Genomic DNA, 131648 nt, shown 5'->3' with positions numbered 1-131648 from the left:
GATGTGAATGTATCAGCTGGAGTCACGAGAGCTGGAGTACAGTGCTGCCAGACTTGTAGCCCGTTTAGCTGGCTGGTAGGAAAATCTGGTGCTGGATGCAGCTCCTTTGATGATGCTGTGGGAATGCGTTTTCTCTTGACTGCTCCAAGGAAGTACATAACGTGTGGAGAAGAAAGGCATGCGAATGAGCGTGGTCTTAACATCTTTGCTCCCATTGCTCCAAATCTAATCACAGCAGATTTCCCTAGGGAGGCAGGAGGGGCAATTCAAACAGGAATAACACAGTAAGAGAGCACTGAGCCCTTTGTATGAAGTTACATTTTGATGTTTTTCCATTGAGCCGTTTGCTGGGGCCATGGGTTATTCCTGCTGTAAATCAGTTGTTGCAATGCAGCTGCCACGGGCTGCAGCACCATGCGCCCCGTTGGCATTGCAGTAGGAGCCTCTGCACCCCTTTGGCCGCTGAGGAGGTACAGCAGCTTCACACGCCAGCCGAGCGTGCCCGTGGGCTGCCTTCCTGGGGAAACCTCAGCCGCTGAGGATGTTTTCAGGCGGGGGGATGCCAGGCCTGGGTCCCCTTACCTTGGCTCCGAGAGCAGGCAGAAGTAGGCTGCATTGACACGATGGGTCAGAGCTGGACTCCAGCTTTTTGGTATGCGGGTAATCTTGTCCCTGCTGACACAGCTGAGATAACTTTAATACACTCACTTCTCGCTTAAAGCGAAGTTGGGCCTATGGCAGCTTTCCTTTTCTTTCTCCTGGATCCAGACCTACTGACTGAATGCAGAGGCTGTCTGCTCTTCTCACCAGCATGGCTTTTCCCCATGGGCATGGGGCAGGAAGCGTCACTCAATTTTAGAAGACACTTAAATTGTACTGATTAACTGAAAAGTTTTTTATTAAGGACAAATGCTAATAACGTTACTTCACACAGTGCTGCAGCTCAAACTGGTTTTACTATGCTTTACTATGCCTTGGATAGGTCAGTAATTGTTATTATTTTTAAGAAGAGTTCATTTGTACGTTTGATACACCACTATTTATTCAGGGTAGGTACAGTTACAAGTGTATAACTTCATTTCAGGTGCTTGCTCATATTATACAAGAGCCAGTGCAAGGCCATGGCTTCTCAGCTCCTCACCTTTTAAATGGGGACGATAGCGATGGTTGTTTCCATCTCACTTTTTGAGGTATTATTCCTTAGTGGTGCTAGATTTGGCACAACAATTTGATTCTTCGTGACCATGACCGAAATACTGCTGTCCACAGAGACTCTCCTGCACTGGGCGTGTGCAGCAGCTGTCTGACTGATGGCATTGTGGCAGGACTGTCATTGTCACTGCTGCTTTTTTCCCTGGAGACCCTGCAGTTAACAGGGTTTTGATGGAGCACAGCTGAATGCCAGTGCTCCCTGCTGCAGCGCTTGCCCAGCATTTGGGAGCTTCAGCCCTCGTGGCCTGGGACGCCTTCATCACGCTGCTGTGTTCAGCTGATGCCACGGTCACCGCCTGGTGCTTGGTCACCTCCCAAAGGCACTGGTCATGCACACATTTCCTCAACAGGCCTGTGGTTTTCTACTTGCTTCAGCCAAAATAAATAAATAAAGGTGAATTTATTCTTTGAAAACGAGCAAGTGCTAACACAAAGCAGCCTGTGGCAGAGGGATGCCGTGTTGGTTAAGTGTAATGTGCCTGCTGTTACCACCGCTGCCTCCAAGCTGGGGCTGCTGCCATGCGCTCTTGCAACTCATGCTAAGCTGCCTCTGACCTCCTTCCCTGCCTCTCTTCCGATTTTAAAAGGGATGCAGGGGTGGAGGAAAGCTTTTAAAGGGAAAAGAATTGAAGTTCTCCTCATTTCTACAGATATTAATCAAAGACAAATATTTTTAATGTAAGAACATGGCAGTTTCGGAACAATGGCTGTATGAGGAGTTGCGTGCAGCCCACAGAAACCCCATTAGGATGCTTTCAGAAAAGCTATTTGACGTTTTCACTGACTTATAACTTACTGAACAACCTTTTCAGCTTTTTGTATTGACAATATCCAGAAATGAGCTTGGTTAGTCCCTGTACTATCTACATCAAATTAGATACAAGTTCTGGTTTCGATAAACAAAAGCCAAAAAGCACATCCAAGCAAACAAGCTTTTCCACACCCTCTGTCTCTGTCCCGGCCCAGCATCTCAAGGTGTGATGCTCATTTTGTGCTCTCTGGAACAGGACCACGGCTGACAAAGCCAGATTCCCTGCTGGCATTCCCATTCATGCGTTCTGTCAAACAGCATTTCCTTTGATTTTATCAAGACCTTCTTGACTGTGATCTTCAAAGCAATTAATTCAGTGTTCCATGATTGCAGCTGCTGAATAATTGTTTGTTAGAGTATTTTCTTTCCCAGGCAAGAGATGTAAAATAGTTGCTCCCCTCAATAAACAACTTGTCAAATGTGATTAGTTAATGGACCTGTAATCATGCACTAGCTTAAAGGTAAGGATTTGGTAAGTGCTATGTGAAAATGCATATTTAAATTAAAGCTATAGGAGAAGATTTTCCCATAGGAAATCTTGCTATCAATGCTGAAATAGACTATTTACCATTCCTAATGATTAACTATAGATCATTAATTAAAGAAAACAAGAGATTAGTCATCAAGCATTTCAAATTAAAGATGCATTGATTGTTTGAGTTACTTTTAGGTCGAGCTGGGAGATCAGGTTAGCTCACGGGTCCCGGTGCCTGAGCTGGCCAGCCCATGTAAACCAATATGCAGAAGTCAAAGCCTGCTAAAATTAAGGCCAAGATTTGCTGGCCAGTCTTAAGCTCCAAGAGCCCGAAATTTGATCCTGTGTTGCTAGTCATCAGCCCGGTAACTCTCCATGTCATTCCTGGTAAGATGCATGCTGAGAAGCAAGACAGCAAAACAGAGGACTCCAGCCTGATATTTCGTGGCAGAGAGGGAACCTCTTATTTTTGGCAAGCAACCGCTCAATTCTGAGCTAAATGCAGTTACAGTGAGTGTGCATTAAAGCTCAAAAAGCTAATTAATTGGCTTGTTCTCATCTCTCAATATGGAATTTATCTTTCTGTCAGTCCTTTAGAAGAAACCTCAAGCAAACCTACGGTGGCGTCTGCTGAAAACTGAAGACCCATGATGAGGAATCTTGCAAAGTCTTTTTTTTTCCCCACCTCATTTGGGAAATGTACATTCAACCATATCATTTCTTAAAAGAAAGTTCCTTGCCAGAAAAAATAAAACACTTTTTTTTTTTCTTTTTCTTTTTGGTTAAAAGCTGTATCTATTATAGAAATTCAATTCTCCATTTGGGAATTACAGGCAGTAATACAATAATAATAGTTGTTGGTTACCACACGCTAATTTCAAACTATTCGAGGCAGCTGCCTTCTGCTTTCTGTGCACTCTCGTAGCGTTAGACTCTGATATAAAGCAAAATTACCCAAAAGTGTCTGTCAGATTGGACTATTCTTTTAACATTATTTAGCTGGTACTTACATTATGTAATAGCAACTGGGGGAACTTAATTACTAAGTCACATATGAAAAGTAAGACTTCAGCTTGCAACCTCCAAGTAATTAGCCACCTACCTACTAGTGGGAAATGGGCAGCGCGGCACATCACGCTGGGCGAGGGAGATGCCAGGGCCACCTCACCAGTGACGCACACGCGCAGTCAGAGGCTGTGGGGATCACTGCTGCTGGTAGACCAAAGCCTCCTCTTTTTTGTTTGCTTTTTGGAGGCCAGGGGAGGCAAAGCTGTCACGAGCTCAGCAAGAGCTCACCTCCCCAAGAGCTGCTGGGATGGGATGCAGCCACCTCCCCAGGGACATGGGTGTTTTGGTGGCCTCCTGGCACAGCTGGTGGCCCAGTTGTACCTGAGGGGAGGGAAGGTGCCCGCGGTGGGAGCGTTAGCCACCGTTAGCCTCGTTTCCTCAGGTCCCTGATGCTCAGCTACCCTCTGCAGAGCCTCGAGCTCCTCATTGCTCTCAGCCTCACCTCAGTGCCTCCCTCTCTGTCAGCTGTGACATCTGAGGACACTGGTTACCTCAGGGAGTGTTGCAAGGTACTGAGCCTTTTAAAAGCGTGCAGATTAGCCAAACCATCACATAATCGTATGCATAAATGCATAAAATCATATCATCATCTGATCACATAACACAAAAATCCCAACTGCAGGACTCCAGCAGCTGCTGTTCGAAGAGGCAGGTGGCCAAATGTCACAAGGCTTGCAGTGACATCCCCAAAGCCAGCGCAACCAAGACCAGCACCAGGTCGCTCCCCCGGGTAGCTGTGCTGTTCAGGAGGGGTGTGTGCCAGGGTTTTCCTTGAAGGCCACTTGCTGAAGCAGGGGCCCTGATCACGCCTGTGCCTGCACGCTGCTTGCAGGCCCCGCTCGTGCTGGTTAGTATGCAGCTGGTGCGGTTCACCAGCTCTGCCAAACAGAGCGTTTTAATTCTCCCTCAGTGGAGAGAGGAAACTTCTAAACAAGAGCATGGTTAATGAAAGAAAAAAAAGCAAACAAAATTAAAAGAGGAATAATAACAAACCTCAGTGAAAGTGAAATGATGTAGATTTATGAGGATTTCTATGAATTCCTCGCATTCATTCAGCCCAGGACTACACAAGTTGCAGCACACTGCATGCCTGTTAATGAAAGCCGCCGTGTTTGTGCATCCTCTGGCACCGCCTGCGTGCCGGGCGCTCGGTGCAGGAGGCCTGGGCACCAGGACGAGAAGCTCGGGACCACCGATGAGAGACAAAGCATGCAGCAGGGCACCGCAAGCATAGCTGTTTTCTCATGATTCTGCATGAAGAGCCCCTCTGGGCCTGCTGCAGGTGGTGGAAACGAGAGGACAGCTGCCCACCACGCAGGTAAGTTAGCTGTCTGTGTTTGTTTTAGCTGCACACCGAGTGAGCCGTAGAGAAGTATGCCAGGGAAGCGAGGTCTCCTCCATGCACAGAGTTGCCTCTCATTTGCAAAGAAGCCAAACCGATGAAGCCTGCTCTGCTCAGACTTTGATGTATCCAGCTTGAGTGTGGTAAGGAAAGAGAATTTCTACTGAGCCATGGCTTTGGTTGTGCCTTCATTTCACCTCCTGTGTGTCTAGTTACCTGCACGTAAACAGATTCAGAGTTTCGCTGGGCGAGCTGAATAGCTCACATTCAGCAGAGTTTGCTGCAGCCCAGAAGAGCTCTGTCAGGCTGTTGCTTTCCTCCTGCTCTCTTCACAGCGTTGATGCTGTTGGTCGGCAAAATGCTGTGCCAACACTCGGTCTTCCCATGCTCCCCCAGCAGTAAGCAGCCAAGCAGCACTACAGGTGCCCTCAGTTAAGCCCTGTTGGAGCACACCTGCTGCAGCCCGTCTGCTTTTTGGAGAGAGCCCAGTGGAGGACAAGTGCCCAGGTCAGCTGCGAGCTCTCATTAGCCCAGGCAGGAGCTTCCCTGGTTCATGCAGCTGGCTCGGAGCTGTGGAAGCACCTACAGGTGGTGCTGGCTGTACCGGAGGGCAGTGTGCTGCCACACCGAGCTGCAGCTGAAGAAAAGGGTTGTCGTGGCTCTGCTGTGCCAGGGGATGATGCTCCTCCGGTGCCACTGAGCTCAGGAAGATGTCAAGGTCCTGGGGCAGCCTTGCCCTGCCAACCCTACCGCACAGAGAGGGCTTCCTGAGAGAAAAGGGAAGCCGTCAGAACAGGGAAGATCGGACAGCACGTATTCTTGGTGGACGGAAAGGTCAGCCACTGACCCCTCAAAAAAAAGAAGGGAGGAAGAGACTCCAGCTACAGAAGCAGCAGACAGTTCCCGTTGCTCTTGGCCATAAACTTCCCAGGAGTGTGTCTGTGTGGGGAAGTCGTGGACGTTACCAAGAACTCCTCACTGCCGGCGGAGCCAGGCCGAGTTATTTTCCATTGTTGAAGTATTTCACCACAATTTATTACTTTGACCTTGCTGTCTGTACTCTTGGTTTCCCCTCTCTTTCTCAGCACCCAGCAGCTTGCTGTGGCCGCTCTGCTTGCTAGTAGCTTTGGGGAAGCTGCTGCTCGTCCCATGTTCCTCTAGAGCTCAGGCACAGCTCCGCCAGCTTGTCCGAGTCACTGTGCAGTGAGGCAGCAAAGCAGCAGAGCACACAGCAGTGCCGTGCAATTAAACAAACACGTTGTTTTGGGAAAGAATAAGAGGCAATAAAAAATCAATCATGTATCCAAAGCCAGCTCCTTCAGACTGAGGAGTGGCTTGGAAGAGGAGAGCCAGCACAGCCCTGGCACAGCACAAGCCTTGGTAGCAGGAGGGCAGAGCAGGAGCGCGGCTCCTCCAGCTGGCACGGGGGAGCTGGAGAGGCTCCAAGTCACCTTGTTTCTTTATTTGAAGTATTCCGCGTGCAGCTGTAATTCCTTTGCATCCAATCCATATGGAGATGGAGCCCAATACCAATAGCTTGCACCTCCTGCTGCCCTCCTCGGGATGTTTACTACGTGGCCTGAGAGGGGCCCATCCGAAAAGCTACAGCTGGACGGTGTTGGGAACCGCTGGTCTTTGTCTTGCCAGTTTCAGTCTTTTGATTCCCACATTCCCAGCAAAAAGCACCCCTGAAGCAAGCAGGACGGATAATCAATAGGTGCGATAGGCGAGCTATTTAGTGGACCTCCGCCTGAACTTGGATAAATCATTTGACCTCCTTCTGCCTCCATCAATCCTGATGTAAAAGTAGCTGAATGCTGGCGCTCAACGAGGAACAGCTGCTCCCCCCGAGCAGAGCTGCCCTGCCTCTGCTGCACGTGGGGTGGGATAAACAAACAAACACACCTTCAAAGGAAGCCCGTGAAAAGCACAACAGAAAGCAGGGGAGTCGGCGTCTGCCTCCGCACGTGCTGGCAGTACGCGGGGGGCTGGAAGCTGGAGGCATTTCATGCCACACTTTACATCACTGGAAACAAAAATCCCCTTCCCATTGGCATACATATAACGCCTTTTGGACTTAGTGCCCCTGCCTTCCCCTGCTTCAGGGCCAGTTTCTTTACCGCTGCGGTTCAGACCCTTCTCTTTTGCCTTTTATAGCTCTTTCGTACGAGTTTGGAAAGGAGTAACACCACCAGCAGCCTTGTAAGAGATCTGGCTCGGCTCTGAAGCCTGTGCACACTGGTTTGGAGTTGGCTGATCTCACCGAGGTAGACCCATAACCTAGTGGGTTATTGTCAGGCTTTATTTATTTCAAATTCATTTTACATCAGTTGTTGGTTACTATCTGGTTGCGTTGCAATACAGCTGCAGGTGGCAAAATGTAACCCACCATCTCCAGCCCTTGCTTTCGTATCGGACAGAGCTGTGGCTGAGTGAACCATCTGCTTTGCCTAATCCAAAACCCACCACAAAGGAAAAAAGCAACGTGCAGCACTTTTTCCATACACCCCTCTCTCCTTCTTCAGCAGGGAACAGGACTTTACTGCGAGCTGAAGTCCTGAGACAAGAAGTTTGTAATGTAAGAGCAGGTGGAGGCTCAGCCCCAGCGTGATTCAGCAGCACGTGCCGGTTTCTGCTGGCGGGTGATACTTCTAGCAAGTATCAAGAGACAAAGTGTTTGAGAGACAAAGTCTTTACCTCTGGGTTTCCCTTTCTGCACAGGTGACCTCAATCCACGGCTGCTTGAGGCACGTGTTGCATTTGCATCCATCAGAACCACACCCAGATGGAGGTTTGCCCCTCTGCAGGCACCTTCCTTGACTCAAAACCCAAGAGATTTTTTTTTTTTTTAATCTCTTTTAAGCTTTGTTTTGAGTAGTAAATGCTGCAGGATAAAAGAACAAGGCACAAGCACAGTACCCAGTCCTAAATGAGCTCCTAGGGATGGCGATACCCAACATTTCCTTACGAAAATGATCGTCTCCAGTCTCCAGCTGAGACAACAGCTCGGGGAGCAGCCACGGCCAGCCTCTGCAAGGCACGGGGACACAGCTGAGAGCCTCAGCCTGGACGCTGCCTGCTGCAGGCTGCGGGCTGTCTGACTGCCACAGACAGCAGCCTCCACACACGGTGTGCGTGCACTTTTCTGCATTATTTCGTATTGCTCCCCCTTTCTTGCTTCCGAGACATTTAGCAAATGATTTTTCCCGTCATCCATCTGGCACGAGCCAAGGTGCAGGACCCCTTCCACACGTGCAGCAGCGGCACCGAGCACACGTACAGCCTCTCTATATGTTAGTGCTGTATATGAATCAATATTTTTCACTCCCTATCGATTCCTTTCTCCATCAGCAATTCAGCTCTCATCTAGCTACAGTTCCTCGAATGCCACAGGCAGCTGGGGGACGCGGCTGGGAGGGTGGCAGCGCCCTGGCAGCAAAGCCCAGCAGCTGCAGGACGAAGCCGAAACGCTGCAGCACTTGGCCATCCGAATTTTCTAAGCTTGGTTTCCTCAGGAAATGCTGCTTATGCAGTCACGGTGTGTTTCTGTGTGTGCCTGTGCATTTCAATCTGTCCATCAGTTTTCTTTCAAAGAAATTTTAAAACTAGCCATACCGAAATACCCTGGTAAACGATCCCAGCCCCGGGGGCAGGGGAGCAGCTGCTCAGAGGTAAGCACGTTCCCAAATGGGCATTAGGAACATGGCCAGGCCGCCAGAGAGGGCAGACAGCTTGTACCCGCTGCGGGGAGAGGTGAAGTGCAAGAGCAGCCCTCACAGGCACCGGCGAGCCCGGGGGATGTCCCCACAGCTCAGCTCGGGCTGGTGCTGAGGAGCTGGCTCCTTCTGAAGTGGCAGCACGCACCCGCCACCAGAAGCCACCACACAGCCCTGCTGCACCCTGCCTGCCTTGTTCACAGCTCCACGAGCACGGAGAAAAGCCTTTCCCCACCAAACCCTCACTGTCTCACTGTTCCAGGTGAGCACTGAGAAAAAAAAACATCTACTTTCTGTTCTTCAAAGGAGTTTCCCAGCCAAAACAATGGGTTTGCAGACCCAGCAGAAAGCAATCCTCTGCTCTCCCTCATTAATTTTCTGGGGGAGCGGATGGGGAGGGGACGGAGACCTGACTGGGACGGGCTGGCAGTTGGGCTGGAGCTGTTTCAGATTCGTGTTTTCCCGCATTACAAGAAATCAGAAGTGGCACAGATTTTTTGTACCTCTTTTGTAGGTCACCTTCAATAAAAATGTTAATAACGCTTGCTATCTGTATATCTGAAATCTAATACGGTAACTCTGTAATTCACTGTCTTTATCGGCCTTCTTTAATGTATAATTTAATGCCTGTATAACTATTTTGTTTGGGTATGACTCTCAGAATTACGACTTTAAAAAAAAATCTGTATGCTAGTTAACTACTTTTTATGGAAAGTATTTCTTTCATGTTATTTTAAAACCGTGGAGCCTGGGGAAGGATTTTATGGACCACAGAACCTCGCAGGGTAGTTAATTTCTGTTTGAGCTGGTTTCTCTGCTATTTTAAAAAGTGCCATCAAGATCATCGTTATTTCTCTTGGTTGGGTGCCAGCTGACTGTTCTGCAGTTGCGACACAGCCCTGTGCTGTTAGCAAAGCGGGCAAATAGTAAACACGGGAGCTGAAAGCAGAGCTGGCGGCACGGGACAGGGAAGGGAAGAAGCCTTCACCCACTGGGATGAGCAGCCCTGTGCCTTAGTGGTGTGATGTTGGATCAGGAGACAGCGAAACACGGGGTTTCACGGAGGGCCTTGGGGAAATTTGACACTTTTCATGAGTGCCTGAGCTCAGGAGGCCCAAATAATTGCAAAACAGCCATGCAGTTAAAAAAAAAAATACAAAAAAAATACCCCACCAATTTTTCCCCACCCCCATGTTCTGATGGGCATGAACTATTTCAGCCAAGAAACATAGGAAAATATATAATAATAAAGGCAGCTTCTGTACCATCTGCCCCTGGGTCCCACCCAGCTCTGTGGGGCCGCAGGAGCCCACGCCGTCCCGTGAAAGCTGCTTTCCTCCTGCAGGCAGCGACTGGGTCGCTGTCACGTGTGTGCTGCAGACTCAATGGAGCATGTGGGTCCTCGTTGTGTTTGTGTTAGATCTGAGTAAATGCTCTCAGCTTTAAAAGCAGTAATTGGGTGGTTAGATGAGCCCTAGGCAAGCTCAAGCTATGCACTAAATATTCTGCCTTTTGTTTCATAATGAATTATTTTGTGTATCTAAGCAAAGCATTTTTTTTTTGGTCTTTTCTCTGCAGTTTGTTCCTAGCCTACTTGTGGGTGTGTGTTGAAATCTTTGCCTTTTGCTTACGAGGTCAAGTGCTTTAATCAGGAGCAAAAAAATCGCGTGCTTTAGTCCTAAATTCTCTGAGTGGCTGCCAAATATAATTAGAAACAAATGGCTTTATTCCCCATTTGAGAGCTCCACAGACACTGGAGGGGGGGGGGAGCTTTCTTCGCCCGGCTGTGTTTTGGGGAGCTTGAAAACACAAACACTGCCATGGAAAGACTTGGTAAGAGGGGAATGCTCTGCTCAGAGGTGTTGAGCTGGTGCAGCCCAGCCATCAGGGATCTGTGCGATGGCAGCGGGAGGCCATGGGGGCAAGGATAATTTATAAATTAAAAGCTCTGACTTTGTACTAAGCAACACCAGTTAGCACCACTCACTGCAGATATTCCCTTCATCTCGGCTGAAACACACCTGGACTGGCTGCAAATTCAATTACAGCACACCTAGTTGTATCCTTGAACCATCCACAGCCTGATGAAAGCGCAGTAGTCTCACAGATGAGTATTTTGCACCTAGAGCAGTTTCCAGAAAGTGCTTTCCCCTCTGCTAAGGGGCCTAAGTTTGATCTGTGGGTGCAACCATCCAAACCAAAGCTCACGAGCACCACGAGCTTCCTGCTCTGCAGGAAGCCTGGCAGGTATCAAGTGCTTACTGCAGTGTGTCATGGTGAGTTTTTGCTCAAGCTTCACTCTGCAAAGCTTCTGATGTTGTTACATGTTAATTAAGCAATCCTTTCACCTGCCTACCCAACTCCCACCATGTTGTGTTTCCCTTGCCATGAGACACAGTCTGTCAGACCGCCTGTAACGTTGTTTGCAACCTGTCCCCAAAGACTTACCTTGTAGCTGAGGGTTTCCCTTTGCCGTGGCCTTCTGCTCATCCCTTGGCAGCTGCTCCTTCCCTGTGGTGTTGACCGAGCTCAGCTCCTGCCATGGTGCCTGGCTCTGGCTGTCCTTGTGTGAGGAACAAGGTGCCCAGCCTTGGGGACACAGCCTGCAGCTCCTGAGCCACAAAATGGTCAACCCTAAATAGGCAGGGCCATTCTTCACCCCTCTGCTGCCTCCAAGTCTGAGGGGGTTTGCTGCATACACAAATATTTGGAAGGGACAACCTGGCTGCAGGTTTTAAACAGTAAACAGTTTGGGCGCCAAAATAGTGAAAGAGCATCTCTTGCTGCCTCGTGTAAGATGAAAATTTTTGCAGCAGCATCTCTGAGCATGGTGTCACCTCACAGCATTGTGTCACCTCATGGCATCACCTCACGACATTGTGTCACCTCATGGCGTCACCTCATGGCATTGTATCACCTCACAGCACTGTGTCACCTCATGGTGCCACCTCATGGCATTTTGTCACATTATGGCTTTGTCTCACAGCACTGTGTCGCCTCATGGCATCACCTCACAGTATTGTTACCTCTTGGCATCACCTCATGGCATTGTATCACTTCACAGCACTGTGTCGCCTCATGGCGTCACCTCACGGTATTGTTACCTCATGGCATCACCTCATGGCATTGTATCACCTCACAGCACTGTGTTGCCTCATGGCGTCACCTCACGGCACTGTGTTACCTCATGACATCACCTCACGACATTGTGTCACCTCATGGCATCACCTCATGGCATTATGTCGCCTCATGGCATTGTCTCACAGCACTGTGTCACCTCACAGCATTGTGTCACCTCATGGTGTCACCTCATGGCATTGCGTTACCTCATGGCGTTACCTCATGGCATTGTATCACCTCACAGCACTGTGTTACCTCATGACATCACCTCACAGTCCTGTGTCACCTCATGGCATCACCTCATGGCATTGTGTCACCTCGTGGCCTCACCTCACAGCATTTTGTCACCTCATGGCATTGTCTCACAGCACTGTGTCACCTCACGGCACTGTGTCGCCTCATGGTGTCACCTCACAGCATTGTTACCTCATGGTATCACCTCATGGCATTGTATCACCTCACAGCACTACCTCACAGCACTGTGTTGCCTCATGACATCACCTCACAGCCCTGTGTCACCTCATGACGTCACCTCATGGCATTGTGTCACCTCGTGGCATCACCTCACAGCATTTTGTCACCTCATGGCATTGTCTCACAGCACTATGTCACCTCACAGCACTATGTCACCTCACAGCACTGTGTCACCTCACAGCATTGTGCCACCTCATAGTGTCACCTCATGGCATTGCGTTACCTCATGGCGTCACCTCATGGCATTGTATCACCTCACAGCACTACCTCACAGCCCTGTGTCACCTCATGGCCTCACTTCACAGCATTTTGTCACCTCATGGCATTGTCTCACAGCACTGTATCACCTCACGGCACTGTGTCGCCTCATGGCGTCACCTCACAGCACCGTTACCTCATGGCGTTACTTCCCAGCACTGTGTCACCTCCCAGCACGGCTCCACAGCCTGGCACAGCCCCGCAGCACCCTGTCCCCTCCCAGCCCCACCTCACGGCATGTCGTGGTGGCACAGGGTGGCCTGGGGCACCGCCACCCCCTCAGCCAGGGAGCCGCACTGAGGTTTGGGGACAGGCCCCGCCACCTACCTGCTCTGAGGGACATCCTGAGACGTCGCTGAGGGTTGATTTTATTTCTGCGGGTCAATCCCAGAGAGAAATGAGTGAAAATCGCAGGGTTTTGCCTCCCTTTTTGCCTCCGTTGGGGCCAGCCCCGCGCCCTGCTCTCAGCCCCGGCCGCCTCGCTGAGGGGGGGGTGGGGACGAGGCGTCGCCGTGAGGTGGCCGCCGGTCACCACGGGGTCTGCTGCTGATCGCAGAAAAAAAAGCAGCTGTGGAGCAGCTCTGTCTCCTCAGGAGGAGGAGGAAGATTTTTTTATGTGGCAAATTCTCAAATGAAACATTTGGTTTTTTTGCCTGGGAGGACACGACGGGGCCACTGCAGCCCCTGCCGCTGCCCCAGCAGGGCACGTCCCATCCCATGGCAGCTCCAGCTCATGCCTCAGGTAAGACACTAGATGGAGCATGTAACATTTTTAATACTTTTTTTTTTTCTTTCTTTCTTTTAAATAATCCTGTAAAGGACAAATTGAAAAAGCTAACTGAAAACACAGCTGAAGCCACCGCCAGCAGGCCTCGTGCCTTCTGGAGACAGCCCCTGCTTGGGCAGCGGTGTGGGGAGAGTCCCTTGGCCTGCCCTGCTGCCCCCTGCGCTGCCCGGCCTTGCTGTGGCCAAATTCCAGCGGCCCCAGCCCCAGGTGCACATGAAGGGGAGGTGCCATGTCCCCTGCGAGCCCCGCAGGTGATGCTAGCACCGATCTCTTCCTCAGCTCCACCACCTGTGTGACTGGAGCTGCTGCCCTCTGGGGACAGGGCTGCTGCCACCGTGAGCGTGCCTCTGAAGCTCCAGTGAATGAGGGACTTCGTGCCCGTGTTCCCCCCACCCCCTTCAGTCACACATGGGTAGAGAAAAGCAAAATGTTTAACCTTGGAAAAGACAGAAGTGGAGGGGAGAAGATGTTTGCTGGGGGGGTCCCATCTTCGCCCATAGTTTCACGGTTGGTGTGGGGATGGCACGTAGGACATGGCTATTTACTCTTTGTTACAAAACGTGAAAAAACAAGTAACTTAGAAAATTATTGGTTAAACCAGAGAAAGGTTTGTTCTGCTGGCTCACACACGCTGCATACCGAAACCGTGGCCATCACTGCGCAGCCTGCTCTGAAGAGAGAATGATTGAACAAGGAGTCAGACATCAAAAGAGCGAGGAGCTGTGCCAAGGGCCATTAAACACGGGCTGACAGCTCACTGGCTCGGGCAGCACCTGGCTGGGACGCTGCAGCTGGGCCAGGCCGTGGGTGCCCAGTCAGTCCCTTCACCAGGAGGTGAAGGTGCAGGGCTCTGGGAGCAGCGGTGCGGGGCTCTGGGTGGCCGCCACCCAGATGTCCCTCGGGCAAACCCAGCGTGACGTAGCTCCACAGCGCCCAATGGCACTACGGTGCCTCACGTGTGCCGAAAGTCTGCCTTTTCCCCCAGCTGGTATTTCCCCGCATGCACAAGAGTTGCTTTTTTTGTGACTTTCCCTCAACCACAGCACATATCTGGAAGCCTCATCTAACGGTGGCATCAGCCTGCTCTCCGCTTGCCTGCCTGAAGCACAGCTAGGGGAGCATCCCCCACCGCGCTCGGTGCTCACGCACGTCCCCACAGGCTGGGCACCCCGTACCCTAACTGCATACGAGACAAGACCCACAGCTTGGGGATGCTGAGTGGGAAATTGCTGCTCAAGTGCCAGGGCTGCAAGTGGCCTCCCCCAGAGGTGGGAGCACAAAGCAGCAGCCACCTCTGGCACCACCATGGCAGGCGCACAGCTCTCGGGACCCCTGGGGATGGGGATGGCTCCCCCACACCCCCAAGACCACAGTGCTAAGCCACGACCTAGGACAGCAGGACACAGCTGCCCCTGTTGCTGAGGTGTGTGGGGCAGCAATGGCACGTTCCCGAAATACAGCCAAGATGTTTTTTCTGGCTACAGAGGACAGGAGCCTACCAGTGCTCTGACCATGCTTGCTGCACCACAGCTTTCTCAAAGGGCCACCAAGGTAAGGGGGGGTGTTGGACCCAGTGAGCAACAGAATGCAAATTAATTTTACTCGATGGCTGCTTACTGTCATCAACAACATCACCAGTTAGCGTCCGACTCCAAAATCTTGCTCTTGGTGGCAGTGGGAAGAACAGAAGGTCATTTTCAGGCCCCAGTTTGAGCCTGCCGTACCAGCGGGAAGAAGTCCTGCTCTAAGATGCAAATGGAGCAAATTTGCTAGCAAAGCCACTGGCTAAGCACGAATGTCACCCCATCCAAAGCTGTGACTGCAGTCAGCATAACCACGACACACTTCAATGTGAGCACACTGCGAAAATAGAGGGGCACTGAAGATCTTGTCTCTTCCTCCTCTAGGAAATTGCAAACTTCCATTTCTTTAATCTAATCATTTGCAGGAGGGGATATTTTCTCTCGAAAAGCCAAAAGAAGAGGGCTGAAAGGTCGGATGGGATAATATGTAACCCATTGCGATAAGGGCTGTTTACAGAATTATTAATCAAACACAAAAGGGAACAGATAGTAACATTTTTTATTAAATATTACAGTGGATCAAAAAGTACAAAATATCTTTTGCCTGCTATGTGATTGGGAAACTATTGGCACATAATACAGTATCAAAAGCATTAATAAGTACAATTTGGAAAACATACAAAAATTGAGTGTTTATAGTTGGCTCAGCTTTATTTCTGGTAGTGTTTAAACTAACTCAAAGGTTACTCAATAACCTTTTAAATGGGAAACTATATAATATTACTGGGCCATTTTTATATATACAAATCATCACCTTACAGAGCATATAGGCTACATAACTTGAATCACAAAAAGTATACAATATTTACAACAAAAGAAAGTTAAAAAAGTATAAACAGCTAGTAGATTATGCTGCCATTATTAGAACATATTTAAAACTATGGGGCCGGGGAAGGAGGGGAGGAGGAGGAAGAGAACAAGTGAAGTATCGACCACGTTTACAGCAAACACCATAGTAAGTGCTCATGGGAACAGTTCCAATGCCGTGGGCCTCGCACCAGCGCAGGAATTCCCAGGAATTCTCACTAAAAGGTGACACCGTCCGATCGGCCCCGATGCCACCTGCGGAGGACAGCGCGCGAAGGAGCATCCCGCTGTGCCCCGAAAGCGCAGGGCGTGCAGCCCTCGCGCTCCCAACACCACTGCCACGTGCGGCCGCCTCGTCCCGAGCTGGGACAAACCGCTTCCCATGCCCGGGTTCAGCAGGCAAACCCTTCATGTCACCAAGACAGACGTGCAAAACGCCGTCCCCGCACACCTCGGCCCTCGCTAGGAGTGCCCGGCACTGACAGGTGCTGCTGCTGCTGCTGTGCTTCGCGAAGTCAGGCGCAGCCTGCAGCCAGAAGGCACGCCTCGGCTGCTGCCGCCGGGCCGTTACAACCTTTAGCATCCCTAATGAATCCTGGACACAGTGCGTTCAGCTTGCAACATTTCTTGGAACTGGTTCTTGGTAAATAGATTTATGACTCTATTGCCAATTAGATTCCACAGTTTCCTTTACAAACCTAGCAATAACAATGGTTTGATTGCACAAAGAGAGGCTTGTGCAATTTCATTCAATAATAAGGCCCCTTGAACTCAAACAATGCAAACAAAGCCCCATTTAAGACATTAAAAAAAAAAAAAAAAAGACTTTTCAGCCAATGGAGAATTCAATAGCCTTTCAAAAGATTTCCAAGATTTCTCTTAAGAGTTTTTAAACAAATAACACACCACTTCTGTCGGGGGTTTACACTACCATTCCTTTTTATTTGTCCTGAGGTTTTGCCCAGCATATGATGAGCCTCCCCAGACTGAAGGGGCCAGTGTCCTCCTGGGGCAAGCGAGGAGCCTCCCTCCCCGCTCACCTTCCCCCTGCCCCGCACGGCGTCAGCTCTGCTTCACAAAGGCTACGATCAAACTCCAACGCGACACAATCCAAAGGGAAAGCAGACACTTTGCGTAAACAAATGCACGAATCCAGGACACACGTTTCAACCTGAACAAGAAAGAGAAACGCTTGCTCTGCCAAACACACAAGCTCCGAGTTGTGTTTGCTGTAGATTCTCGTATTTTCTCTCTGTCCCCCCACCCTCCTTCCCCCCACCCTCCCCAAACCCCTGATTCTCACGTGATTCAGATCTAGTGCAACTTTACTAGCGATGTCCTCGACATTATGGCCTCTGCCCAGCTGAGCCTGCGGTTTTGTTCCTGTATGATCTGTGGAGCAGCAGGATGCTCTGCATTGGCACATCCATGTTCTAAGTTCTACTAGTCTGTTTATCGATCAATTAAATATAGTTTTACCACAGGAATATAAAGTATTTAATTGAAGAAGCTGGATCTTTAACAGTAGACGAGTATATTATTCTGGTTTCCACCTTTGGATATTAACTATGATACATTATATATTGTATTTGGCTTCATATCACGGGAAAATTTAATGACATGCCTAGCATGCAAAGTGTTTCTTAGTAGTTTCCATGTTTGTTTTCGTATTGATTACGCTGTCTTTGAGCAGTAACTGAGATGGTTTGAATCACAACCAATTTTCACATTGTAAAAAGCCTCCAAGCCACACTTCTCTTTAGCGATGTCTACGCTCAGCTGCGTGGCGGTGACGTCCTTCAACGTGAACACGCATCCACAGGAAAGCTCTTTCGTTATCAGAACCCAGCCCCTCTGCTCCTGGCTTGGGAGGGCTGCGGTGCCCGCGGGGTGTGGAAGGACAGTCCCAGCACAACCCCAACCCATCCCACCGAGCTTGGCCCATGGCACGGGACCCGGCCACCTCTGGTTCAAACCAGCACGGGCTCCTGTCCTAACTTCTGAACTTCTTGGCGTTCTCGCCAACTACAGATCTGTTTTCTGGACTCCTCTGCCATCCAGCAGCTCGTGTCAGTGAGGTTTTGTTTTCTAGATCTGGTACACAGGAGGGTTTCACAGCCTAGGTAAGGTAAGTGCGACTCTTGACAAGTTCACAGACCACGATACGGGAAAGCAAAGCTCGGTGGGAGGGGGAAAGCAGCGCGTGAGCCACCGCAACAGCACGAGGAGAGCGGGAGGTGCTCAGCACCCTGCAGGACTGGGCCGTAGGGAAAGGAACCTTGCTTGCGTCCTTGCACCGTAATATTACCTACAGTGTGTTTGTATCTGTTAAAATGAATCTGAACCAGTTGCTTCAGTTTGTAAACAGTAAACGTTACCACAAAAATAAAACAAAAACGCTGCTCCAAGTATGAAGAAACTGGAAAATTACAAACACATAAAAAAAATTAGGACAGCCACAGCCTTTAAAAAAAGTTGCAGATAAAATGATACTGTTTAATTTAAAAAAAAAAAAAAAGAAAAACAAAAACAAAACAAGAAACGAACATAAAGAGCACAGAATATACTGGACAAACAAAACTATATAAATTATTGTGACCAAATGTGACACTGGTAGTTTACGAAGTGGATATGTACAGTCAAATTAAACAGTGTTTACCCTTCTGTTCTAATAGTGTTAAAATGAAAAATCTATTGCCGTTTTACTATACATTGCATTGATTGAATCTTTAAAAGTCAGGAAAAGTTACCCAAAAAAGCACATCCAATGATTGTGTGGATTCTCGGCCCTCTTCTCCTTGCCAGGTTCATCTCGAGTCCTTGACTCATTTGCAACAACGCTCAGCCTCTGGTCCCTGGCTCAATGAAAAGCAAATGCAAACGTCACCTCCCATTTCAGTGAGCTCAGGACTGGGCCTGCATTTCCACGGCTCCCTTTGAACATTTGCTCTTACCATACACAAGTCCTTTCAGAAAACACATAGGCAAAATCCAAAGACTTTTTTTTTGTGTGTGTTTGTGTGTTGTTGTTGTTTTGCCGGGGCGGGGGCGAGGGGAGAGGGGGCTGATGTGGAGCCAGAATTAAAGAAGCAGTCCTGTCTTGATCACACTCTGAAGCTTTCCGCTACGCGGGATACGACTGCGTCCTGGTTGACAAAAATACAGATCGCTAAATCTGCGAGACATCGTCACAGAGGAAGGAATGTCGCTAACTGAACTTTTTTTTTTTTTTTTCTCAGACTTTTTTTTGCGAGTGAGGGGATTTACAGTTTTGTGCTGGGATGTACAGAGGACAGCTGGGAAGGTGGAAATGCAGCTTGAGGGTTTATAGCAGCTAAAGGATAAATGCTGTTATGCAAAAGGTCACCGTACGAACTTCCTACAGGTGTTGCTGCGGCTAAGTGTCTATACAGTTGCTGAGAATTCGTAGGGGACGTGAGGAACTGTCTCTGCACCATGAAGGAATGAAGAGCCAAGGGCTGCATTAGTGGGGAGAGCACGGTCTGGTTTTTCAAGTACTGTAAAGGATGGGAATACCCAGGCGGGAGGCGATTGTTCAGCCCTGTGCACAGGGTTCCTGGATACAAGCCTGGGAAGATCGGGGCCGAGAGGGGAAATTTGTGGCTCTCCAGCACGCTGCCTGAATGCAGGCCGTGCAGCGGCTTGCTGCCTTCCCCCTCTGCATCGGGAACCTTTTCTTTCGCTGAGGTCTCCTTGGATAAGTGCAGAGGAGAGACAGCTCGGATTTTTTTTTCGGAAATTACTTTGTCCAAGTCCTCCAGGCTCCGCTTCAAAGGCCGGGCAGCCCCGATGGTTTGAGGGCTCGTCCTGCGGCTGATGATAGGATGCACCATGCCCTCCATCTTCCTCAGATTCTCCAGTCTCTGCGCCTGCTGCTTCCCAGACCTGTGGAGCAACTCGCTGTGTTTTTTAGGGGCTGTCATGGCCATGGGGGACACACGGCAAGCTTTGGGGTTACAGTCTAGGCTCACTGCCTGGCTGCTCGCAGCCTGGAACGGGGAGATACCTTTGCCTTCTTGCTGGGCCATAGATGAATGAGAGAGGCCGGAGCCGGGAGCCTTTGCAGTCTGTTTGTGTACGCTCTTTGGAAGACTCAAATCTGTTGGCTGATCATCTGAAGAGGCTTCCACTGACGCCTTTTTTTCTTGCTGATGCAAAGATGGGTGATAATTTAAATTTAGTTTTTCTTGGTGTTTGTGTTGAGTAAAAGTAGAAATATTTTCAGACTCTCTGAACATGTCCCGGGGGAGGTACTTTGATGTCTGTTCGTTATTAAGGTGGTGTTCTGTGTGCCTATAAAGGCTGTGCAGATGAGGTGATGAATAAAAATCTGCCAAGAAAGTGGGCACATGGGAGTGCTGCAGTGCCCTTTTCTCACTCATTTTATCTTTGCAGTCCTGGATATCTGTCTTCGGTACGTACGACTCAGCAAGAGAACCGAGGTGATGTTTTGAAAAATCACAGCGCTGAGGATCCGGTTTACTTAGCATGTCATGTTTAAAAACGTCATTAATTGATTTCCTTTCTTCCTTGGTTTTAAAACTCTGTACATGTTGTATGACTGATGGCCTATTAATTGCTATGGGATCAGAATTCGGGATGTGGGGACCTTGTGATATGCTTGAGGACAGTTCATCTCTGCTGCTCAATTTCTTTTTGCTAATCAAAGGTGGAGGAGAACCATAAGGATAACTACATGACAAGGCTGCCCCACTGACCTGCGACAGCAGCTTTTTCTTTGCTAGGGGTGACATGATGCCTGGATTACCCTTCGAGTAGAGCAGTGGTGTGTAACCGAAAGTGGAGTCTTCATTCATGGACCCAGGCAGCTCCTTTTCTTTGAACATGTCGAAGTTCTGGACCACCAGTACTTTGGGCGTTTGCTTCAGTGCGTTGTGGATATCTTCGTTTCCCAGCTGATCCACTTTCACCGTGCAGTTTGCAATGTAATCGGCCATCTCTGGCAATTTGTCATCTTCCATGTCACTTTGAGTGGGCAGCTGGACTGGAAAAGCTGTGAAGGGCATTTCTGAAGGTTCGCTTTCTAAGCTCTCATTAAAAGTTTTGTGTATTCTTTGTTCCAGCTTTGAGTCTTCCAGGGCATCTGCTGAGGGGTGCATTCGTTTCGTGACAGTGGCATCCAGCATAGTATCTTCTTCTGAGGGCACAGATACACTTGAGAAAGAGGATGAGTGAGGAACATCCTCCTTGGCTTTCTCACTGTTTGAGCTGTTTTCTGTCAAATCTGTCTTCTCCAGAGGTAGAGGCCGAGCTGCCTCTGGTACAAGAGATGGAGGGCCTTGCACAGGCTGTTTCATCTCTCCCGCTGTAGGATGTTCCGGGAAATTTTTCTGGTCTGCTGATTCTTGATCCTTCTCTTGTTCTGATGAAACCTAATAAAATGATACAATAGACAGTAATAAGAATGCTGTGCATTTTGGCAGGCTGTTAATAAGATCATACACAGTACACTATTTACTACTCCTAGAGATGTACTTGTCAATCACCTTGTTGGAATGTGAGAGCTCTAATACCAGGTATCAGAGTCAAACAAAGAAACGTACCTCCCGGAAACATTAAGAAATACAACATCCCTGCCAGTGTCATAATAAGGCATTTCAAAACAGCAGATGTTTGTAACCTGACTAGAGGCACCAGTGGCTTCAACAGATAGCTAAACACTGAGGTTATATTCTTTTGAAATTAATTAGGCAAACGCAGAAGAGCAGATTTCACAGCACAAACAATAAGGCTATAGAAATTTCTCTTGCTAGCCAACTTCACCTATGAAAACTGCACAAAGATCCTATGCTTTTTCTTACATAAAGACGAAAATGCAGTCTCTCCAGAACGGCTATCTTAAAATTCAGTGATCACAGAGGAGATCATTCACACCCAGTTCTGCATTAAAGTGTGAAAATGATAGAAATGGCATACTAGGAATCCCTATTGTAGGCAGCAAATCACTGCCGCAGCTTAACTAGGACACACATTTTTTTATTAACGGATTAAAATGAAGTTGTCAACATTCAGTAAGTGTGTGTGCACGCTATTACAAACATAGCTTTTATACGTTATCGTCAATGGGCCTGCAGCTCTTTCTGCTCCCCCATTAATACAGCTTGTGTGCACAATTCACACTATTCATCCCATTATGTCGCTGGCTGAACTGTGACCCGCAGAGGTCATCAGAGCGTCCCATCTGCAATCCAGCTGACTGACAGCCCTTTTCAAAACTGCTGTCACTCTCCTCTGACATGTCGTGGTATAAGACAATCATAAAACAGCAGCATTGTGCGAGCCCTTTATTATTATTGTTTTCTTTCTTTCTTAGTTGTAAAGATAAGACGCATCGAGAAAGTTATTATCTAAGTGCTGCTCTATGGTCTGTCGTAGGAGCGAGGGGCTGGAGAAGGTCCTAACAAATCTAACCATCTCAGAGATTTATTTCTTTGCAGTTGCTTTTAAATATTCCTGTGTGTTTGGTTGGCCTATTAGTTACAGTGTCTGTTAGTCATCGTAACTTCTTCTTTTTAAACTAATAGCAGCCTTTTGCAGTCCAAATACCATCATTAGGTCCTTTACAAAGTAATATCACTAGTCTCTTGAGCTTATAAAATTACAGGAAAATACCAGACAGATGAGCAAAGCAAGACGGAAAAAAAAGAGAGAAATCATATTTAATAACTGTACATTCTGCTCTTTGTTTCTGTTAAGCAACATTTTGATTGAAGTCTCAGCTATTGTGAGGAAATGTGCAGTCTAAGGCTAATAGCGTTTTGTCTGGTATCTTGTTACACTGACAATGTCATTGTGATGGCAGGGAAACAGCGAAGAGCACAAAAGCAAATGCAACCCTCATAAATTAAAGTAATAGTATCCCCCCGCATCCTTCGTATGCTGCATGAGCTGGACATGCAATGCAGAGGAGCACACGTTGTAGCGTGGTATGCTTCTGCAGCCCACTGCTGCGGCCAGCTCCCAGCCCACGTGCAGGAACAGCTGCAGCAGTGCCTCGGCTGGGGCGATGCCCACACACCTACACGGGAGTTTGCTCCAGGCAGCGGGGCTGGACACGAGGTCCTGGGCACGGAGCCCTCCCTGGGGAGCAGCACCCATGGGTGCTGCAGCCCTGTTCCCACCCCAGGGGGGATGTGCGCACCCCTGAGGGCCCCTTCCCTGCTCGGTCTTGGTGTAACCACCCAAACTGTGACCTGAGTGAAGGATGAGGTCCTTAATTGCCCACCCTGATTAAACCGGGGGGCAGGACGGCATCTTTCATCCCAGTCAGAGAGAAGAGATTAACTCTGCTGTGAAAGGTACCAATTTCCAATGGGAAACTGCCACAATTGTACATTTTCATTGTCTCGCCCAGGCTCCTTACGCTTCCGATAAGCGCGGCTTAAGAACTCTTCCTGCGATCCACACACAAAAATAACTGCAGTTTAAGCAGCAGGAAGTTTGAGATAGGGAACAACAAAAGCAAGGAAATTCAAAGTTAAGTCTGACGCTCTGTTGCTGCCTTGTTACGCCGTGCCTAGCTGCGGCAGTACCAACAGTATGTGAGGTATCTTGCTGATCCAAGACCCCGCAGTAAACAACCAGACACAAAGGAGTGACACGGGAAGGGAGCACAAGCCTTAACTCCGCATTTCCTTGCTTTGGGCGATTTGTATTGCGACCTTCCAGTGACTTAAGGAGGCTTGTGTGCACTCTCCTCTCTAGGTTATTTTCAGTCAGGAGCAGAGGGGTTCTCCCCCAACAGGTTTCCCTGATGTACAATTACGGTGCAAGAGTAAACCAAAAAAATTTCCCGTCTCTGGGGAGTGCTCTTATATTCAGTATTAAAGCTGCTGTTGATCAAGGCAATTTAAAACAAATTCTGGTTTGGATAGGAGATGACATTTGTCATCGTAAGCACAGCTTAAAGAGGTAGTGGGACATGCAAATCAGAATCATTTGTTCTCGAAACACAAATCTCAGATGCATTTGTGTTTGCTGGTTCTGTGATTTCTGTTTTTAAACAACAAGGAGGATGGATGTTGGTAGCTGACTCAATACTTATTTCCAAACTGGTTTAGAAACAGGACTTATGTACCTGCCAGATGACAATGAAGGCAAAGGAGCAGCTGTAGTCTGCCAGGCACATTGTGTGTCTAGACATTCTTTAAATACCCAGTCCTGGCAGACTGTGACAGGAAAAGCAGAATCTTGCGCATGGGTTGTGTGCAAGGAGCTTCACTGCCACACGCACACATGGGGGCACGGAGGGCACAGGACAGAATGGCTTGGATGGGCAAAAGAAGTGCTTAAGAAACATGGCAGCAAAAAACCCACTGGTTTTACATCACTGAACAAAATATGAAACTTGCCCTTACCTGCAGACAAATGTGAATCCCACTGATCTATCTAATCATGGGCTGTGAACACAAATACTATTTTATGAGAGCTGTCCTATGGGTGCACACAATGTGGCTCTATCTGGAAACTGGGGCCTGCCCATGTGAATGAAGCAGGTGACAGCACAGGAACCTATCTCAGCTGAAAACCAGCTGCAGTATGTGAGAGAGCCATCGGTCTCAGCTAAGGCTTCCCTCAAAATCCAACCTTTGAGTCTCAAGTGAGATTCAGTATAACATAATAAAAATCCTGGGGAGTGATATCCTTTTGGTGGACATGTACATACATCTTGTAAGCACGGAAACACTGATCCAGGGGTTACCACTAGAAAAACCAGCTGTATCCAACAGTTACCACAGCATTATCAGCAGTATTAGGGTTCCTGTACCCTATACTTAGATTAGGAAATAACTGTGGTAGTTGTGTGGTTTCCTTTTGGCAGCTGCTGATCTTTTCGTGGTGACCACTGCATAATACAATGAGCAGAAATGATACTTGTTACATCCACAGCTTGGTCTTCTGCCATCGCTCTTAGGCAATAAGAAGCTAACTGGTGGCTGTTTGGAGCCCAGCGAAATCACAACACGAACAGTACCACAAAAATCGAATTTCCATTGCTGAACAAACTCAAAGGCCAACTGGTTGGAATCCTCCAGTTTAGATTACGTATTTTATCATTGTATTTTGAGTGATTAACGCTGCACATTTTTAATTGAAAAGTTGAAAAGTGGGAAAGCAACCAACCTCAGATGCATCTTGGGGTTTCTGTGCATTATCTTTTTCTTTCTTGCTCTTTTGGTTTTCATTTTTGATGCGTTTTGTTCCAGACACTTTTGTTTTCACTTCACCCTCCTGGGAACTGTTATCCTGTTTTCGAGGTTTCACTGGAGGCAGTGGCTTATCTTCCTCTCCTTTAATAAATCTTTCATACGGCAGGATTAATCTAGGGGATTAAGGAACAAATAATTGATCAGGTTTTGCCATTCTAGCAAAGAACAAAATGTATCTACTACGAGCAGTTTACTTAATAAATCTATTTTCTTCCATGGCATAAAAGCAACACTGTAAACTCTACATCTACAAATCCAAGTATGATAAATCAATTTATTTGGCAAGATTATCATGTGGCGTAAATTCCATGGAGTTGGTGTGTCTCAGTTGTCAGTAAGGCTGCAGTGGTTTATGCGGCTACACCAATTTGTAAAGATGATGATATGAGCCACTATGTTTCAGACTGATTAAAAAAAAAGAAAAAAAAAAAAAAGCAACCATTTGCTTTTATTTCCTCTCCCTACCCTTAAAAGCATGCAGCAAACCCCGGGAAAACACCTCCAAAGCCAGAGCCAACCTGATAACAGCTACACAGTTCCTAGGCTGGAGGTTCCCCTGAGTGCAAAGGTAAATGCCAGAAACTGGGTAGAAAACATCAGAGTGCAGAACCTGCAACGGCGGGCACAGCACGCAGCGTGCTCAGCACCAGCCCACCCGGACCCTTCCAAACACACCCGCAAAGTGACAGTCACCGTGGCCCCTGCCTTATCACACGAGTCTCGTCTTTTACAGGAAAGAACGACGGAGGAGAAGAGTTAAAAGTGAAGGAATTTTGAGCCATGGAACTTGCCTCCACAAAGCATACCAAATCGCTTTAAAAAAGAAAGAAACACAAACAGAAAAAATATCCTCCCCCAAAAGCATCAAACACTTTGAGTTTTAATCTATCTGTTTTCCCTTTGCAATTCTTGATCTGAAAGGAAAAATAACTGATATAATTAAAAGGGATGGATTGCATTACAATCTCAGTTTCAACTTCAGTGATTAAAGTTTTTATAATGCATTTGGTATGATTAATGACTCACTGTGGGATTAATACAAGACTGAGACTTTAAAAATATGAACTTTAATACAGCAAACATAATTTGTTTTAAAAAAAAAAAGACAAGTTGACTCTATGAAGAAAATGTACTTTGCTTATAAACAACATAAATCTGTTCAAATACCAGGAATCCGTAATTATCTTTAATCTAAGACTCCAAGGCAGAAACCTCTTTGGTTCAGATATTCGTTTGTTATCCTAGAATCAGTTCCTAAGCATGCAATTTTGATTTACATACTTAGATGTTCAAACACAGTTTGGGCTTAAGAGAGCAGAAATTAGATTGCTCGTGATCATAATATTTTACATTTTAATAAAATACAACATAAATTATGTTAAAATATAAACCTAATTTATGCTATATTAGAAACAAAATTCATTAACTGAGCATGCTCTGACATGGTATGTGCAAAGAGGCGTGAATAATACTTTCTAGCCCTGAATTTGGCAGGGCTCCAGTAATGAAGCTAAGCAGAGCCCACAGGGAATATTCATCTTCAGATCCCATTACAAACTGAGTTTAAACATGTTACAGCTGCTAAAACTGGAAACTGCTCCCTCTATGCAAACTTAGCAAAATAATATGTAGTTGCCAAATACCTGCTTCCCACTGTAATATTACAGTTAATGTTTATATAATAAAAAGCATAACTAAGCAGAATCAGAAAAAAATAATCTTGTTCATACTTGAGGCTGCTAAATTTCACTCTCAGAGCACAAATATTCGTCAAAGCACCGGATCCCTCCCCGCGCTGCAAACAGCGCTCCGGACCTCGCTGGAGGCGAGGCCGGGTTTCACACCGGGCTACCTCGACGTCGCCCTGCCACGTGTGAAATCTTTAAAACCTCTTTTAATAAAAGCACGTTTTACGACAATCCCTGCTCGCGCTGCGAGGGGACTGTTTGACTCTGTTTTGTTTCCATGGGAACCCACTGCCCGTTGCGAATGCCCGCGTCCCGTCAGCAGGCCAGGAGGCCGCCCCGGCCTATGGCCCATGGCCCACGGCCCCCAGCCCATGGCCCACGGCCCCCAGCCCATGGCCCACGGCCCCCTGGTGTCCCTTGCCATGGGGAGGCCGCGTGCCGAGCCCCACGGCCGCGGTGATGGGCAGCAGGCGGCTGGCGGGCCTCCCGCCCAGCCTCGCCTCACGGGGTGCCGTGGCACGGCGGCTCCTCCTCCTTGTGGTGCACCTCACCAGGACTCATTAGCTTCGGCGCTAATTAGCGACCGTGCCTGAAATTTCCTTTTCTGATCCGAAGGGTTCACGTGGGAGTACAACATTTTCATTTTAGCTCTTTTTCACTGAGCTCAGCAGTTGGCAGTACGACAGCAGTAAAAATACATTTCACATCGCCGGTCAAAGGCCTGGAGCCAGCAGCAGGAAATCTGGAATTAAATGTTTCTTGTATCTGGAAGGAGGCATGACTAAGGTAAAACTGAATCAAAACACAAGGATGGCTTGTTCTAGGAGGCTCCCTCCTCGCTTCCAGCGAGGCCAGAGACCGTTTTGGGGGGCTGCTGGGGGCGGCGGGGGAATCCCGGCGAGAAGATGTGCACGAAGCCAACCACACCAGCAACTGCTGCTGCGCATCGAGACTTCCGCTGGTTACGATTTTCACTGAATGTTTTTTCGGTTATCCTGTCACGGTACAACACAATTACCCACAGGATATGATCTTATCATTTGATTATTAGAAGTTTTTATAGCACCAGGGTAATAAAGCTAACGCAGCTCTTGGAACAGTTAAGGCCCCGGCTCGCATGCCATTACCGCTTGCTGCGCAGCCAAGTTAAGGTCAATATTGCCCAACGCAGGAAGAATGCGATTCGCTGTTATCCAAATAGTTTAGCAGAATGTGACATGTCTGAAACGAACACAGGGGTTTTGTCAAATATGTGCAGCGCAGGTAAGATTTAATCAATCTTTGCGCAAGGAAGGGCAGAGGCGGCGCTCACCGCCGTGTGCCCCGGCGCCTCGGACGTGCCCCGCTCGGCACAACGCCCTCAGCCGCCTCCCGGGGGGCATCAAAGTGCCCGTGAGGAAGGAAAAGGGGGGGGTGTGCAGTATTTTGTGGGCTGAGGAATATTTACTTGTAAAGCCTGCGAGGAGACCAAATAAAAGGGTCTTTATCATGATCAAGATTCCAATATTAAGATTAATAAAATGTATTATTTATAAGTCAATTAACATAAATAGAATATGTAAGCACTAGTGTATTAAAAAATCTTTCCACAGGCAGCAGATTTTTAGCAGCATGAGTTTTTTTTTTTTTTTTTTTCCTGGAATAATACAAGAATAACATTTTCCAGCCAAGAGCAGAAACAGTAGGGGAGTCTTTGCTATCACAGAGCTTCTTATTAAATTCAGTCACTGTGAAAAGCGAGTCCTTTTTTTTTTTTTTTCTTTTAAATAAAGACAACTTAAAATCAATACAAGTTAGATTAACAAATCAGTACTATACTAATCCTGATTTATTACAATCGGCAATATTAAGTTTAATCACGTATAAACTGCTACTCAAAAAAAGATTTTGCTTTACTAAGTCCTGAATTAAATAATGGTGCAGAGTGTACTCAGTTTTTAGATCTGCATCATCTGATATTATGAAAAATTCAATGTACTTCTCTGCAGCAGATGTCAGAGGTCAGCAAATCTATTACAGTAATGTAAGTAATCTGGCTTTCTGCCAACCTTTTTTTAAAAAACACTGAAGCAGATAATTTTATATTTACAAATTCTAAAATCCTCCAGGGACTGAATCTCTTTCCCAACAAAAAGCAGAAACTTCACATTAGAGAAATGTATTTCACAGTATATCAAACATGTCTTCATCATTAGCATTTCATAAAAAGAAAAAAAAAAAAAGCCCTTAATCCTTATTAGTCAACATTTTTTTCCCAGCTATAGAAATAACAATACAAAGTCTAATCTGAGCCAGTAAGCACTGCATTTTCATGTATTGATTATGCAGAACGAATGACTTTTTTGGCCCAACTCTGCTTCACAGGACACATGAGAGCACATCTATTTATAGACATGACAAAAAAAAAAAAGTAGTTACAATAATGCAAAGGATCTGACCAACCCAGAAAGAGGAAGGAAATTAAATGTTAAGGCTGCCAGTTTCCTCTCTAGTTCTCCCCACTGTGTGTGGATATTGCGGGGCGCTCGGGCCAGGGAGGAACCATATGCCCAGGACACAGCACTCTCTCCATGGGCTGCGCAGGGGGAAGGAGGGCAGGAGGCAGTTCAACACAACCCCTCCAGTATTTTTATACTGTTTGTTTCAGTGGTTATTTTTGCTTGCTTTCTGGCAGAATAAAATATTCCGGCATGTCTCCCATTGACATCATCTTGCTTTCTCAAGGGCTCCAAGCCCAACACAAAACAGTGCGCAAGGGAGCCTCTCAGCCACAAGAATAATCTTGGAAGGACGTAAAATACCAAAGCCCATTACTCGGGAGACGCTGCCCCGTTTCCATTCTTGGCAAGAAGGTTAAGGAAGCTGTTTGCAATGGGAATGGAAAAAGACTTAAATCTGCTCCACCAAATGAATACAGCCACCAGTTAACCCGTGGAACTCACTGCCAGTGGGTATCTCGGGGCCAAGGGATTAGCGAGATTACGCAGGGATTAGATGCTAATGCAAACGATGAGAACACTCAATGCTTGGAGTTTCAGGAACACTCAGAAGGGCCAGGCAACAAATCACCTTGCTGGTAGGAGTTCAGAAAACACCTCCCTCCTGGGCACGTTATGCCACTGTGGGTCTTGCTCCTTCCTTCCTTCCTCTGAAGGCATTGCTGGAGCCGGCCCAGTTCGATCGGGAACCGTCTGTCAGGTCCTCGAGAGCAGCGGGGCAGAGCTGCCGGCAGCCAGGGGTCTGAAAACAGCCCTGGACAAGGGGCCACTGAGCCGAGGTGGCTCCAGGAAGAGCCCCACACTGCCCCCGAAGCAGGGTGGCCCCAATTAGTAACCTCAGTTGCAAAAGCCCCATTCTCTCTCCCTAAAAACTTGGTGGCAAAATATTCAGTTGTTTGAAGGGACCAGCAGGAATGCCCTAGCTCTGATCCCAAGAGAAGGCTTATCTTTTTTGCAGTGATGCTCTTTAAAAGGGACAAATCTTGGGGCAATGCTGTCGGTGCAAGCATAAGAAACAAGTCACCTTCAACAGCAATCAGCTGGTGGGCATGGACGGGGGCGTCAGGCAGCTCTCCTGGGCACCAGCGACCAATTCCCCGCAGAGAAGAGGGGGGGGGAATAACCCAAGCTCTAAGATCTCAGCCTATTTTCTGAACTGGGAATATAAAACACAATGAGGAAATCAAGCAGTGTGTTCCTCCAGCCTGATTTCCCCGTGCTGCATTGTACAATCCAGGGTTACGAAAGCACGCCTTGCATGCTTTTGTGCAGAATATAATAGCAATAGGATTATTTGCATTTGTCTGAAGTACAAAACTGGCATGTATTTTATCAGCAAAGGCAAAATATGTCTGAGTTCAATTTTGTTCCCAAAGAACTTTCCTTCCTTAAAGAAATGGCTCTTTCATCCTTTCATCAACAACTTTCCTCACAGCCCACTGGGAGTGCTGGTGGGTAATGAGAATGGCTCGCTGCTGAAAGGTGGGAACTGCATTGCTGTAAGAGAATTCAAAGACACTTTGTTTTAAGTAAACTGGAAATTAGTGACATTACAAACACAGCTGTTGATCTAGCTGCACAGCCAGGTGATGGAAGCTCAGACACTCTCCATCTTATGGCTCAGCAGGGGGAAATGAACAACCACCCCAGCTTTACTGCATGGGAAAGATGCAAAGCAAGGGTGATGGGGACCGAGAAGCTTCCCCAAGTCACCTACCAAAATCACGACAAGCCTCTGTTTTAGCCACAGTCACCATCTTCCATCTACAGGCAGTCATGCATTTTGCCCAATAGTGCAAAATGGTCTGCACAGACTGCGCAACACCCAGCCCTGTGCTCAAGACAAGCTTACAGATGTCATTTTGCACTGCTGGCAGGGTACAGGTCTCCCCGAGGGAAATCCTGCTGACCTGGCCTGGGAGCTCAGAGCCACATCTCCACAGCACAAAGCTGGGCTAACCACTGCAGCCCCTGCCATGTTAGCAAAGCCCTGCAGTAAAATACAAGGCGGAGATTCCCAGCAGACTTGAGGGATGTGAGAGGGGACAACTTACTCCTCAGCCCTGGTGCTGCTCCTGCAGAGGAGAGCAGCACATCTCCCATTGCACAGCACCCACCCCGAGGCCCTGGGTAGCACACTGCATGCCCCAGTCCTGCCGGGACAAAAATCCTGGGTGGAAAGAAGGCTGGGAAACAATTTTGACAAGGGAGAGAGCCCATCGGTGTGCGGTCACTGGAAGGGAATGCCGGGTCGCCCAGCGTGCTCACCCAGTGACTCCAGTGCTGGCCCAGTAAGTCTCCTGGGCTGTAAACCCAGTCCTGACCAAATTCTAAAAAAACCAGCGTGCTCTCAGATGTTTCGAATGGACAGTTAAGGATCTGTTTTAATGGTAAACAATTACATTCCTCTGTCATCTGATACTTTTTAAATTTTGGGGAGGGGGGAAGCTTTCTGAATTTTCAATAGTTCCTTTGTTACAGCATCTGTTACTCACATAATTGAAAAGATGTTTGTTCAGTGGTATGCTTGAGAGTACAGTTATTTAATCTTAATGATAAAGCCCTGAGGGCAGAAAATCATAAGTAGAAACCTCTTGTTATTTATCAAAAAAAAAAAAAAAAAGGAAAAGGAAAAGAAGGAAAAGAGGACAGACACCTCATCTATCTTCAGGCTTAAATTCATGCTTGATGGAAAACTATTGAGACAATTTGAAACTTGTAAAGTTTTCTGGGAGTCTGTGACTAGCTGAAGTGGGGGGGTGGGAGGAAAGTGGGGTGAAGACAAAAATAAAACAATCAAGTTAGTATGACATGAAAAAACTACTGGTTGGCAAAATTTTTTGGGTCAAACAAAGAGCTAGCTGTAGTTTACAGGATGACATAACACTTGATTAATTTTTGCCTGAGGATGTTTTCACACTTAACATTGTAAACCAAAACCTTCTATTAATTATAATGTGTATTAAAAGACAACCATACGCATTTGCATGTATATGTTATAACAGAATCTTGTTTTTTCTCCCCTCTAAAAGGCTGGCTGCTATTTCCTACAACACCCCACCAAAATGCTTATACTCCACCGAAGTTATCCAAACACTTTAACAAAACCAAGCAGCATTTGTGTGGAACGCAGGACTCTCCTGCATATTGAATTACTTCACAATATCCTTAGGGTAGAGAAGCTTTACGGTTGTTACAAGGAAACCGTGTCAGGGACTGACTTTGACCTGCCTTGTGTTTCTGATAACGTGTAATATTTATGTGAGCGCTTACGACAGAAAGATGGCAGAAGGGGCTCTGAGCTGCACAAGACACCCTACCTGCTCACTTCCACATCCTGGGAGCACGTGGCCCCTTCCAGGGCGACACATCTGCCCGCCGGGTGGCTGTGGGGCAGCACCACACGCTGCAGCACACCCCGTATCCCCAGCCCCGGCTGGGTCGCCTGGGGCTGCCGAGCGAGCGGGGCCTGCTTCGGAGGAAGCAGAGATGAACCACGGCCAGGCTTTGAGGCAGGAAAGGCCCCAGCAGGCCACTGCTCACATTTTTGTTTTGTTCAGTGAGCTTTATTTGGAACTTCTTACACCTTGCGAAATAGGAAGTCGGTGGTGGATTTTTGTTGTTGTTGTTGGTTTTTTTTTTGGGGGGTGGAGGTGTGATATTTATGAAAAATCCCTAACGCCAACGTCACCAGCATCGCAGAAACACAGCCTATCGTTCACGCAGGATAAGTAAAGCTGCTGATCATGTGTTTTGTGTAAAAGCGAAAGAAACCTCAACCCCTGCATGTGAAAACCACATCTGCATTATTAGGGGAAGGCGGCGGGGAGAAGGGTGCTTCGCAGAAAAGGAGCCGTTTCTGAGGGTTTCCTGACAACCCCGAGATGCGGGGCACTGACAAGGACCTCGCCGCTTCCCAGGAAAGGCTCGGCCCGAACCAGCCAACACGGCCGCTCACGCCCCACAGCAGCACGACTGGGCAAGGTGACTGCACGGAGAGGAGCACAAACAAAGAAAGTTAACGACCAAAACAACAACAACGCACAAGCTCTGAATCATGTAGAGAGCAACAGCCCCGCGATGGGGAAACATTAATGCTTTTTATATTGGTAATCATCTGTAACACGAGCAATTAAGTACAGTACTAATGGACTATAGCCAAGAGCCTGGTACTAATATTAAAAACTGACAGAGATGAATAGGTTTGGAAGGGAAACTAGGCTGACAAAGACATTTTTATGAAGTGCTTGGGCCTATGTGAAATAACCCAATCGGAGGCAGGTTCAGACCAGCCATGCCTACAGTGACAATAACGCATTCATTGGCACTATGTGATTCCTGCTATGCTTTAAATAAAAACACCCATTGCCTCCACTCAGCAACCTGCACTTTCATTATTATACTCATTAATAAAACAAAAGTTGTCTAACTAATACACAAACAACACTTACTGAAAAACTGGCAACCTCGCCTTGTTTTAAAATGAAACCACTTACTGGAAACCCAAACTGTACTTCATGAGATGAATCAGCTGACAGCGCACACAAAATCTTCCTTTCCCCTTCAGGAGAGAAACAAAGCCGTCGCCTCGCTGACCCCGGCGCTCTGCCCACCTGCAGCACCCAGCCTCTCCTGCCCGCCTGGGTGCTGGAGGGGGAGCAGAGCAGCCCCTACAGATCTGGCTGTGCCCTGCCTCCTCTGCTTCTGGCTCTGCTTTAGTGTTTGCCAGCTTGGTACCGGGGGGTTGCAGCCATGTCCTGCCTTTTTATAAGTTCAGAGCGGCAGAGGGCACGTGCCATTTCGCTCCGCAGCACCCTAACGATGTCACTGAAAGGCCGTGCCAGCCAAACAGCCGTGGTGTGCTCGAGCCAGTGTCAACAGCTGGTAGCTTCTCTGTCGTGTTGGAAAGAAGCTAGTTATCTCAACACGGCTGCCCCTTACAGCTAGTTGTAGAGACAAATGGCAAGGCTAAGCCAAACAGCAGCGGTACCGGTGACGCCAGGGAACCTCGTGTTCTGCCTCTGGTAAGCAAGGAAAGGCCCGTGGGATTCAGAAAGGAAAAATCATGAGGTTTATTCAGCATTTACTTCCCAGCTTAATTCAATTTCCAGTTTAGCTTTACAGCTCACCTTCAAGTTAGAAAATGTACGTGTGTCCTGAATCATGAATGTGTATTCCTGTGCTGCAGTTCTAGTTTTAGATTAAATGTCATCTGAGCACTTCGGCTATAAATGAACATTACATTTACAGGTGCTGTAGTTAGAATTACCAGCTGAAACAAACCATGACAATTTAATTTACTTTTTTCCAAGTCTGAGGCTTAATACAGCTTTCCCATGGTGGAAAAAACTGTCTAACGCTAGAAATCTAGAAATTGGACCAGTCACCGAGTTTTTTCTTTCTATATGTGTTTTCGTTTTTCAGACCAGATTTGGTAAAGCATATTTTAGGTTAGCTCAGGGCTGATGTAAAAAATCCCACAAGACTTTTTCTCCAAACGCCGTCTTCTGACAGCCTGCCAGAAAGACCTGAAAAATAGGTCCTGCCTTGTATCAGACCGAACCCAGAATTACACAGTGGCTCCGGAACCCAATGGCTCACATTTGAGCTCTTTGGTGTCTTAAGACCCATTCTAACCATCATCTGTAGTTGGACTATAGTTGTGTCCTCGCTCAGACTGGCTTGGAGCAAGCAGAATTGGTTTTGGGTCGCTGGGAAAGGCTGTTGAATTCTCAAGGCATGGTGCGTCTGCTGAGCTTTTCCAGTGAGTGTAATGGACTTCGTAGTACAGCCCTAAGTAACCAAGTCACATGGAGGAGTCTCTGTGCATCAAAGAAGAATGCAATTCCAGGGTTTCGCATGTAAAATAATAAACCACTAGCATGAAAGCAGAAGAAAGAGAGAAGGGTTCGTGGAGTATTTGTGAACGGCTCATTTAGTTTTCCACCGCTACAAGAGAGTTGCTCTCTCAGTGAATCTCGGATTTCATCACAGAGCCCGAGTCGCGACCCAAACCCGCAGAGCCCCAACTCTCGCCTGTGCCTGGGTCTCCTCTGAGAAGTAAACAGGATTTTGCACAGCACGTCTGGCGAGGGAAGACCCAGACTACCAGCTTCAAACCAATCAGCTGGCTTGGGTGCAGGAGAAAGCCTTGAGCCTACCGGGGCTGTAATAACGGAGGGGAAGAGCCGAATACCCACAATCTGATGAGTCAATTACAGCAATCTGTACCATTTGTCAGCAATGCAACGGCAGGGAAAACCCCGTCTGACGTGTACAGCAACGTGCACAATTTGCTCTGCTGCTTGGCTCGGTCTCTGAAAAGCTTCTAACTCTAACTGTTTTGGTGCGTTCGATGCAATTTCTTCGTTCACCCAAGCCCTTGTGGTGGAGATGCCTCCTGTAAATGAGGGTTGTTAACCTCCCCTCCACAATGAGGGCAGTGTCTCCCTAGGAGTGGCCAACATGTAAGGCACAAAAAGAGGGTAAAAACTGCCCAACGCGCACAGCTCTGCTGTGCCACCTTCTGCACAGGCAAGTACAACCTCTTCCTGAGCTCAGTACAGTAACTTGCTTATGCCCAGAAACAAGAAATTGGACTTTCCTTATCTGAGCCTGAAATTGCAGAGCTTATATTAACATTTGCTTGTCTTACAAAAAAAAAAAAAAAAAGAGAGAGAGAAAAAAAAAGAGAGTTGTTTCTAAAAACCAAAGCAAACCAAAATAACATTCCAGCTCCAGTATTTTATTCACTGTGTGTTGGCTTCACAAGCCCTGGAAGTTATTATCTACATGCGAAGAATAAGAAATCAACAGTTCTGACCAGCAACAATGGCTGCAGAGAAAGAGTGCTTGGCAGCAGCTTGCAGGCAGGGAGGAGGGAAGGAATGCAGTGAAGAAGAGGAATGCAATGCTCTGCATGACCTACAACACTAACAGCACCCTGCATTGTGGGCCGCCCCGTTATTTTGATCACAACCACAATTTGCTTAATTGGTATTCCTAAAAAACGACAAAAGACAAGTGTTTGCATCAATTAGCTGTCATTCCTCATTTTTCCTTGAGTATGCTTTGCTCTATTTTTTGGCTTCTTTACTGAGAAAACTGTTGTAAAAATTAAGATATGTACCAAAGAAAAATCAGATTCTTGTTTTATTTGTTTAGTCACCGAAGACACACACTCTGGTTTAAATTACAATGGATTATCTGACTAAACTGTTGGGGGAATATTTACTATATCTTTAAGAATCCTCTCTCTCTCTTTCTCCAATTCTTTATAAAATGCTTTGAAGGCTCTCCAAATTAATTTTTTCATTATTAAACAAGCATTTCAGATTTGTTATCTTACCTTTCATAATGTCTGCGAGTACATGTAGCAGCACTTGTGCTTCCAGGGTTACCACCTAATTCATCATAAATATGTTTCCATTGTCGACGGGCTGTTATCTGTAAAAATGGCAATGGAAAATTTAATCTTGCATCTTTACAGATTCTACAGCGTTTGAGTTCACAACAACAAATGCATGTGTGACACTTCCAGAACAGCATGTACTACAAGCACTATAAAAGCCCCTACAGAATATATAGAGCGCGCAGAGCTTTGGGTGTCGTTTTTTTTTTTTTTTTTTGTAAGTTAACACTATGCCTATTTTCTCTCTCTCTAAAATGGAGTGATCTGACTGATTCATTATCAAGTCACAAGCAATCCGGTCTCACAAAAGAGAATCTCAATCAATACAGGGTCATTAACCATCAGAAGTTTTGCAGACAAATCCCACGGTGAATTATGAAAATGAAGCTAGAACCATACTCAGCACAAATAATGATTACGTAGTTATTTTAACTAAATTAGAGAAAATAAATCTGCTGCAAAACCCAAATCCACCACAGAATTCTATAAATCCATAAAAGCATAGTCTGTAACTCTATATGTTACAAGCTGTTTATTTTTATCCATTTATGTCAGTAAAATATATAGATCAAATAGTAATGAAATCTTAACATACTCCAATGTTAATATTTGAGCTATGTACTTTATTGGACCACGCTGATGAAAATAAACATCTTGTAACATATTGAGTTGCATACCACGGCTCTGTTTTTTTGTACAGAAATTAGGATTATACAGAATAACAGATGGAAGACCTGGCAAAAGAATTGTTTCTGAATACCACTTCATTATTTTATATATTCCGCTATATTTAAAACAGGAAGAAAAACAGGAATAGGACAAGCACAACAGATCACCCTCCTTTGCCTGCAGCTCATAAAGAAGGCCAGTGGAAAATTGTGGGGGCAATTTGGGGAGAATTTTGTAATTTTCTGTGGAATGCTGTGGATTTTAATATATTCAGCCCCGGAGGCTTCTTTGGAGTTACCCACAGAGCAGTCAATGGCGTTTACTGAGGAGCTAAAGGCAGCAATCAGAAGAAAACAAATATTACAACTTGCAATCTGAGGCCTGTAATTTTAATCTAAACAAGGGGAGATAGCTACCGTCATTAAACAGTACTGGGCAAGAGGTGTTCCTGTTTTGCTCTATAAAAAAGGAACATCCTTGCTTTGCAGAAATCATTCTCTGAAGCCAAAAGGATGGCTGGAGACTTAACACTTGATAACGTTACAATTCCAAGCTCGTTGTTTGCACAGATTTCCTCAGAAAACATCAGCACCTCCTCCAACTCACTACTAGTACCTTTTTTTGGACTTCTAAATAGTTGGAAGAAAGGGAGTATTTTATCTTAAAGCTCATTCAAGGCAAAATGGGCTGACTGTATTCAACTGTTTCATTTTCTGTCTTCTGTAACAAACCCAAAGAACATGGGTGCAAGAGAAAGACTGCGATTCAAGGCTAAACTCTCCACAAATTAATTAAATAAAAGCTAAACACTCATCTGAGGAAAAGGCTCACTTGAAGTCTCAGTTCTCTCCCTTAAGTTCTTACGCTGCCTCTTCCCCAGGCTACCCACACTTTGGTCTGTTGCTTTTCCTACAGGGGTGGAAGAACTGGAGTCCTAATGAGCCATAAGGAACACTGCCTCCTGGGAATATGAACGGGTGCTCTTTCTGCAACCTGAAAGGTCAAAAAAGCATTGGACCAAGCCCCCTGCTGCGGAGGAATGCCTGGATGGAAAGCTAGCTCTGGTCCTGCCTCCCACACCTTTGTCACGGCTCCTTGGGACAGGCAGAGGGACAAGACATAGCCAGGAAGCCCTCACCTCATCCTAGTTCCTCAAAATCACGGATCCTCTGTGGACTGTTGCAAGGGGCTTTCTATTAAATGCAATCTGGCAGCCTCGCAAGCTAAAGGAACAAAGATGCTCAAAGCCAAGCTGGGGCTGTGCTCTGACCCCTGGTAAGCACAGCCTGGCTGGCTGGCAAAGCTTTGTCCAGGACTCGCCTGTGGCTGGGTACAGTGATGCTGTGCAGAAGATATAAATTCAAGCAAAGGATTCGTCCACAAGAGGACTACTGCGAGCCCCCTTTTTAAACGCACCCATGGTACTAAGAAGCACAGCAGACATTTTCAACAGGAGCGTGGTAACCTCAGAGCCCAACTCCCATCAACTGTGAGCTGAACCCAGAGTCAACGCTCAAGCTGGAACAACACTAAACACACCCATCTTTAAGGTGAAAGGGGAATCCCTCTGAAATCACTGGACCTTTTTTGGTGTCTATCTCCTCTAGGCTGTTTGGAATAACACTATTTACATAAATATTTGCCCAGCTTTATCCAATTCTACCTCTGCAGTGGATCAGAACTCCCTGGCAATTAGCAGTTGTGCCCTCCCACGTTTCAAGTTGACATTCCCTGAAACAATTGTTATTCTAACAAAGCCTAGGGTTGAGTTTTCCCCTGCTCTGGAAAGTTTAGGTTTTATGCTTAATAAACTTCAAAGGACTAACGTAAGTGATAAATTACAGCCTTAAACAATCTGAGCAAAACGCTGCACTGTGGAAACCTCCCAATTGTCACGTAGGGCAGCACTGTTAAGCTGGATGCTCATGCTGGCAACATCCAAATTAAGGACTGCTTTCTGTCCTCACTGAAGTCACTCCCAGCCACCTTCAGTGACCATGGACTTCTCGAGGGGCCAGGAAAGGGCACCGCTTGGCAATGCTTTGCTTATGGTTATTGTTTGTACCAAGACACCTGCCTTGGCTGCTTTGTGCTTGGTGCACAGGGGTCTTCCACTCGGGATGGGCTCAGGTGTGACCCTGGTAAGTAACATGCCCACAGCTGGGGCCCGTGAGAAGCAGAACGGCAGGTAACAGAAGGTGCAAAAATGTTCAAATGTTTTAGCTGGCTGAGCAGGGAATTTCCTGTAAACATTCAGAGGTGTCATTTTTTTTTCAAGGGCATAGAGCTACAGCGGAGTAAGACAGCTAAGACGCTGCAAAAGCTGTAACAAGTACTTCCTAAGCACTTTCACTTCACACTTTTGGTAAATTCAGCTTCAGTTTCCTGACTTCAGTTGGCCTTCTGTAGTAGACAACATGCAGAGGACAAAGCTCCTTAGCTGCTTTAACTCTCCAATTTGTTTTTCTCTACACCCACCATCCCTCATGTGCCTGGCACACTTCTACAGGTGCAGGCTCACCAATTAATCAAGACAATTGCACAGGCCAGTCTCATCTCTGACAGCTTTCCATTCTGATGCTGGCTTTAGATTTAAAGTGGTCTTCGGGTTTGCAGACCTCTCCCACAATTTGCTCCAGACTGCAGGTCCACAGTCCTAGACCTGGGCCCACTGGGAGCCAGGAGCTTTGAAAATCTCCGTGCCGCATTTTCCTATCCGGAGAATTTGGAGTTAAATGAGAGACTGCTCTGCCCAGCGACCTGACAGCAGATTCTGATCTCGTTCCTATAAGCATAGTATTAGGCAGTAACGGGTACTCAAAAGCAACCAAATAAAAACAATGATGTTATCTATTAAAGTAGAGGACTGTTTATACAAATGCTTTTAATGGCATCTTCTGCTTTGAGAAATTTAAGGTCTTCTGCACTGCCAAGCCCAGCTCCCAGCTCTCTTCCTCATGAAAAGGCTTCTTGCTTGTTTCCTGCTGTAAATCTAATGGGGGATTTTCTGGTCATGGTATGTGATGTACATAAGGCTCTTCAGAACAGAGCTCTGGCTACTAGCTCTGTATGAAACAAACACAGGTAGCTTTGCATTCCACGGAGATCCCAGCTCCCGCAGGCCTGCCCAGACACAGAACTTTTGTATGCGTCAATCATTAATTTCTAAAAACCAAAGCACTTTATTGTTGCTTCCAGGAGGCAGCAGCTAAATGGGATCCTACTGACCTTCAGCGAAACTTAAGCCGCTGCACGGTGAAGGTTAAGCCCCACCTGTTTTTCTTTTTACCCTTTATCTTTGTAAGACATCTGCAGGTAGAGTCCATACAGCACCACACAGTCTTCTACAATGATGCCAAGGCATTCCTCCTGTGTTGGCTCAGAGGGAGAGATGCCACTTCATGATTTGCCAAAGACAGCTCTTAAATAATTCCTGGAAGTTTCCCATCTGTGAACATCTGCATCTTTTACTCACTTGACTTAAGGTGACTGACAAAATTCCAGGCCACGGTTGTTAAATGTCACTGCAGCTGAGCCCCCTGGAATGTGACATTTCATCCAAGGATTTGGGGACATTTTAAATCATTCATACTGTGAAGGTCTGCTATACAGAGTGCTTTCCAATGCACTCTCCTATTACTAGCAGTAAAGATGCTTATTTCATCTATCTTCGTTTAAGAGAAATGTGATCCCACCAATTCAAAATAGGCAGCTTCATCTGTTAAGGAGTTAGACCAATTTGTATGGGTTCCTATTTTTAAGACTGTATTGCATCCAACAAGAACTACATGGGAGTGTGGCATTACACAGTTATGGATAACAACTAAGAATTAGTAATCAAACAGATAAGAGATGAGAAATGACTCTCACAAGCAGCATAACTGGAGAGTCCTTAAATAAAAACATGACACACAATGATGACTTGACACTACTAAATATCCTGTTCTGTACAGGTAATAGGCTCTGCCAAACCTCACTGGATGCATTCCAGTACCTGGTACGTGACAATTAAGGAAAGACAGACAGATGGTTAAGAAAGTTGTTCTCTGCCCTTCAAATCCAGTCCCCGACAGTTTTCATTCACATTTAGATCCTTAAATAGGACTGGACTCAGAGGACAGGCACTGTTCTGTGAATTTGAGCAGAAGCTGAAAAACACTGTACATAATCTTTGCTTGTTTCTCATTTTTAAAGTCCTATAAAGGCTTCTGTACATGTACAAGGTGGACAGGGCAGGGGCTGAAATTGAAATGTATTGTTGGCAGGGGCAGGGGCTGAAAAGTATTGTTTTGTCAAACACAAGGATGTAAAGATTGCAACTGCCTTAACTGGGGGAGTTTCTACACTTGCCTATAAAATAATTGTCCCCTGACCACTCTAAATTCTTTAACCAATCTTTAATCTGCTGCCTGTTCAGAACATGGCTGTCACACGCTGAAGCCGAATATTAAATATTCATATTAAATATAAGTATTATTTTCTTCACAACACTTCAAAGAGAAAAGGCCAGCTTCTATCTCAATGCATAAACTAGAAGAGGGAAATTTAAAAACAAGTTAAAGATGATGAAGCCCTTATAACGATTAATGGCTCATCCAAGCTTGATGACAGGGTCCATACAGACGAATGTGTGCTGATGAGGGTAGGCTCCTGCCACCCTGAAATTGGGGAAAGCCTTTGCTCTGCACATGACTTTTCATCAACAAGAGTGCGTGTGAGTCACAGTCACAACTGGGTGTGTGAATGGTGCGATTTAATCACTGCTGAATTACAGCGCTCACTTGAAATTTCAATACAGGACGAAGCAGACCTCTCTGAGATTCTGGAATTAAGACTGAGGTCCACGTCGTCTCAGTCACCTTGTGCCTTGCTGAAAAATGAAACCCAAATCAAACACAAAAGCCTCTCACCAATGTTCACCATAATAAAATATGTACAGACAAACACAGTTAGGCAAACTTAACGGATATAACCTGGTTATAAAATAATTTAAAAAACTGGGTGTGCACAGGTCAAAGTATTGCAACAGCTATTGGTTTAACATTCAGGGAATATGAGGCAAAGGCAGATCTATACTGAGGATGAGGCTGCTCAAAGCAGAGGATGAGGTCAGGCAGCCTCACGTTCGCTCCATGTACAACCCAAATCACATCAACATGCTCCTCCCTACTTCAGGTCTTCTGTGGAGAGAGCACAGAAGCCACTCACATCCGAAAAACAGGATCAGGCCCATCGCTTCAGCCATAGACATTCCCAAATCAAAGGTGGGCTCCCAGGTATGTCAGGCAGCTTGAACTATTATTGCCATTTTCATTGAACGAGGCAAGCGTCCCTAACCAACAAGGAACATCTGTCGCTGAGAAAAGGACAGGAGCTCTGACACAAGGAAGGACTGATGCTACTCTGTATGACACTCTCACGTGTGTGCTCCTTTCCCTCTGATCCTCACGTTGCCTCTCAGTGTCTGCTGCTCTTGGTAGTCCTGGCTCTCCGGCCTCTTGTTCACAAAGTCACCCTCCTATTCCTGCTCCTCCAGGCACAGGGGTTCACCTTCTTCACCGCCTCTAAATCCTCCTGCTTTCTCTCATTCTGGCACTAAAGCTCAGTTCTAGCCAGCAAGCCACCATTTCGGCACCCCTGCTCCTAGCCTCAGTCCCTTCAAGTAGGTCTAGAACATTGCTGCCTCCCTGAGCACTCTGAACACCTCGCTCTCCTCTCTGCTTTCTTCCTGGCCTTCTCTTTGTGCCCTGGATCAAGATCAAGATTTAGCCCTCGTTTTCGCTGTACTTTGCCACTCACAGCAATTATTGTTGGCTCACAGTTTCTGTAACAATATAGCTATGCTAGCAATCATGCATATATACCCCTGAGCACACCTACGCACACTCCTGTACATAAGCATGGTATGTGCTGATTAATGAAAGATATAGAAATAACAGAAGCCAAATCAAGCATAGATTTTTGTTGAGAACGTCAGATTCCATGTTTCACAAAATCCCAACCACACCCATGCTAATAAACCCGGGCTGTTAATTTGTAGAACAATATGCTTTATTGTATGGAAGGAAAACGGTGAGTTTTGTATTTTGGTTCAAGTAACTTTCAGTCTCTTGATAGTGCATTTCTTCTTGTCAGTTCTCTACAGCACAGATATGTCCCAGATTACTTCGTAAACAAAGCAAAAATAATTTCTTTCATCCAACTGCGGCAGGAACTGAACAACTTAATCTGATCATTGTGTGCAAAGAAAATATTTCCAATGACGACATCTTCCTATGTCAATTGGTTTTTATTACAGATGTCATCTCTATGTGCCATATTAATGCAGCTCTTTCTTCTCATTTCAAGATTTTAATCTAAGTTTGTTGCTCTAATATTTTATTGGTTCAAAATACATGCTGTAAAATCCATGGCCTTCAAATTTTCCTGTGAGCTAAAAATAAACTGCTCTTGTCAGATATGGTTAGCTGATAAAAAGTGTCAGAGACTTTTCTGAATTACTTTGATAACTTCCTGTTTATGTGGTACTGACCCTTGTCTAATAAAGATCTTTTACACTTGGAATAAGAGAAGATACTGCAGCATACTATTCCTTAATGGACAATGCTGATTACTTTTGAAAGCCTTTAATACATTTCCCATATTAGACATGAACAGATGTCAGGGATGTTGCCAAGTGAAATTTCTTTTATGCAATCTTGGCTTGTTGTACAATAATAGCCCTTTCTCAACATGGGAAAAAATTACAGACCCAACTAATTTCCTTGACAGGGAAGAGTTACATATGTTTTCCACTTGTAGCTTTTACGACAAGTTTACAATTTTGCCAAACCTGGAACTAATTGGGACTGTTTCCAAAAACGGTCCAATAAACCCACAATGTGTACAGCTAGCCTAAAATGCAGCAAATGATTGTTTGCTTTAACTTTTTTTTTTTTTTTTTTTCTAACAGGGAAAAGTCAGATTGCACAATTATTTCATTTAAGTTACTTAAACACTTACTGTTTCATATCCTCCCAGTTTTTGAGCAGCTTGAAACATAGTCCAAAGGTTAACTGTTAGAGGGACAATAAGTATTTAGATAAGCATTGCATTAACCAACATATTTCAAAGAAATGTAAATTAAACAGTTCTTTTTAAAAAAGCAGAAAAAAAAAGAAAGCTCACAGCCCCTGAAAAAGCTCCTGTAAAACATTTTCCAAAGAGATATTTACATAATCTGAAAAGTAAATATTAGCCCATACTATGTATATTTTTTTAATTACATATAAGAGAACACACTTAGATTCCTTAACAGGACTGGAAAAACACACTGAGACAAAGGTAATGGGCTCATTTGACTTTGCTGATAAGAAGCACAGTATAATGAGACTATAGCATGTTTCCATAACTTTGATAATAAAAATTACTCATTGGGAAGAATGTTGCTTTTAATTATTTGTTTAATACTGATTTCATTAGCAAGCAAGCATGAGCCACACACCGGCTCCCAGAGAAAGCCTATTGATTAAACAACAATATCCAATATTTACTGCAGCTCAGATAATGGCCTCCAGAATCAATAAGCTGTTTTCTAACGGATCATGTGGAAATGAACCTGGGGGAGCCCAAATGCAAATTGCCATAATAATTATGGTATGGGTGGTCGTGCCATGCCCATGGCTGTGGGGTGGAAGGAAGAGAGGCAACTCCTTCAAAAGGCATGTTGGAAGATGCTTGTTGCTTCCTGCATAATTCCTCCCCTCTCACGTGCTTTTCACGCTGGTTTTTATTTTTTATTTTATTTTATCTGAGAGAAGAAAATGTGATGCCTCAGCTTTATGAAAAATCTACACACTGTTCCGCCAACAAGCAGTGACTCCCAACAGACATACTGCAAGCACTGCAGGCCAGACTCAGCAGTACGCTGCACAGCACAGCAGACAGGATCTCTTCCTCCACGGGGAGCACGCTCGTTTGCAGTGTACATACTGCTTCTTCCCACTAACCTATTTATATTGGCAGTGTTTGCACAGGTCTCGCTGGACAAATACAGAGCCCTGTCCTGCAAACATTTCTGCTCTTCTCAGCATACTTACTCTTGGCATTTAAGTATTTGCTGGATCTGGCCCCTAATTTCTAATGAATGACAGGCAACTTTCAGTAAATTTCATCTAAACGTTAGCAGAGAGCCCTACCTCAGATGGGGAATTTTAGAAATAAGACTTGAGCTCGTCTTTCAAGCCTCCCTATCCCCATGCTTGAGGGAGTGCAAAATAAGATGGGGGGGGGAAGGTGAATTCTTTCCTCAACACAGAACGTTCTGAAAGCCTCATTGAACCTTGTACTGCTTCAAAGCTATCAAGAGCTTTGCCTAGGCCTTGATTTAATCTGAATCAATGCATAATGCAACGAAGCCGTTCATAGTACATTAATTTTACTTCCATTTCAAGCAGCCAGTTTTCAGACAAACACTGTAATCATTCGGAGTTATATAAGTTTATAATGGCTGCTGGAGGCCTGTTGCAATCAGTGCCAATTGCTATTAGGTATGTAAATTGTTATGTAAAACATACAGGTTTGACATTCTTCATCAAAATAACACATGGTTTTAATCTGGGAGATAAATTAGAGTAAATAATATTTCAATCCATGGAGTCCTCCCTTTAAGGAAATAAAGTATCATTCGGCCTATAGATAAGAAGAAAAAATACCCCCATTTACAGCTTTTGTTGGAAACTGAAAGATCTACATTGCACTGCAATATTTATGTGAAATTTAGTTACAACTGTATCTTCTCCACCTACAATTGCTTTACAGATTGTGGCACTACAAACTGTACATGCCAAAGCAATTTTAAACATTGTATTCTGTATTAAACAGATACAGTCTGGTTTTATATTCTCCAAAGTCAGTAATTTATTAACTATAAACACATTTTTGGGCTTAAAAATCTGATCCCTTTTGTGCCTTTCTTGACCACCTTTAAATGTCTTCCTTTAATATTTGTCCTTTCATAAAGAACATCTGGGCACAATAAACATACGTCATATTATTAACTCAGAAGAAAGGCATTACAGACGCTGCAGATTTACAAAACAGAAAACTACAGAGTTTTCAACATGCCTATTTCTAGTCATAATCAGCGGATTTAAACCTATAAATATCCAGCAGCAACTACCCCAGAAGGAAGAGATGCAAATCTGGGCATAAGACAGCAAAATGCCTGGACTGGAAAATGTGTAGATATAAACATGGTCCCCCCATCCGTAAGGATTTAAAATAGGCTCCGTGTGCAAATGCTTTCTCCAGAGAAGCCAAACCGTTCTAAAATGTCAACAAGAAATTGAGAAAAAGGATACTTACTCTGCTTAAAACCTAAATAAGGTATTCGTTCAATTGGTGTTTTCCTTTCTTTCATATATTTATAAAGTGCCACAAGGAAAGCCTGCTCATCAGCTCTGCATTCTTCACCTACGGCAATCTTTGATTTATCCTCACTTGAGCCTTTTTTACAGTTGCTGTTGTTACTCTTGGGTTTGGGCAAAGCTGACTTAGCCTCACATTTTACCTGGGAAAAACAAAAAACAAAAAAAAAAAAAAAAAGAAAAAAAAAAGATGTAATATCAGATCTGGGTAACCTTTAATTTTCACTTAATGAATAAATACCCTCTCCTAGCAGAATGGATTGTTGAAAAAATGAAGGCCAAACCATGCAACTGTGTTTGAGGGGAAACAAAGGAAGCTATTTATAGAGCTAAATGTCTTGTTCTGAATCTTAGTCACAACATTTTTAAATAGCCACATCTTTAAATCATTATAACCCATTGGTAATGCTCTCCAGATCTGCATTTTTATGACTATACATTGCTATGTCACAGACAGCTCCCATCTCTCACATACACTTGCTATTAGCAAGTCTAATAATAACCTTCGTTCCAGGACTGACACTGAGCATTGTCAACTCTCGGAGACAACCCTTGGAGCTGAGGGTGCTCAGCCCCTTCCAGGAATGCTCAGCAGCCAGCTTGGAAAAGACACATTTTTCTTTCCCTTGGCCCACCAAAATAGATGCAGACCTTGGCAAGCCTTACCCAGGCAGACCCCTCAGCACACACGAGTGGAGGTTCTGCCGTAGCACAGACCAAAGCCTAGTGGGTCTGAGCATCTGCTTAAAGTTAAGCACAGCCCTAGGTATTTAGCAGACGGAAGAGGCTGGTAACAGGAGCCTTTCCTGGTAGGCACCAGCAGCCCCAACGCATGTGAGTCCCAAAGCTCTGCGTCTCCCACTGGCCTCCCCGGCTGGCTGACGTGTGCCAGTCAGGAAGCCAACAAATTGGAACCACTTTACTTCTCATCAGTATTCAAACACGGGAACAAACATCCAGCGAGACTGGCTTAATCCTGCAGTCCTCCTGGAGATAATCCTCTCATTGAATCGAGTGAGTTACAGTTTGAGCACTCCCATAATTTGTGTGTATCGAAAACAAAAGAGCAGAACCTTGCAAACTGATGTTTACAAGCACTCCACGTCCAGGATGGGATCGATCCGTTTCCAGTGAAATCCTGGAAGTCATCTACTGGCAGGTAGTGGAGATGGTTACAGGCTGCGTTGTGGATTTGCACTTTCCCTTCGGTGCTTGCAAGCGCTGTGAGGAGCCTTCTGGCAGCTCCACACCCAAACCCAGAGGTGTCCTTGGGGCTCTGGGAGCGAGCAGGGAGACCATAAGGGCAGTACCTGGCATCCCGGGAGGACAGCAGTGTATCTTGCTCAACAGGAAGACAGGGGCTCTTGGCCAAGTCAACCACCAACTCCTTCGTCCTCCCCACTTCTATACCAGTTGCTTTGTGGGTACTTGACTTTTTTTTAGGTAAGTGCTATGAAGAGCATTATGTAAATGCTGTAAACAAACACCAAACACACCACTGGAAAGTCTTCGTTATGCTTATCTCGACAAAGCTACCCTGTGTTCAGGCTCAGGGAAAGCAAAATCTTTTCTTTTATACTTCCCCAAGGTGTTAATTTTGCAAAGCGCACTGCTTTAGGGTTAGCTGTCTCCATAGTTTTCCACAGACATTGGACAAGGCAATGCTGGAGGGGAGATGTGGCCACAATTTTCCAAGATACTTGATGCTGCTTAAAAACTCCCCGTTGGACACCGCAGGGTACGGGCTTGTTCCTCCCAGGAAATGCAGCAGGGACTGGAAAATGGACTTCCTGCAGGGTTTTTCTTGGTCACTTACTCCCGAAGAACGCTTCCTGTATTGCTCAATATTCTCTGCTTGCACGTTACAAAGAGATATTGTCTTCCTATGGCACAAGACACCACGCTTTGCCTTTCGGTAATAGATACGCTCGCTGATTGAACTTCTGTAAAGATCCTGGGTTTCATCCAAAACCCAATGAAGTTAATAGGAATTTTTTCCTAGTAAATGAACTTTGGATTTCCTCACTCCACTTTTCAGTTCAGAACTGTAATCCCTTGACTTTTTTACTTTGGCTCCTTGCAAAATTGCTTAACAGCTTCCACTTGTAAAGTTTGGATTATATTGTCATAATTTTCAGTGCATTACCAAAGACTGGGTTAGCACTCCCAGTATAAACCCATAATTTCATTAAATACAGGATTTTTAATTTGAGCTGCAAATGTGTTGCAAGGTAAAATTTGGAATAAATTCAGTGGACCTGGGAACAATTTTTTAATTTTGAAGCCCACTGGCTTGGCAGGGCCAATCTGTCTATTTATCTATCTCCACCTTTTGAGTGTTTTCTTTTTTTCCTTTTTTTTTGAACTGGGCAATTCAACTATGCTCGCAAAGGCAGCCTGGGCACGAATGCTAAATCAAATCAAAGCTCACTTCTCTGAAAGCAAACTAATGGTAAGGGATGTTACTCCTAAGGAGACAAAAGGAAACAAAGAAAGTAATGTATAAAAAAAGCCACTGGGAGTGAGAAATCCCCGTGTTACACATAATGTCCTTCTCTACAGCGTACAGAGAAGAGAGGTCAAAGCGCCTGTGGATCTCAAAGGTGCCAAAATGCAAAGAAAGGCCTCCAAGTAGTGTCAGGTTCAATGAAGCTTTGATGAAGGCTGCAATGCTTCATCCACAAATGTTCGAGGCACAAGCCTCGTTTCTGGAACTTCCCCTGCATGCGACAGGAGACATGAATGAACGCCGTGCCCAGTGATTAATGACAACCCAAAGGGCCAAATGCCATTCTGGATAACACCAGTGTAAAGCCAGCACAAATGCACTGAAGTCAGTGAGAGCTGCGCCAGATTTGCACCAGGGAACAGAGACCGACCTTCTCTCTCAAAGCACAGTTTCCAGTCTTCCTAGAAGGCAAAGACCTGGACGAAGGCCCCAAACACAGAGTTTTGCTTGGCTCTGCTCTCTTCTCTGGTCTTCTCAGAAAGCAGAAACGACTCCGTTAGAAAGGGAGAGCTCAATTTCCACTGGAGATAGAGCTCTTGCGCTGTAGCTTCGGTGTGAGTAACACATCCAAAATGAAACTGAGGGCTAATGCCCCAACAGGCACAGAGCTGCAGCGTGGAGAGGCTGGCTGTGTGCTGAGACGAGCTTTGGGAACATCTGAGCACATCTTTCTGCTTGTTCCACCAGGAGGGCATGATCCGTGGTCAAACGCCCGGTGAGCATCCCGGCTACGTCCGTGTGCTTGTTTTCTCCTGCCAGAGGTCACACACGCAGCAGACCACTACAGAGCTGTATTTTAGAGTTTCAATCAGATAATGTCTGAGGCTCTCAGAATAAATCTTCAGGTCTGAGAGCGTGCCAGGCCACCTGTGGCCACAGAAAAAGCAAATCCTGGCAACTTTTAAACTAATTTCCCAGATCTTGCCAAATAAATGAAGTGAGAGATTTACTTTAGCATTTACACTAGGAGATGTAATGAGTAGATTCATTTGGGGACAATCTCCATGTTTAACAAGTTAATCCTTTCAGCTCTTCGAAACGGTCCTATCAGCCAGTTGTGGAAAGCCTTGCAGTGCTCTTTTACACGCCTTGAATGGGAACGCTCTTCGGGCGCATGAAGTGAGAAGAGTTTGCAGGTACAGCGAGGGTTTTGCTGGAGCTTACAAGCCACAGAAGCCTGTCCAGCGGTGCTGACATGTGAGGTGTGAAAGGCTCCAGGCTCCTGGGAATGCCGGAGAGAAGAGTTTGACATCGGCCTCGCCAGCAGAGCTGATCCTGCCTGGGCTGATGGCCCAGCCTGGGAGGGATCTCTCCCGGGAGGTAAAAAAAAAGGAGACAGCAACCAGCAACGAGACCGAAAGCAAGAAGTGGTACACGCACGAGCCACTTCCCCTGGCAGCAGCCGCAGGGCCAGGACCGCACTGTCTGTCCCGCTACGGCTCTGCTCTAACAAGCCACACGTGTTGGACCCGGCTCAGGACTCCTCCTACCGAACCAAAGGCTCTTCTGCATCAAGTAACAGTAAAAGCCCACGAAACGATCTGCTCGTGGCTCAAGGTAAACATGCCTAACGAAAACTAAATTGTAAGAATGTACAAAGCTTTCTAGTCATTGGCAGCTGAGCACACAAATGCAGCAAGTCATTATAACCATGTGGTTTGTGTTGGTCTTGACAGGCTCAAAACCGCAGTCTTCAGAATGCCACTTCTGCCATTCCCCTGCCCAAACCCTACAGCCACCGCGTCTCCATCACGGCCTTCTCCCCACCACCCCAGAAATTAGGCTGCTGTCAGACACTGGGTGCCACGAGCTGAGGATCAAAGCAGCACAACTTCTGGTTGAAAGGGATTTTAGCTGGAGCAGGAACACGGCCAAGACCATTGCCAAAACATTTCAGTGTCTGACACAAGTGGATTTGTCCCATTTAATCTAGCAGTTCTCAGCTCTTGCTTTTCATGAACCTATTGCCAGCATTCGTCAGAGGTAGAGCAAGGACAGAGGAGAAAAACTGGTGGTGAAGCCCAACACGAAGCCTAAGCTGATGACCTAACACCCCAGCTATTCCCCAAAATGAGGAGCCTGTAGGTGGGTCTCCTCTCCCCCCAGCCAAACACACTCCCCCTGAAACCTGTTGGCAGGGTCTCCATAAAGTGCAATAAATCTGCTTTGGAGGGTCTCTGATTCACTGCCCCCCTCTTATTAAAGTGTATCTGTGGCTCTGAGACACAGATTGATGCAAAGAGCCACAGAGAAGTCGGTGTGACTACATGCAAGGACATTATATCACGAGCACGTCTATTATTTATAATGAAATTAAGCTGGCCAAGATAATTAATGCTATTAATATCTGCACAATGATGAGCACAGTATGACTAGATAAATAGGCAGAATTACTTCTTATCTGAAATATCCTCCCATTTGACTAGTAGGGTGAGCCCAAATATAAACAGAGAGGATAAACAATTTGGTATGAAGTGCGACTGTTGGTTTTAATTACCTAATACCTATACGTCGGGTGCTAAAGAGGCAGAACTGCTCATGCCACAGGCCAGGGTGCTTTGGCAACACAGCCCATGCTGCATTTTCCTAGTAATATTTTAACATTAGAAATGGCTGGGGGGCAGGGGAATTGAGGCAAATTGAGACATTTTCACACCGCAGATTTTGCACATTCCTCCACTGAGCAAAAACATTCAGGCAAACTCTATAGCATCTGGCAGGACCCCGCAACTCAACACACCAGGCTCCATCGCCTTTTACCACGCCTGTCTAATACGATAGTACAGCCTCCAGCCGAGCACAATAGGGCACAAAGAGAAGAGAAACAGTGACTTCAGGGCAGAGCTTCATCATGAACTTCAGCCTCTTTTATCGTCATCAACAGAAGGCACAATTTTAACTGAACTCCTAGGGAGGAGGAGGAGGTGGAATTTAATTTGCCTTCCTATGAGAAACCCAGAGCAGAACACTTCCACTTGACCTCTTTAACCTCCTAATCTCCCAGGACATTCACTGCCTGTAACAATACGAACGTAAATGGATCTATAGATTCACTGTATTTCCTTAGGAGATGGTCACAACAATGGAAGCATTTTCCAGATACACATCCATCTAATTTAGTGAAACAATGGACTTAGGAGGAGTTGGCCTAAACATTCAGTCTATGCAAACACGTTTAGCAAGGGCTAGAAAGTATCACAGTGACAAAGTTCTGTCATAGATAAAAATCTACAAGTACTGCTCTAAGTAATTTTCCATCTTTGCATCTTACAGTTTCAAATTAAATCATCTTGAAAGAAGACATTTGCGCTACTTTTTTTTTTAAGAGAAAATCAAATTCTTATTTAAAACCACACAAACAACTGAGAAAATAGGATGTAAATTACACTATAGAAGCTCATTTTTTTAAGTAGCTTTAAGGAAAAGACACAAACCCCCAAATACCTAAGAGATAAGCCTATAAACACAAACCAACGATCCAATTTTTACCAGCAGTATAGGCTAAGCACTGCAGTAAATACAGAAGGCTCCGTACACTGAACCTTGGAATGAATACGCAGCTCAGCACCAAGTATTAAAGAAACAGTCTTTTTTTTTTTTCTTTTGTTAAACGTTTGTACTGCCCCCCCCCCCTTTTTTTTTTTAAGTCAAGATCGTAACATCAGGGTAATCTCATTTGTATGTGCTTCTTAGAAACCATTATTTAAGCAGCTCTTGTTTCATACTCTGTTTATCTTCAAACTTATATTTAGAAGTGCATTGTAACAGGGTGAGCTGCTCCCTGGTTTATTTTTAATTTGAAGATACTGTCACAAACTATGTTTGTGTGTCACAGAATGTGAAAACTAACAGTGGTGCCAAAAAAGCTTAAGCACTACCAGTTACCAACACACTGATAGCATTAGGTTGTTAGGCGATTATAGTTACTGGTAACTTTGAACACAGACATGATTTAACGTGAAGAATAAAACTGTTGAAAAAAAATTACATTTATCTCCCCAAGAAAATAAGTTACATTCTAAATTCAAAACAGCGTTCTGGGAAACAAAGGCAAGGCTGTATCTAAAAAAGGAGAATGTACTGAAAAGAATATTATTAAGTGATTTACCTTGGCAACAGCTTTGCTTTCAGAATTATTGTTGGAATCCTTAATGCCATTTAATGAATCTCTTCTTTGTGGGCAAGGCTTCTTTTTGCGTGGTCTGCCTTTAAGATTTGGCGCTGAAAATTAATGGAGAACAATTTGAGTACATTGTCTTATACTGGATTCTTAACAGCTGAAAGCATAATAAATAATTCCACTACAATCAGTCACAGAAACGTACACATCTGTCTACAGTAAATGCTTATTACGAGATTCCCGTCCTCCATGGGTTACATCTTGACACACTATACGTTTCTATATCATATTCCCCAAGGCTAATCTATTCTACTTTCACGTAACTAATTAATACAAAGTCAAACACTGGTCTCTGAAGGACTGGGAGAGAGAGCACGAATATTTCTCCATGGTACAAAAAAGAAGAAAATAGAATATTAATAGGTAACTTTGCATTAATCAGCCTGCTGCATTTATTATTTTCAATCTTCAACTAAGAGGACTAACTACTATTTCCAACTTTGGGAAACATCTGTTTTTGGAAATGTTCTGAAATATTGAAATTCCTTACAGCTCCAAGAAATGTTTATATACCCTGTCACTCTTGTCAAAGTTCTTCTAAAAAAGTTTTTCTTTTTTTTTTTTTAAATTACCCCTGAGTCCTGAAATGGATCAAAAAACGTAACAACTAGCTCTAGAAGTTGACAAGTACTGAAATAAGTGATTGATTGTTTCATAAGGGTTACATACCACACGTATAAATTAACATGAATCACTTTCAGTTTTGTCCAATTTTTAAGATAAAACAGCTCTGAAATAACAGTGACTAAATCCTGGCCATGCTGAGCCACACTACGAATGGGATATGGATCATCATAAAAAAATATCAGATTCATCTTTCAATCACGATATTACAATAGAAATCATGACCACATATAGAAATAAGAGATGAAGCAGATGTTTCTTCATTATTAAGTGTCCTGCCTGCTTTCAGATTTCAAAATCAGCCTCCGACTACTATGGCAACATTTAAAGTGATAAACAATCATTAACTAATGACTGTACTGAAGAAGATAATTTCCTTTAAACCTTTAATTTCTAGGTAACCATTGTTTTCATTACTTAAAGGGATGATTAGAACAATGTCAGAAATCTAAACACCACAAACCTCTTGAGTGCCTTCTAATTGTTTCTAATCTTACATTTGTCACACAGTAAGCCAGTGGTTTCAGGACATTTTACATTTTAATTAGTTTGCCAACACAATAAAGGGTGCTAATTTGATTTTCTAGTTTGAATAACAGTGTCATATGTGGTCTGCTCTGACAAAAATAGAAGTCTTGGGTTTAAAACCAAAAAGTCCAGAAGACTCACCCTTTCTTCCCCTAGCACTGACACAGAGTAAATATACGTACGTGTATGTCTGCGAGTCCCTATTTGTGTATGTATAAAAATATGTTTATCTCCCTACAGAAATATCTCCATCTATCTCCAGCCAAGCTCATTCTGCTTATTGAAAAGTACTGCAGAAAGCAATTTTGAAATTGTCATGTGAGGCTAGCATGCAAAATCAAACAAAGAGATAAAGAAATTATTACCCATTCCAGCCGACAAACATCTGCCTGATTCCTATCTGTACTCGTGAATGCTCCAGCATGCGACTGCACCCCACACTGTGGGGAGCCTCGGTGTGCCATGAGTGTCACTGACACCAGCCACCACCAGCGGGTGAGCGCCTCTGGGGGCTGGGGCAGGCACCGAGGGCTCGGGGCCCAGGTCACTGTCCCCACCACTGACACCGTGCTGGGGCTGGCTGCTCGCACACGGCCCACACGTGAGCTGTGAGGCCTTGCTGATGGCTGGTCCCAGCACTCGTACCTTGCTTGGAAGGGCACTCAAATAATGGCAGTGGTTCCTCCATGTGCTGCGCCCCGGCGCACACGTGGAAACGTCGCCCAGCCTTCGAATTGGTCCCTGACATGGCCCAACTGGCAGTGGGAGAGGGGTTCAACATGGACCAAATATGCTTGGATGTGAATTATTCTTCTTTATTTTTATTTATTTATTTATTTTTAAAGCAAAGCAAGTAGTTCAAGGCTCAATGTTTTCCAAACATACTTGTTATCCTGAGTTTTGGCACTGTACTTTGTATCGCACTATAAAGCACTCCTAATGTTTTGCTAAAAGCCTTAAAAGCAAAAAGGCATTTGTCACTGAATTCCAGGTATATCGAGCTTGCATACAAACACTGTTTGCGTTGGAGCCCTCGACGGCAGACCTGGCACGAGACCATGACCACGGCGGGGTTTTGCGCTGCCCCAGTTGCCGAGGTGCTGCGGCAGGGAGCGCCTGCAGCACCGCGCGCACAATTAACGAAAAAGCAGCCACTGGAGATAATACCAAAAGAGAAGACCCTTGCCTCTAATATCTGTTCTATAAAAGAAAACCTTTGAAATAGCTCCAGTCGCACTTGAAACAATTCCATTAACATTTGCTCCCTAAATCATTATAAATAAATGCATTATTCGAAGATTATTTATATTTCAGTTAGATCCATTTTGTTCTCTTGAGCAAGAAAATATGACAGGGACTGAACAAATAATTTACAACAAGGCACATGGTTGTTTTTTCTTTTTTTTTTTTTGTTTCATTTATGACATATTCATGAGCACACTGCAGATTTCTTGAATTTCTTACTCATAATTATTTTAAAGCAATTTTGTGAACATGTTGTGGCTTAATCTCAGTCAGCTTTCCTGATAACGTTGGATGCTGAATACGGACTGGATAGTAAAGGGAATATCCTTTGTTTTTTTTTCTGCTTTCTGTTTGGAGAGGGACTTATGGCATCAATACCTGAGAATATCTGAAACAATTCAATTTCTTTACATGTTCGCGCATATGGCTTTCAAATTCATTTCCTGAAAGCATTTGTGCCAGTGAGAACTGGTAACTTGTCTGTTCCCAGAAGGTGAGAATTAAAGCAAAGTGAATTAAAGTAAAAAAAATTGAATAAATAAGTGCAGAAAAACATTTGCATTTATTTGCCACCTCTTCAGGCAAAGTGCCTTGAACAGGCACACGAGAGGGATGATACACTACCAGTGCAAGTAACAGCCTGCTCTTCCTGGACGTTTGACGGTCACTTTTGCCAATTTGTGTCTTTTTTCCTTTCTTTGTGCTTCCTGATGTTTCTCAAAGAGGGGAAAACTGGGTTACTGAAACGTCCACCAGAACCCTTGTGCTGCTGGTAAGTGTTTATGCCTCTACATAGTGCATGACTCCAAGGATCCTTGCTGACTCGAGGACCTTCTTCCCAGGTTGCCAGTCAACCCAAACGGCAGGTTCACTCAGCAAACGGCAACGCACAGGAAATTATCTTCCTTACAACATCTCTTCACCTGCTGAGGAGCTGAGGGACTGCTTCAGCTGTCCCCTGCCGCCAGTTTCGTATCAGCACGCTGCTTCGTCTCCCTGCGCAGTGGATCAGGCTGGTGCCACTTAAGCCTGCTCCTCGGAGCCCACCAGCCGGCTGGCCCCACAATGAAACCACCACCAGCACCTGCAGCACTGCCTGCTTCTTGCAGAGGGAGCTGGGGCCGTGCAGTGGGTTTTTACACGGAATCAAGCAAGAATGCAAGGTGAATGAAGACCTAATCCAACCGCAAGTGTTTCTAACAGTAAAGAACAAAAGGGGTGATTATTAACTAGGATGCTTGCGGTGTGGACTTTGTTTTTCAGCTAACCACTGCTCAGTAAAAGTCTTGTGCTTCTGATTAAGCGAAAGTGTGTGAAACGTGTATGTCACCAGTATCAACAGTTACACAAGCCACGATGACAACCGTATCTTAACAACTCTTCCCATTCTGGAATACGTCCTATTGCCATCTCAGCTGTGAATTCCCAGGGAAAAGAAAATTATTTAAAGGGCCCTGCCCAGAGACAGGAATGTTGCTTCCTCTTCCTTGTCTGATAGGGTCCTTGGATGTTGTCTGTACACAGGTAGCCACCACAGGTCACACAAACCACTGCCTGCAGTCAGGTTAACTTGTGACTGAGCGGGATGCAGAGGCTGGGCAGGCAAAGAGAGAAGAGGGAAGAGCTTATGGCTGTGCCAGTGGAGAGGGAGAGAAGGGGATGATGCTGGAGCTGTGACGCCAGCCAGCTCCTCTTCACTGCATGGCTGGAGGCTCTGGGTTCAAATCGCTCTCCTCCCGTGCCTGCCTGGGTGACATCCAGCCACATGCATGTGGAGCGAGCCTCTCAGGTACCCAGGTAAGCTGCAGGAGGAGGCAGTCAAACCCTCCTACCTGTATTGTATTGTTTCTTCCCCTACACATGGGCTTCCTGGAACGAGAGGATGAGGAGGACTAATAGCCAGATAGAAAAAGCCAAGAGTAAGGGAAACAACTTTTTCGGGCTACAGCTGTGCTGAGCTCCTTCCAAATGCCCGCTGAGACTGAGTAGAATCTCCTTTTCTGCCCACATGTGAGCAAAAGTAAGAGCACACAGCCCTGCTCTTCACAGGACAGGAGTGAAAGGAAAGCTGAGGTCTGTAAGCTGCCACCTTCTCCTCTGTGCCAAATCCTCACCCTCACACATACGCCTGCCTTTAAAAGAAAAAAGTTTTGTACCTGATGTAATATAACTGTAGTAGTTCCTTGCCTCCTCCTCCCCAAACGGTGATTAAACTCTGCAGTACCAAAACACCAGCCACATCCCACATGTTTTTCTTACAAACTGACACACCTGATAGGTTAAATGCAAGCCCCGTGTTATGCACAGCACAGAGAATTAAATTACCTGTAGATGTAGACTGGCAAACCTGTGCTGACCTAAATTTATCCCAGGAAGATGCTGACCCAGCGATCTGGAAGCCCAAAGCTTGTTCTTGAGAGCTGCCTGCTGAGCACCAGAACCAGAAAGTGAGTGCAGGGAGACAGCTCCAGTGCTGCCCCACTCCAAAGCTCTGCAGTGTTGTGGCCTCTGCTCTTCTGCCACGATGGCCTCCAGCTCCCCAGCCTTTAGACATCCTGCCTGCTCAGCAGGACGGGGGAAACGGGAGCATTTCCAAGGCTCCCTGACAAGTTCAACTCCCAGCTCTGGGCTAAACACGGAGATGCCAAGTTCCGGGCAGAATGAGATCCATGGGAGATGCCCACATCAGCCACATATCTTCCACCACATATGGTGGAAGAGTGCAGAGCACCACCAGAAGACAGTAAATCCATTAGGCTTTTTTAATACCTGCATCCCCAGGAAGCAGAAAAGATAGGTGGAGATATCATCTTCCCTGTTATCAAGCCAGCCTTACCTGAGCCGTGTCCATCCTGAGAATGCGAAGTGTTATGTGTGCACAGACACCCCGGGGTGCACAAACAAGTCAAGTGACAACGACCGTGGTTTTGGGGTAACCTGGCAGGTCAGTCACAATGGAACTATATCTATGTGTATTTTTAGGGAGTCTGATTATCATTGGAAGTCCATTGAGTTCACTTGTTCTCATAACACCGTTCTCTAGATGCACATGCTTTGATGTTAGAGATGTGTTGTTATAGGGAGGGTGTTAAAAAAAACAGTGGCCTTCACACAGCTGAGGTCAAGCTATGTTGGCACTTTGTCAAAATCAGTGGTGTAGCCAAGAGGTTTTAATGAGCCTGGAATGCATTACCTCATTTGTCATACCTGGATCACTTACTCATGCCGAGTCCAAAATAACCTTAGACCTTGTTGGCTGCTCAGCAAACCATGTAAGTAAACAGCCCTGTACTCATGCCTAAAACATGTACCTTTTCCTTGCTCATTCCACATTACTTACTCCAGAGAACATCTAAGCAACCATAACGTCTGAGATCAAAGTTCTCACCTTTTCCAGGCCTCTCTGACCTGCCTAAGTAATTCCAGATACAACTTTTGTTCTTGTTTGCTGGTACTCCAGTTTCTCAGAAACATTTCAAAAACAGGAGAAAAAGAGACAGGAGTAGGTAAGAAAGGCCATCACTGTATTTTGCTGAGGCGTTTACCGGGATAGCTGCTCAGCACTGCTAATGGTCACACAACTTAACTGCAGCCAGAATCTGCTTGGCAGTGTGGTTTTGTGACCAGTTTTCTCTCCCATGGGAAGATGAAGAGGAGTAAAAGTGCTTTTGCCAACTACAAAAGTATGACAATACAAAAAAAGCCCAAGCTTGTAAAACTGTCCAGGGTCACCAGTACAGAAGGTCCAGGGGAAGATACGGGTCTACACCTAGGGTGGGCCTATACAGCCAGATCAGCCCTAAGCATGAAGGAGGTAATCACAAAGCTGGAATTAGGGTGGTGCACTGGAGGGTGCGAGGAGAAGTTAATGAACAGAGACACGCTGGGGTGCTGGTTACACAAGAGGATTGTGCTCCCAAGAGACAAGCTGCAGCACACCTGCTAAATGCATCAACAGCCTCTCCTCTCCTTCTGTGAGGTGTCAGACAACCCAGAGAACACCTCCTTGGAGAATCCCTTTGCACTGTGCCAGTCCTTATATTTTTCAGCTTTCTCTCCCTCACACACACACACAAATTGCAGTACCAGTATGCTTGGCCCTCAGCTGCAGACACACAGCAGACTAGGAGACTCTCTCTTAGGCAGGTGGAAGCAGCAGGATGTGTCAGATCACAGAGCTCCTCATAAGCCGGGTACCCAACAAAAGCTGGAGGTGGCAGAGGAGATGCCTGGCCATCAAAGTCATGGTGAGAAGCACAGTCCCAGGTCTCCAGATCATCCACGAACCAACCATCCCTGCTGGCAGGTGGCAAATAGCTGGTTGCTGAGGACATCCCTAGAGCAGCCTGGCAAAAGTTAGCTCTTGGCTGAAAAACATGCTTACATGTTGCACCTTTTAAAATGTAATGAATAGAAAGTTAACAGTTTTAATGGTTTTAACACTTACCCCTCTAGGGGGCTTCTGGCATTCTGCAATATCTGAAAGTTCAGACGAGCATATTGCTAGCTTTAAGTACAGTCTCAATAACTGTCCAAAGGTTAGTTAATCTTGCAACCTGTTCTGGAGTCTCAGCTGCTTCCTTAATTTCCTCGTCTCCTCTGTCTCTTTGTTTCCTTCACCTCATTCTCCTTTCTGAATCCCAAGTTCAGGATCTTGTCTTTCATTTGTTGTCTTTTCACCCCTCAAAGTTTATTTAAAAGCTGCTGCCTCCTGGAAACAGCGTTCGAGGCATAGGGCCTGGGGCATGCATAGCCCTGGCACACAGAGCAGCGCTGGTGGGCAGGAGCACGTTGCAACCAACGTAGTGTTGCATCAGAGAGTCAGAATTTTTACATGTCTGGAAGATAAAGGAAAGGATCGGACTAGGCTAAAATACCCCAGCCCTTTGTTTAGGGAACAAAACTATTGACTGAGTTGGGGGATACTCTCTACAGGCTCCCAAGAACACCCACGGTAGTGAGAGATGAACACCTACCAAGAATTAATGTTCTTGACCTCTGGAGGTCACCCACCCCCTCTGCCAACACACACCTCTTGCCTGCACAAGCTGCACATAAAATGATTTGAATATTAAAGCTATTTTTACTAGACTTTTTTTCTAAATCCAAACACTTGTTTATTCCTTTCTGCAACTCCTCTGCTCCGTGGATGTATAACTGACCATGTCAGTGCTGACCTGGAGTACCGTGCGGTCACAAACACCACGCTAAGGATCCACACCGCTCTCTAACCCATGGGGAGAAAGCCGACTTGTGTAGCCATTTCACAAAGTTTTGTTTTGGAAATGAGATATCCCATGCTCCATGTGGGGAAAATCAATTTGCTACCTCTCTAAAGAAAACATTCCTCATTTGGAAATAACTGAAACAGACACTTCCTTGTGTGGATTAATGTGGAGACATATGACTTGCTGCAGACTGTTGTTTTGACCCCCCTCCTGACCAGACAATCTCTGAAAAAAGCAAAAAGGTGGTATTTTTCATGGATTATGGGTCAGACTGGTATTGTTTTTAACAGTAAAGTTAGAGGCATTGCAAATACCAGGTTGGCTAATTATGCCCAAACTGGAATGTTTTTAGTTTCCGTGGAAGACAGTGACGGGATTCAGGACAAGGCTTGGACTCTCGTTTTCTTCATTTCAGCATAGCTGGAAGTTAATTAAGACTTCTGCTGTAAGGGCTTTGTTTCGTCCTGCTGACTAATTTGGGTTAAAAAAAAAAAAAAAAAAAAAAAAAAGGAAAAAGGGTTTTTTTTTTTTTTTACAAATCTATGCAGATGTTAAATATTGTGAAGTATGGCAAAACGAAAAGGGAAGATGAAGACTTAGAGAAAAAATCTATGCCTGACAAACATGTGACATTCAAGTAGTCCTCAGCGCAAATTAAAATAATAATTAAAAAAAAAAATAATCCAGAGTACGCCTATTACTGGCTACAGATGACAGAATTGTTATTAATGATTCAAAAAGAGGCAGAGGTGTTTGGTAAATATTTGTTCCATATTTGCAAAGAAGCCAGATGATATGCTTGCAAAAGAATATAATTAAAGTCAGTCAATTGACTCGGTTTTACATAAACCAGATCTTAAAACAACAAAAAAAGAAAACAAACAAAGCACCTTATTTTATACTTTGAAACTGCAAGCTTGATTAGAGAAACTAGCAGCATGCAGGGAACTTACCTGCATTTTGGCAAGGCAGTTGATTTAACACTAGATAACACTTTGATTAAAAAATAACACCACATAATTTTACTCTAGCATACATTAAAAAGATTAGGAACTGGTTAAATGATAGATCTAAACACAGGCATCAGTGGGGAATTTCTATCAAATGAAAATATTTCTGGTAGGATTCCGCAGGGGTTGCTGTTAGACTTGATGATATTCAGCATTTTCTTCAGGGAAATAAATACAAGGTCCCTGACAGTAATGTTCACCGTGACACCAGGACTGGCACAATGCTAACACCAAGGCTAAGGAAAACCAACTCCCTCCAGTACTGCTCCAGCATAAACCCGTGAGCAAGGGCCCCAGGTGACACTGACAGACCCGAGGGTGGCATTTCATGGCCTGCTGCCCTGGGGGGACACCCAAAAAGCTCAACCCGTGCTGGGTTTCAGCAAAAATGACCGAGAAATGACTTCATGAGCTAATGCGAGAGCCCTGAAGGGAAGAAAAAGCTGGTACTCAGAAAGCAGGCGGTGTGATGACACACACCGAGGCACTGGAGTCAACACACGAGAGCTGATGCCAGTATGCTGGGGCACGTGCACCATCAGCTTCTGGAAGACCTTCCAGGAAAAGCCTGAGCCAGCCACACGCTGGGGGCACCGCGCAGGAGAAACGCACACGCTTGGAGGGTCTCTGTTGGACACCCGGCCAGAGCTGGGTGTCCCGCCTCAGGCAGGCCGAGGGCCAGATCCTGGCTGCTGCTGGACGGCCTCGGCAGGCGTCCAGCTGTCTGGCCCTGCTCCTTGCTCAAGCAGCTGTCTCCCTTCTCCTTTGGAAAAAAGGTGGTGAACTGGATGAAAGCGCTTGCTGGTAATTTTGGCTGATGAGCCACTACTTGGTTCATACCAGACTGGATGACTCAGGGGTTTGTTTGGTGAGAAACTCCAGGATCACACGAACAAATACAGTAAAACACTGTGCTATTCAGGACAAGGAGCTTGAAGAGCCACAGCCTTGATTCAGCAAAGTACACGTCTAACTTTTAAAGAGCTGGAGCATGCCCAGACCTCTGATGACCTCGCTGGGGCCATTCATATCTTTGAGGCTGAGGCGGTGTTAAGTGTGGCACTGAACCGAGCCAGCACGGCTCTGTTTGTGACTAAGGGGAAGGAGCATTCAAGCCATGAACAAAGAAATTGTCCTATCTCATCATGAAACACACCGTGCTTGGGCAGCATCACAGGACTTGCCATGGGATTCTCCGGTTTCACTTTCCCTCAGAAACCTGCAGCCAGCCTCCATGGCCCTTGCACCCAGTGGGGCAAGAAAAAAAGAAAGAAAAAGTAAAGTGAAGGAAGAATGAGCAGGCACAAACAGATTACGTAATAGCCAAGACAAAAGCAGTACAAACACAGCAGCAAGAAGGGAGAACACAGAGCAAACCCATGCAAGCCAGCCAACCTCATGGCAACTCTGCAGAACACACGAGGCAGACTCCCCACTAGAGTGCGTTCGAAAATACAAGGCAAGTAAGAGCACACAGCAAACGTTAAGACGTCTTTCCTAGCAATATTTCCTTTTCTCTCCCACAAAAGCTAGCGTTTGTTAAATTGCTGTCTAGCAGAGTCAGCAGTGCCCAATGGAGACGTGACCTACATACCTCGGAAATACAATGGCTATGCAGCCGGTGCTATCCGCGCAGATAGTCAGATTAGATGGTCTAATTGACTGGTAACGGATGGACGCTGCGTAAACAGGCAGAAACTCATACAAAAAGCATAAGATGGATGCTTTCCTGAGACCTTGCTTTGGGGAGTGCCAACAGCAGGTAGGAGGCTATGACTGCCCAAACGCACAAAACACGAAAATGGCAAACGCATTATTTAACCTCTCGCACTTCTGATTTGCGGTGGATTATACAAGAAACCAATATAATTTCTTTCTTAGTGTCAGGACTCTGTATTTCTCTCTTTTCTTCCCACTTTGCTGCAGTCACTCGTGAGGCGCACGACGCCCCGCAGCCCACCCGCCGCCGCCTCACGGCCGCCCGGTCCCTAACGGCCGCGCACTCCTTATTTGGGCAAAAGCCGCCAACGGCCGGCCCTTCCCTCACAGCCCCGCCGGGCCGCGCTGAGGGGGCCGCGCTGAGGGGCTCGCAGCCGCCCCCTGGCGCCGCCCGCCCGCCACCGCCGCGGCCCCGGAGGGCTACAAACAGGGGGAGAGCGGGGCCGCGGAGATCACTAAATTAAGTCTGCACAATCACTTCATAAAATAAAATAAGAATCATTTCGATTTGAAATGCAGCTGGAGGGGCTGGGACAATTTCCTGCCTGACGCAGGCCCATCCCCGCAATGTAAATAACACCGCTGTTAGCACGAGGCGATCAGGAAAAAAAGGCACCTGAACGCAGAAATGCATTTTGCAGCCTGTCCGAAGCGAGGATGCCAAACCTGTATTTTATTTGAATGCTGCTTTGATAAATCACCACTGCTTCAGCAGGCTTTTTTTTTTTTTTTTTTTTTTTTCTCTCTCTAATGTCCTGTTTTTCCTAACAGACATCCAGGGCTGATTAAGCCCGAGCAGCCTGAACCCACCAAACCGGCGGGGTTTTGCAACAGGAATTATTCACTTCTTCCCTGCGTGCCGTCAGCATTCTTAAAATACTGTTACTATAAAACTCGGCGGCGTGCTCTTCAGAAACGCGTGACGTTGCCCGCTCGCTTGTTTTCAGCTGCAATTGTGCAATTTTAAAATTCTTTTCTTTCTCAATGCCTTTTCCCCAAACAAATACCTCTGATAGTTGGAAGATTACAAAAACAAGTTAGATTTTATTTGAGACTTACAGGCCAGCTGTAATATTACTGACTGATTGCACAGTAAAAAGGCCAAACATTGCTTTATTTGTTACATATCCTGAGTTAATTGTCAGGCTTTCTCTGCCTAATTTGACGAGACTGAAACATCGCAGGAAGTGCATATGGCAATTCAAAAAGCATAACCAGGGGAAAAAACAAAACAAAACAAAACAAAAAAAACATTTGGTTTGCATACCCAGGTACGTGTGCCGGCTGAAGGCCACCTCCACCTGCCTGCTCCCCAGGGCACAGCCCAGGAGCCCAGCAATTGCCCCGTCCCCAAAAGCCACATCTCGGGGGACCAGTGGGACCCACCTTGCCTGCACACCGGTCTCTTGTGCCGAGCCTTCTCTTCCCTTTCTGCACAATACCTGATGGGTTTTGTGGGATTAGGCTGCTGGAAGACTGTGGGAGGTTCAGAAAACTTCCCTTCTCTGCCTCATGAAATACACAGCAAGAATTTTATTGACTAATCTTGGTCAGTCCCCTCCTCCTGATAGCATCTGGAAGGGCTTTCGCACTGCACGGGAATCCTCATCGCACTTCCAATAAAAGGACTGCTCCGCTCCCAGATATGCCCGTGCCGACTGCTGCAGGATCGAGGTTTTTCCTAGAAGCCTCCCGACCAGACGTGACCCGACTTAGCTTTGTTTAGGAAACCTGACAAAGTGACATGAATGGCCAAAGCTTCTGTATATCTAATTTTAAACAGATAAAAGTAGCTCCAAGACAAACCAGCACCTCTCCTAGATTTCCAAGTGCACTATTATGTAGATCTGGACTTCAGCTAAGGTGAATATGAAGATTCATTGTCCCAAGAGATAAATATTGACTGAGGAGAAGCAAAGGTCAAACTGGTCAATATTTACTCAAGAAACTCTAAATCTTGGTGCAGCATAACACACGCTCTGAATGTCTTCATCAGCTGCCTCTGGAGATCTTTTCATTATGACTGAGGATTTCAAAACTGCAATCTTTTTCCCTTTAAAATCCTTGTTTTAAAAAGAAAAACTGATGCAGACCTATTGCAAACAGGAAGCTTTCTGTGCCCACAGCCTCGGCAAAAGCAGAAGTGTCTGTTTGCAAATGCTATCTGACCAGTCTGCCTGCCAGAGCTCAGTACCCCTGACCCCTGAAGACGTGAACAATAAAAATTTTCTGACTCATCACATGACAGTATTTCAGGCTACCATGAACAGGAATTTCTTCTTTGGTAAGGATTAATGCACTCCCTTCTCCCTCTGTCTCAAATATCTGTAAATTAAGGCTGAAATTTTATCTCAGGCTTCTATTTCACATAAGGAATTACTTTGAGACAATGTCAATCAAGACCTTTAGGGAGTTACAGTCCTATTATTTACTGTGGCAAGTATATTAGTCCTATTATTTATCTAAGGTTTCATGTTTACTGCCTCTTTTCTGAAGCTCTTCCACCGTGCTATTTTTGTCTGAAGCCACAGCCTGACAGACTCTTCTTTCCACAGAACAGCATTGTTGAAAGCTAAAATTCATGGTAATTTATAAAGCCCAATCTTTCTGGAGATGTGCGAGGAAAGAAGCCACCCAAACCCACTGGATTTTCAAGGAGGTTATTCCCCGGTTTCCCCCGGGCACCTTCACATGGCCACTCCACTGGCCATGAAGGTACCAACCCTTTTACTTCTCCGTCCAACCAAATCTTGTAACACAGTGTGTAAACTCCTATTTCTAACCTTTGTCTCCACTAAAAGCCAAACACAGCACACATTTGTTGCAATCACCATGGAGATCGGTTGGTTTCGAATTAGGCACAAACTGTTTGTTTCCTTTGCTATTTTTATTGTGTTTTGAGCCTATTACGCTCCTCCCTCCATGCCCTTTCTTTATCTTTACTGGCAAATGAGACAGTTTTATTCCTGGGAGCCAAATGGCAGACACAGCCACCCCTCACTCGGTGGGGGACGGCCGCGGTGCCCCCTCCTCAGCTGCTTTCCCTCGCTGTTTGGTGACCAGAAAGTGTGCAGGACCCGGCTCTGCTGCTGGGATGAGCCAGAGGGCTGGATGGGTGGAAAGCCTGAGCCTTGCCTTCTGCAATTTCATAGTTAGGCCTACAAGGGATGCAGGAATTAATTTAGTCTCTGCCAAAGGAATATGAGGTGGGCATCCCGTCTGCAATGTCATGGATGAACCACTAAGAGCTGTCAAGAGGGAGCGGAGTTTTGCTGCTGGCACGCACAGGATGGGTGGCGATGGGGAGAAAGAGGTGAAATGAGGAATGGAAACTTGGGAGGACAGAAGCAGTGGGGAGAGGGGGAGCCAGGCTTTGGGGCTCCTTGGACTATGCGCAGAAAGCCAAGCAAAGCAGCAGTGCCAGCCCAGGTGCGTGCGGCTGCAAGCAGAGCCAACAAGCACCCTCCCGCTCCTGCACCCCCGAAAGCACCGAGCTGTCATTACTCGACTCCCAGGGATGCAAACTCTCCAACAAGTGCTTGGACGCACAGCGAAAGACGCAAGGACTGATAGTGCTGAATGTAGGTTTCCCACAGCCCAAGTCAATGGTCTCCCTGTGCCAAAAACGCAGCAGGCTGGGATCTGACAGTACCAGCGATGCATATGCCAAACGCAAGCTTTTCCCACAGCTCTGTGACAGGTACATTATTTCCTTAAAAACAGTATCACGTCTCCACGAAAAAAATCCCTCTGCTTCTGGAATCATATGCAATCCATAATGTGGAACTTAAGTTTAATTCAAAGAGCAATTAAAAAAAAAAAAAAATCAATGAAATGCTTTTATGAAACAGGAGATTGATCTGCAGCTTAAAACTTCCAGTAATGTAATATTTTAGAACTTTAATAAATAATGCTTTTATCTTGATTGCAAAATAATACCCTGCCATGAAAACACAGAGTGGAGGTAGGAAACTGTTCAACAAGAATTAAAATGTCACACTTTGCACAGAACGGAGCATTACAATTATTGGTGAAACACATTTTTCAAACTTGTTAACACAAAATTAACAATTACATACATCACTTAATTCTATAAGTGCATATCCCTCGAAGTACCCATTAGCTAACCTTGCCTAGTTCGGTTTTAATATACATGCAGGCTTTGTAGCACAGAGGGGATGTAACCATGTGAGTGCTGGCACAGTAAACCCTGAAATGGCAAGTGCTATTAAATTGAGATGCAATCACGTTGAAAGGGAAACATTAACAAACAGCAGACAATTGAGAAGAAAATACAGGGCGCTTGTGTTCTAATACATGTGCTTCAAAACCTTATATAACTATTCATTGTCTAGTTCATCTGGCCAGGGGCCCGGTTTGCTCTATGCTATGCTATACTAATTTTATAATAATAAACTGTTACACAAGCTTTATGCAGTCATGCATATGAAGAGGTTGTGGAAGACATTACATTTGATTATCTTTCTAGCAAAGACACCATCTTGAAATTAAACATTGCCTGTTAGAAGTATGTATAAGATTAAAAAAAAAAAAAAAAAAAAGAAAGAAAGAAAAGGGACTATCTCAAGGAAAACAAAAAATCATTTCAAAAAGGAGATGTTAGATTCTTTTCCCTGTCTGAGTATCACCTTCATATTATGCATGACAGATGAATACCACTAATCCCATAATACAATGCAAGAATCTGCATGTTCCTGGACTATGTTTGTTTGAAGACAATCAGTGATTTTGGAAACACATGCTTGTGTGTGTGTGCTAAATGCACCTTCTTTTCGTAAAAGCAAGGCAAAAAGGGTTTACAAAGCCAGAAGGAATGCGTGAAATAGCCGGGGTTTAAAAACCCTTTATGCTATTCGTTGCTTTAGCATGAACCAACACGAACCACCGAGATGCTTCAGTTAACATTTAGCTGTACCACGAAACATTTTGTAAGATAGCAGTTGGAAAACATGGGCATGAGAGGGCACAAAAGCATACGCAGTACAAACCAGATGCGATCCAGAAAAGTCATTTCATATTCCGCATTTGTCTATGGAATTGTCTGAGAATTTTCTGCTGAACATTATTTCCAGGTTTATCACAGCAGTTCAAAACTGGCTATATTTAGTCACTGACCAGTGCCAGAAAGCACTACCAGACTATAGGATCATGGCATATTTTAAGTTTGATATCTCATCCGCCATCAAGGCCAGAAATAAATGCCTTTTATTATCACAAAGAGCGAAAGCCTCAGACCTCCAAGATATATAAGTGATGTTTTTCAGCTCTAAGTCACAAGATATCAACCTCAAAAATCACATTATTCAGATTACCATTGTGTATCTGCTACTTCCCTACCACCCCCTACATATTTTGATTTCAACATTTTAACGTCTAATCTAAAAAAAACACTAAAGCTAGTGAACCAATGTTTTATGTGGGGCCCCTGAGGCACTTCCACATGCAAATAACAACAATACATACCAGAAGCAAAGAGTCGGCAGCCAAGTGGCACAGAAGTCAAGGGGTGTAGGAGCAAACCCCCAAAAGCTTCAACGACGGATTCCGATCTAAATCACATCACTGTCAATCCCGAATAATTGCCTCCTGCAGATTTACATGAGTGGAATGGAGATCACAGTCTTGCTCTTAACCTTTACCTTTGAAGTTGAGATGGTCAAAAATACGATTTTCTATCCAACAGGAAAATGCCAGAATTGGATCATTTTGTCCTAATTGGGACAGGCAGTCAAAAGAGCTGCGAGCAACACTAACGGGCAACGATCAGGCTCCTCAGCTTTAACGTTCCTGATGGAAAGAAACCAACTGAAAACACTTCAGCAAATCAAACCTTTGTCTGGGAGCATTCTGACCTTCCCCTGCATCCCTCTGAGCCGCACCCCAACCCTCCTGGCCCCATGTGCATTGCCAGCGCTCGCCTGAAACCCTGCTGCCCAGGGGTGCCCAGAGGAGGATTTCAGCTCGGCCTGATAGGTGCAGTCATTCCAGCCCTACGTCAAAGAGTTCATTTCAACTGTTTTGATGGACAAGAGAAAAAAAAAAAAAAAAAAAAAAAAGACTAAAAAAAGACCAAAATCAAAACAGAAACATAGTGGCTGTGGGGAGCTACTGGGGGAAGGATTTCCATTTTATTCAAGTGGCATCTTCCAGTCCAAATAAACGGACCTGGCTTAGAAGAGTGAGAAAAATCTCATGTGAGGTAAGTTATGCCACAACTCAAGTGCTAGAAAAAGTGGGAATTGTGTGGCGGTGCAAGAGAAGGGCCAGTGTCACGCCGGGCATGCTGCGGTTAGACCTGGGCCTGGAAATCTCCGCTCAGCCAAATGGGACCTTTAGTCGCAGGTGGGATGCAACACAAGGTGGCAAGATTTCCCCAGCAATTAAGCATGGTTTGTTTATTCTCCATCATTTATTTTAACCGCTTTCTCTGTATTGTATTGGTTTCGGCTTGGGGAACTGTGGAAGCCCTCCCGTAACCACGTCTGGCCGGGGGACTGCCCCCCTCAGCTCCCCTCTGCCCCAGGGGTGGGCTGGAGCTGGCGTTTGCGGCGCTGGGCTCAGGCTCGGGGGCGCTGAGGCTCGGACCCCGGCGGGCAGCGCAGCCCTAGCGCCTTCCCAGCTCACCTGACATGGGCGCCGCCGGGGCTGCTCATTCATCTCGGCTCCCTTTGCTCTCCCGAATATTTCTGATGGTTGCCAGGCAACTATTGTTGAATACATGCATGAGGCATTAATTGTCTGAGCACTTTAAAAGAGGAAAATTCTTTAAAACTGAGGACATTGCCATACCAAAAATAGGATATTTCCTTTATAAAGGGCAACACTCGTGGCTGGGAATGTTGATGGCTGCAGTATGTCAGAGGCTAGATGAGTCACGGCGATTACTCACAGCGCAGCACAAAAGAAGTATCTTAGGAGACCTGACTTTATAATAAAGTTTTATTTTAAATGACGTGCTTCAGATCTAGTTTTATCTTCCAACTGCTGTCCTTGGGATATCGTGGTCCATGTTTTCACCACGAAATTAACGGTGTTGGGTCTATGGGCTGTTACACAGTGCTAGAACTTACTGAGTGTATCAGTTCACTACCTTCCAAACCCAAAATGGCACCGGCAAGTTTTCCTCTTTGCTACACTTCAAAGAGATACTCCAGTCTCACTGCTGATCCTAAGTGCTCTGTGCTCCCTATCCATAAATGTGGATTTCATTTTATAGGGTCTTTTTTTCCAAAATACATTCCAATGTCATGATCAAGCTCTAAAGACAGTAAACACAGACTTCCATAAATTGACTTAAACTTCTAAACTAAACAATTGCAAGGATTTGCAGCTAGGTAATTTTTCCTCTTTTTTTTTTTTTTTTTTTTAAATAACAAACCCATCTCTATCATAAGTAAACACTCACAATATACGTATATCCAGCTTAATTACAGGCTGACTTTCAAAACAGCCAACACCAAAACCCTCCTTTTTTTTTTTTGGCAAATCAATCAAACGACTGTGCTTCATTGCAAAATCAGGATGTATAAAGGAATGAGGGCAACTGATTTTGAACATGGTTTTCTGAATGAATAGCTGCTAAATACCCTGGGAATAATATTTTCTGTTTTTTCAAACTTGTGCTCTACTTCTGTGCAAGTATGTCAAGAGACAGGCTCACCTGAAATTCAGCTGAGGTTAGAAAGGCTTGAAAGATGAAGATGAAGTGACTTATTTAATCAACGAAGTGAGAAGTAGAATCATCAACACCTACTTAAAGTAAACACGCCACCCCATGGCAAGGAACTGTTTTCACTGGGAGGTTAACTTCTTTTACTACAGTTGCAAATCCCAAATGAAGCAGGAGAGGCTGATGACAGAGCTGGAAGGGCGCACAGTACCTTTCTGTTGAAGCAGCAGCAGCTCTGTGTCACCCATGTTAGCAGGACGATCACTATTCACCTTTTCACAAGTTCTCTTACCCTTTCTGGGGGCTGAAACTGCTGATTTCAAATCAACTCCTCCTTTTCTATTACTCACTAGTTGCTAACACCTGCTTTTCAATTAACGTGCTCTTTAAAGCTATTACACAAAAAGGGGACTGGAGATATCTGCAGGACCCATCAAGGAAGGCTCATGAAGTTGGTACCTTAAGTCTGCACGTGATCTCGCAGCGTGTAACAACTTCTTTAAATGGATGCTGTTGGGTTACATTTCCAGCTATGCTTCTGCTGAGGACCTAGCCCTTTGTAGAAATTTCTGAAGTAGCCCCAAACGGACCAGTTCCCATCCTCCCTGAGCTGAGCTGCCCACCAAAGAACAGGCAGAGCCCACGCAGCAGAGGAGCACCCTGCCAGGTCAGGCTCTGACACCGGCCACTGCTTGTGGTGGATGCAGACTGGTGAGGAGAGCAAAGAGCAAATTTTAGGAAGGTTTGTTTTATTGCGTAATAATGACTGTGTAATGATCCAGCACAACCTAGCCTCTATTGACACAGATGCTACAAATGATTTAACATTAATACAGTCATGGTTTTTAAAGCCAGAAGAAAATAGTAGGATATTATCGCCTTGTTTACTTTCTGCACACACTGTCTATACAATTTCAGAGTGACTCCTGGCTGAAGACTGTATCTCTTGTTTGAGTAAGGATCACATCTTTTTGAAAGCAGTCTTGATTTCAAAGGTTCAAGTAATAAAGAGTCCATGTTACTTCTAGCTAAATTATTCCCCTGGTTAATTACCCCTCGCTGCTAGATAATCGTGCCTTAGTTTCAGCACTAATTTACCTGCTTCCACTTGGAAGCACTGGGTCCTGCTATGTGCCTGTTTGCCAAACTAGAGAGGCCTCTGCAGTCCTGGGTCTTCTGCTCATGGAGGAACTCTCAAGCCCCTCACAGCCTTCCCCTCCATGCGCTAAAAGGCTCACCATCCTCTGGTCCTTCACGTGAAGGCGTTCCCATGCCATGAGCTGTTCTTTGAGTCTTCCCTTAACCCTAGCCAGTGTTTCAATACAATGTGCAAAACATGGCCATCAGCATCCAGCACAAAGCTGAAGGTGGGAAAAATCTCTCTAATAAACTCCTTCTGCTCTTTCATGTTCCTCTGCAGCCCGTAGTTCAGAATAATGCACCTGAGTATTAGCAGTGCAGTTATCCCATGAAATTGTATCACCTTTTTTGCAGAAAGCCATCATCATTTGACTGACTTACCAAAATGTTAGCTCTTAGGGGTTTTGATAATGATTTCCCCTAGTGTTACATGCAGCACTAGCAACACCTCCCTATTTCTTCTCACTATTCCCCTGCTTATTCATCTAAGAATCACGTTTGCTCTCCTACTCTAGTCAATTGGTTATCTATCATTACCCTCAAGTAATTTATGGCATTAAGACCAACACAGCAGCCCCGAGGCACAAGGAAATGCTTGTCTGATCACTAAAAGACCCAGACACAGCTATATATAATATGCAGGCCCAAACTTCAGTTGCAATGTAAACTCTTACTGCCTCACTGGCCTTTGGCCCATAATGGACAATAAATCTGTTAAAAAACATTACAAAGTCCTAATTGCTGATGATAAACCTACAAATAATCAACACTTTTTTTTTTTTTTTTGAGCTAGATGCTGCTTTTTTTTTTTTTTTTTTAAAAAAGTTGCCTCCTTATTCAGTATCTATGCATAAACCCAAGGTCTATCAGCACCCATTGGCTATGACTGTGAAGATGGACGCTCACACCCCTTTTAGACAACATCAGTACCTTCTTCTAGTGGACACAGGGGGATTGCTGAGGTCTCTTCAGCTCTGTAATTCTGTCAATGATAACCTAATTCACATATTTTCCATGATCTGTCTAATCAGGTATACGAGGATGCTGACAGGTAATGAGAACTTCCTCAAACAGCATGAGAGTCAGTAGAGGAAAAAAAAAAAAAAAACAACCTCTAGATTACCCTTAACACCCTCACTCAATTTCAGAGAGAGAAAACCATAGCAAAATTTTATTAATGCCCTATCTCGGCTCTTTTGTGGTTTAATTTGAAAACAAACAAAAATAAATTCACAGAAATGCAGCCATGGGGAATTTAAATTCTGCAGAAATCTCACCCACCAGTAATTACTACTGCAGTGTTTAAAATTTCGAAAGAAAACAAACCGAAAACCAAACAAAACACTATTTTTCAATTAATTTTCTTCCTCTGATTTCTCTCCACATTGCATCATCTCCCAATTACTGTGATTTTGCTGAGTGTGCCAGTTTCTTAAAGACACAGCTATAAAATGTATGGACTAATTGTTGAGCAGAACTGAAGAGCTATTAAAACTGCAATAGTACAGCACTTCCAGTGGTAGTCTATTATTTCTACATGATTGGTTTTGTACAGTCCAACTCATGCAGCGAAACTCCTAGATAAATTAACTCCTTCGTTTTGACATAAACATCAAAGGCAGAATTAAAGGAGAATGAGCGTTATTTGCTGCTGCTATTTTATACATCATGTTCACAACATCCATGCGTGTTCCTGGAAAGTTACAAATTATTTAAATTGAGAAAGCCATTTGCTGTTTTATCAAGTCTGTAATACATAAAATTTGGCTCCAGAATTATCTCATTTTCTCATTTCATGTTTCCCTGTCATCTACATGGTAGAGCATGTTTACAGAACTTTATAACTATAATATACAATTCAGTCATTTCTAAACAGCTCTATAAGAGTAACTCTGAAATGTACACATTTTAAAGATTACTTAGTGAACACCAAACCCTTTCCCAGCTGTTTTAAATTTTGAATTTCCCAATAAATGAATAACATACTAAAAAAGCAAACAAGATCTGACATTATTTAGTCTAAGTTTCTAAAATGGCATAACATCTGTAGCTAAAAACAATTTTGAATAACTATATTTAACTATAGCAGTATTCTATTATTCCTAGCTCATTTTCCTTACAGACGAGGGGACTTAATGTGGTGTTCAAACATTTCAAACATTTCTTTTAATTGTTTAGTCCTTCCAGCAGCCAAACTGCAGCAAAAAGGGGGGAGAAAAATCTTCGCTCATATCTTTTATATATATTCATGTGACCAACCCATGATCTCAGTTAAGTGCCACAACTGTTCATTAACACACATCACAGCCCCACAGTCAGTACTGCAAGCTTTGAAACCGTGCCAGAAGCAGGGGCTCAACAAATGGCACTTTGACCTTTTCACTACTAACTTCAATCTTTATTAAAATCTCTAAGACATCAGCTCTGTCTCCCTCTTTTACCATCTTTTATCTGCCTCAGAAATACCTAATATTCATTCATTAAACAGACAAGTTTGCTACATTCTTACGTAATGATAGATCCCCTTTTCACTCGCGATCGGCTTGTGAAATGCCTTTGATTAAAAAAGAGAAAGAAACGCGCCCTCCCCCCGCCAAACAACTCTAAATTCAGATTGCTCACTCATTTCCAGGGAAATCGAGCATGGTGGCTAATATTAAAAAATCTTGCGGTATCCAGGCAAATTCTGCTCCATTTTATGCTTCTCTTAGTAAAATCCAACTTAGTAACACATGAAATGCTCACCCTGTTCTTTTCTTTCTTTTTTTTTAATTTCACGTTGGCATCCTCGTACCATCAGCCCGGCCATTTGTGCAGGGATAGAGACCGATTTTTTGCCCAGCAGGGTTTCCGTTCCCAACAATGGAGTCACCAAAACCAGTAGTCCCATGGAGTAAAATGCAACTGGAGACAAATAGAGGCTTTGATCATTTTTATGGTGCTCAAATATAGATTGGGGGAGAGAAATAATGTCTTTTTTTTTTTTTTTTTTTTGGTAATTTTATGGCCTAGCAGTAATTAACTAAATATATATTAAAGAAAAAAAAATCAGAAAAAGTTCACATGAGTCATTCATGTGTTTTCATTCTTTGTAAACTTTCTGGCACACCCTATATGCTTCATTTCTTGCTTTAAATAAGTACTGGAAAATATGCATAGTATTTGGAACCAAGGGGAATGACATATTAATTCAAAGTTTGCTTTGTGTAAGTTTGCATTTTCCAGATTTGAAATGCAACTTCAAGGAAACTTAAAACTCGCCTGCAAGCTTTAATTTATACCACCCTTCACCCACGGATTATCTCGAACGTATGAGCTATTCATTTAAGCAACACAGTGAAGTATCATCATTAGGTGGCTTAGTTGCCTGGGATACTACTATCAGCAGGGCCAGTGGGGAACCTGGGAAGCAGGAGCTCAAAAGGGGGAAAAAAGTAAACAAAGTAATGAGTAACAGTTACAGCTCCTTAAAATGTGTACATTAACCTTGGTATTGGGAAACTATTTGCTTTTTAGAGGCAGTACCCTCTGATGGAAATAATGACAAATATTTTGGAAATTCCATCCAAAGCCGAAATGAAATTACTCAAGCGCACTCCACGAGAACAAAGCTTTTTAGTATACGTCCAAATGAACTCAGGTAAGTTTACAAATGGCCTATACCTAAAAGACCATTAACTAAAATTACATTTGTTTTTATTGAAAGACAGCCTCAAGTGCTGACATGTAATATATGACATGTGATACATAATAATACTCCTAAACCAGTTCTGACATAATATCTCCCAAGGCATAATAACCACAAATGACTGCTTTAGTTAAGAACTAGCCAGAAGCAAAATAGATCCATGTAAAAGTAGCTTTAACCATAAATACCTCAACAATATTTTATGTCACTTTGTAAAAAAGTTAAAGGAGTCCCATAATAATTAACAACAAAAACTTCATGTTCTTTACTATTGTATGGTGGTTGTGAAAGGTTATTTCATAGTCCCGCAGCTGCCAATGCTGTAAATTATGCAGGCACCAAGAAGCATTAAGGAGAAATAATAGCAATTTAAACCAAGGCTGACGTAATTCATGATAAACAGTCATTGGAAAATATTACAATGTTGTCTTTTTTTGAGTGGGTTTAATCAGAAGAATGTGACCGTATTCTGACACAAACCACTTCTCTTTTCCATCGCAGGGGCGCTGGAAGGCGGGCTGGCCCTGCCTGCACAGCTCGCCCCGGGCAGGACACCGTGAGGAGCACTTTGCCAGGACAGGAGTAATGGGGCAACAGCGGCTCCAGCAATGGCACCATGGGCCCCTGACACCACTCTGACGCCTGTGAGGAGGGCAGGGTGCCCAGCCTTGGGCCCTGCCCGGCCCACAGCCCGAGGCCCATCCGAGCGCTGAGGAGCAGGGCAGGAGCGAGGGCGGCCCGAGCACGGCCGGCCGTGGTGTCGATGCTCTCCGGGAAGGAGTTTTGAGGCGGGTTTTATGGAGGGAGAAATAATCTATCTTAATATTTACCCTGGTTCCAGCTGCGGTTGCTAGCGAAAACGTAAAAAAAACAGCATTTGTTTCTACTGAAGTCCTTACAGACAGGAAGGTATTTTATCTTACGTTACCACACATTACTTATGTTCACTTAGCAGCTTGCTGTTAATGTTGGGTGCGATTCTGCCCCGGGTTAACTGGTGCAAAACCTGAGTAACAGCCACTGGAGCGCACAGAGTTATTTTGGATTTACGCCACTGTGAGTGAGACAGAATGTGACCCCTTATCAGTGCCTTTTTGCTTCGAGTATACAAATATTTTATGCATTTCAATGAGTGACAGAATGCAAAACTTGCAAATATTTATTTTTAGATGTATGGGGAAAAAGCAATTAGAGCTAAAAATGTTAAGAATGAAGAAATCACTTAACAGAAGCAATTATGTTGGGCATATAAACAGCTCTGCCTTCAGACATTTTATTCAAATGCTGCAGAGCACACTAGAAAATATCAATTGTTTAAAAAAACTGCAAGTATTTTTTCACAACCGAAAAATCAATCATTATAAACAACATCTGGGGATCATTAATATCTTACTCTACAGTTGAATTAACAAAATAAGAAAGAGGCCTGACTGGAATCCAGAACATTTCCAGATTTTCTTTTTCAAGCTAAAAGCTTATGTTTGCAGAGGTGGGGTGTGAGGGAGGAGGAAATGTACGTTTATCTATCTACATTGTATATAGCACCATTATGCATTAATCATTGCTTCCCCTCCAGCTATGTCCTGTTTTTGTTTTGAGAGAGTTAAAATCTGAAATATTTAGCTAAGCCACTCTACCCAGGGCCTAGGAAAAGATCTGCATATTTTTCAGACTGTTGGAGATGCCACCGTAAAGACCCGTCTAAGGAGGTCCCAAGTACCCACACTAATAAAAAGCCTCCACGATCTTCCCATCACATTTTTAGATGCTTAAATGTTCTAGTATTAGCAGAGGAGTGCTATTTATCTAGTATTAGCAGAGGAGTGCCATTAAACACAGACTTCTGCAACACGCTTTTAGGTGAAAGCACCAGAGGTATGGCTGTGAATGAGCACACAGCAACATAAAGAGGACACGACTCAGAGCAGTGTCAGCTCACGGTGTTCTTCCCAAGCCTTTGGTGAACAAGGAAACAGGACTTTCTCCTCTCCCAGTATGCACCCAGTCTTGTGCATTATCAAAGGTTTGTTCCTAGAAACACACATTAACAAACACAAACCTCTTCCGCTGTTGAGCTATCTCACGCTGGATACTGATCCCAAAAGGTAAAAGGTGAGGGACTCAAGGCACACTGATGGGAATCTTACAGTTAATCACAGCTAACGCTAGCTGATTAAACATCCCCACGACCTGAAAAATTACCATAAACTTAAGTGATAAAACGTAATCTTCTAGCCAGTTTTGGAGACTAAATGTTGAGCTTGCTGGACTCGGTATAGCTGCTCTGTTCTTCCACAGAATGAAAGCTGGCCATGTGAAACAGATACCAATTCTGGCTAAATTAACTTGAGACCTATTCTTGATCATTAAAACGTAGTTATGAGCTACATTGATGAAAACACCGACACAGATTTGAGGCAGCAGATGGATACAAACTAAGGAAATCCTGAAAAGGAAGGAATATTGCCATGCCAACCTTCTGGACACCTAATATGATAGGAGAAGATTAGAAGACCTGAGATTAGAAAACCTGGAATCATAGGAAGCTCTTGCAGGCTTTGCTGAATTTCATTGATATAAATTATCCTGCAGGTAGCCAAAATAATCAATAGCAAAAATGCTGACACTTTACCTCAGCTGAAAAACATTAAATAAAAAAAACAGCCCTTCAATCTTAAGCATGATTTTTATACTAGAGCTGGTTTAGAAACAAACGCCAACTTTGACTCACACAAATAAAGAATGTCACCAACAGGAAAACTGTATTTCATTAGACTAGAAATATTCCACTCCCCTCCTCCTCCCTTTTTGTGTTTTGTTTTTAACTTTCATTCCCTGCCAGGGTTTTGTTTGGTTTTGTTTTTTCCCCTAAACAACTTATCTTATCTAGGAGTCACAAAATTCTGTAAGCTAAGATGTATAATGAGAGCAAAGACAAAATTTCATCTACACCAAGAATAAGGGTACCACTCTGTATGTAGTGTGTGTGTGTGTGGGGGGGGGGGGGCACATCACCTATCCCTAAAATATACTGCAATAACAGCAATATACTGTTACTTGTTTTTTTCTTTTTTTTTCTAGTGGGAAGGGGGAGAGAAGGCAAGTGGGAACTGCTGTGCCTTTACACATCATTAACACAATGAGAAGTTTCTCTCTGTATTGCTCTTCTTGTATTGCAAAGCGAAGAAGTTTCATTTTTCAGAGGAAAAAATGATATTAATACCACAGCAGGCTGCAGTTCTCTCACTTTTTGGTATGAAATATTTTATAAAAAAATTGGCCTTTATAGGCAAAAATAAAACTTTTAACCTTCTTTTGGGGGTGAACAAGTGTTTACACCCCCAGGGACCAAACAGGTTTTTTAATGGCATATTGGACCCCGCTTGCAATAAAAGTAATCCAGGATGATTTAAAAAATACCAAATATATTTTAAAAACATTGAGAAGAAATAAAGTATTCAGTTTTCTCTCACACCCCTGTTTATACAACATGCAACCCCATGCTCACAAAACCCAAGACAGGCTTCTGGTTCATCTTGAGCAGGCAGGATTTCTAATATTTATCCAGCAAAACACCAGGACAAAATCTTTCTGCGCTGGGTTTTCACCTGGTGAGGCTGATGAAGCTGCAGAAACCCAGCACCACCCGAGCACACGACCCTCCTGCTTCCAAGGTGCACGTCTGCTTTCGCAGGACCGTGCATCCCCCCGGGGGATGTGGAAGTCCCACTGACAGATGCAACTCACCCATGTGCCCTGGGAGTCAGTCCCTGCAGCAGAGTAGGTACGAGCCTGGTAGGAGGCCAAGTCACCTTGTTTGGACAGGCAAACACAGAGAGGACGTGTGCTGCTCTAGCAACAACTTTGCGCACTGATTTCTGGCCAGGAGCCCTTGAGTACATCTTCTGGACACCGTACAGGCAGGTCTGCCCCCAGCTACATCTCTTTGGACTATAACAAACCCATGAGAACCCCGATTTTTTCATTCCTTTGCTCTTGCAGCACGTATGACCGCAGCAAATGCTGGTAAATTATATGCATTTCCAAAAGTTCTGCTACAACAATAACCCCAGCGGCTGATCAATCAAACGAATCTTGAAAAATGTCTTTACCAATAATCTCAAGCTGAAGAGAAACTGATTGTTCAGCTGGTATTTTGGTGTTTTAAGGGAGCAGGGGAATGAGGAAATAGTGTTTATAGAGCCCTGCCAGCCAGTGCTCGAGCCTTCCTGCACCCATTGCCTGCAGACAGCTCAGTTCCCACCTTCTGTGCGGGTTCACAACATCAGAGCTCTTCTTCCCAGCCTGCGACACCAGCGTTTTGTTATCCAGCTGGAAACCAAGCCACGGGAGAAGCAGAGAAGGACAGATGAGAAACTCAGCCCCCAATACTCCTGCCCAGACCACTCAGGCACGTGCCGTACAGCAGCAGGCACATGGGAGAGGAGCAGACACAGGTAGGTGCTGCAAGCTGCCCGCACCCTCGGCAGTGCTGAAGCCAGAGGTGAAGCTTCCTGCAGCCCTAACCCTGGAAAGGAACTCTGTGGAGATGAAGAGGCCGTCCACATGGGACTGCCCAAAGCATCGAGGCTGAAGTGCTTCACAGATCTCTTCCAGCCGTGTCTGCGGGAGCTGACTGGCAGCTTCTTCGTACCTTCGCTACTCAAAACAGAGAAAAATCCCACACCAAAATCCCAGAACTTTCCGCCTTAACTGTTGTATTGTCAACAAAACTTGATTTTCATTCCTCATTTCCTGCTTTATTTGTTTTTTGTTAACCTCCACAGAATGGGAAAAAAAAAAAGGAGGGGGGGGAAGCGAGAAGGAGTCAGAGCAGAACAAAATGTTTTTGTTAGAAAGGTATAATAAAAGTGGGGATAATACTTCCTGGAAAAACATTTCTCTCTATTAGAACTGCCTAACAAGAACAACAGCTTACACGCTGTGGTGAATGGGGCTCTTTGTAAAGGTATTTCTGGCGTCTCCCTTGTTACAAGCTGTATCTGTTGCACGGTGTGCCAATGCTCGGAGAAGGTGCAGCACCATACAGCAATGCTCCTGGAGAAACCCTGCAACCATAGCAGATGTCTTAGGCTCTCACAAAGACTTTCATAAGCCATACTGCCCCAAATTTTGTCCTTGCTTTAGAGTTTGGAGGATTTCAGGTGATAGGGCAATACCCATGGGCAGATCTTTTTCCTTCCGCACGCTTCTTTCATTTGCGAGGTAAAGAAATAGCCAAGCCCCGCAAATTAAATGTGTCTGGATCTCTTTATAAGCACCTTTTAAGAATTTTAGTCACATTTCTGTAATCTGGTCTCCCCTCAGATTTGACTGATAAATACCAGTGCCTCAGAGTAATCCATTTATCTACTGTACCACCCTGCCTCTGTTTAGATCTAGCAGTCATCACTTTCTACACGTGACATCAATCTACATGATATCAATGTAAACTGTTTGTATAACGAAGTGTTGTACATTTTATTGTCCTGCCAGCGAAGAAAAGGATAAAATAGCACTTTGCCTGTTGCCTTCAACAAAGGTAGTATAATTGACACCATACATTCTGCAATATAGAAGCAGAACCATACATTGGCCCGTTTTTGCCTTCCTAGCACAGCAGGGCTTGCAAATTTTACCACATCATTATTTTCATAAAAAATACTTTTAAAGAGTAGTACATTTTTGTTTTTATAGGCATTTGAAAAAAAAAATCTGCTTCTTAAACCAAACTAAATTTTAAATACACATTATTAATTTCTGTGGCAAAGATTTCTGTGGCTCTGGTTTGATAATGAGATAATTGCCTTGCAAAGGTCAACAGAATGGCATAGTTAGCTTTCAGAGACTGAACAAAGCACTTGCTATGGTTCACTAAGCGTAGTTTCTGTATCACTCCACATCCCTTTGATTCATCTATTACTAATATTCCATGATACACTTACATTATGGATCCAACTATTTCAACAAACCTGTAATCAAGGAATGACCCTGAATAAAATACTCTGCGGAAAACAGATGGCACGCTCATCAAACGCCTTCAAGCCTAAAATAACCTTTCCTATATGAGAAGGATAGTCAATTAAAACTGAACTTTATATTCTGTGGTGAAGCTTAGAGTAAATAAAAATCAACACGATACTATTGTGTTATTGGACCAAACTTCCAGGACATTTCATTCACTTTTTTCCACCAAACCCACTCCTACGAGGAACCAACGCTTTTATTCATAGTTCATTGAAAGCCTGTAATGCTTTGTGTAAGTGGACTTGACAGTTTGGGCCCATTTCTGCAAAAGCTTGACACCACGAAATTAAAGCTATTAACAGCAGCAACGTGCTCCTGCACCAACACTGCAGGAGGGCAGATCTCCTGCCTGCTGGAGGCTGATCAGTGCATGGTGCAGCAGAAGAGCAGTCCCACCTCCCCCCAGAAGATGCCTCAGCTCCCCCGTTGGGCTGGTGTTTCTCCCTGGCACACACACCAAAGGCCTGGACTGGGCACAAATTCGCAGCCAACTTGCTAAGGTCAGGAAAATGGGGGAGATAATTGTCCCATCACAGGCACTGTTGAGTCCCTCCCCTCTCACTCATCTTGTTGTATGCTAAATGCGTAAACCAGAATTGTCTCTCTGGAAGCCCCCAAGAGCTCCTTGTGGAGATGCACGGATCTCACAGAGCAGAGGCACAGCCCACCGCTACGCACGCAGACTGCTACCATTAGCTGCAGCGCTCATCCATCTGGTGGTACTGGTAATAACACTTGGTTCTTACAGCACAGCTACACTGACGAAGAAATCACACCAGCCCATTACTGGAGCTGCCCTGTGTGTGTGCAGAATATGCGCTCTGCAGCACACCCCCTGCACTTGGGTTGACTTAACAAAGCAAAACAAACCAGAAGTGTTAAATCACCTGGCAGCTATCGGAGGCACATCTTGCAGCCCTCTCTCCCAGCTGTGCGGGGCTGCGTACTCCTCTGGAGCGGCAGACTATTCTCTGCACCCTTTGAATTAAGAGGTCACCTCCCAGAAGTGCCTCTGCACTCGGAAAATCAAGCTCCTAGCACTGGCAAAACCCCTGCTGAAAAAGCCCGTCTTCCAGGAAGGCCAGGAACACACAATCTAGAGCTGACATTTGCGCGGGGCCCTGGGAGCATACGCGCGGTTGATGAGCGCTGTGCAGCAGCAGTGGGACACGCAGGGAGCCTCTCCTGTTTTGCATTTGTTAGCATACTGCACCAACAATGACTTGGAAAAAACAACACGTTGTAAAGTTTCTGCAGAGACATAGGCTATAGGCTAATGGTTAAGGAAGATACATTTCAAATCCAGACAATGGATCCTTTCACTTACACCCAGTAACTGTGCTCTACCCTTGTAACATTATCTTTGATTGTGATAAACTCGAGTTGCAATACCAAGATCACTAGCAGTTAGTTAGAAGCCTTCAGTCTCAGAGGAAAGAGCACATTTAGTACTTAACATTTCAAACATAAATAGCATCGGTTCACTTTAAAGGAATGACATCTTCCCCTTGGAAATCAGTGGACACTTAAGAAGAAAAACGTCTTTACTTCTGAGAAGAAGGAAATAGATGTAAAGTGACTTACCAAACTCATCACATATGCTTTCATTTTCTATAAGAGTTGGATGATCAAATGTATCCCGACAGTAGAAGATTTGGGGGTTCTTGCTTGTTACTGCAATGCCACCCAGGGCTAGAACAAACTCATCTGTTAGTATGGAGGAAGGCTTGTCCTGAATGCGCTTTAGCATGGAACGGTATCGACAGTACTGTGGGTAGCTGAGAATTAGCAGGTTTGAATCTTCATCATCTTCACCTGCAAGACAAAAAGGGAAAAAAAAAAAACTACATTAGAAAAATACCAAACAAGACTGTTACTCAAGGAGCTCAGAAAACCCATGGCCCATTAACGCGTTCTTTTCTCAAGACCTGTATTTCATAGCATGGTGATTTAAAAAAAAAAAAAAAGGTTAAAAATAGAAATTTTAGAGTAAGTTTATTGAAACAGCTTCTTCTCTGACTTTCTGTCCAGTTCTGCCATGCTTACCCACCAGGACTCTGCCTGCTCGAGTGAGGGAGCACCACTCTGCACACGCTGCCCAATGGCCTGGATCAAAGCACTCGCCAGACTTTGCCAACTCGGCTGCTTTGATAGAAATATTCTCTGTCATTCTTACTCCGGTCTCTCTGCAACCCCACTGAACTCATGTTTATACCACCTAACACCTTTTAAAAATAATAACAAACAAGCCCCAGAGAGCACAGCTGCTCATGCTCCTTTGAAGTGCCTGGTACTGGCAACCACGGCGGGCCCCGGGCCGGGGCACTGCGCTGATCTGACCTGGGCAGCGATGCGAAGCTGCCCCAACAGGTGGAAGTAACTTTCCTCACGTTAACTGCAAAGGCAGTCGAGGCTCAATAAAACACCTACGGAGCTCAATGAGCAAAAGGAATTGCCAAGCAGCTCAGACTGCTGAAAGGTAGGCTCCAAATGCAAAGCAATCCCGAGCTCGCTCCTTTGCATTCCCCTGAGTTTTAAATGATATTAGGCATAAAGGTGGCGGATTCTGAACTATCACAATCAAGTTTCGTCACATGATAACCAGCAGGAAACCTAACAGCAAAAAAACAGAGATGCAAACATGAGAAATTATTCATTTGCAGGTATGCAGCCAGTACTTAACAGCACTTCTTTTTATGCTCATTTATCTCCTCAGGTGGGGTAACTGAACATGCCTTTCCCTGCATGCCAATGAAGACAAAGCGAGAGTATGCAGCTTATGTTTTCTGCTCTACTCTGATTACTGAATAACTCAGCTATTTCTTCCGTCGGAGACAAAAGGTCTAATATTTAATCCCATTACTAATACTGAAATCATCCTTCTTCCCCTTAAAGTAAAAATCTCCTCGGATATTGAAAGAAATGTCAGATCGGTTCTCCCCAGCTAAATACGACGGCGCGGCGCATCTTGATTTGTGTGAGGCGATGGAAATGTTGACACATAAAAGGCTGAATTTTCAGAAGTCTCTGGAAGCAGACAGATCGCCTAGGATGTCACCGCCGCAGCCTGCAGCGCGCTCAGCACAGCAGAGGGACTCGGGAAGCCCCGCTTGCACGAGCACAGCTCCCGAAAGCCGGCGCTTTTAAAAATTCAGAACTTTGCCCACCACCCGGAGGTAGGCGGGGAGATCAAACAACTTGTGTAAAAAAGTAAGGCGGTTTGGTAAACAGCATCTACATTACTTTTCTGAGAAAATAAAAGTGATGGCTCCGACGCTCCTTTTGGTCAGCAAGGCTGTGGCCAGGCTTTGTTTTCAGCAAGTATCCCACGAGCCTGCGAAGCAGCACGCCTGAAGGAACTGCTCCTGGGATTAAGACAGTCTCTTCTTTATTAGGGAACTCTAAAATCAGATCAGGAAAACTGTTCGAGGAATTAACAAGCACATGATCCATCCTTTAGCTCCTTTGAGAGTTTCATACACGCCTGCCTGACAGTTATTACTACTTTATACCTTCGCGCAGATAGTGCTGAGCTGAATCTGTTGATCTGACAGCACTCCTCTCATGCCAGGATGTGGTCAGCTTTTCAAATAGGGTGTATATAAATGCACGTCCCACGTGCCTTTGTAGTAAACCATTAGTATCTAGACAAATGTGCTGCAAGTCCCTGCGCAGAATTATACAAACTTCCTATCCCTGACAACTAACATCTTAACTCAAGCCCACGGCATAAATTAAAATCACGTCATTTTTTACAGGATCACTCTTGCACATGCTTGTGCAACTCCAATGAGTACTTTATGATGAATTTTTTACTTCCCTCATTCACTCCAGGTTCAACAGAAACCTCTAAGAATGAATAAAGACTGAATAAACTGAGGATTTGCTTAGTGAAAGACAAACAGTGTTCCTGGAACAAAGACTTTCTTCCTCAACCACACCCACACAAGAAAAATCAAAGTAGACCAATCCCTAATAAAATGCAAGCCCGAAGAAGAAGTATTTTTCTTCTAGCAAAATCTAACACATCATTTAATGGTGGGCTTAGCGTACACTGCTGAGTATTTTTGATGCACGTGATCAGAAGGAGTTTACTCTTAGGAGGAGGAGAGATTGAACATCGATCGCATTCCATTAAAATCCAGAAAAGCAATGTAATTTCTCAAAACACTTAACTGAGGTCTTAGAAAACCATGACGCTGTATTTCTGAATCTCATTCTAGCATCAGTAGGGAGAACAAGGTAAAAGATAATACCTACAGTCTGCTGCTTGTAAGATTCCACTGAAATTACTCTAATCCCATGCTTATACCATAATTACTTGTTTTAATAACCCCCTCCGATGTCAGTTTTTCATTTACTTCTATATTTCGGAGCTGAAAACAGAGTAAGTGTAATTACAATGCGAGGTTCCGCCCCTGCATTACGAACATTGCCTATATATGCACAGATGTAATCCAACAGTTTCCTTTGTGAGGGGTAAAGAGAGCTGGGATTTGGCACAGCCTGGCATTTATGTTGGATTACATGTTCTTCAAGTTGTCTTTGTAAGTAAGAGATGCATGAAATGCCAAACACAATGAATCTATGCAAGAACTGACTTTTCAAATCAGCACAACCATTTTTAATATGTAAGGCAAGACAATTAAAAGCCCCAAAAGAAGAAAAGCCTGCTAAAAGCACGAATTCCTAACAAATCCATCTAGAGCCAGAACTATTTACAGAGAGAACAGAGAAATACAAAAATGTAACTGGGCTTTTTGTTTGCTTGTTTCGGAAACATCAGACTACAATGTTATTGCTAACCGCCATAATCTACTCCCAACATCAGTAAGCATTTTTTTTTTCTTTAAAAAGACCTTCACACCAGGATTTTATAGAGCTTGATGGAAAAACTATGCGTGTTCCTTCCTGTACCTAATTACCTCAACTGCAAAATCTGCCAAGTATTTTGCCCTTTAGTTCTTTTAATCGTATTAGTGCAAATGCATATGGGTGCCAACAGAAACAAACATTTAGAGATTTTTGCTTAAAAGACTCCAAATATGTATTCGGCTCGTGCTCGAAAAGCAGACGCTCCGCTTCTTCCCAGAAAGCAGAGAGTTATTTCTTCAGAAGAAATATGAATTTGTGCCTCTTGTAAGACTAAATGTCTAGTTTCAACCCAATTTAAGTAAAATAATGTCAATATGAACTGCTCTCACAATGATTTATGCTACCTTCTGTTACTTTATTACATTAGACATTCCTTTCTCCAAGCTTTATACTTTTCGCTGTGCTCCTAGCAACCACATAAAGGCTGAGCAGCAACTTTACGCACTTGGCACAGCTCCAGGCTCGCCTGTTATTGATAATTATATTGAAGTTTCAATTTAATTGCTACTCTGTTGTGACACAGAATATTTTTTGTAATTAGGCATTTCCCATTTTCTGTCCATTCATTTTTTGTGTTACTGAAAATGATTATTTTTTTTCCCAGAAAACATAAGCAGAACAATGATGCAGATAAGAGGACGTACATCTGTTACTATCATTACCAACACTGCAATGTGAAGAAAAAAAAAATTTAGAGGGAAAAAAAATTGTGAATATAATTTCTCGGAAGGTAATTTTCTTTTCAGTTTAAGTGCTCTTATTATTCTTCCAGTTACTCAATGATTTCCTGTTCTAATTACAAGACATTATACAGAAAGTCATTTTTAAAAAGGAAATGTACTAGAACAGGAGACTAAATAGCGTCACTCGCTTGCTATGGTTTGAAATTCCAAACTTTTGCATCGATTTCATCAATTCTCCATTCCACCTTGGTGCGATACATTCTGCCACAGATCTACCAGCTCTTCCAAGGCAGTTAACACAAATGTATACATCAAAGAGCAAAACACACTTGCAGTTAAACTGCAGGCGAAAGAGAAAATATATATATCTTTTTTTTTTTCTTCTCCTCACTGTAGCTGTTAAGTTGGAGGCAAGCCAAGCCTAGGAGTGGAAAATATTAAAAAGTAAAAAAGAAAAAAAAAAAAAAAAAGAAGAAAGGTTGATTAAAAAGCGAGAGAAGAGATACTCAGTTCTAAATCTAAATGAATAAGCCACAAACTATTTCATAAAAACATACTGTGACGTAAATTACACATCAGTATTGCACTGTTGTGGTTATTTTGAGAAATGGCTTGTACTGTAAGTCAGCTGGTAAAACCCCACCCTTAATGATTTTGTAATTCTCCATACAGCAATCAACTGGAGCAGTCATGAAATTGCCAAGAAGGAAAACAGACAGAGCTGTAGAGAGTTTGTAATAAAAAGATAATGTACTTTTAACATAACAGAAGTAGAAGATTGGTTTTATTAACTAAAAAAACTACTTAAAAGGTCCCAGGCTTGCCATTTGTTTTGATAAATGTTAACACAGATCTTCATAAGATAAGCAATGCAAGTATCAGGGGAACCAGATAAAATGGGACAACGCTTTGGTGTGTGGGTAGCAAATTGAGCAAGGGAGTTATTTGGAATATGGAGCGAAAATGAAGGAAGCAGCAGCGCTGTGTCCATCGGGCTCCCCGCCCGCTCGCAGCAGGAGCTGCTCTGCCTCCTTCCATTACGCTCAGCTACTAAGGGGGCGTCCCAGAGGATGCACAGATCACAATTAGTTTATCAGTGCCTGCGTGCACGGCGTTGGCCATACCATCAACGTGCAGCCGGCACAGAGGTCAGGTCCCGCTGCTCCCCACACCTGGAGCGTGCCCACGCCGGGACTCGTTTCATTTCCTACCACAAGCCAAGGAGCGCAGCTCAGACGGGCACATCTCAAACCTGCCTGCTCCAGAACACCCCACGGGGCTCCGCACAGCCTGCCCGCAGGCAGAACCAACTCAGGGCACTACTGGCTAAAAAAACCTGACCACCTCAAAAAGTCCAAGGGCAACCGAGACAGAAGAACCACCAAAAAGTAACCAGAAGGAGGAAGAAGAAACTCGGTCTTCATGACCTAAAACCCTTTCAGAGGAATCTCGAAATGACCGCCCCTTTGCACCAGGAGGACCAGGCGAGGGGTTTGGGCAGCACGGGTACGACACCCCTGCTGCATGCTCTAGCACACTGAGCCGCTCGCCCTCCAGGGATTGGGGCCGCTTTACCAAACGCAGCCCTCCCAGGCCCCCCTGCCTTGTCACTCCCCCGTCCCTGTTCACGCTCATAATGCCACTGGCTGGCTAATTAGTTACAGGATCTGAAAATATTAATCTCCGCATCATATTTCTCTCCCAGATAAATGCCAATACAATAACGGTTTAACCCTGCGACACGGGACTGGAAATCTGTGCTTTTTGGGTTGAAAACAATTTGGGAAAATTATTGACACAACGGGGATACTGCTTTGTTGGCAGGACCCACGCTACTCCCGCCCGCTTGGAGAACCCCCCTCTATTTGAATGCTAATGCAATCAAGAACAAAGGCAACGTGTTGCAGGATATGGAGCACAGTGATTACAGTTATGTTTACCAGATAATGATGATGTTAACAAGTTGCCCGTAATTCTTACGTGGACGTTTGCCTGCCTGATTTCGCTTTTAAATTGATCAAAAGGCAAAAGCTATTTTGCCAATACACAGAACAGCACGCGCAGCCTTTCTGCCTGTATCAGATATTTCTTCCCTTGTAAGGAGGAGTCAGAGCTAATTCTCAGAATTTTGTGCCACTTCCCCAGCTCTCCATTTTCTGTCACGGCGCCAGGAGAGCATCAGTCGTTCAGAGAATTCCTCAGATTAGTGTAACATCTGAAAGAAAGAGAGGGCTTACAAATCTTCTGGAGATTGAAACTCCTGTTCCACCCAACAGCAACACAGTCATTAAAAAAAAAAAAAAGACGGCACCATCTCATGCGTACTTAACGTGCACGGTTGACGAACATTTTGCAGTCAGTGATTTGGATTGGATTTGTTCTAGTCCTACTTAATGGGGATGAAACCGAGTATGGTCATCGATGGCTGACGCAGCAGGTCCGTAGAATCACACCTACCATAATATTTACCCCGTCACATCGCTGAATTTAAACCCTAAGTTGGCTTTTTGAAGAAGACAAAAGAAATGTAATGCCTAAAAAGTTTCCAGACAGACATTCGACATCCTTTTTCATACCCTGATTCAATACTCAGCTCCTTGTAACTGCGGCTCCTGCTCTGTGCTCCCCGGACCCTCCTGTGCCATAGGAAGCAGGTTTATGAGGTGCTTCCAGGCTCCAGAGAAGAGTGACTGACAATCGCCATTTCCAGCTTTTATATAACCCTGCCATCCACAGCCCTCAGACTGCTTTATGGAGATGAGTAAAAATTATTATCCCCATTACACGGAGAGAGAAACTGAGACAGAGAGCGCTTAAAGGATTTACTCCACAACATCAAGCAACTTAGAGAGCAATGGAGACAGCAAGCAGCCCAGAAATCCTCATCGGTGGGGATTTCTGGCTAAGTCAGAGTTTTCCTGAGTTGCCTCGAAAGGCCTCCCCAGGACGGGGCGAGGGCTGTGTGTCGAGGTGTCTGTGCTACCACTGCCACCTGCCCTGCCTTGCCCGATGCCAGCCGCCCCTTCATGCCCCCGAGCATCCTCTGCTGCCCTGCTGGGACTGCCTGCCCCTCCACGGGGCTCTGCCCAGCCTTACCGCAGGTGAGTGCTGCTGCAGCAGCTGCAGGAGCACGAGAAAAGTGAGCCAGGGATGCAGCCGAGTTTGGGGCTAGGCTGTGAAACCCTCTCCCTGCCCCTCTCCTTCCCCTGATTTCCTTTTCTATTTAATCCCTCAGGGCACAGGAGCGGGCCAGCCCATGGCCAACCAGCCAGGGATCGCTACAGAAAAGCGCTCCGAGAGAGGTTTGTAAACTGCCCTCGGAGCCTTCTAAAGCAGATGGAGACAGGGGGAAGGGGGAGATTGATTATAGAAGGGAGCACATGCTGCCTGTCCTCTTGAATGTTCTGGGTCAGGCGGACCATTCAGGTTGAATGTGCATCAGCTTTAAAACAAGTATTTATCCTGGTTGTCGTGGTTACTGATAAGCAGCTTCAATTCTGCTGATAACAAAAAGAAGGAAGAATTAAAAAGGGGAGGGGGGGGGCTGAAAACATAATTTGGTAATATGACGAAGCCAAGAAGAGGAATTAAATCACATTAAACAAGCCAATTGTACTGTAAATGGCTCTGCCTCTGTATTTGCTTTTAAATCATGTAAGGCTCAAACATGGCAGCTGCTTCAGTTTTAACAAACAAACAGTAAAAAACCCTTTTAATAACGAAAGGAAATAATGATATACTTTGCTTTAGCTGAATTCAAACATAATTTAATTTTTTCCTGAGGTGAGATTTGCACAGGGAACAATCAGATAATAAGTGTTATCATTCTCATAGACAAAACTGAACCGGCACTTTGCAATTCAAAGTGCTATTTAATGCACCATTTTCAGCAGTCTCTGAACACCATCCAACACACCACTGAACCACGCTTCAGTACTTACACGTAAAGCCTGATCCTGCTTTACACGAGCACGGGAGTAACGCTACCAACACCAGCACTGCCACTGCCGCTACAGCTGGCGCCACGCACTCCCTAAGGACTTGCCGTGAGTGGGGTCACTTCCACAACTTTTCCTACAACACCTCCTCTTCATCTTTATTGTTCCTCCTATGATCGTGTGTCTTAGGCTCCTTTCTTCTGAAGTGTAGCACTGCACAGGTAACATAATGGAGACTGGCAAACTCTGCTCTTGCAGAGGAGGAGGCAACTGGAGCCACTGGCAAGAGAGGCGCGCACTTACTTACGGGGATGACAATTAACCACTGGAACAGCAAAGCAAAAGCAGTAGCAGGTTCCCCAGTCCAGTGCTGAAGACTGAATCCCTTTTTCTGAAGATAACCTGCAGTCCAGTCACTTCTAAACTTGGGCTCTGTTACTTGCCTTCTGCACTGACGAGGTGAAGAGCACCATGGCAGACCCATACTTGCTTGGGAAAATGCTAAGGAATGTAAAACTGGAAACAATGGGAAGCCGCTGAGAGCGAAACTAAGTTACTGGGGTTAATACCAGCATAACGGGGTCTCCTGTCATCTCTTCCCTCTTTCTCGTCCATACACCATTCGCACTCAAATGAGAGAAGTGTGCGACGCAGCCTGACTCATGAGGGCCTGTTGCACCACCGCTGCCATATGGCAGAATCCGTCGCCTTCGTTTCCCATTACCCCCAGACGCATGAGTCAAAAGCCTTATCTCCGTGCTTCACGCAGGGCCTTTCACTATCATTCTGAAAATTCGGAGGAACTTGGCCCTCCTCGAAATAGCAAGGGCAGAAGCTGCCGGCCCCGGAGCCGTGACACGAGGGGCGGAGGGTGGAAATGGCCCGATGATTTAAGCAGTTCAGCTCCGCTTCTGACATTTATGCCCTCTTTGAAACCCTTAATGAAGTAACAACCCCGTTAATTCTTGCCGGGTATTTAGTAGACATAAAAACTGCATTATCTACTATTTACCATTTACTACACACAGGCAGTATCTGGCTCCGTATAAAAATAACAAGCTCACTGTAACCCTCCGCTCCCCAACCATACTGCTGATTTCTTTGACACATGGAGAAGTGAGAATAATTACATTTTACTGAGTGCGTCTCATTACACTGATTTAAGTAAGATTTCCAAAGCTGCAAAAATATGCTTTTCAATTTCATTTGTTTCTAGCAATTCACTGAAGACGGTTAGTAAAACCTTCGGAAATCATCATCAATATGGACAAAAATTGTACCCTTCTCATGTGGACATTTGACAGAGGGATAATAGGGTCTAGAAACACCACAGTCAGACGTTTCTTTTCTATTTAATGTTTCCTTCTGTGCCAAACATAATATAACAGACAAGTGTTAGAGAGACATGCAGGGGGGAGCCTGAATAGACAGCTTTAAAAGAGGTCCTTAATAGAGAAGCAGTATGCTTAGTCTTCGACAACATTCAATGGCAATTTATTTGCAGCCATTTTCTCCCGTAACCTTTCACACTGGAGCAGGTAAGATAGAGCACAAGACAATTTGTCAACTGCCAGATATGAACAAAAGAAACCATTTTTAATAAGCTTCAGCAGCCCCTTGTATTTGTTTTGCAACATGTTAATAACTTTTTTGGAAGCCAATCAAAGGCGGGAAGAGCAAAAGAAGTCAAGCTGGGAAACAAAAAACCACAGTTAAACAATTTTACAGATAAACTTGAGTTATCATCCGCAGTGTAATGACGCTTAAATCCAGGAGTGGCACAGAATTAGAATTAGCATGATGCTGTTTCTTAAAAAAAATGACTGCAGTTACAAAAATGTATTTTCTCCAAGAATTTACTGTCCTTTACCTCATCCCAGCGCAGGATGTATGCGGTCCCCGGGATAAACCCACTCCAGCTCCCCTCCTTCAGGGGACAGGAGTGAGCCCGTGGTGGCTCATTGAATCCCAACCTGCATCCCAACAAGGCTGACTCAGGCTGAAGAGGAGCAAAAAGAAGAAGGTGTAAAGGAAACGAGAACTAACACGCGCCCTCTCCTAGGCAAAGAGGACCAAAAAAATGAATGATGTGTAGAAAAAGATGAACAAACCAACTGTGCTGAGGTTGAGCAATGCCAGAGCCTGCCTGCATGACCAGGCTTGTAGCACTACCTCTTTTTTTGTGGCACAGCCGCATTTCAGTGGAAAAGGAATCGGTCACAGGCGTGTGGTAAGAGCTCGTGGGCTGGTCAGTCCCGATCCCAAAGGCAAAAGAGGCCATACTGAGAGCTGCCTAGGAACGGCGCCTACTGATCATTGTGCTACAAAGGTCTCTGCAAGGCTAAGCTGCGACCCCTGGACCAAATGCTTTTGCTCAGAGCTCCCAGCCCCTTTTCTAAGGGAAGCACCTTCTGGTGCTGAAGAGACGTCAGAGCACCCAAACAGGGAGGCATCAAAATCCCAACACCTTAAGCCGAAAAAATCTGACGAAGTGTTAAGCGATCTCATTAATGTTATTAAAACATAGAAAATTCCCTTGGAAAATTTCACACAGGTTTTCCCGTCTCATTGCACATTACTCATGGCCTGAGAGACGTGTGAGGAGCAAACGGAGAGAAATAAAGCTTCTCTCGAGGCAGCTTGGACCGAGGCCTAGTCTCACTGGAAGAACGACCAGGCTTGTGGGCTTCAGTGAGAACAGGGCTGGGTCCTTTGAACTCGGTTATTGCGGCACCTGTAAGAGAGGTACAGAAGTTTCTGGTCAGAGAAGATGCACCAGGGAACAGAAGCCGACAACCCTCCTGGTTACGGCCACGAGGAGACTCCCAGGCTTCAGCAGGCACACGCCTGCACAGTTCGCTCCCTTACCCCCAAAAGCAGATTTTGCCTCCTGAGGACTTTGCAGGGAGCCTGTTAGGCAGCGGCGGAGGGAAGGAACAGAGGCATTTGCTCTCCAAGGAAGGGGAGCAGCCTTTGAATAAGCACGGGCTCCCTGCGATGGGAACCTGCCAGCCGTCCCCACGCTCCCCCTGAGAACCAGGCGGCAGCAGGAAGCGGTTCCTGGAGCGGAGGAGCCGCGCCACCTGAATTGTCTGAAAGGGCCTCAGGTGGAGGCAGGGTGAGAAAGGATTTCAGGACGAGTTATGCCTATGAGCCGAGGAGAACAAGCGAGTATCCTCCCACTCCTTTCTCTAGGCAGACTCTTTCCAAGTTTTCAGCGAGAGCGTACGTCTCCGGCGAGTCTGCCCAGGAAGGGCCCGACCGAGGGCTGCGACGCGCCTGGGAACGGCGGCTTCGGCCCCGCTCCCCATGGGCCTGGGCCCGACCTCCAGCAGCGAGGAAGGAAGGCTCCCGAGCAGCAAACAATCCTAACATCCCACCTACCAGTCTGGAGCGTGCTCTAATAATAGATAGCGCTGTCTATTTCAAAGCACTTAAAGGACGCTAATTAGTCCTCAGGGCATTCCAATGAGGCAGGTAGATAGATAAGTATTATTTCCCCTGCTTTACATATGAAATAACCTCCTCCGAGATGTTCTGACTTGCTTAAGGCCACCGAATGAGTCACCGGGCTTTGCTCTCAGCAGGTCCTGGCTCCCAGACCTGTGCTCAGACCTTCAGCAACACCTCTTTCACCAACGCAAGTGCAAAATCTTCACTTCAAACATGGAGCGAGAGAGGAAGGAAGATCAAGGAGGGGTGATAACGCTGGGAAAAAATACTCTCTGGGAAAGGAGCTTCCAGAAGGATGACAAAACAGAGCCTTGTCTCTGCCGAGCGCTAGACACGAAATCTAGGGCAAGGACAGATGAAAAACATACTCTGATACAAAACCGTAGGAGTTTTGGGTACTACTCACTCACAGCTATTTACTGCGATTTGCCACCCCCATTAATGGCTGTTAAACAGCTTTTGGTTCTTAACCTCCAGCACGGCCGTGAGCGCTGAGGCCCGTGCCTGGGCAGCCGACAGCAGCGCTGTCACCGCCGCGCGGTGCCTACCTGTGAGAGCAGGCAGGCAGCCACGGGGCTACACTCAGATCCCTCCAGTACATACATCTCCACGCCACTGGATGTGCCTCCCAGTGACACGTTCCCTTTCAGCCCGCAGCCCTGTCCCACTGTATGGACGTGCCAGGCTCCCCAAAACACGCCCACGGCCCCATGGCGTCCCTGTGCCCCCCAGCACTTGGTGCACCCACCTCTGAGCTCCCATCCCTGCAAATTCGGTGAACCGGGGTCCTTGGGAAAGTGAGCGCAGCGTGACAGATGCCGAGAGCACTCACTCATTGCTTGTGCTTAAAAAAAAAAAATCTTAATTTTTGCTTCTACAGTGTTCGAGGACCAATCTCCAGCAGCTATCGGCTATGCAAAACATTATTAATTTATCAGAGGGGAAAAAATTATTTATGCGGTGCATTATCAATCTTAAATGGTGATGTTTAAGCACAAGTCTGATGAAGTATATGCAGTGTAACGCAGCTGCTTTGCATTTTGATTCCTTTATTTATAGACCACGACAAATTAATAACTCAAAAATGTTGTTTCAGGCAAAGTAATGGACACACAATAAAACTATTCATTTCCTCAAAGGTCACTCTAGGAGAAGCATACATTGTTTAGAAGCCTACCAACAATGCTATTGTTCCACAGAAAAGTGAAAATATATAATAAGCAGTTAGTGCATATATCTGCATTGGAGACCCTAGGCTAATTTAAAGTGCAATCTTAAGGCAATCAATCATACTCTAAAATTACTTCATTTTCCAAACTGTTTACACTTTTTAAGTTACAAATCCACTTTCTGCTATTTCAACTCACGATTTACAGCTCCAGATTTAGCCTGCCTTGGCTTGCTGCCAAGCGCTAGTCATGAGGGAGCTAATGATCTGAACAGATCAGTGTTTTATAATGGAGAAAAGCGCATGTAAATTTCCAGTATGTCTGCAAGTAATCAAGGCATGCTGACTATAAATGAGGCGGCCTGAAATTTATTTTAGGAGAAATATCTCAAAGCCGCACTTTTTATCCGGGCCAAAAAAGAAATAATAATAATAATAAAAAAAAATCTCTCTTTTTAAAAGGTACTCCAAGATTATTCAAAATTATTCTAAATGAAACTGCTAAACAAACAGTATGTTAAAGAATAGTACAATAGCTAATTTCCTTTAGTGTTTCTATCTCGGCCAGATCATATCCTTATCATGGCAAGCTGGAACATTAAACTCTCTACTTCATGGAATCAAAACACAAGAGTGCTTCATGTTACATTATAGAAAAATGAGCCGTTCCCTACAAACAAGGTCAGATTTCTGGAATGCCAAAGGTCTACATTCAAACAGGGCCGGGAGGAGGGGAGGCTTTGCCCACTCCGCTCTCTGAAAAGCAGTGGGAAACTAGACCAGCAATTTAAATGCGTTTTAATAGCCAAAATGCTAGAAAGAGAACGAGAAGTCTCTTGGGAGACGATACTTACATTAAGCATGATCTTTATTGTTTCATTACAGTGGCATAGCCAAATAATGACTTTGTGTTACTGTACAAATAATGCCGGATCCTCATTTTCTAGCGGAAATAATTACTCTATTCTATCATATTCTGTTTACTATCAACCTACACACGCACTCCCCCTTGTAGGCACTGGGTTGTGGTAGCTCTGGGGCTGGATTGAGAAAAGTTTCAGGTTTTCTCCTGTTTTTAAAAGACCGTACCAAGGAGGCATATTCTGACCCCAAAATGGCTTTAAGAATGGAGCTATAAATATTCTTGCATTGTACTTCATGAAATTCAATCCATCATGATGGATATTTCGGTTATAACATTATTACATGCCTAAACTCAATTGTATAATTGGATAGGGCCAGAAACAATAAGCTGGCATTGCTTTGTTACAGCATACTACAGCTTTAAAATACCTGTAATCATAAATCAACATAATTATTTGAAGCACTGTCATGAAGCAGAGCAGGAAAAGAAAAATTAAAATAAACTAGCTGGTCGAGAATCTCATTTTACTTTCTAGAGACTGAAAGTTTTTACTGGCTTTGAGTCTCACCACCGCTGCAACTGGGGAAGTCTTTCTCCTTTCTAGGTTGCCTCGGAAGGCACCTCCTGCAGAAAGCTCGCTTGTGTACAGCTTTCCAAAATGTCAGTGGAGGAGCCCCATGGCTCTGCAGCATGACAGACGTGGCTCCCAGCAGCCGGTGAGCACGGGGAGCTGGGCAGGGGGAGATCAGGGATCCCACTCCCTGCAGCCAGCCCGGTGCCTGGGGGCCCTGGGTGCTGCCCCATCCGTCGCTGCGGCACCATGGGTGACGCAGAAGACCCGCAGGGACACAGCCTGGTTTGTTGCCTGGTGGTTTCTTTTTCCTCATTGCCAAGTAACTGGCAGTGGGAGCTGGCCCCCGAGACACCCCAGCCAGCTGAGGCAGCGGGTGATGCAGAGGCGAGCACGAGTCCTGTGGTGCCTCCCCGACGTACCGACACCTCGGGGTGCTTCCAGACAGAGCCCTTCTTGTTACTTTAAGAGGCAAAAGCACTGAACCTGGCTTCGGCGTTTCTTCCCTCCCTTTACCTAACGTTACGCAACGGGGCTCCAAATCTCATCTCCACCTACCTTCCAGCCATGCAGAATTTCATGCTCACTGGAGGCACTGGGCTACAGCACGACTGAAGTTAATATTAAAACATGGATTCCTCCTACAGCTTCACTGGAAAAAAAACATTGAATTTGCAGGGACGGACATCTCCAAGAACCTTCTTGTTCTGTTTTTCTTGCTGCTGTTACATTTTTTTCTTTTTTTTTCTTTTTTTTTCTTCTTTTTCTTTTGATCTTTGAAGGTCTCAAACAATGCATCTTATTACTTTTGATACCTATGTGAAGAATGTGAAATCTTTCACAAAGATACTCTCTTGGCCAAGTGCTTTATGGCTATCAGGGCTCAGCAACATGCAGTTTTGTGCACATGCACACATCCTCACAGTTTCATCATAGATAACTACGTGTACATACATACACACTAAATACGGTACAGTTACTGTAATGTGATAAAAAAACCCTTACTTTCTCAGTCAACTTTCATTCTCGTGCACTGGGACATCAAAAATTGGAGAAGCAGATGAAAATAGGTGAGACCTGAATTTCCTCAGTCAAAGAGTAAGAGGAAGAAAAAACCCTTTCTCTTTAAATACATCTAAAAGAAGCAAAAAAAAGGGGAAAAACAGATCTGGGGGCAGGAGGAGGAGGTAAGTCAACTCAAACTCAGCAAAAGTTACCAAAAAAGAAGAGACAAATAAGTGATGTGAACAATTTTTGAGAACAAAAAAAGCAGTTGGTATCATCAGAGCCGGTGTCACAGGGTGCTATTAAACAGCACAAACATTCAGTCTCAGTCCCACTGAGTCACCCAGAAAAGCTGGCTCTCAAATAATGAGGCTGATGGAGGCCGAGGTCCCGTTCTACTTCTCTTTACTCCAACTTGGAATTGCTGTACAGTTACGATACAGAATGTCAGAATACAATAAACAGAGCTGAAAAAGGGAAAGAAAACAATTTTTTCCCCTACAAGTCAGGTTCAGTGCTTTTGCCTATTAAAGTAACCAAATATGTTCTCTCTGAAATCAAAGCCAAAAGGCAGCATGCCAGACACAGTTAACAGATAAATCAATGTTCCCGAAGGGCGGGCTTTTTTGTTTTGGGGGGTTTCTGCCTGACAACAATCTTGCGGCGAGCAAACAGAACACCCACCACACATCTTGTCAATCTCCTCACATGAAACAGGAAAGGAAAAGTGAATACTTTTGAAGATCTGTGCGCTGTTTGGAAAAACTTCATGTTCTAACCTCTCTGTCAAAGGTCACACTTTTCATAGCTATGAAGTCTGCAGCTATTGTAAAGCCCACTACATATAATGTGTAATTGCAGTTAATTTATCACTAAGGTTATTGTACGCTAGCTGGGAGTTTGTAAACAAGAATGAATCACAGGTTTCATTTTTGTGTCCCTTTCAAACTGGAAGACCTAACAGTTTCCTGTTCCAACATACAAAATAGTATTGCTTCTATAAACCCGCTCCAGTCTCCTTGCCAGCAGTTTCCATTTAATTAAACTGACAGCAAAACAGGGCCCTTGCTAATGTGATCCAGACCAGTTTTCCTTCAATGTAAACTCTCAGGCATGAAATTACATCTGAAACAGACACAATAATCTCTCTATATCTTAGTCATAAGTTTAATCTATACTAAAATAACATTTTCTTTGTCTATATTGAAGTCTGTTTTAGGATTCGGTGATCTTTTCTCCTTTTCCCAGTTGAAGTTCAGGGAATTATTCAACTTTCACCTTACAGTCAATTCAGAATTTTCTTCTTGCCTGCAATTTATACATTCATTGTTGGTTTCTAGGTCACGGGTAGCACAATGACCTCGCAAGCGAGAAACCAGTTTCAGGACCTACTTCAAACTTTCACTTTCTGGGAGCGGAACAGGCTGGCAGCCTTAGAAAACCAGCCCGCAGCCACTTAAAGCAATCTGACTTTCCTGAGCTGGCAACCCGATCGTTCGCATGGATCCTCAGGTCAACTAGCTGTGAAGAAGAAAACTGATGGGATTTGTACGTAGCTTCAATAAAACGAAGGTGGGGTTGGTTGGTTGTTCAGTGACCCGTGACGTTTTACTCTAGCCTAGTCATTCTCGCCAGGACACAACCGATGCACAAATTCCTGCAGCGCCCAGGAAGATGAGAACAAGGCAAAGAGTAGGTCTTTGTCACCCCGTGACCACTGCGCTCACGATGACCAGCTCGATGAACTGCGGGGTGCACTGATGCCAGACTGAAGTGAGATGGGGATCTCTGAGGCAGGCAAAGCATTTTGTTGCTGGCCCCCATGCTGCCTTCTGCTCCAGCAGCGGGACCAGCCTGGGGACACTACAGCCCCTCTGCAATTCAAGCCTGAAATAGGAGAGAGCTTTGAAACCCAGAAAGGGACGGTGTCAGTGTGAAACCTGCAGAACTCACCACTAGTAGGGGAAGGGCAAATAACCCTTCTTGACTCACTCAAGCCAGAGTGTGGCACGGCCGGGACCTCGCTGTGCCTGCCAAGCCACACCTTTCCACTTGATAGGACAGAGCAGCTTTATCTCTGCCCGCTAAACGATTGCAAAAACACTCTCCTGGGCTCGCCACCCGACCTGGCAGCAAGTCCACAGAGGGGTGTCGCAGGGCAGCTGCCCCTCCTCGCTGCCCTGAGGAGTCCGTGCCTGCCGAAGGATGGTAGGTGAACCGACCCTTTTAAAAGAAAAGCCTGAAGCTATCCTGAAAACAGACGTTGAGTGAAGTTTCAGCACCACCAAGTTTTTCCAACAAGCTGTACGGATGGGTACGGGTACAGGTACAGGTAGCTGAAGCTCTTCTCTTCCAGCCAGCGTGCCCTGTGAGCTGGGTTGAGCTCGAAGCTCTCCTTACACTACCTGTGACACTCAGCACGTCGTGGGCCCAAGGACTTTTGTTTCCTGCGAGCTTGTGCTCCAGCTGGAAATACAATGACCATAAAAAGCGCAAGTGACAAAACCACTGTAAAAACAAGAGCAAACTAAACCACAGCTTATTTTGCTTATTTTCCAAACGTTCGACTTGCCCAACCAAACCTCTGCAAAACCTTTGTTACCTTCCCAACTAGAAATAACTGCTGCCCAAGAAATGTTTCACGATTTTAAGCAGGAAATTTGCCGTCTACCCAGCAATATATGAATGACGCTTTCAGACAAACGTGCTCGAAGTGCTTTCAGAGCCTGGACAATATAATTTCTAAGCACTATTGTCACAATCTTCTTCTTTGAATAATAAAATTAATTGCATTGTTTTCCTAAAAAGTAGAAAGTGAATTGCTTATTTAAGAACAACAGCCATACGCTAAGCAGTCTGACATTCTTGGGGAAAAAAGAAAATTTCATTTGTGCAGCAGAAGACAATGGTTAGTCATTAGCTTGATTAGAAATCATTACAGACCCTTCTGGCAACTGCTGTTCTGCTTCACCGTTCGCGAGGGTCTCTTATTTTAGAGGCAACGCTCAACAGGTATTCTCCAGGTGAAAGCTACGTGAACCATTTGCTGCTGGTGGGCTGGCTCTGTCTGCAAGGTGTCAAGGGGAGAAAGGAGTCTGCCAGAGAAGAGCAGCCTTTCTTCATCCCTGCCCATCACAAAGCTGCTCCCTGTGCTTCCCCAAGCCCACAGAGGCAGCAAAGAGGTGCTGTGCTGTCCAAACACCCCGCACGACTGGCCAGAAACGGGGGAACAGCTTTTCAAACTAATTTATGTGGATTTGCCCATTTGTCCGAGCACTTAAAAGTCTCTCAGCGAGGCAGAGAAACTAGCGCTAGAGTTTCTGCTGCAGAGGGTGAAAAATGTGCCTATTCCATTTGTGCAAATACGCTGGGCCCATGTTATCAAACACACAAATTCCTGTCCACACTCTCTCCTTCCCTCCTGCGCACCCTGCCATCAAAATAGCAGGGACAAAATTGGCCTCATTTCCTGTAAATTTCATTTAGACCCAAATGTTCTTAAGTATGTTGTCAGGGTATATATTTTAAGGCTGTTATGCTCCCGTCTGATCTCCTAGCCTATGCTTTTAAGATATTAAATAGGCTTTGCCCAATAAATCACATGTTTTGTGCCTTGGAATCGCGTGGTATCTGCCATCACCGAAGGCAAAATCCTGCACCATTCACATCCGCTACGTGCAAGTCGGAGGGCCCAGGTCTAAAAATGTGAGGTGAAAAATGAGCTCCCGACCTCCCCTGCAGGGAAAGGCTCCCAGCCACCCGTGCCCCCACGGCAAGGCAGAGGGGTGCCCACGGGGTGCAGAGCTGGAGCTCCTGGAGGGGCACAGCACCTCTCACATGTCCCAGCCCAGCCTGAAAACTAAGAAAAACGGGACTGACCCCTCTAAAACTTCATGAGATGGCTGTCCCAGGGGCTCTTTTCCTGTTGAGGAGTGTAGTAACTCGGTAGGAAACTCAAGGCATCCCTCCTTCTCTCACAAACACTGAGGAGGGCTCGCACTGTTCTGCCACGCACGGTGCTCACAGGCTTGCCACCGAGCCTCGCAGCAGCAAGCCTCAACCCAAAATTTAGCCCTGAATATTGACAAGACATGCTCCCTCACATCCTCCCTACCTGAGCTGATGGCAGGGCTCCAGCGGCACAGCACTGCCCGAGGGAGCGAGCCCCCGGCCCCGCCAAGCTGAGCCTCCCCCTGCGCAGGCTATGGGGCTGAGCTTTGCTGTTTTACAATAAACAGCACAAAGACAACAAACAAAACACACTCAAGAAACACGGCGGGCAAGGCGCCAGTGTTTTAAGGAACGTTCCCTTTGGAAATGAAGCCTTTTTTAGCCAAACCACTATGATTTTGTTTTAGTGACTCACACGAATGGATTCTGGATTAAGGTTTAAAAATGGGATATTTTCTCTTCTGCCTCTAGGTTCACCTCAAGACATGTGAATGAAAAAATAGCAGCAAGAATATTAGGTTGGACTTACATTCACCAGCAGGCACTAAATAGGGATCTACTAAATTTGTAAAGCTTAGCTGAAGTTTCAAATATGTAATTCTGAAAATACAATTCCTCCTAAAGTCGGGCTGGGCAAGGACCATAAAATTATAAAAAGATACTTTGTCCCTATGGACTGCGAGAAGCTAATCATTAGCCACTCATTTACAGTGTGTTTACCTGCTTATCACATTATTTTAATATGTTTCCTTTGTAGCAGCCTACCCCTCATTTCTACTATATGGGTAAAAAATAAAATAATCCAAAAAAAAAGAAAAAAAAAGGATCTGCCTCCAGGCAAAATGTTTTTAAAGACAAAGACATTTGCAGGATGAAAACCGAGCACACAAACAAACAAAGTGTACAGAAATTTGTGTTCGACTACTGTTGGGCAGCTGGAACGGCAGTCGCTTTCTTTGCAACAATTTTCTTCCAGTTTTTGATACAAATGACAGTGAAATGCGTACCCAGCAGCAAATTGAGAGAACTAAATTTAAAATGCACTCTCAGACCACTCTTTCATTATTATATTTTTTAAAACTTTTTTTTTTTTTTTCCAGGGTGAGAGGGGAAGGGAGAGCTTGTACCGACGTTTTGAAGTACTGTAAGTTCTTTTGCCTTTTAACAGAAATATGTAAACAAGGTGTATGGCTGTAGGGTAATGTTCTAGTCACAAAGCATTCAAGAGCCAGAGTGGAGCTATTTAAAGAATGGAGTATTCAATTCCTGGGGCCAGATGCTAGTATAAATATGAAACTATGTTCACACTGCAGATTAAATTATTTTTAGTTTCTGCATTTGAACTGCCAAAATTATTTGGTTGTGTTTTGTGTTTTTTTATATTATGCCACAGAACTTATGGGGCCACGTTTGTAAGTTTCTGAGCACAGGATTAACAACAGAGGCATAAAAGGACTTTTTCAGCTATTTTCTCTGTGCAACAGAACTAGGAGCTTATACTGACATACAAGTAAGGGTCATTCAGGGAGTAAGAAAAATAAAAACAAAGATGGAGCTAAAACATTTGAGATTCTTGAAATAGATTTTTATAGCACCTTATCATTTAATTTTCATCCCACAAAGCTTTTAATCTGGAGATACTCGGTGTGAAAGGAAAGTGGAAACTGTGGTTTTAAAATAATTGAAGAGCAAAACATGCACTAAGATGGCATTACACACAGTCTGCTGGGCTTGCCAAGAGAGCTCACACAGACACGGCTAATAATATCATGTCAAAGTCATCAGTAATTAACTAAAAAACAAATAATCAATAATCCCATGACCCTGCCACAGCACCAACATGCATGAATCCAGACAATGACATAAACTGGGGGAGATCGAAGCAAATGCAGGCTCTGAGACTAGCTGGGTGAGGGCCCGTGGCTGCCACACGCCGCAGCCTTCCAGTCACCCACGAAGCTGACCAGGACCCCCTCTTGCTGTTGACCCCTTCACTGTTGTTTTTTTTGGTCCTGTAATTATCTTTTCTCTTGGCTTCATCAGCTGGCAAGGGTAGAAAGTCCAGGACGTATCTCAAGGTGCTGATCCACCTCTTACTGTCAGGGGGATTTGTCCACCAGGACACAGAAAGTGACACAAGAAGGACTGGATGGAGGGATGGCGATGAAGCCAGAGCCCCTTCCCACTGCCACAAATACCACGAATACCCTGGGAAAGCACCTCGAAGGTCCAGACATAAAGCCAGGAGCGTCAGTCTGCGAGAAGGATGAGCAGAGGCTGCAGCGTGGTCAGTCAGGAGACCTCCTGCAGCACTGAGGAATGTGGACTTACTGCGTAGACTTGCTCTGCACCGGGCTGAACACGCATATTTTGCCGATGACTTACGAGAAGGATGAGGCCAGAAACACAGCACAGCTGGCTGGGGGAAGACGTCCTGCTGCAGCCCGCCTAATATCGGGACGTGTGAGCCGACACTAAGGACCTGCGGAGGCTCTGCCACCGCCCCGATGCAGGAAGGCAGGGGACACCAGGCTCAATTACAAACAGGTGACACGGGACGTGCTGAAAGCTGAACATGCTCTTGAATATCGCGCCAGGTTCAGGCCCCGGTTCCTAATTAACTGTGCTTATCAGGCAGGGATCTAGTATCACAACAGCAAAGCCTCCTTTCGGCAGACAGGCTGACAATCCCAACCTGCCCTGGGTATCTGCAGCCTGCTTTCAAAATGCATCAGCCTGCACTCAAGAAACCTGGGACCAGAACATCTGGGCCTCGGTTGTTTTGTTTCTTCAGTAATAAAATGTGAAAAAATGATGCAGCTGTGGACAAAACGTTCAGAAACACACCAGCTACCTCGTCATACTTTACCTGTTTTCCTCTCGCAGGAGCAGAGCAGGACATGAGGGAACCTGGAGCAGGCCAAGAGGGAACGTTTCCCTCTTTTTTTTTTTTTTTTTTCCCAATTGTATTTCCAATTTGTTATAGGATCCTTGAATTGTACAACACATGGGGATCTATTCCACTCCTGACACACATGCCTAACTCCCCCCGGCACTAACGGGAATGGCGAACATGTTGCGAGAGGAGAATTGCCCCCTAAAACTGCAGGAGTGTGAACGAGGTTGTAAATATATCTCGAGGTTCTGGTAACATTAGAAACCAGCCTAGCATCTTTCTCATGGTTTATTATGATATCACCAAATCCCCTCCACGTATTTATAGCCTTGTAATTCACAATTATTCTGGGTCCATAAATGTTTTTGGCATCTGAATGTAGAACTGATACTATTATTTCACATATTATGGTACTGTCCGTGAATGCTAAATTTATTCCAGCAGAGACTCCTGGAGTTCATTCATCAGATATTTTATGCTACTGTTCTTTTAATGATTCATTTATCCTTAGTAATATTTGTATTCTGAAGTGTGGCGTCTCCAGCCGACAGCACAATGCTCTGCTGAATTATCTTTTTCTTTCACAGCATAACAAAGTAGAGCACAGTCAAATTGAAGATGGCCTTTAGTACACTGTCAGAACAATACTGCTTACCAAGCATATCCAGACACATTTCTCAAACCACATGTAATGCTCTGGCTGCCAACATGCTCATAAAGTCATTAACCAGCATCTTAAAATGAGGGTGTGATACATATATTTAAATGTTTAGGAAAATCAAATGTGTGCTCTGCTAGAAGCTTATTTTGAATTTCAGCGTCTACATCTATCAATTATGCAGCACTGTGCAGATGTAAAAATTCACCTTGATTTTTCACAACCTGCTAAAATATCCTCCTGCTAAAATAATACACATTATCTATCACTAGCAGCAGCTTCTTTACGGTGTTAAGTATTTGTCCTTCACAATGTAACAGAGCAAGAGAGACCCAAGCTCGAGCTTTACAGCGCTAAGGATTCATTTTTACAAGCAAATTATTATTAGCAATAAAATTAAGGAGGAACTTATTTTACATGGTAGAGATTTCACTAAATGAAGTAAATAAAGGTGGTGCCACAGCACTCTCCTGTACGGAACCCATCCAGTCACAACTCAAGCTGTTACATTTTTTTAATATTCATTTCTCTGCCACCCCCAAACTGCACTGCCATTCAAACACCTACTAGGCTGGGTGCTCAGTAGGGCAGCACACAGCACCGGGCAGGTTCAAGGCAGTTTAGGATTTTGTGAAAAGAGGAGAATGGGGAGAAAAAGCAAGATTCACGCAGCACTCCCAGGCAAAGGCGACCGCAAGGGCTGTGGCAGCGCAGAATTACAGCCCAGGAAACGACCAGGCAGGAAAAAGAGGACGTCCTCGGGGCCCACCCAGCCGTGCCGCAGTTATTTGGGTGCTCGGCTGGCCATCTCCACGCTCAGCCGGGCTGGGCTGGATGTGTGGGCAGGATACAACGCAGGGAAAAGGTGCTGGGGGTCTGTGGGGGACCTGCAGCTCTGAGCAGCAGCCGTGGCACACGAAGGACAACGCCGATCACCTCCGTCGTGGCGCTGGGCAAGGCACGCTCAGGGACGCAAAACAAGTCCCAACCTGGGTCCCCTGGGATCCAGAAACAATATGGGCAGGGACGGAAATGAGAGGGAAGGCTGGGGAGGAAAACAGCACCCTCTAAAATCAAAAGTGGAAAAAGAAAAAAAAAAAAAAGAAAAAGAAAAAAAAAAAAGCAGACATTGAGATAAAGTCAGATTTGAAGCACAGCAGCGCTGCAGCAGGAGGCACACGTTTTCAGTTACTGAACAAAACCTCATGGTCAGTAAGAATTAAATGTAAGATCCAACAGTGACTAGAAGGGAAAAAATCCTGGAGAGCAGACACATGTGGGTTATTACACAGCCTGGCAAGGTCAATCTCGGTGCTAAAAACAGACAAAAATAAAGAAAGCCGTCAAACATTTTTAAAGGGACACTGTCCCACGCTGGCCGCTCTTGCACGCTCGGCGGACGGTCGATGTTTTTTATCTACTTATTTTGCAATTACGCAAAATACCGGAGGCTGCAACAAAACTCCCCTTAATGGTGCAAGCTGCAGAGGAGCGTGGGGCAGCTCCCCCCAGCTTCTCGAGGCGCCACGATTTAACTCTTCCCCCTCTCCTGCCCTGCAGCCCCGATTTCTCCCCTGGTGTTTGGGAGCAGCCCAGGGCCGCAGCTGCAAATGGCAGTGCTCCACGGCACCGACAAAGTGCCCTGTCATACCGAGACAGGGCTGGAAACGCTGACACAGTGCCGAGCGCTATCAGCGCCCTTCTGATAATCGCCTTAGCTTGCTCCTGCCGCAGGAAGCGGGGGGGCAGGGAAAGGCACCGCGATCGAGGGGCTACCCCAAGAGAAGTTCTGTGGGATCCCGGTCGCGTTTCGTGGCAGAACTTGGGCGTTTCGAAGACCCAAATACCCACCTCCTCCATCCCCGGGGGCAGCACCGCCACCCCCTTCTGTAAGAGCTTCACGGCAGGGCAAAGTTTGAAAAGAAATCCCAATTTTATCTCTTTGATAAGGCACGCTTGAAGTTCGAGACGTGTGGTGTTAAAACTCCTTTCAAGAGCCACAAATAGATGAGGCTCAACACAATCCAGTGGTGAGAGAAAAGCTTCCAGAGCCTGTGCTGTGTATTAAAATGTTTTTGTCACCCCCATACGCTTCCTCAGTAATGAAGCAGGCTGTCACCAGAGAAAGGAAGAAATTAACAGCACTTAAATCATCCCAGCTTCGTTTGGGCAAACACGTGGCCTCAGGAAGGTCCAGGGGGCTACAGACAGCCCCTGAGGACCCCGCCAGCCTCCTCTGAGGGGGAGCCCAAAGATGCTGCTGGGTGTAGGGTCACCCCCAGGAGAAAGTAAGGTGTTAGCACAGGATTACCGGGGCTACGCTGCACCTCACAACAGCACCACCCTTCAGCATTCAAAACGCAGCCAGCAACTGAAGCCAACAACCACGAGGTACTTGAAACCAACTGGCTAACAACCCAAAAAATGACCATTTACCTTGCCCTGTTCGTGCGAGGCCAAAGTTGCCTGCCTGCTCAGCACTTCAGGTTATCTCCGATAGCGAACATGTTAACACCGAAGGCAATTAAACCAAAGGATGTAGGAGCAGAGGAAGCCTTCCTGCTCGGCAGAGCAGACCCAGCACTGCCCCGCAGGTGCTCCTGCTCGCTGCAGTGCTGCCGGCACGTGCAGGCACAGGAGAAAGCACCTCAGCCCCTTCCCCAGGGGAGCCGTCCTCCTCTCAGGCTCCTCGGGGCACAACAGACACGCCATGAAATAGCCTCATCTGTGGCAAAAGAGCTCTATCAACGGGGCTGGCTGAAATGAGATAGAGAGGTCACTCTGACCCACGAGACTAAAGACCAACATACAGTGCACAAGGGCAGAGAGGGGAAAATGGGATAATGGGACACTCACGGGAGCTTTATCAAGATCAGAACGGCATTCAGTCAGGGCAACGGGGACAGGAAGGCACAAGGAGGAGGCACAAAGTGCAGGCAGAAGAAGGAAGGGAAGAGAGTTAGAGGCACGGGGCACAAAATACCCAAAGTAGCTGGACTCTGAATGGCTAACAATTAGCTGGTCAGAAAATTACTGCGTCGGGCTAAGGCAGCAGCACATGACAAACAATGAAAAAGGAGAGTCGGCGTCAGTTCAGAAGTCCCCACAAGTGTCTGAAGGCAGCACAGCTGCAGATGATCAGTTTTGATAGCATTACGGTTTGACTACGTTACGAGCTGATAATCTTCATCTGGAGAGGTTGTGCCTGCTGCAACGCCCCTGCCTGTGGAGTCAGCTCAGGGCCTGCTGGGGCCGGGCAGCGGCCCTGCTTTGCTCTGCTCTGCTCTGCTCCTCCTTCCAAACTCGCTGCCACCTGCCCGGCATCACCCCGTTTACACGGACACACAGCCTGGTACTGGGCACCCAGGATCTCCCAGCTGTGCCAGCTGTGAGACTGGTACAGAGCAGGAGCCCAGAGGGTGAGCCAGTCCTGTGGCACAGCCCCTGCCCGGCAAGCTCCACGGTTCAAAAGAGCAAAGTGCAAAAGAGCGAAGCAGAAATAACCACTGGGAAACCAGCTAGGGACTGGGGGAGGGCAACTGCCAAGCCATGGCCCTCAGCTAGAAGTAGCACTAGGTTTTCCTGGATTTCACTGAGAACAAAGATCCTAACTCTACCCCCAGACACAATCAGTATCTGTGGGGAATGAAAGGCAAGACAGGGATAATTCCTAAATTTTCTTCAAGCTCTTCCTTAGTGGATCCAAACTAAGGTGCAGAAACCGCAGCAAAGCCTTCAGCGAGCCCCAAAATTGGCCATCCATCAGTAATGCCACGAGCATGGGAACGTGCTCAGCCTTCTGCCACCTCCCTGAGCCCGGCACGGGGCGCTGGCTCCTCGGCTACACCCAGCCAGCAGCTCAGCACAGCTGAGCCCAAACCTGCAGAGCCTGCGAGCGCTGAATTCAGTCATCCTCCCCTCCGTCTCTTCTCTCAATTTCAGCTCTGACTCCTCTATCTTTTATTTCTTTTTCTAAAGACACATTTAGAGATGAAACCATTCATAACTGCCTATCCACAGACAGTTTGTGGCAGCATAATTGACAATGAGTCTGCTGCAAAAATGAAAATGCTGTTTTAATAACCTTGGCCTAAAATACATTCTGTTGTATGCCTCAAAGGGTTTCAATAAAAAGTCAACCTGTAGAGACATATTTTCTTGGCTTAAACAACAATCCAAAGCATATAAATGTAGTCCAACTATAATGACATATTTATAGGCCAATAAAGCTTACACTGCAGCTTTCATACTTCACTTAAAGGAAGTCTGTAAGAAGCAGTGTTATATAAAATAATTTGAATTTTTGTCGAACTATAGCCCAAGGAATACAAATATGCAACTTTGCCATATTTAACTGATAGTGTTTACATTGCTTAGTTGCTAAAAATTTTGTAAAATGAAATAATTCCTCATTTGGTGACTTCCCACTGGTTTACCAAATATGGGTATACAAGTCCATTTATTACAAAGAAAAATCCCCTAAATAATTCTAAAGACAAAAATAAATAACTAGAGGCCTTAGTAGTGAATGATTTAATCAGACCAATTCTTCTGGAAAAACAGGTTCTCATGTTCATTATGAATAATACATTCCTGAGCAACTCTATTTTTATATGCTGCATTGTTGTTCTTTGTTTTTCTCAACATTTGAAAGAAATATTCGGAAAGCTATGAATAGTCTTAAGATTTAAACTGCTAGCATTCAATATTGACATATCTGTAGAAAGGGAAAGAATGTATAACATAAATACCTCAAAATGCAGAAAGAAATAATTCTTAAAAATAATTTCTCAGGCTGAAATCTTGAAGCTTACCAAAAGAAAAAGGAACAAAAAAAAAAAAAAAAAGAAAGCAAGCCATTGCTAGATCTTTTATTTAATACAGTCCTAAGGAAAAGTTCTGCATAATTTACTAGTGATGAGAACAATGCCATTTTACAGAAAAAGAAAATCTGCAAAAAACAATGAAGGAAAAGAGAAAAAAAAAAAGAGAAAAGGACACGTGCAAAAAAAAAAAATAGACTAGAGAAGAAAGAAAGAAGAAAAGGAGAACAAAAAGACGACAGAACTACATCATTTGAATTAGGGTCAACTTTCAATTCTAGGTGCATAGTTCCTCTGGGTTGTGCATTAACCAGGCCTTATTTTTGTCCAAGCAAACGCCACAGAGCATATGGTACAATGTATAAGCTGCTCATACACCAAGGCCTGGCTTTGCCTGGTTATTGTTTAAAGCTACCCTGCTCCCAACAGTAACAGGTTTAATTAAGTATATTCATACAGCGCCACTCCTGTGGTTCTGTATCAGCCATGTTTTCATTTCATCGGGGTTCCTTCACCCTCCACCACTTCTGGATAGTTTGTGAAAACTGATTTTGTTTCTTCTGTAAAGTTTTTTGAGGGCTTTAGTAGGGATATAATTTCCTATTACCTTCTGCAGCTTGGTACAAAAACACCTAGGAGGAAAAATTTCAAACTCTAATCACTTTTATGGGATTTTTCTGTAATGGAAACATGCAGTTTCATTGGAAAAAAGGGGTCCACGAGATCACCTTGTTTATGTAGGCCTTTTCAACACACGTCTCAGCAACTGCCTCATCTACAGTCAGGGTTACATGTGAACATCACTAGCAGACTCGTGCATGGCCTGACAGACTAACACAAGAAGGGGTTTGTTCCCTTCAAACCTTCTTGCCTGTCAGCTGCAGATCTCCTTGAACCCTTGGTTTTACTCCCACCAACCAGTCATGAAGAAGAAACAGCAATCATAATCAAACATTAGTCAAAACACCCTTTTCTACTAACAAAAACAACAAAAACAAAACACACAACAAAACACCAGGCATAAAGCCAGAGCCACCGACAGAAATTGAGCAACATTGGAATGTGGGTTATCAAAATTATAACATATAGTTTGGATTCCATGAGCATTTTCAGTAAAACCCCTACTTCCAAAGGGCTTAATATGCAACTATAAGCTTTAGGCTTAAAGATAATTTTCTTTGGCTTCTAGGGTGGGTAACAGCAGTTTTATAACTTACCACAAGGGCCTTCTTGTTAGTTAAAAACACAACCAAGAAAACATTAGCACACAAAGTTCTATCTGAAAAGCATTGAGATTCTTTTAACACAAGAAACAAACACAAATAAATGTAGTATGCAAAGAAGATGCCAGGGCAGTATCAGAGAAAATCACTGCATGTAATTCTGAACCAGAAGAAACCACATGCAAAAGCAAAGAAAAAGAGAAAGAATTGCATTAGTCTTTTTTTTTCTTTTTTTTTTTTTTTCCCTGGAGAGGTAATGAAAAGTAAGATCAGCTTTCAATTGTAATTTAATCTTCCAACCTACATCTCTAATGGTGAAATGCAAGATTGACAAAATCGCTTTACCATTTGGTAAGATCAGAAAAACGAGATGCAGAAGATAAATCCTCCAAGACAGATCTTCAGCACAGTGTAAATTGCCTTCAACGCCAACACAGTTGTGCCATTATGAAACCAAACTTGGCCCTGTATCTCCTGCTCACGTAGGTACAAAAGCATTTGTTCACATGCATCAGCCTTAACTTTTATTTTCTTACCTTTCAACCATTTATGCCCTAAATTTGTCTTTAAACTCAGAACGTTTGTTAAAAGTTTGGTTCAACGGAGAACCGTGCCTGGGATAACAGCTACCAGGCAGCCAAGGTCCTAATACCACAAATAGGCATGTTTACCATCTCCCTTGGAGAGGCCACCCACCACAATTTCAGAGATCTGAGTGTCTTAGAGGTGTGAAAGCAGTCACAGAGCTGCAAGTCTGTTTGCAACCATCCAAAGTAGCAGAGCTACCGTATCGCTCCCTAAAAACAGCCAGGAAAAAAAGCGCGTCTGTCGAGTACAAACCACAGCCAGAGAACAGCGAAGCACTTGCAGAAGGCCTAAGCTGTGTAATAACATAGATATTAGAAAAAAAACACACAAGGCTGACAAGAAAACACATGAGCTACAGAGCAGTCTCTGAGGAAATAGTGGACATCTCCCTACTGAATAAAACACAAAGCTGATCATAGAGAGCCAGGACAAACACTAAAAACTGGAAACAATCCTGCACTTCCAAGAAGATGGGATTTAAGAAGTGAAAGGCCTTTGGTCTCTCCTTCCTTCCTTGTGTAGGAAGCCTAGAGGAGATGTGTCATATTTCTTTCGCCATGATGCACAGCTTTGACCTGACCCCAAGGCAAGCCTGTGTTCCCATATTCAGGATTTGAGCCTTAGAACTACCTCGGTGATACCTCTACAGCGTAGACAGGTAGTACAGAGCTGCCCCACATTAATCTTCAAGGAGCCAAGATGCAGGGCAAGCAAGCCTGCAATGAGCTCACCACCAACACCCATCCAGCTCAAGTATCTCATCACCACACCTCTGCCCGAAGCACAGATATACCCTGGGAATCGGCGACGGCTTGGCAGGATTGGGCTCATCCGCCTCCAAAAGACAACTGAACACAAGCCCCTCCTCAGAGGAGAAAGCAAGGGACACTTACCGAGGTCAGCCTTCTCCTTTAGGATGTCTTTGAAGTTCAAGCCACTGTTGAGCGTGGATTGTCTATACCTCATCAAGGCCTCCTTCTGTCCATTCTTCCCCACGTCCATTGGCTTAACCGGCTCAGCCCGGAAACCACACTTCCACTTGGAGAAATCGGACTGGGCCCATTTTGCCAAGTCTTCGAGCTTCACAGTGACTTTCTCTGAAACAGCAATAACTTCGTCCTGCAAGAAACAGTCAGACGAGAATGCAAAATGTCATGCAGGGCTCCACAATGGCTGATAAACCCTTAACGCCACCCCCCAAAAGGCTGTTGGAAAAGCCTGTCTTGTTGTTGGCAGATTAATTTTCCTGTGACACAGAATACCTAATAGTTCATTTATTCCTCCTGCCACCTAAGTGGAAATATTAGTTGTTTACTTGAAGCAACTATACATAATCTAGAGACAATTTCTACGACCAGGGCAATGATCCTAAAAGGCATTTGAAATACAGGTTGCCAAATCACATTCTGTATAACCGAAAGCCTTGAGGGAAAGTTTGTTTTTTAGGTGCAATTAGCTGCAAATGTAAAAATTCATGGCTGGATGACTAATGGTTATAGCTAGTCCTGAAATAAATGGACTAAGTAAATCTCAGATTCTTGGAACTCTGACTCACCAGAAAATTCCTGTGTTTATGGTACATTTTCCCTTGGCTTATACACAAATATTGAATTTAACTTTTGTCCTAAAAATTAAATAAAACTGTGATGTAATCCCAAAAGAAATACTACATAAATGTTATGTGCTTCCCACCAAAAGAAACTTGCACATTCTCATGTTTCTGAAAACCCTTTTCAAGATCAGAAGAGAACTGTAATTTTTTTCCCTTCTTAAACATACATTCTAAGAAAAGCACTTAAATCTAGTTTAGCCTCCAGAACATATACTTGAATTAAACAGCTCTAATTGCTGAATTTTATCCTTCCAGGAAACAATCAACTCCTCTCAGTCATGATGAATAAGCAGAATGTTTTATAGCTGACTGTAGTAAGCAAGGGCTCAAGAAAGCCTCAAAAAATAAACATACAAACATACATAAATATCCAGGAAGATACACTCCAGATTTTTTAGTTAAAATAGCAGAAATAATTTATGTTGTAATGAGAGCTGGCTGCCCACCACACCTTGCACTCTGCACATTTCTAGCACTAAATAAGGTTACAGGTTCTTGAAATAAATAAACCAGAATCCAATTTTCCTTCCAAATAAACACAACTATTTGCGAAAGGGAGAGAAATTCTTTGAGTTATTAAACAAAGAGAAAAGCATGATTGATTCTCTCTGTGTTTTTTTTTTTTTTTTCCACTGAACACATTCCTCAGGAAATAAAATACAGCTCAATAGGAAAAATAATAATAATAATAATAATAAAAAAAAAGCTCTATTGTGATAAGTTACACACAGCACAAAACCTGAAGGATATCTGGTAAAAAAAGCAGATCTGATATTCCACTCTCCCTCATATAATAAAAAATCGCTTCATAAGCAGGAACCTTCATTACATTTAGTGCAGTAACATGTATTTGGTCAGAAATGAAAGGCATGCTAAGCAAGCTTGCAATAAAATCTTTTCCTTTTATCACTGCACAGCAAAAGAGCTTCCACCGAACAACAAACAATAGCGGTGATGTTTTAAACCTCTGTTTATGACAAACGTCAATACTTTGTAAACAAGTGTTGCATACTACAAAGTACAATTTCAATGGATGGTTTCACCCAATTTCATTACACCATCCACTTTGTAATAAAAAAGAAAAAAAAAGAGAGAAGCTGTAGTTGCTATCTGTGTCATAGCTATTATGTGGTGATTAATAAATGTCAGATAAAAAAAAAAAATATATATATATATATCTCAGCAGTTTGTGGATGAAGTTTTCTTTCAGGATGTTGCACACAATCACCAACCACTGTACTATTTCTAATATTAAACACTAGATCACTTTAATAAAAACCTGACTTGGAGATCAGACATGTTTTTGGTTGAAATATTATTTTCCAAATAGCTCTCATGATCAAATGATTATGATTTCAATTACTAGTTTCTTCATATCCTTTCCAAGAACTGGTATGACTAATTTTGGCTGGCATACAAAGTAAGCTGAGCAGACAATTTATTAACCAAAAGAAAAGTACAATCACTATTACATCATCAATGAATAAACTTGTTTTCCAGAATACAACCTTCACACACACACACATGATGTGTACATAGAAGGAAAAAAAAAAAAAAAAAAGGAAAAAAACGAAGCCCTACTGTAACACCAGTGAATGGGTGCCAGTGCAGCTGCCTTCACAAAATGGCGCTGGGTGCCTGAGCACAGAGGGGTGCCCAGGAAGGCGGCACGGAGCGGCTCTCTCTGTCACCCTGCAGCAGCCACATCCCCAAAGGTGACAGGTCCCCGTCACCCTGTGGCAGCCACATCCCTGAGGGCACAAAGCGAGCAGGGACGCCCAAGGAGGGCGGCTGGCTGCAGACCTCGTGCTCATGGCAGCTAGGCCGGGCCTCAGGCTCCAGGGAGGCGCTGCCGCGTAATGGCGGCCCTCACCTCACGGCTGTCAGCCTGTCAGGGCCGACCCTGCACCCTCCCGAAGCTGTGGCTCCCTCACCATCAGCACCCCCAAAACTGAGCTGTTCCTCACGCTGAAGAGACACTGTTGTGGTCCTCCTGCTCACTTGAAGGCCGGGCAGCTCCAGAGGAGGCCGTTTTCCCCAGATCGTGGCACTTTGCTAACACAAGAGGTCATCTGCTCCCATGGCACCCAAACACTGGTCACCTAGCTGCTCCATCACTTTTGCTTGTCAACGTATCTGGCCACCCTTCTATACAAAACACCCTTAAGCAGCCTTCCCGTGCACTGTGCTCAGGCCCAAACTGGGAGTGGCACTGGAGGTCACCCGACACGTCCAGGGCAGTCCCATTCCCCATCTGACACGAACCACCGCACACCCACTTCTGCAGCCCTTCTAGAGGAACCCTTTCAACGAGATGACAAAGGAATACAGATGTTGAATAAATAAAAACCAGGTACGCAGTGACACATGACTAACAAACCTTTAGAAGATTAAAGAAATCTGCTGTATAGCCTTCATGTCATTCATAATTATATCTCTGTGTAAACATGAAAAACCACCCACGTCGCATACAGTGCATATATATATCTAAACAAAAATCAACTTGTAGTGTATTAGCTATGCTCTGAAGTGATATGTTTATGAGGTCTCCATTGCCTGGTAAGTCTTTAATTGCAGGTTTTTTCCTGCTACACCAAAACTAGACTTACAGGAGGAAACAATGAGTGCCAATTTCAGCTCTGCTCAGGAGTGGGATTTATCTCAGGTGCCCCTTTATGGACGCTGGTGGCCGATGGGAACACTTTTCCCAGCCACAGAGTTGTCTAAATCTTGAAATAGATACTGACTATATAAAAAGGCACTTTTTCTTCTGTTTCTATAAAAGCGGGTACCTAGTCAGCCTGCAATTTCAGCACATCTTAAAAGACTCCTGCGCGAAGCAGAATACTTCCATCTATTGAGTGGAAGAAGGGGAGATGGTTAAGAAACGGTGGTGATACAAACTGTCCTCATCCCTCACTTGCTTCTGAACAGCATAATCAGATTGGCATTTTCGGAGAAGAAATCCAGGGAGAAAGGGACAGTATCTTCTCGAGAGCCGTTATGCTTAAATATTATGTCACTGTTGTCTAAGCAACCATCACGGCCTCCTGCAAGCACAGACCACTGTATTGCCTGACTCAGCAGATGGCTGGAATACTTACATTCAAGGAAAGAGGTCAGGTAGTTAGAATAGTTTAAAGCGGATAATTATTTTTTTAGAAGAAATATTAACTCTTACAAGGCAGGGAGTCACAGGGCACCACAGGGAGGTCGTACATCTCGACTCCACACCCGCGTACGCTACATCACAACTTCTCACTCATTGCCAATAACTAGGAAAGATTTATATTTTAGAGACGCCAAGACAGCCTTAAAAGAATTACGGCAACTGAGATATCTCAAAATTTTGACGTGCTGAGACTGTTTTCACTCCAGCGCTTCCAGAGGTCACTTAAGGAATTCTGGAGGGCAAGAGTGATCCGAACACCTGCTTGGCTGTCTCCTAACATCAAATATATGGAGAGAAAGGGGAGATGCACTGTAAAAACTCTTACCAGTAATTATAGGAGACACCTCGTGTCATTTATCTGATCAGTCTGACTTGCATTAGAAAACACCTTCAGCCTTTTTACTGAAACCTTTAGGACAGCAGATAGCTGAAGATGCATATTTTACAACCCAGTACACTGCCGATGAAAACACATTCATCCACAGGAGCAAAAAATACATTGTGACTCTTACGGACTGTATTCACCACGGATATTACAACTGCATATTTCACTGGGACATAAAGTCCCCTATTATTCAAGGCTGTTTTTTTTTTTTTCCTTGTAATATATCCCATGTATTTTTTAGCTTTCCACAATTTAGGTGAAAATGCCCTTCGCATAATTTGCACAACAATGCAGCTCTCATCCCAGGCACCTGGTACTGTGTTCTCTGCCAGGCGGGAACTGCTGCTCCCATTCTGCAGATGGGATCACAGAGTCACAGCAAGCCTCACAGGAGGCTCCCACATGTGGCACGGGCAGGTGAAACTTTCTTCCTCCTCCTTCCCCTGCTTTGGGTGCCTCACACAGTGATGAGTATCCATGCACGGCCCTTGCCCAGGATGGATGGAGGCATCCTGCAGGATGTGGGGAGTGGGGCTGGCAGCCTAGAAGGTACCAGCATGAAGGGACCCAGGGTGACCACCGCTCTGCACCCACGAACCCCAGGGAAAATCTTGAAAAGGGAAACGTGCACAGCCCAGGAATTCACCGGGCACACGGGAGAATTTGAAAGAGGCCAAGGCAGAAACTTTCATCTGTTAATCCTTCCCTAATTACTTTAAAGGGCTATAATGATCTCGTTAAATTCAGGTGACAGGTATTTCCCCAGCCTCCTGCGCTACTTCCCCAGACTGTGCTAGGCCCTGCGTGGCTGGCTGAAGCTCACGCTGACGGTGAACACTGAGTCCCAACAAGTTCTCCCCATCCACCAGCGTCTGAGACCAAATAAGAGACAGCAAAATTAAGGACGCAGGTGAAGCCCCTGAGGTCGTAATTCCCTTTGTGTTTGTACACAGCTATTTCTACGTAACTCAATCCTTCCAAAGCGAGGCGTGCAGTGCATCCCGGGGCAGGGCAGCACCGCGCTGTTGTAGGATACTTTGTGGGACACTGGTCCACCTGGACCAGCAACTGGATGGAGATGGAGCCCTCAGAGGAACGGCTGCAAGCAGCCAGATCTGACATTTCTACTGCCAGCCTCCTTCTCCACTTCTTTTCTTTTTTTTCCTCCTGCTCCCAAGCCGAGGTTCAAACTGAATTTCTATCTGTCACTGCAGATAGAAGTTCTGACCAAAGCGAGAATAAGCTTCAGTCAAAGTGTTTTCCCATCAGATTGTTCACAGATCTCAGAAGAGTTGTTTTAGTTTAGGCAAGTTCACAAGCAATTCATTCCCAATTTTGCCTACTACAGTTACAGTACGAAGAGCTTTCCTTGTAGATTACATAATTATATTTTTCTTAACAAGGAGTACATTGCATTAGCAGGTTTAAATTATGCAAGCTTATTCTTTTGTCTTTTGTTATATTGTGTTCTATTGTGCTAGTAAAACAATATGTGCTTTAATTAGCAAATATCTGTAAATAATTTACTTGCTTTTCATACAGCAGAACAATGGAGCCAATTTTCACATACATCCACTGAGCATGTCTAGTGGGTTTCTTGCCAGAATCTTCCATTGTTCAGTATCTGTATCAATCTGCCCATCATTAGCAGCTAACATCCAACAACCCAGAAAGAAATCAAAGTTTCGGACCCCAGGAGCACCCCCGGCCTCCCCCCCCAAAACCGAGGCCGCAGTTTGCAAAGGAAGATTGAAATATCTAGAAAATGAAAACAAACTATTTTATTATCTATATTACCCCGGCACCTTCACGTAGAAACATGGCTGCCTGCCAAGCACTAAGGTCATTGGATTGATGCCATAAAATGCTGATGTTCATCTGACCTTCTGACTGCTTTTTAGCTACAAAATAAAAAGCTCAACTTGATATGACACCATGAATCACGCAAGCGTCTGGCCTCTGCAGGGTTAAATCTGGGCGTGAACCCACACTGCACACACACACACACACACACAAAGAAAAAAAGCTCTTAAATCAAGAGTGGATGACTGTTCTGAGACTTAAGGCATTGTTATTTTGAATGCGAATGAAAGGGCCAGAACAAGCATTGCAAGAATATTTCAATTATGTATTTCCCAGAACTACATCTCTGAGCAACTAATGCAAATATTGCTCCCATAACAGTAGAACTTCTTCCTGAATAAAAGCATATAGGAGCGTGAATCAGAAGATACTTTCTATATCACACGCATATTGTTTGAATATTATTAAAAATGCAAAATCTATGTATGTGTTACTCTCCTGAGCAATACAGTAATTATGATTAAGGGACAAGCAGCACAAAAAGAGCCAATTTATCTTACTTGTGCTTAGGAATACTATTGTGTAACTAAGCAACTAAAGACAAAATATAGTCTAATTAATTCACTCCTATGCTTATTTAAAAGACACAATTAGAACTTTTTTATTTTCCAGCCTGCACAGTATCTCAACATGCTTGAGGGTGTACCATGTGAAGCCTATTATTCTCCAAAGACAAGAGTTTAATGTTTAGTGCCACTGATCAGACTGGGAACAGCAACTCCGGAGAGCAGTGGGTGTATTTTCACAGTCTGAATGCACGGGGAAAGGGAGGGAAAAGGGAGAAATGCAAAAATGTGAGGGAAAAAAAAAAAGGGATCTGCCATGAGTGACCAGACGCGCCAGATTGCTGGCTAATGGCTAGCAACATGTGGCTTCTCTGAGTAATATCCCTGCCCTCTTCTTCCTTTGCCAGCATATGCTACTGGTGGCGAGAGAGATAAAAATATACAGAGTGGATACGCAATTACCCAAACCATGATATTTGATGACAAATGCCATTTCTCTAACACCGCTATTACGGTGCGCCCGATTTCCAAAGCTGAGTTAATCTGAGCAAGTGCACGGTGGAGATTGATGCTATTAGCGTGATTTTTGAAGCACCCTTTAATAATCGCAATCTGCGTGTTCGAAACGTGTTGCCATTGCCCGTGTTGACAGATACGAGCATAAGGCACGCACCGCGGAGACCAAACTGGGGCCGTGCATGTTTCCAGTGAGCGTGTTACAGGATCCTGAGCGTGGCACAAACCCCTCGCCGTGCAGAGGGAGCAGCACGTGCCCGGGGGTGGCAAGGAGCCGCGCTCCTCGTGCATGCAGACCCCGGCCGCCAGCCAGGCCCCTCGAGGGACGCTGCTGGCATCTGTCCCCAAAGCGTCAGAGAAGGAGACCGCTGCACGCCTGAGCTTTCTGGAAGAATCTCTGCAATTATAAATGACATACATTTATAGAGTGATGACTTTTTTTTTTTTTTTTCAATTAGTCTGAAAATGCAAAATACTGCTAGGGAAATAATTACAGGAAACTAGCTCTCTCCTCTCCTCTGTATGAGCAATGCTTACTCATGTAAATTACTTGCATGAGTAAGGATTATTTGCAAGGCGAAAAGCATTGCATCAGATCCCCAGTTTGGGAGAGCAGATGAAATCAACATGAGTGCGTAGTAAACTTAGATCCTGATGAATGAACCAAAAGCAGATTCCTACTGACGGTCCAGCCTAAGTGGAAACAACGTTTACGACGATGTGGGGCGATGCACAGAATGTCAGACCATGCGAAATAAAATCAGTCGCTTGTTTGGGGCTTTTTAGGAATCGTACAACCGCCCCTGGATTTAATGAGCACCGGCTTTGATACCTATTTTTAAGCCCAGCCTAATTAATGCCAACACCTCTAAAAACGTGAAAATACCAGGCACTAACAAGCACATTGCTCTGGAACTGCTTCTGCCAGGGTCAGCCCCTTCACAGCCCTGCGCTACCCCTCGGAGCAGAGGAGGGTCCGAGCCCGAGGAGGCCTTGCCCAGGGCTGGGAGGCCACAGCCAGCCCCTGCCCCCAGCCTGGCAGGTCCCAGGCACTGGGCAAGGGGCTGGGTGGGGGCTTTCTGCGGCAGCACAACCCCACAGCCACCCCCTCGGGGCCCAGCAGCCCCCAAATGTCCTCCTCTGAGCCCACATGAGGGGCTCGCCCCTCTTGCACGAGCCATGCGCAGCCGGTGCCTTCGTCTCAGCGCAGGTCCCACCGAGGCCCTCCCGGGAGCAGGGGGCGAGCTCTTCATCCCCGCGGGGCCTTCCCCCTTCATGCCCCTCAGCACCACACCTGCTGCAGCTCCTGGGCCCCGCTGCTTCAAAAGCAGCGGCAAAGTTTTCAGCAGGGCAGAGCAAAACTCTTCTGGTGCACCCAACACCACCCCCAGGACGGCGTCGCTGTCCCTCACACGGCGAGACCCCCGTCCTGAGCCCGGCACCGTCCCCACCGGGGTGGCAGCAGGGGGCACACAGCTCCGGCCCCTCAGCAGCCTGGGCCTGGGCTCGTGGCAATGTCCGGCTTCAGCGGCGCTGTGGGTTATGTATTGAAGTCTGGGTGATGAATCCAGCCGGCTATAAAAAGACTTGTATTTACACTTACTGCTGATTAGCTCAAACATTTGGCAATCAGATAAAATACGCCATCAGAGATTTCTGAGTAGCAGCAGCGTTACATACCTCCTCGCTCACTCTCCCTCCCTCCTCGCAGCCACTGGCTGGGTATCGTCATCGTCTCAATGCTGCTCTTACAAAAAAGCCGGCGGCGCGCTGCCTCTATTAACCACGACGCTAGCGCAGAGAGCCACCAGCCACCGTGCCCAAACCTCCGGCGGGCTCGACCCGGGCCTGCCATCCGACCAGCTGCTCCCTGATGGATGCTTTTATCCGCGGCGAGTGCCAACACTGCCCTTTGACACCAGCAGGAGCCTCCGACACCGCGGCCGGACAGCACCCACAGCCCTACTACCGACAGCACCAGGCGTTTCAGCCCACCGGCGCTATTTGCCGAGCAGAGGTGCCCGATGCCCGTGAATTGCTGGGAGCAGCGTGGGTCCCCTCACAGGGGAGCAGCCGAGCCCCGGGGACGGCACCCAGACGGGGGCTGCGGCCGCCCCCCGTCCGCCCCCCGCGCGGCGCCAGCCGGCACCGGCCTTTGTCTGGCGGCTGCGCGCCGCTGAGCGGGAGTCGCATCTCGGAGAACTATTAAAAATCAATGCTAAAAATCGTTCCGGTGTCTATAAACAAGTTAATGGAGTAAGTGAAAACAAAGTACATGTCTTAATGGGAGTGTTATGTTGCCCTCTCTAGGCCCTGGCTCTCAGTGCCGGTTTCTGTAGGCTCCCTGCCAGAGAAGTATCACTCAGAGCTGTTGCTGTTGCTGCTGCTGCTGCTGCTGCTACTCTGCTAATGAATGACTAACTTAGGCCAGAGGGGAAATGACATCACCGGGGTGTAAAACACAACTGCATTAGGAAACTTTTTACCTGCTTTACATTTGTCATAATTATTCTACACAATACGACGAGCATTTGCATAATTTCAAGGCGTGCCATTATCTTAATTGAAAATTGTTTTCGTATGGTTGAATAATGCGGAATGACATCAGTTAAAGCCCCAGTGAAACGCACCAGGATAATCGCGCGGCTAATTACTAGCGGTGTTTGCGTGTAAAAATAAATAAAATCCAGCACATTATTAGGAAGGTGCGCGCAGCTGAGAGCTCTCGCACCGGAGCGGCGTTCTGCTCTGCTCGTAATGGCAGGATTAATTTTCTCTGATGTTCCTACCCCGGTAACATGAGCCCATCATTACGGCGTATTAAAATGATTTGTGTCCCTCTCCCCACCCCCCCTCCCGATACCGCCGGCGTTTCGGGCGCACGCACCCGGCCGCGGGCACACTTTGGGAGCGCGGCAGGTCCCGAGCATCCCCGGCTCGCTGTCACCCCGCCGGCTCCTGGCTGGCTCCCCCCTCGCCCCAAAGACACCCGTGGGCCCCCCCGGGGCCGGTTCCCACGCGGGACCCCGGGGCCGGGGCGCGGGGCGCGGGGGGGGGGGCGCAACCTGCGCGGCCCCAGCCCGGGTGTGCGCGGCTCGGCGGCGGCTTTTTGGGGGGCTGCGCGGAGCCCCCCGCGCCCCTACCTGTCCGCGCTGCCCTCGCCCGCTGCCTTTTCATCTCCCCCGGCCTCCATTTCGTAATTTCCTCCCTCCCCTCGCCCCCCGGCCGAGGTCCCGGGCAGCGCGCAGCGGAGCGCCCCGACGGCGCGGGCAGCGGGGACGCGCGGGGGGGACCGAGCCCGGGCACGCAGGTGGGGACGGGGAGGGGACGGGGACGGGGAGCGGGGCGCGGTGCGGGGTGGGGGGCAGGGGTAAGGGGCAGGGGGCAGGTAGGGGGCCGGAGCTGCGTTTACCACCTCGCCATGGTCACTGGTCCTGCCCTGGGGGGTGTCCTCGGGGAGAAAATAAAGTTTGGCGCTGGAGAGAAGTTGCCGGCTGGTGCGCTCCTCCCAGAGCAGCTGCAGCTCCGCGATGCAGGCGGGCTCCTCCGCGCGGCACCGCACGAAGAAGAAGTCGCCGAGGGAGAGGACCCGCGCCCGGCCGCCGCCGCCGCGGCGCTGGAAGCGGAACGCCCGGTAGAAGACGTAGGGGCCGTGCGAGCCGCACGGGGCGCCGACCCACTGCGGGGAACAACAACACGGCGGCGGCATCAGCGCCGGCTCCGCGCCGCGCAGCGCCGCGCAGGGCAGGGCGGGGGGGGCGGCGGAGGAGGGAGGGAGGGAGGGAGGGAGCGGGCGGGCGAGCAGGGAGGGAGGGAGGGAGCGAGCAGCGGAGGGAGGGAGGGAGGGAGGGGAGCGGGGAGGGAGGGAGAGAGGGAGGGGAGCGGGGAGGGGAGGGGAGGGGAGGGGAGGGGGCGCGGTGCTGCGCGGCGGCGGTGGCGGTGGCGGTGGCGGTGCCGCGCGGTACCTGCAGTGCGCTGCGCTCCATCGCGGCTCCGGCGTGATTGAACTCAACATTCTCCCAAACTTGTTGGCGTGAATGGAGCCCGCCGGGTCCTGGCAGGGCGAAGCCGGCCCCGCCGCCCGCCGCCCCCCGCCGCCGCCCTCCCCTCCCCGCCCCGCACCGCCCCGCCGCCGCCCCCCGCCGCCCGGCCCCGCCGCGCCCCCGCCCCGAGCGCCCCCCGCCCCGCCGCCCCCTCTCCAGCCCCGCACGGCCCCGCCGCCGCCCCCCCCGCCCCGCGCCGCACGCCCCGGCCCCGGCCCCGGCCCCGGCCCCGCAAAATTGCCCGGGGGCGCCGGCGGGGCGCGGGGGGGCGTTGCGGGGCCGGCGGGGGGGCGGCGGGGCCGGGAGGGGCGCACGGGGATTTTTGGGGGGCCCGGAGGGCGGGCGGGCGCGCTGCGGAGCTGCCAGGACCTGCGCGTATATGTCTCCTATACGGCTCGTTTCCTGCGGCACCAGGGGCGCTGCTCGGCCCCGCACCCAGCGCCGAGCCCCCCGGACCCCCGGTGCGGGACAGCCCCGGGAGGGGGGTGCCCTGTGCCTTTTTTCTCTGTTTTTTGTGGGTTTTTTTTTGTTTGTTTGTTTTTCGTTTTTCCCGGGGAAGGAGGGAAGTGGGTTATCGATTATATAAACGCATCAATATGCATGCGCGGGTGCGCCAGGGGCGAGCACCACAAGAAGCACCCGGAGGGGAGGGAGGGGGGGGGGGGCTCTGCGCATCCCCGTCCCCATCCCCATTCCCTGTCCCCATCCCCGGGGCTGGGGGCTGGAAAGTTTCCGCCGCGGCCCCCCCGCACCCACAGAGCCCGGGGATGGGGATAGGGATGGGGACTGGGGGGGGGGGGGAGCGAGGCAGCCCCGGCCCCCCCCCGCAGCCAAACAGCGGGCCGGGGGGGGAGGATTAAAGAAATGCAGAGAAATGAATGGGGAAAAAAATAAATAAATAAACACCGGCCGCGCTGATGACGCCAGCGGTGACGTCAGCGCTGCGTGCCCCACGCCACAGCGCGGGGGGCAGCAACAAGTGCGGGGAGGCGGCGGCGGCGCCGCTCCCGGGGCGACCCCTGGCGCACGGCGCGGAGCCCCCCGGGCACGGAGCCGGCCCCGGTGCGGGGCTCGCCCTGCCCGCAGCCAGCCCCTGGGCACCGGGAGCCGCCGTGAGGGGGTGTTGGAGGCTGGGGGTGAGGAGCAAGGCTGGCCGGGCTTCCCCGGGGAGGTGGCGATGCTCCTGGTTCCGCTGGAGGGAAAATCAAAGCCCTCGCTGCAGCGTGCTGAAGGGCTGCGCCGCTGCGCCCTGCGGTGCTGCAGGGTTCTGGTCCTGCCAGCACAACTTGGTGTTTCTTCAGCAATTCACCTTTGTTTTCTCTGACCTTGGCGTGTTTAATCATGGTTATGCTCTCACGCAGATAAAGCCGTCCTCAAACGATTCTTACAATATATTGGGCACAAACAGGTTTTTATTTGTTTATTCATTCGCTTTATCTCAGGCAGGTAGGGCTGCTCCGTTCCCACAACATAGATTCAGGTGGCAGAGAACTTCCCGTTTCCTTTCGCACCCAAATTCCTCTGCTTCTGCCCTGGCAGCCTCGGGGCTGCCCCTGCTGCACGGAGCATCCTCCCCAGCTCCTCCTGCCAGCCACCACACCGTGCCTTGGGAAGCGAGCATCCATCCCTCCGCGGCACGGCACAGCACGGCACGGCACACCAAGGTGAGGCTGGGGAGCGCGGGACCAGGTAGGGCGCATGGGTACACGGTTTTGTTCCTCTCAGCAGACTGCTCATTCACACAGCACGCCAGCAGGCAGGGTTGGCACGCCATGAGTTGTGCCACCACACCGTGTGCTCAGCTCCTGCAGGGCTCCACAGCACTTCAGCTTCAGCTTCAGTCCGTGCTGGAGTTTATTTCCTCAAGGGGTTACGTCGAAAGCCAGAGTTCAGATGGTGGTGGCACTGTCTGATGCTTGCTTGCTTCAAGACCCAGCTGGGCAACGTCAGAAAGGTCCCTAAGCAGGTTGGGTTCTTCTCACCAAACAGGTGGGCTGGAGGGTTGGTGTCCTGCGTGAGCTGGTGGCCCAGCTTCACCAGCAAGCGGCAATTCCCAAGGGCGCTCACGGGGCGTTCCTGTTCTCCTGCAGGACAGGTGGTCCCAGAAAGTGCACACGTGCGTTGCCAGCCATCCGCCCATCGTCCCTGCAGCCACCTTCCCTTTCACTCCCCAGTGTCCCGGTGGCAGGGGAGGGTCCCCATGTGGGTGGGAGGAATGGTTCACCCTCCATCACCATGCTCCAGCGCCCGGCCCATGCCATCTCTTCAACCGGTGCTGCTGGCTGTGAGGACCATCAGCATCCTGCTGAACTTGATGATGGTTTTGGCATTTTGGATGTGGCATCACCAGGCTGTCGCAGGGCACTCGAGTATATACTTCCAGCGACAACAGCACGCATATTGATCATTGCTCGGACATCAATCACACAGAGGCCTCCCCTCCCCCTCAAACGCCAAAATAAATAAAATAAAATATAAAATACCCAGCTTGTTTATAGCAGAAATTGAAATTCCACATGTAATCAAAAAGTTGGATTTTGTCCTGCAGGCACTGGATAAGTTTCTTCGTATGAATATTTTGTAACTTTCTCTGGCCAAAAGAAATGTGCAAAATGTTGTAATGTTTCTGTGCTCTCCTTTGGACATTCCAGGCTTTTGCTTAAGCTTCTCATAAAAGGCTATTTTCAGCAGAGGGAGGAGAAAAAAAAAGCTTACAGTATGTGCCGAGTCAATAAAGTAATGCAAAACCATAAAACATAGCAATGATAACAACAGAAGATCTGTAGATTACAAAGGAAATAAGATCGGGATCAGACAGAGCAGTAGCTGGAAATGAATACACGAACGCTAAAATAAGGCTGCTCCTAATAAACAAAGTTGAACCAAAAAGCATTTCAAGCGTTAATTTATTAAATAACTTTATTTTCGTGCCGTACAATTAAAAATATTTGTGGTTAGGAATGTTGGGAGACAGGAAGCAATTTAAACTGAAGTCTTCTAAACCCATTTTTATACTTGGAATGAAACCCAACCATGATCCAATCTTAAACCTCATGTTTGCATGCGCGGGGGCTGGGGAGGCCAGCATTGTTTTATTTTATTTATTTATTTTCTGCTCAGAGCTTTTCTCTTCCAGGCTTTTAAGTCACTGCGGAGTTTTATGGAGCGTGCTCGGGGTGGCAGACGGAGCCACAGCGGAGCTGCGAGGGCGACGCCGGCCCCTGCCCGAAGCCAGTGAGCCGGGCGGGACGCGGGGCCCTTTGAAGTTGATGGGAGTGAGGCCCGGTGCTCACTCCCCTCGGGTTGGGGATCGGTCCCTTACTTGGGGAGTTCTTTAGATCAGACGGTCACGTCACTCGCTGGAAGCACTGAAAACACAAGCAGACAGAGCGTTTATCTCCCCTCCGAAAAATCCACAAGCCCCAGTCAACAGCCCCCGACCCCACCAAGAATAAAACCCCACGTGAGAGCAGCTTTCAAATCGCGACCTTTAAAGCATGTACGCGCATCTGGAGTTATTTTTATTTACCTTGTGCTTTTCCATGATCCTGGCATCACGCTGTACGCTGCCCTCCAGGACTGCCAGGCGCTCCCGTGAGGCAGACCCCAAACTGGGGTCTGACAGCAGTCTGACTGCTGGCTGACAGCAATCACCCCGAATACTGAGCGGCTTGGCGGCGATGGGCTGGCCGCCGTGGGACTCCTCGGGTCACAGTGCAGAAACCGGGAGGATGCCCGGATGCTCACAGAGTGTGTGGAGCCCCGTAGCACGGGGCACGTGTCGCTCTGAAGCTCTGGGATGGGAGTAGCTGGCGGTTTGGCAGCCCCCAAAATGTTTGCTTAGCTCTCCTGGTAACAGTAAGCTGAGGTGGCTGCTACCTAGGGCCCGAGGAGCTGCTTTCCTGGAGCAGCACGGGGTGATGGGTCAGCGAGAGCAGAGCCCACACAGGTTCTGCCTGATCGGTTACTAACCAAGATACACTTTTCAGATGTTGTTAATTGACTCTGATGAATTTTGCTCCGGTGGGACCTATTATAGGCAAAAATACAAGTGACATCAGAGCCATAACTCATAAAAATCAAGTCCCTGAATTACATCTGAGAGCAATATGAAAATGCAAGTGGGATTGCAACCGGTATCAAATAACTTTCTGTCATACCTTATTAATACCACAGAGCTAATAGAAACAGCTATATTATCATCCTAATGTCATTACATATATATAACACACGCGCGCATACACACAAACAGTGTGTGTAATTATAACAACATTATTTTGTTCACACAGCCTGAAATATGTGATTAGGCGGCGGCTCTGAAATGGCAATATTCAATCAGGTATGACTTGTACATTGGCTCAGAGCACAGTCTCCTACTTATGTAAAATTGTGCCTTGCTATGTGCGGCGTTAGCGTGGACGGCTCTGACAGAAAGTCGGAGCTGAGGCCACAAAGATCATTTCATCTCAAATCAGAAGAACCGAATCGTCATTTTGCAGCTGAAATACCCTCAATGCCCAGCAAACTATCCCAGGCTATCATTTCTTGCCTGTATTACCTCAGAAAACATGCTAATTTATCTGCCAAAAATAGCTGCCTTTTCACAAAATCCTGAGTAAAATCTCTCCGGTGGAACTGATCCGAAATGCAACCAAACTATTTCGGTTTTAATCATAAAGCTCAGAAAGGAACATCGTTTGTTAGGGCTTCAGATGTGCTTCAGTTTCTAAATGTTGCACAGGAAATGCGCACACCAGCCATTTCACATCCATCTCCTGTCAAATAATTTACCTCAACTGTTTTGAGTGAAAATATCCATATGTATATATATCCCTGCGCAACGGGGATAGCTCCAGTTGTAAATATCGTCTCAAGAATGCCAGGCCATATTTACCCAAGCCAGTGGTCAAAGCAAGTTGCTATTCTCAGTGTGCCAGATTTAAATGGATTTAAGTAAACAAGCTGACCTCTTTCCACTTAGCAGGTCTTAGCCAGCACAGATCTTTTCCTGAACTTTTCTTTTTTCTTTTTTTTTTTTTTTTAATGAATTTGGTGGGCCGCAGAGGAGGGCAGGCAGCTACCTCTGAGGAAGCCAACAGTGCTGGCCAGGGAGCCAGGCAAGGAGGACACAGTTTCCCGGGCAAGGGATGCACCAGCCAAACTCCGAACTTCCTTTCTTCCTGCCCTGCCCTCATCTGAAAGCAGGGAACTCCACATCTTCATTAACCCTGAATATATTGCCCCGTGCCCAGATCCTTAGGGCAACGTTTGCTCTTCTGTTTTGGGATTCAAGTTTTCCATTCTTTCCAGTTGGTTTGTGCGAGGACTTCTGACCTCACGGTTACTGGGATCTTTTTTTGACAGCACTCCCATGAAATGCAGCGACACAGGGAAGGAAGGGGCTTCCTCCAGCAGCTGACGAAAGCAGGGTTGGTTTGTCCAGGCACCGGGACCTCCTCCCTCGTCCCTCTTCATGCAGACATTTTCCTGTAAGCTCTAGCAGTCACTTGTACACAGTTATTCCCATGACTCCATCCTTCATCCGAGTTACAAATGCAATAAAAGTTATGATTCATTCACCTAGCACAGTTTAGCAACTTTTAACCTTCGGCTAAGCTGTCTTCGAGCCGTAGCTACCTAAGTACATTCTCAAGGCAGCTCAGCAAACAATTTGCTGCCCACATAAAACCACTAATGCTACAGCTACCCTGCTTCAGAAGGCCATATAGATCCTAATTGTTGAGCGTGACTCAAGAGGTCTCCCTGAAACTAATTTTGAGAAGAAATTACCTGCCGGGGTGAGAGGATGGAGCCACGTTCAGATGCCGGTACAGAACATTTCTGTTGCCCGTTGTGAAGTTTCTTCCCATGAACTGGCATTACAGCTGGGCTGACATAACTAGGGATTTTAAACACAAGAATTGTCTGATAAGCACTGGAGAGGGTGCAGAAATGATTCCTCCTTTTCCTGATGCATGTAAACACGTCAAACTAGCATACTAGAAGGGAAAAGGAATCGATCTGTAAGTCCGGGCTTGCCAAATGTACCGGGTTATCCAACCCTTGTTTCCAAGGAGCAGAGATATCTGTCATACCGGAGAGTCTTTCTTTACCTCATCCCCAGCACCTCCTATTCTTGCTCAAGTTAGCTCTGGCCACGTTTCTGAAGTACAAGAATCTCTGAGATCTAACCACAATGGATCCAAGCCCCTGGGGATGATAGATTTTTTTTTTTTTTAAATCCTCTTGAGAAACAGATGCTTTGGCTCATCTTCATTATACCTAGTCTGATTTATTTTAATTGCTCTGGGTAACCAGAATACTATGATTGCATAATCTCAGGCATATGCCTTTAAAAGGAAGCCTTGGCTGCAATACTGAGAAGGCAATGTTAAATACAGAAAAAGTATTATGCAAAGTCTAATTTATTTTGGAAATCAGTGGAAAGAGTTCTGCTGAAAATTCAAGGGAAAACATATGCCACATTTGAATAATGAGTTGGAGAGGTGCTTTACCTAGGCTTTTCAATAAAAAAGGGCTCTGAAAATTGCATTCCTTCGAAAACATCTCGCATCCAAGCCCTGAACGTAAGTGAAATCAGAGGGCAGTTATGTATGTGGTGGCAGCTACTGCCCCAGGGCTGGGCACTGAGCACTATGGAGAGCAGTCGGACCCTGTACAAGAGTAGC

General features: G+C 45.7%; 1 protein-coding gene across 2 annotated transcripts; it reads right to left on the bottom strand.

The window, feature by feature from the left end:
* Positions 1-18916: 18916 nt before the first annotated feature.
* Positions 18917-124902, bottom strand: ARID5B (AT-rich interaction domain 5B; the record flags this gene model as incomplete). 2 transcript variants are annotated; one of them, XM_084290518.1, is made up of 10 exons in its annotated part: positions 18917-21067; positions 24819-25017; positions 36439-36536; positions 44173-44225; positions 46516-46720; positions 53195-53307; positions 83750-83980; positions 113756-113981; positions 124332-124595; positions 124882-124902. In XM_084290518.1, 10 exons carry the CDS (start codon positions 124900-124902, stop codon positions 18917-18919), a joined length of 3561 nt encoding a protein of 1186 aa, XP_084146644.1. The 2 variants fall into 2 exon arrangements, with proteins under 2 accessions (XP_084146644.1, XP_084146643.1); XM_084290517.1 differs by lacking the exon at positions 124882-124902 and having other exon boundaries at positions 124332-124625.
* Between the last annotated feature and the right edge of the window lie 6746 nt (positions 124903-131648).

The sequence above is a fragment of the Netta rufina genome, assembly GCF_964035555.1.
Source record: "Netta rufina genome assembly, chromosome: 7".
Taxonomy (NCBI): domain Eukaryota; kingdom Metazoa; phylum Chordata; class Aves; order Anseriformes; family Anatidae; genus Netta; species Netta rufina.
This window is presented reverse-complemented; position numbering and strand designations above follow the sequence as displayed.